The sequence below is a fragment of the Mixophyes fleayi genome, chromosome 5 (genome assembly GCF_038048845.1).
Source record: "Mixophyes fleayi isolate aMixFle1 chromosome 5, aMixFle1.hap1, whole genome shotgun sequence".
In the NCBI taxonomy this organism is placed as follows: Eukaryota; Metazoa; Chordata; class Amphibia; order Anura; family Limnodynastidae; genus Mixophyes; species Mixophyes fleayi.
Window position 1 is genome coordinate 78783950 of NC_134406.1, and position 122114 is coordinate 78906063.

Consider the following 122114-nt stretch of genomic DNA (forward strand, 5'->3'; position numbering starts at 1 on the left):
AAATAAAATATGTTTACATACAAAAGCATAAACCAAGATGGCAGTGACATTAAAAAATAATGGGCATATTCAATTAGAATTCGCAGCTCGCAATTGCGCGCGGCTGCACGGGTTCCGACACCGCAACATCGCGGATTTCTGTGCACACCCCATAGGGCTGCGCACAGAAATCTGTGATGTTGCTTTACCGTAATGGCACTTTATAGGCGCAGCCGCAAATTCTAATTGAATATGCCCCTAAATGTTGCACATGCTCTAACCTCAACGGCAGTCTTTCGCTGGATAGATCCATCCACTTTGGATGATAGATTTACAATAATCTCATGTACAAAGTGCTATATAGAATACTGTTCACCAGCAATCTAAAGTCTTGGAGCAAATTGTTATGGTTCCTACCTGAGCATAGGAAAAGAGGATGTCAGTGGAAGTTAGAGGGAAACACACTCTGGGGCATATTCAATTAGCTTTTGGATTCGCGGTAACGCGCCGAAACAGCCGCGAAACGTAATACACGGTACCGCAATAACGTGGATTAATGCGGTACCGTAATACCCGCAAGAACGCGCACTTTTCGAGGTAACGCGCGTTACCGCGAATCCAAAAGCTAATTGAATATGCCCCTCTGAATGTAAGGCATGGCATATCAGGATGTACATTTACTCCCTAGTTCTGTAAAAGCAGTTAATGTTTGTAGGCCTATGGCTACCTCTTTTTGAATTTTTCTTTTTCTTTTAAATATGTATGCAACCCATTAATGGTACTGTCTTAGGAAAATAGTGGATTCCTTATGCATATTATAGTTTGCAAAATATGCAAATAAGCTCTCTGTTTTTTTCATTTGCTTAATTTCAGGTTTAAATTAACTTGATATTCGCTATTTAGGCAACTTGATTTTTTTCTTATTTGTAATGATCTGCATCTCCCTCTACCACCTTTAGTTAAATAACAATGGATTGAGCAGTTGTTTACATTCATTTTGTAGCATTAATAATAGTATGCCAATGTTGAGATGTAAACAAATGCAAATGTTGCACAGTAGTTTGCAGAATATCTCTCCTTTGTTAAATGGCAGGTATTGAAAACTTTGGGGCCTAGAACACATATTTCCTAGCCTTTAACCTACCTACTCCCATACTGGGTGATTTCACCATTCACATTTAAAACGCTGTCGATTTACTTATTTTGAACTTCATATCCCACCTTCTTTGGTGGACAATCACATGAGCTTGTGTTTTCCCATTTCTGCTCCATCTCTGTATTTTTAACGTGGCTTCCCACTCTCCAGCCACAATTTCCCAATCACACAAATCCACATGCACTCATTTAAATGCTCTCAAACCAATCCACTTCTTATCTTCAGAAAAGCTACTACTTTCTTCTACAACTAGCCTTTTCTGCCTTAATCAGACTGTCTCTTTTTTTTTTTACAACATACTCATTTCAGGCCTAGACAAAACAGCTCCAGCCACCAACCGGAGGGAAATCGTTCTGCAACTTCATTCACTATAAACTTCATTCTTTTCTTCCTATACAACTGCATTTGACTTGGCAAGTAAACCTATTTCACTTCACTAATATTGACCCAGTCTAACCCTTTCCATCTTCAGAGCCCCCATGGCTTTTTCACCTACTACAAAGACAAAATCCACATAATTCAACAGAATATCTCCTCATGCCAGATCCCACACACTCAGGGCCTGATTAAGGGTTCTGGCTGCCCTAGGCTAATACGGCCGCAGCGCCCCCCCCCCCCCCCCCCCCCTCCGAATATATAGGTGTATAGGAACACTCCTGAATATGAATGTTCAGGTGTATTCTCCAGCATTCAAATTTAGACAGATTGTGCCATTGTCTCTTACCTGTTCTTGCTCTTCTCTCTTGCAACTTTGTTATCCTCTCGCTGGCTTCTGGAAAGTTGGCGTCCTTTTTTTAAAATACAAAAATGTATTATAATGCAAACCCTGAATGATTAGGCCCTTTAGTTAAAACAAAACACTCCATTATGGCCAGCTAAAAGTACCCCATTGGACAGGCATATATAAGCAATATCTGAATATTTGTTGTCAATCAAATACAAACCTCTACCAGCCCCATCTCACTAATATTTAGTATTCTAGTGATTGCTGAGACCACCCATGTGACCACCACACAATCATGAGATTCTGCCCCCCAAAGCTGCTCTATTTTTTAAATACCCCCTGCAGCCATTTTCCTTAACCACAACCCCCCCCACAGCCATTTTCCTTAACCCCTGCTGCAGCCATTTTCTTTACCTCCCACCCTGCATCCATCCCCCTTGCAGCTATTTTCCTTACCTCCACTCTGCTAGCTAGCTATCCCCCCCGTCACATCAAAACTCCCCCAGTCACATATATCAGCCCCCCTCCTCTGCCCTCCTTCATACATATCAACCTCTCTACCTCCCTATAGATTTTCATGGCAGCCCCCCCTCCCACCCTATAGATTTGTATGACAGTCCCCCTCTCCCTCCCTATACATATGCATGACAGTCCCCCCTCTCCCTCCCTATAGATATGCAGGGTAGTCCCCCCCCCCTCCCTATAGATATGCAGGGCAGTTCCCCCCCTCCCTATAGATATGCAGGGCAGTTCCCCCCCCCTCCCTATAGATATGCAGGGCAGTTCCCCCCCCCTCCCTATAGATATGCAGGGCAGTTCCCCCCCTCCCTATAGATATGCAGGGCAGTTCCCCCCTTCACTTACCTGTAGTTGTGCCAGCGTCGCTCCTCTCCTCAGATCAGCAGATAGGAAGTGAAGACGTCCTGCTTCCTGTCTGCTGCACAGCAACAGGCAGCCTGGAGATTGGCTGTGTGTTGCTAACCACTGACCACCAATGCTTTTGATCGTCGAGCCCTCCACCCCCCCGCAGCGACCCCCCCTCCCCCGCGGCGACTCCCCGCCTCCCCCACCCCGAAAAAAAAAATGAATGAAGAAAAAAAAAAAAAATAAATTGTTTTTTTTTAAAAAAAAATACCCACAGTGCAGCGCCCCCCGGGACTCAGCGCCCCAGGCTGCAGCCTGGTCAGCCTAGTGGTTGATCAGGCCCTGCACACACTCAACCCAATTTCTCCTATACTGCCCAATCCACCCAGAGTTCATCCTCCCCTACAACCAACATGAAGTCTCTGCACTTATCTCTTCTCAACCTATAACCTAGTTCCTCGACCCTATTTCTTCTCAGCTTCTCTTCTCCCTTCCACAAACTTAATGCCCACCTCTAGCTTTGTCAGGCAGAGAAGCCGCTGAATGCACTGAGAACATCAGCTGGTATTTGCGCCATTGAACTAGGAGGTGCGGAGTCTAACATACCCCTGGACTTCACCAGGGACCCCTGCAAGGAGGTTTGGGCTTAGCTGCAAGGGGTACGCAGGTTGCGGTCCACCTAGACAGATACCAGCGTGGCGAAGAAAGGTCAAGACGGTCCCGGTTAAACCAGCGGAGGCAGGCGGTACAATGATGAGATCCAGAAGCGCAGTCAAGCAGGCCGAGGTCAGGGGTCATGAGAATCCAGAGAATGGTCAGCAAGCCGGGGTCAATAACCAGAACGCAGGAACCAGGAGAATAGGCAGGGAAGCCGAGTCAAAACCAAAAGGATAGGTAACAAGGAATGCTGGAGGAAACAGGGAGACCAAAATGGATACCCGATACTCTGGCACCCTAATGGTGCCAAAGTGAGGCTTAAATAGAGACTGGTTGCAGCTGATGGAATGACATGCAAGAAGCAGGAAGAACATAGCGTCCCGTTGAGGTGCCCATGCGCCCAACAGGAGGAAGTCGGCCGGGGACGCTGCGTGCCTGTTGCCTAGCAACATGACACCCCCGGCCGTAAACGTCAGGTGACCGTCCCCGCTTCGAGGAAGAACAGCGAGGATGGCACCTGACAAGCTCCTCTTCAGCCTCTCCCTTTTACTGGCATATTCCCATCTGTGGCATGATGAGAAACTGCCACACCTTAAAAAGGGATTACCCTTATGGGAGTCAGGAGAAAGTCCCAACCCATTCCTTATAGGGGAGGAGTTTGGGCCTATTTAAAGGCTCAAATGTAGTCTAGTATTTGCTGGTGCTTGGGGATGGTGGAAGTATTCCACCCCTCCACTGAAGAAGTCAATGTACCCTGTACTTTGTGCATAGCTCTTGTTTGCTATTCACATGTGTTGCTGTGATGTGCTGTAGATTCTCACAATACTGCTCCTGTTTGACGCTGAACACAATACATTCTCTGTTAATATTACAGAACATTTTATTTTAATTCTGTATATCCTTTATATTATAGCCATGGAGGAGGTTTCGGCAGCTCTCTACTGGCAGTTTGGTCTACTATTCTAGTGCAATTTGCTCTAGTTCTCCCAAATTTGAATGGTGCATTCTCCAAACTGTTGCTTTAAAATATCTCCACAGGTGTTCTATGCGATTTAGAACTAGACTCAATGCTGACCACTTAAGAACAGTCCAGCATCCCGTCTTGAACACTTTCTGGGTGCTTTTGAAGTGTGTTTGTGGGTTATTGTCTTACTGGAAGACTCATGACCTTCGATGGAGACCCAGTGCAATCAATATTGCCCTCCAAAATGGCCTAGTAATCTACAGATTTCTTGATGCAGCACTGCAATGTCAAAACATCATTGAATATCCTCCATGTTTGACTGTAGGGAAAGTGCTATTTCCTGTGAAAGCTTCAGTTTGCTTTCTGTAAATATATTGATCATATGCTTTACCAAAAAGCTATAATTTGGACTCTTCTGTACACAGTACACTCTCCCAGAATATGTTTAGGCTTGTTTTGGCAAACTCCAGCCTGGTTTTCTTAGGTCACTTTCTCTCGCTCTCTCTCTTTTTCCCAGCAGTTGGGCCCCCCTTTCAATGAGTTGGCGACAGACGGTGTAAGTTGAAACATAACCTGTGCCTGAAGGTCACCTCCAGTCTGTTTGGCAGCTGATAGAGTTGTTTTAAAGTTAGAGTTAAAGTTTAGAGTTAAAATGCAAAATGTGATCTTATTTTCATTTTCTATATTTTGGCTATATAAAGAGACAATTTGGACAAATTACGGTAGGTTAGATATAGAAAAAATATGTTTTCATTTAAACATTAAACCAGACCATAGACTGGTGGGTTTACTTTGATCAAAAAAATTAGTGTGGACAGATTTGCAGACAAGGTCACATGGATGCAAACCAGTCACAAAATGAAATTCGAGAGCTACTTTGAACTATAACTGCAAACAAAATATCCTGGTCTCAGCTGGAAGGGAATAGCAGGGATCTCAGGAACTCCAACGCTCCTTACAAGGGATAAGTGGTACCACCAACAAACAGAAACTCACTTAGAACTCTAGAGGACTAACGCTGGGTACACACTACAGATTTTTCGTACGATAATCAGCTCAACCAGCCGACATATGACCGCTCGTTTGAAAGTTGGGTCAGTGTGTGCAGTGACACAATGGTCTAAAGTCTGCCCAAATGAAAGATTGTCGCCTCATTTGGTTGATCGTACCGTTCAATATTTTAGTTCCAAACTCCCTTTTGTTGTGTTGTGTGCATAAATTTCCGACCGATACACTACAATCCTCTGATACTTCCTCGACCTGGGGCTCTGTTGGAGGCATGTGTATGTAAATTTGTGATGCCTGTACCTGTCTCACGTGGTGCGGTATCCACACATCACTGACTTGTGTTTTGTAAACATGTGTATTGCATTTATCTGGTTGCAGACCATTACACTTGTGTAAAGCATCTATATTGGGAATCCAAATCATATTTACCCTTTATAAACTTATACCTTTATAAACTATTTAACTTATAAAGTTATATTAAACTTTATTAACTAATATTTGTAAAATACCCGGAATAAACCACACTGTGTTGATGCAACAGCTTTATTGCAGGGAAAAGTACAAACATTTTTATTGTAGAATATAACAAGTGAAAAAAATAGTATTACACTTTAAAGGTGCTAGTGGTTTGTGGCAGAACAGTTCAAAACAGCATACACATTTCAACATTATTCTCAAGGTTTTTTATTTTTTTCCTGATGGCGCTTATGTTTCCTTTGATTTCTTTAAAATAATCCTGGAGCTTTAGAACGTTTTTTTCTCCCTCAGAACTTTCATCGGATATGACGATGGTATCTATGAAACAAGGAAATTAAAAATGTTTAGCGTTAAATTTCTATATCTGTAATGAAGTTAACAAAAGTCTTAATCCAACACCACAAATATTCTCATTTGCTCATCTTGCACACTGCTCGAGATCAGTTTGTGTTGTGGTCCCTCTGGCATAAACGCAACAATAGCAGGCTTAACCTCCATAGATTCTAGAAAACAGCTGCCATTTTGGTTATTATAATGGTACAGGTATGTGCCCAAAGCATTTAGTTGTCTACACATGTTCATTGAGATACCTTTGTGTATAACTTCTTTTATATCTTTGTATTCAACAAAACTTTTTCTTGCTTGATAACAGGTGTTACATTAGTGGTATCAGTGGTATCTAAACAGGCCTTCCCACCGTTAATTCTTCTTTCTGACAAAAAAAATCTATGTTACAAATCAGTCGTTTGCATTGCTTCGTGTGAAACTAGAATGAAATACATAAAGTCCTTCAAATGGGTACACTACACGTGCTACTCACTTTTTTTTAATGTTTCTACAAATTCGCACTAGTCTCCTTTCCTCTTTATTTTAAAGGTTCGACCACCTCATCTGAACTTGGAATTTATTTATTTTCTTTCCAAGTTTTTCCTTCAGTAATCACAGTAGTTTTTGCATTATCAGTTTCTTTATATTATTAACTTTTCTGTACTTTCGCTTTTGACAGTCGTACTGGTCCAGTACTTTTACCATCTTCTCCACTTCTCTTGGACTCATTGGCTTTGCTCTTTTAACTGCAGTAAACACTATTTCTTCCTCTTCTAGAGCATCTCCATCCACCACCATCACTTTTTCATAATTTTTGGGGCCTTCCAGCACCATCCCTGACTCTGTCTCCGTCTCCATAGCTCCAACCCCCACTGACACCTTCTCCTCACCTGCCACCTTCTCACGTTTCTCAGCGCCCGACAGGCTTCTCTGTAATTTTATATACTCAGACATGGGCGTTCATTTCTGCTGTGGACCAATCAGCGATGATGCCAGCAGACAATGGAGCATTGTGAGGATACCTATTCGTGTATAATAACCTTTTTTTGTATGGAGATTTTTACCTAGAAGAGAGACAGTTTTGTGTTCTCAGTATAAAGCTGGGTACACACTACAGAACTTTCGACCAACTTTTTTACATGCGATCGATGGCCCGATCGCTCGGTCCATGGACTGCATACACACTAACCTTGTTTAGGACGATAAAGGGAAGAGCGGACGTCCCTTTAGCGACTTTTTACAGCCATGTTGTCGTAAGCAATGACTGTAATTTCGTACTCACTGTTGTGGATCGGTCGCAAGTTTATACACATTACACAGCGGAAACGAGATTGGAACGAAAATATTAAACGATACGACCAACCAAATGAGGAGATAAACGTCTATTTGGGCAGACTTTCGACCATCATGTCACTGCACACACTGACCCGACTTTTGAACGAGCGGTCGTATGTCGGCTGTTTGAGCCGATTATTGGACGAAAACAGTGTAGTGTGTACCCAGCTTTAGTCTTCTCTTTTTAGGGTTTTTTTGGGTGTTAACTCTATGATAACAACTAAACAAACATAAGGAGAAAACAGATTGGGACTATTTGAGGACCTAAGTTCTCAGTCTCAATATTTAAGCTGATAGCATAGTGATTATACTAGATAAGATATATATTGCCATAGAGTTATTAATTAAAATTTTCTATTTGATTCGCCCAGTCATTTATTAAAGTATAGAGTAGTACATTTACAACAAATAAATCAGTTTTAGAATCATTGATATGGTAACTTCTTAATGCAGTTTTTATAGTAAATAAGTGATGTTGTAGAGAAGTATACATAATTATTTGGTGTGATTAGTGTTAAAATTATAAATCCCATTTGCTTCACTTGTTCCAGATAATAAATATCAACTATTTCAAATTGTCCAGATTATGTGGGGATCTCGTGTTGATAATGGTCTTAGACACAGTGGACTGTGGACCAACCTCCAACAAAACTATCTGGGTTCTACACAATGAATTAGGATTATGTGCATTTCTCCTTCTTAATCTCACAATTTGTTGCAAGCAAAAGAAAATATGTCACCCAAGACAGGAAAATTGAGATGGTCAGTCTGTTATACAGACACTCGTTATTTCAAGTTGTCATTATCACTTTTGATAGGCCTGATTTAAAGTGATAACTTTGATCAAAATAAAACCTTTCAAGTGTTTTAATATACATATAAAACCTATTCAATGATCAATTTTAAGTGCAGAAATAAATAAATAAAAATTGAAAAAGTGCTTTGATTAACGCAAACCTCTAGTTGCCTGTGCAGTTACTTTTAGAACAAATCTCCAGTAGGTAATAGATCATTTACGAAGCGTATGTTGTATAGTTTTTGCTTTATTGTTTTGTATTTAACACAGAAAAGTGTCTACAAAGATATATATGATGTAAGCAATGTATGATCCCTTCTGGGTCAACAAACCTCTGAGGATATGCAATCCAGTACATGCACGTACTCTTAAGATAATACATAATTACTGGACCTTAAACATATTTCTCTCAGCAAAAGTAACATAAAAAAAAGAAATAATAACGTTGTAGCATTTCAGCAGTTATCTAATATTAGATATTTTTCTACTTATTGGATGTTTATACGTGAGTGTCTGTGGCCGTTCTTCATTATCTGCATTGTGCAAAAAGATTTATTTATATGACATACTGTATATATGAAATGTCTTATGAAAGTGATTTTACGCATGGTTTTGTAGCCCTATCATGGAGTGGAGAGGGGAATGAATTGACCCAATACCAAAAACTCAGACTAGGGCACAGAAACTTTCAATTTTAAAGAAACTTGGCCTGGGACTCTGAGGAATACAATATTAATTATATTATTTTGATAATCTGAATAATACTTATAGTGTAAAGAGAACATTTAATCATTCACATTTGCCCTGTTGGAGGTTGAATTCTAAGCTCCCTATCACACACAAATACACTAGGTTCCATTGTTAGTCATCAGCCAATTACAAGTATGTATTTGGTCTGTAGGAGGAAACCAGAGCACCAAATGCAAAACAAAGGAAAGAAACGTAAACAAGGAAAGGACACACAAACTCCATACATATAGGGCCCTGGTTGGAACAAATTCTTATCCATGGGTGGTGAGGCAGCATTGCTAACCACTATGCTGCCCTTTGAATCAGTAGGTTTACAGTATATAAAAATATATATATATATATATATATATATATATATATATATATATATATATATATATATATATATATATATAACACATGTTTCTGTCTCTTCATTTGCTGGACAGAGGCACACACATCTATTTTGGAGACTCCATGGATAACCATGTATTTATGGAATGTATATAGAAGCTGCAGTGTAAGGCAACATGGATGAATGGTTTGGGTGGTATCTGGGTAAGATAAATAGGTGTCTTTCACTGCAGATAGATTGGAGTTTAAGTTTAATTGAAAAGGCTTGGAAAAGTTAGATTGAGTAAGACAATGATGACTGTGTGTAGATTGATTGTGTTACATAAGTAGATAATACTGTAATTATTGATGTTTAATATGTATACTGTTTATCTGCAGTGTTTGAATGGAATTGTTGTGGTTATACTGTTTGTGAATGCAGTTACATTATAGTGAATACATAGGGCCTGAGTCATTAAGGCAAAAAAGGAGTACATGTTCTCTGGGACAAACCATGTTTCAATGCAAGGGGTGCAAATTCATTTATTATTTTGCAAATAAGTTAAATACTGGCTGTTTTTTCATCTAACACACAAAAACCTAATACCTTTATTATTACACTGAAATGTAATGTTGATCTAGAACATGCCCTATCCCAACTATTTAATCTGTCCTCACATTTTAAATTTACATCCCCCTCCAATGCAACATGGTTTTGCCCAGGTGAAAATGATATTTCTTTCGTATGCTTTGCTCTCCTTAATGACTCAGGCCCATAGTGTGTAAAGATTTGAAATTACATTTACTGTGAGCTGTTTGAGTTCATGGAAAAGGCTAATGGAGATTGCAAGTACTGTGTAATGGAAGTGTATGGTTACAGGGTAAAGCCTGCTATACTGTTTACAAAAGAATATAACTGAGATCAGGACTCTAAGTATACTGTTTGTAGTGTAAATGTATAGCAAATGATTACATTGTTTTGGGAAGATTTTGGAGGAAGTGGTCAGATTGTTCAGTGTAAAGTTTTGTTAGATTTTTGGTTTAAATGATAGTAATGTGCATGGGAAAGTGAAGAATGTGTACAGATTGCAAATATTTAGTGCATATAATGTTCGTTAGCAGGACTCAGTCTGTTGGTTAGATTAGAATGGTTGTTTTGGAAAAATTTTGCAGAAAGCGATTACATAGGAAAATATTGTGTGGTTTTGGCAAGGATGAAATGACTCCTATGTGAGCCATGTGAGTTGTGCTTTGTTCTGAGCCGTGTGGCCTAGTCTATCCTCCATCTTGCATATCCTCCATCCTGCACACCCCCAATGGCAAATAACACATACACACACACGGAAATCTTATGTACATACATATATACACATAGATAAAGCAGCTGAAGTAGGCAATGCATTGTATTGCAAGTAAAATGTATTATGCTTTCTCCACTATTATATGTGTAAATACTTAAGAATACATATTATCTTTAATGACACCTTTTGGAAATCCTTTCTTGAATAACATATGCACTCTTTCCTGTATTATACTGTGGTAATCAGAGTAAATAGAGTAGTCATTGAAATAGAACTGGGTTTAAACTAGAACCTACCTTTGTGAATGATAATAAATGGTAGTTATTAAATGATCATTACGATATTAACATAGTATATTTGCTTCATCATTAGGCCCTCCTGATAGCAAAGAGCAATAGCAGATATAGACACATATATCTCTCTATACTGTACAACCTGTGGTGAAAGTGAAAATTTATAAGTGCTGGTATGGAACTTTCACTTTGAAATGGAGAGCCAGGAGCTTGGGGGCACCTAGGCCCCCCTGAAGATTTAGGGGTTTTGATAGAGTGAAATAAATGTTACATGCATTTTAACACTATATAGTATAATATAAAAAATAATAAATTATGCAAGTCTATCTACCCTGTGTCCCCCACATATCCTGAATTACCATTCCTCTGTTTACCTCCCCCTCTCCCTCATATTACCATAATGAGGGCCGCTGAGAGGGGGGGGGGGTACATTTTACCCTGGCCCGGCCATGCCATGCCATTTTTTTTACAAATTTTTCTTGCAATCTTTCTTATTTTTTTTTTCCGCAGGGGGGAGTCCATCTCATTCGTTGGTGGGGGGAGCTGGAAGGAAAAAAATATATATACTCATGTGATCGCGGCACCGGCGTCCCTCCTCTCCTCTTTCTCTGCTCCATTCACACTGACTGTCGGGCTTGACATCATCAAGTCACGCGCGACAGTCAGTGAGGAGCGCCGCAGACTGGACCAAACAAGAAGAAAGAAAAGAAGACAGAAGAGAAGACAGAAGAAAAGACAAGACAGAAGAGAAGACAGAAGAAAAGACAAGACAGAAGAGAAGACAGAAGAAAAGACAAGACAGAAGAGAAGACAGAAGAAAAGACAAGACAGAAGAGAAGACAGAAGAAAAGACAAGACAGAAGAGAAGAGAAGAGAAGACAGAAGAGAAGAGAAGACAGAAGAGAAGAGAAGACAGAAGAGAAGAGAAGACAGAAGAGAAGAGAAGACAGAAGAGAAGAGAAGAAAAGAAGCTACAAAAGGTAAGTAAAGAAACGGAGAGGCAAGGGGAGGAAAACAGAAAGGGACAATGCTATAAAGAAGGGGGGAGAGAGGCACAGAGTATAAAAGAAGGGGGAGAGAGGCACAGAGTGAAAAAGAAGGGAGGAAAGCAGCATGGAGGGCGCAGTGTGAGCATAAGGGTGCACAGTATAGTTGTGATGAAGGTGCACAGTAATGTGTGTGTAATGGCAAAGGGGCTTGTTGCAATGTAGTGAGGTAGGTGGTTGCTAATTAATGGGTGCTATTTTGTTTGTAGGGTGATGGTGAGGCAATTTAATAGTGGGGACTATTAATTTTAAGATGGGGTGGTTTGGGAGCTATTGAATGTGGGGGTGAGTTTGGGGAGAATGAGGTCTATTTATTAAATGTGATTATGAATTATTTAATGGCAGTGAAGGTTGCGGGAGATAGGTATTGCTGGGGCTGTTTGCAGGAGGGGAAATAGGTTTATTTATTATATGTGAGTACTATTATTTTAATGTTGGGGCTGGAGGAAGGCCTAATTATTAATTGTGGGTGCTATTGATTTATCACTGGGGCTGGTTGTAATTTTCTAAATGTAGCCATTTTTTTCCCCAAACAGGTCCTCCAACATTCCAGGATCCAGACAAGCCACAACTAAAGAAACCAGCAGCCACAGGTGGTGAAAGTGAGAAGAACAGGTTGGAGAGAGCAGCAGAGTGTGTGGAATGTCGTGATTCTAGTTGGAACAATGCCAATTTTGGGTGAGTGTTGTGCCCAATGTAAGGTGGAGGCCAAGACTGAACTCTTTCTGTACACACTGCATTCTTTCTATACTACACTGTGGTTTTAGATGTCCTGAAAGTCAGGAGTGCTTGGACATATGTCACGCTCCGGTGAATTCAGGACCTAGTGATTTTGATGTGCTAGCCATGCCCCCAATTGTATGACCACATCCCTGAAAAATTTAGCGTCAGCGCAATTTTTTTAAGCTTACGCGACTATGAGGGGGGTCCCATGAATTTGTTATACCGGGGCCCTGAGATTTTCTTGGCAGCCCTGACCATAATATAATAAAACTTTCCAAAATATCTTCCCTTTATCTTACATGTAACCCTTATTTGTTTCCATTCTCTGTTCCGATAAACCCCTGCTTTCATTGCAAGCATCCCCCCCTCTCCCAGCTCTCCCCTGAGCCTCACATCCTGTTTCTCTTGCTCCTCCCTATCTATCCCCGTTCCTGCACCTATTCTCACTAGTGAATTCAGACTTTTGCTCCTCCATCATCACACTGCACACTCCTCACCAGACTGCAGCCTCCTCCATCACACTGTCCACCTCCGTTCTTTACTTACCTTCTTTTCTTCTGTCTTTTCTTCAGTGTTCTGGCTCCTCTCTGCGCCGCTTCTCACGAACAGTGTCGGCACCTAGTAATATTTTTACTGGACTGGTGGACAAGTGGTGAAGGCAGGTGGAGCAGAGCGTCTCTCAGGCATGGCTCTCCCCCCTGCCTTGCTTACCCCACTCACCACATTCCGCCAGCCTTGGCTGCTTGTAAGAAAGTAGAGTGAAGAAGTACTGGTCTGTTATACTGGTGTATACCGCCCCACTTCGTGCTCTGGGTACAACATTTTGTTACCATAATATATACTTTAACATGCCAACCGTTATAATAAAAATAAGGTCATACAGTAAGTAGCAAATATCACCTTACATTAAAATAGTCTCTTATTTTAGAAAGCATTTTAGATTAAGTTCATCATTCAAACCTTTTGGATACAATTTAATTACTTTGTCTATCCAAAATGCTTTTCTTTTGAGTTTTTAAAATAATTCACCCTTGAAGTGGGAATCTGACCTCTTCCAAGAATGGTTAACATAACTGAGAAATATTACATTTACTATTGAGAAAAGGATACCTGAAAACCAAAATTACTATGCATTTTTGGAGCTAATATAAATATTTGCAACAGGATTGATAACCTAAAATGGGTGAAACAAATGTGTAGTAATTTAGAGAAAATAGAGCAATGGACTAAAGTGTGGCATGTTAACTTTAATACATCAAAATATTAAATAACATACACGCACATCAAACTCAAAATCTAAAAGCAAAATAGAGAATGAATGGTATAAAGTCAACAGCAACAAAGAAAATGGACCATGCAGTTATAGTTTCAGATGACATTAAGGTAAGGAAGCAGTATAGTCATGCAGAGGCGAAAAACAGTAGAATACTCGGTTGTATAGAAAGAGCTATTTGTAGCAGGAAGAGGAAGATATCGGTACTTTATAGGTTAATTGTAAGACCAACCCTCGAGTACAGCGTACTCCAAAAATACATTCATAAAATAGAAAAAAAATATCAGAGGTCTACCAAAATGGTGCAGTGGCTGCATAACAGAACTAGCAAGAAGATACTTTAAGAGCTGAACATGTACAGATTAGAAGAAAGAATGGACAGATATGAAATATAATAATAGTATACAGGAAGGCTGTATTTTTACAAAGAAGAGGGGAGTCTCTTTGTAATTGGAGGAAGAATGACAGGTAAGATGGAGAGTCTCCAGCGGTGGCTACTTATAGAGCAAAAGAATTAAAAAATGTACGGTACAAATGCATTGCTATTGTTTAGATGCAAACACAATATAAAAAAAACAACCCACCCCAAAAAAAAAAAAAGTAAAAAGTAAATGTTATACGTGATTCTTATTACTCCTCTGCTAGTAAACCCCAACAACCACCTAGTGGGTGACATTAGATCACAGATATGCAAAGAGGCTACTTGGTCATCCCTGCACATCTCTATAAACCACTATAGTCTAGATATCCTTGGTTCTAAGTAGGCAGCACCTTGTGGATCTTAAGTACTGCATAAGATGGTTACAAAAGCTGCTCTAAATGCTATAGAAACGTTTGTACTGCCAAAGATGTAAAGAAACAAATGTTACCAAAACGTTCATTACCTTGATTCAAAAGGCATTAGAATGTAGTCAGGCTCTCTAACAAAATTATTAGAATTATTACTTTAAACATAATTAAAAAAATTATAGTATAAAAAAAAAAAAATGAGTATAATGGATCTTGAATGTTTCATTTTTCAGCCACAAATTAAACACAAGTATGGTGGAGTATAGGAGTGGTTTTATAAAATGTTTTTTGTTTTTTTAACTATTAAATGTCCAACCAGGTCAAGAGGAGACATTTCAATGCATTTTTTTTGCTTATTTCAATATTGTTACTCATGACCATATGAAAACAAAGTTATTCAATTTTTTTACTGCAAATATTAAATTCCAAAATAAACAATGTTAAATGTGTGAGGAAAGCATTAGCTATTTGTCTGAAAAAACATAAGATATGCATATAAAATTAATGACACTGGAAAAAGTAACAGTCACTGAATAGCATTGTGAGATGGCAATAGCTGAAATCATGGAGATCAGATGCTTGGTCTTCCTCAGCTCCTTCCTGCTTTGAGTCCTAAATCCTTTTTTCTGCTTTATGCACCGTCAGCCCCAGATCTTATTGTCTGCTTTATGCTCCACAGAGCTTCACCCAGGGCTGTAGCTGTTAATAAGTAAGAGTGAAGCTCAACTGGGCACAGAACAGAGAATAAGTCGAAACTCTATCTTATTCATTGCACAGTGCAGCTGACTTCAGCTCCGCACAACAGTAAGAGATCACATGGTGAAAAAAGCAAATCCAAGAACAAAGGCGGGACGTGCAATCGGCACCACATGGTCTCCCTTCTTCCGCCACAGGAAAGGCTGCTTGATTCCTAATCTGAACCGTGGTTTGGAATGCACGTGGGATCTATTGTAAGGACACGTGTTGTCTCCTTCTTGGATTAAATATACTTTTTTGATTTATTGACGATATTTAGATTAATGCAAGGCACTTTCTGAAATTAAGGGGGCCGCATATGTGACCCTTGAACTGTATAAAACATTGATTGCTATGTGTTACAGCACATTTTTGCTACTAGTTAAGTATTACGGTTAATGTTATTATTAAGTGTATTCGTTAAACATGTGTATTTATTAGACTTACTAGCATTAGAAAACAGGTAAAATACTATTTTTATTCAATGCATGTTTTGGCATGTATACCCCTCCTGACATAGAGTGAACAATTAGGCAAATATTGTAACAGGTTGGTTTTGGCAAAAATCTTAATTTTGTTTCCAGTTAAAACATCCTCTAAAGATGTCTATCATAATCTTATAAAACACTGCAGGAAAAGTTGAAATCAAATGATAGATGCACAGAATGTGAACACTGTAGGTTAAAGGATCTCACTTTTATTATGCATCTCTTCTTGCTTTTATATTGCTACCAAATACAGTGGATATTATTATTATTATCGTTTATTTATGAGGCGCCACAAAAGGTCCACAGCGCCGTACATAGAGCAAGGGACAACAGTACAGGGTAACAGTACACTATTATCATCATCTTTTATTTATGAGGCACTACAAAGGGTCCGCAGCATCATACATAGATGTTGGGATAACAGTACAGGGTGACAATACATAGCATACAATACATGACATACATGGTAGTACAAATCAAAGTGCAGTAAGAGCAAAGTGCAAAATATAGACAAAGTGCAATATCTATAAACAAGTACCAATTTAGCAGAGAGGAGTGCACAGGGCAAAGAGGTTAATGAGAAATCCAATATACAGATAGGAAAAGCATATTCCAATGTACAGATAGCAAGGGAAGGAGAGAGGTGGGCCTGTGCCCAGTAGAGTGGGCAACACTTACAGGATCAGGGCAGAGATGGAGAATAGGAGGCACGGGAAAGGAGAAAAGGTGGGTACAGGAAAGAAGATGCGGATGGCTAAGGAACAAGAGGAGGAGGACACAAGGAAAGAGGGCCCTGCTCAAGGGAGTTTACAATCGAAAGGTGAGGGGTAGACTGACAGGAGACACAGGGTGGGAAGATGGGGTGAGGGACGAGAACACCGACGGAGAGTATCAATGAGTAAGAAAGAGGGACGAGGTATAGAAATTTTAGCTAGAGAGAGAGATGAGGATTGGAATAGGGCAGCGTTAGGTGAAGGAAGGGTAGGCTAGCCTGAACAGGTGGCTTTTAGGGAGCATTTGAAGTCTGACATGCTAGGTGAAAACCTGATACAATGGGGAGAACATTCCAGAGAAGGGGGCAGCACAGGCATTACAAAGTGCAAATAAGGTGCAAACACAGGGGAGTGGCAGTCTCTGTAATCAAACATAATGATAAAGTAAGGGAAGCAATTAAAAATTTGAATTAAGGACGCATAATAATCTTTATCAAAGGTTACAGAACCTGCAGTTTTTTCTTTAATACCCAAGAAAAAAGTAATCCAACTCATATTTACTGGTTATTTAGCTGTCATCTGAAAATACACAGTAACAAGGAGCACTATAGATGGGAAAAACAAATTTAACACGTTTCCATATAAACAACATATCTGGTGGTGCCCTACTGACGATTAACCTTTTTAAATGTAAACATGGTTTGTATGGCGCTCCTAAACAACCCCACCCCCCATCTTATGACCTAGAGCTGTAAATGTCAATTTAGTTTCATTTCTAGAGCACTGTGCACATTGCAGGACAAGTTTGAACAGTGTGTGTGATTTTGCATTATCTAGAGCTTTTACATGTTCTGTTTTTATCACAATAATTCTCCTTTTTCCACCTCACAGTACTTATTTTCCCAAAACTGAGACTCCTAAACCACCCAAATTAACAGGATATGTAGGAACATGTTATAACAACAGATTTACCTAAATATAAGTACGGGGTGAATTTAACAACCTGAGCAAACTTTAGGTAACTTGGGCACCTGTTTTTTTTTTTCAAAATTATGTAAGAATTTCACAGAAAACGCCCTTAATGCCACCATGAGACATCACTAGGAATTTATTCCCATCCTGGTATCTTGCATGGGAAAGTTGAATCAGCTATATCATACAAAATGAAGGCATGGACCTAATAGATCCAGTTCACATTGGTCCTATTAATAATAAAAATAGGGAGGCCTACTTGAGTCCTGATGGTCTCTCCTGGAAAATAAAATACTGTAAAAACTCTCATACCCTCCCCCAGCCGTATATAGACTGATGTCCATCTCGGATGCCATGCAGGTGTGGGGTAGAGTTCCTTAGATCGCATGAGTATTTTACACTCCCATCTCGTAATCTCTCTCTTCAAGCGGTCTCCAAACTTATCCCGGGTTTGAATCTCGCCAATTGGAAAACCTTTCCTGCGTGGGGTCTCCCTTTGTTTTGACTTTCCTTCTTGCTTACCCCTTTTTTTTTTTCCTGTACCCCATTCATGTTTGAAAAGTTCCAATACAAATTATTGATGTAAAAAAACAAAACAAACAAAAAAACAAAACAAAACTCTTATACCTGTTTCAGTACATATCGCTTCATTGATCTGAGATAAATATTTAACATTTTTTGGATTGCTCTACGTAAAAATCTGGAAACATCATTTTTGTCAGTTTTCTTTTGGCTATTGGACATAACTGACAAAGCTAAATATTTCAGTATGTTACCAAAATAAAACCCTCTAAACAATATAAAATTTACCTGTGCAGATTATGACATATAGGGGCATAATCAAATGTTGGCGTTACAGCCAAAAGTAACGCACCCTTCGCACTATTACCTACATTACGGTAATAGTGCGTGTAAATACTGTTAGTACGGTACATTTCTCGCTGGATTTCAGCTCGCGGCTCAGGGAGCTGCGAGCAGAAATCTGGCTTACTATTTATTACCGTAATACCGGTAATAGTTTTTCCGCGGCGGAAACCGCAGACAATTGAATATGTACCATAAAAGTGATTCGCCACACGTTGAACTTGGACCTGATTGTAGTGGTGTAAACTCCCTCTAGTCTTAAAGGCTTTTTCTAAACTCATTTACAAGTTGTAAATTAACTAAAAAATAAATAAATCAGAAAACAAACAACAGTTCCATTTACAGGTTTACAGCAAAGAATAGCGGGTACTTATTTGAAGCTGGATCTCGCCAATGTATGTTTGTAGGACAAAACAACAAAAAGGTTCTCTCTCACATGCATAGTAGGAAACTTTAGTAAATAGGTCTCATTTAGATGCCTGCTCAGGGCTGTATTTCTCATGAAGAGGGAAGTGTAAATCTAGGGCAGCACTGCTTAAATGACATGAGAGAAATGGATTTAGATTTATTTATTTTTTTCTTATCCTTTCCTGATAGTTGGTCTATATATGATCCACCCATTTATCCAGTTTAAATGATGGAGGAGATGGTGTTGGGAGATCAGAACATGAACAATTACTGATTTAGTATTCATTTATTCGCAATGGCCTAAAGCAGAACAAACTGTAATATATACCCTTGTTTGTAGCCTCAGGACAACTATATGAAATGAAATAAAATTGCTGCTTGGAAGTGACTGATAAGTTATTGATGCTCAGAATGCCAAGGGTTTGCTGGAATCATCTGACATTTCTCCACATTATCTGGTTACCGATCAATCAGTCACTACCTGGTAAACAGCAATGTCCTTGCATCAAGTTTGAAGAACCAAGGGGTTGTATAGAGTAGAGCTGTGTCCTATTTAGGATGTCACATCTGTCAAGCTGACTCTAGCATTGTGGTTATTGTACTTTAGATTACATCCCTGTAATGTGGATGTTTTAAATGCCTGGTAACCAGATATCCTGCTAACATGATGGAGGTGCATGGTTTTGTTAGAACCACTGGTCTTTAGCTGGGAAAGTCACTCTAAATACCCAGAGTGTCGATATCCCTGGAACTTGCATTATTGTAACAGGTTATATTAACGTGAGAACAGAACTTAGAAAACCAGCACTATATCTTAATCTATTATATCTTCTTTTTACTACCAACCACTGCATTGTTTCTCAAGGGGGTATTGCCAACCCCTAATCAAAACAAGTACATAGAAAACAAAACCAGCAGCTGTGGTATGGACAGTATATCTAATTAAATGAATACAAAAATAATTTTAAAATACTACGCATGGTTTAGATACCTTTTGATTCAATAATGGCATAAAATACAATTCTAAGGAATTGACATGTTTAATATAATAAAACCACCATACACTTATTCAAATTGTAGTATTCGAAAAACTATACAGTCCTATTAGGAACTCTCCCCGGTTAGTTTTGTTAGAACAGTTGTCCCCAAATGCTGCTAATATGTCATATGGACAGCATTTGTTAGGACTTGGGACTCTATCATCTACAGAATATCAGCAGTTTTACCCTTGTAATGAGCGCAGGCTTAATCCTTTAAGATATTTTTACTTACTCAGTCCATTGATTCCTTCGACTCATCAAGCAGGAAGGATCTGTTATTACTATGATAAATGTGTCATTGCTAAATGCTGCAATTATTCCAGCTACAGGAGATCACCGTTTAGGTTGGCCCATTTCACCAGCTACTTTTTCATCCACATGCCACACCCTTAACTAGTAAAAATAGGACAAAAAGCCTGAGCTAAAATATTAAAGCGATTCAGGGTAATAACTTTTAGTGGAATTCAAAACATGTCTTTTCAAAAAGCTAGATCATATTAAAAGAGGAAAAGAACAGAGATAAAGAAGCCACTAGCCAAGGACATCAGACGTGCCTCTGGTACTTCTGCTACAGAGCTCTCTCACCATACGTGCATCTCAGTTGGACTCTAACCCCATCACCATTTAAATTTTTGTCATTGCATAAAGTGTAGTAAAACATTTTCAATGGTCGGCAACACAGAACAGGTTCTCCAGGGCAGAATCAAGAGGGGCCAACATTCAAAGTAATTAAAATAAAATCCCTGTCATTGAATAAACATCTCACATAATTACCATATTTCCCCATGTATAAGGCGCTCCTATGTATAAGATGCACCTTAATTTTGGCCCTGAAATTTGAAAAAAAAAATAAAAATATTATGGTAGCTGTCAAAAAAGGCAGGGAGAGTGTAATGGTCGGCTGCTCCGATTGTGATCAGAGCAGCCGGGGAGCACACTCTCCCTGCAATCGCCGTCCCCCCGCTGCCACTGTGACTCTGTCCTCCTCCTCTTGGATCCCCGCTGCCACTCTGCCTGTCCCCTCCTCCTGGATCCCCCCCCCCTCCACTGCCCCTGTAACACTGCCCTCCCCTCTGCATCACCGCTACCCCTGTATAAGACGCACGCAGGTTTTAGACCCAAAATTTTTGGGGAAAAGGTGCGTCTTATACATGGGGGAATACGGTAAACATTAACACTAAACTGAACTAACATTACAACCTGGTCAAATTCAGGGTGAGGGACCCCCTACAGATTAGGGTCTAAAACCAACCCAACCATTAGCAATATGGATTGTTACTTTCCCTACTTGTACACATGTGTTAAGAGTAGATTGAGTAGTGAAGCTACATAGTTAGGAGTCATTCATTTGTTTTTGTGGCTGTAAACATGCTGTCTGTTAGGGAGAATAAAGTTTGGTTCATTAATTTTTAGAAACACAAGGCGAGGAGAAAATAAATAAAACAAATCCCTCTACTTCAATCTGGGTCAAGGTAATTAAATACACACATGAATTACTAAAGAACATTTCTGCATCCCTGTGGAAAAAGTAGGGTGCCCGGCGTACTGAAAATAAAGTTAAAGTAATTTCGGTATTCACTCTCCCCAGTTTAAGTTATAACAGTAAAACATACACAAATATTAGCAGTGTCAAGAATCATTGCAACGGTTCTTAAATGTTATCTGGTAAGTTTTACTAGGTACTGCTGTAAAACTATACCATGCCAACTAACAGAGCTATTGTCACTTGAGTTCCTAAACTACTCGCTCCCCAGAGACCAACTGCATATTTCATGGGAAATACCAGTCAGCTGGAAGCATGATTTTACCCAAAAAGACTGGAAATTGGGGGCCTGATGACATGTGGCCAGTACCAATCAAGAGAAAACTAGGCCAGTACCAATCGAGAGATTTTGTTATCCAAATAGCATCCTTGTGGGAAGCCCAATATAGCGGGAATCAGAGAGTTGTGGTAAAAGGTGACAGGAGTCCTTCTACTTGGACAGTACGGACCAGGAGTTACAGCTGTTTGCGGACCATCGTAGCGATTGCATTTCTTAAATCTCCATGGATTTAATCAATTTGTCATCTGGCCAAAAGTGGAAAGACTTCAAGCTTGGTTCCTTCCTTGCTAGTAGAGGAGGGAATATCATGGCTCAACAGCCAGGACAGCACTCCGGGAGAATGACGACTATAAGCTCATTCATAATAGGGTTATACATTAGGCATTTGGTGCAGTGAGCCCCTGGGAATTGCATTGGGAATAGCTGTAATCAATGTAGTTTCACAGTAAAAGTACATTTTGCTTTACCCAACTGTTTGCTTGATCTTTTAAGACGCTAAGTTTACTGGGAATTCCAGGGTTGCCTCCGGGTAAGCCAACCAGCTGGTGCAGTAAGAGAGCTTAACATTAACACAGTATCATAAAAATCCCACACCAGCCGTCATACACAAAATAATGACATATGGTAGCAGGGTTCTGGTTCCACATATCACTTGTGTGGCTCATGCACTGCAACTACAAAGCAGTAATCTTTGGCTTCTTGGATAATATACGCTATGCTAACATGGGGTAATTGTACACTATATATTGCTGTTTTAAAGAGACTAAACATGTAATTTGTGAGAAATATTGGTGACAAGTAGAAATGCAATTACAGAAGTATTGTATTCCTGTTTCCAACTTGCAATGGGTCTTTTGGACAGCTACTTAATTGCTACAATTTATTTTAAGTCTCTTTATATGGAATGTTGGCAACTCATGTGGGATAAAATTAAAATTTTGCTCTTGCAAGTTACTGGGATTAGCATATGACTGGATGGGTGCCATAGCTAGCTAGTCATGACAGACTGTTCACCCTCACACACTTTTCTTTCAGAAATGGTACCCAATCAAATTCAGTACTCAGTAGCTTCAGTACTCGGTAAGCTTACCATGGGAGTGGATTTTTTTTGTCAATTTAGATTAGAATAACCTTGCATGAAAAAAAAAAGTAAATTTCCATACGTGAATTGAAATGGTCCAACCCAGTAGAGATCACAGTGTCTATGCCTAATGCAAAGTAACACCATTTCTTTACAATGAGAATCTACCGGGTCAAACTACCTCATATTTACTGTGCTATTAGCATCAATAAAGAGAGAAACTGGTTATTTTAATTTATATAACAAATATTAAACAAAACATACAAGGATAATGTTCCATAAAAACTTACTGAGGGCTATTTACTAATATTGCTCAAAATTGAAAATCAGCACTAAACCATATCGACCAATCAGCAGCAAGGTTGGATCTGTTTAGTGCAAGAAAGAGATGGAAAGGTCGGACTGTTTTATACCGGTTTAGTGCAAATTAGTAACTAACACTCAACATCTGTTGGATAGTAGAACTGCATCTAACTGATCAAATGGTGAAGAAAGCAAAACAATATCAAATAGTCTTTATTCCATAAGAACTTTGAAAAATCATTAACAAAGCTAACATACTTTGTTGACAAAGGCTTTAAAGGGATCCACAAGATCCATACAAACATTCTGCAGACCCCATCTAAATGGCACCTTATAATGAAACTTGTTAATATCCTTCAAAATAATACAGCAGCATAAAAGGAAACCCTCTGACAACATGATATATTTTATAGTACTATATGCACAGTTATCGGATGACAACACCCTTATGAATGTAGATGTCAGAAAAACTAAGTGTATTTGACAGAGGGTTCATTGAACTGGAATAGATCGTCATCGTAAAGGTCTTCTGGCAACTCTTCATCTCCATCAGCGAAAAATGTAGGGAATGGAAGCTTTTCAAAGCCTTTTTGTTTAACAGCAAGTTTTGTGTCTGTGACCTAGAAAACAGAGTGAAAAGGACAGATATTATTTGTTTACTGGATAATTCCTATTGGAGAGATCTCTTCCTCATACTTGTGTAGCTTAAACACACTACATACCTATTAGTTTGCTAAAGCCTTATAAGATAGATCACAAATAAAAGTAAAAGGCTGATTCATTAAGAAACTTAGGCAAGAAATTTCTTACTTAAGTCTCCTGGACAAAACCATGAAAGGCTTGAAAATCAGTTTTCTATTTTGCACATAAGTTAAATACTGGCTGTTTTTTTTATTTAGTACACAAATACTTGATAGCTTATTTGTATACTAATATTAAACACTTTTTTATACCTCCCTTCTCAAAAATACTCCTTTAGTATTACTCCTTCAGCTTTACTCAGCTCCCTCCACACCGACAGACCACAACACAGCGAATAATAAGGCCTTCCAGAATATTTTTTATTGCCATTCTATGCCCTGTTATATGAGTTGCGTTTTATCCCCAGGCAAATAAAACACAAACTGACCTGATGCTGGAAATACATTGATAAAAAACAAAGGGTCTAAATTGGTCGCTATGGTTTAGTAAAAATTTTGTACCTTAAATGTAATGTAAATAGGCCCCATCATATTTCCATACAGATCAATAGCCTAGGAAAAGCGCTATTCATGCTGCAGTGACCAGAGCTTAATGGCTACGCAAAGCTGCCAGATGAGACGCACAAATGTATCCGTTCGCTTTCAAAAAATGATTTGTTCACAAAGTACTGCTTAGCAATACCAACCAAATATTCTGTAATTCTTCATAGTGACCTGGCCACTAGGTAGCACTTGTCTGGAGAACTGTATGGTATATATGATGTAGTATTTGAGTTAACATGAATGTGCATGTGTGGTGCAGTATTTAATACATTGCTGGTGTGGGTACTGTGCACATTTCCACTTATGCTTTTAGAGATTTGCTTCCATTACAATACTTTGTACAACAGAGTTCAAAACTAATCGTTAATTCATTGCTTTGGGTTATATGTTTTCACATCTAGTAATAAATAAACCCCTATTATCTTCTACTGAACAAAAATATGCTACTTATGAATAAAGAATAAAGATTGGCAAATACATTTGTAAAGGTTCTTATAATGGGTTAAGGACATCTGAAATAATATACTTCAAGCTTCCCGAGAAATATGAGATTTTTCTACATGTATTATTGATTCAGTCTTTATGTTTCTTTTAATATGAATTCTGCACATTACAGGCCAAATGTGTTACAGGGTGAGGGGCATGACTCCTGCTCTGTGATCACACCCACCCCCTGTATGGTGGCATAATGCACATACTTCTGTCACTATGGGGACTCGTAACATTGTTGAGAGGTATAAGATAACTGCAAATAGATTACATGTTCTCTCTTGTAAATTCTATGTATTTTACATGCCTGAGCGAGATAACTTTTATTGCAGCCTTATTCAAATGAGTACTATCGCAGAATGCAGCCCTCGGAACATGAACGGTTGCTTCCGATAAACATTTTCTTTGAACAAAAACAAGAAGGAATATAAGTGCTGAGCATGCAATTTTTTAAAATGATTTGCTTTGCAAAGTTCAAATAAAAAAATAATATACTTAACATGGTTTTAATGATTATGCTCAACACACACATCCAATGTTGTAAAAACAAATAAACATGGGAGTCCCTTTAAAATATAAAAAATTTGAGACATTTTGAAACGAAAGGGTAATATACCGGTATGTCAAATAAAGTTATGGTCAGCGAGTGTGTGTGTCCCCTTTGGTGGAACAGTGGTACTACAGGCAGGATGCATCCATACACTGGGACTTTACAGACTTCACCCCTTGATGGTACATAGTGGAACTCTCTATATTGGACTTTTGTGCGGAGGCCCTGGGGAGCTACCATATGGACCCATTGGAGATAAAGTACTGACGATAGCAAACCCAGCCCATATGGATCACAGATAAGCGTAGTAACATTTTATAAAGTGTGCATAAAGGGTACGCGCAAACGTGTTTATACATCGGGTGGTCAGTGGTGTCACCATTTACAACTATACACCTTCTCTGGTTCTTCTGTATCACTTGTTTGTTGTCTGGAGCCCTATAATTCGGAAGCTACAAGCGACATAGTCGAGAATCCTTTTGTACTCAGCACGCTTATAATATCATACATTGCTATTTGTGATATTTATCAAATACTACACCAGAAGGTGTCATTCTTATTTTCCTTCTTTATATAATATATATATATATTATATATTGAGAATATATCTCAATATATAAAAACTATGTCATACTGCCCGCTAAACAATTGAAACTCGATTTGTATCCAAGGCCACAAATCTTTGACTATAGGAGTATAGGAGACCAAGGGCTTTCTGAACAATACTGAAAGCTGGATTACTTTTATACCTAGATCCTCTTCTGGGCATTTCTTCAGCCTCACAATTCCTTTGTTGTATTTCCCAGTGCTCCAGTTCTGGATTCATGCCCTGGGGATCATTTCAGAGGCATTTTATCGCTTTTAGTAAGATTTGCTAACATATTTCACCTACGGTGGTTGTACTAACAGTACAGAAATCCTACCATAAAGCTGAACATGATGCATCATATAATTTTGTAGACAAGCATTGTGGTAAAATAAATGATAAAGGAGTTCAAAAATGTTTTACAGATATGTACTGGACTTAAATCCATAATATACATAATAAAAGAAACAATACAGCACAATACATATACAGTAAAAAACACATATAGCAATTTCCTCCCTTATGACACATATGGCTGTTGAAAAACTAATTTTAAAAAAATCAGATATCTAAACAGAACATAAGACTGAAACAGGTAAGCTTTAAGAAACATCCAGGCATTGTACCTCTCTCACACTGATCTCAGGTGAAAAATGTGGTTTGTAAACAATTGACATCTGCTGTCTAGGTGAAAAACTTCCATCAAGCACCAAACTAAAATCAAAGACTGGACTAGGTGGCGGACTGTATGTCCACACAAGAACCATCAAACACAAATACCCGAGTTCTATTACATCTAATTGATAGTTATCTTTTCTTATGGATCAGTTAGGCAGGCATAACTGAGGCTGCATCCCAATTGCCTGGCTTAATGTAAAAATCTTAGCAGAGATTTGACTCTGGTATAAGATATCCTACTGTTCATAACTTGATACTTTAGCTCAGTGATGAGCAACTTGATATAATTCAAGGGCTGCATGTGCGGAACTTTAACCTTCAAAAGGGCTTTCTGGAGTCTGTCTATCCTAGCACAGCAGTTTGAATAACGTTCCTCTCCAATAGTTCGACTACTGCTCCACTCTGCCAGTCCCCACACTTGTTGCCTGTACTTTAAAGAATCAAATATAAAATATTTCTACTATCATACCAACCCAATAACAAAACTGCAACAACATATATTGTTTCACTTGTCTGAAAATATCTCCCCACTCGATCAGTGGGCTCTGCTCATTATCTGTGCCTCTCATCCTCGCTCACTACTTGCTCCCATTCCGTTACAGGACTTTTATATTGGGCTACAGCCACTGTGGAATCCTTCTCCTTTGCATGAAACTGTTCCCTAAAAACACACCTCTTCACACAAACTTATCAAATTCATGAACCATCTTCTCTATTCTACCCAATTACCACCCCTATACAAAGGTGGCACAAAACTTCAATTTATTATTTTTCTATATTTAAACAACCTACTTATTGATTCCCAAACCAATATTACTGTATGACCAGATCATAAACCCATACTAACCACTTTTCCCATTGCAATGCTAATAATATGCATTCTTTGCCATTTAACCTCATGTATCAAATTATTTTTGTATACGTTGTATGCTTGGGAGCAGGGCCCTCTAACCTTTATGCCTGACTTTATTTATTACTTTGTTTATATAGTGCAGTGCTTTAGAATTGCGAAATAAAACGAACGTTAACAACAAATACTTATGCATTATCAGGAAAATGACCGCATTAAACAATTTATCTTTATGCACAAATATTGAATATAAGAATACACTATAGCTTTGTAAATACAAGTCATGGAAGGTAAAACTGTATTGCACAGATTTCTACACAGGAAAAACTTACAGCAATCTATAGAAACAAGAGTCACTTTTTGAGTACTCTCTACAGGCTCCTCTCCTCACGTATTTGTTTTTAATTATTATTTTACAAACCTGTGTAACATATATCCTGCATGCAAACTAGTTTTTTTTCAACCTACCTCAGATTACAGTATAATTCTATTTATAAACAAGGCAAAGGTTTCTGACTTTTTTGTGGCTTTACTCCAAGTAATTCATTCTAATAAGAAACATTGCCCTGAGTCAGCCTTATAGAATGCCTTCAACCATGAGGTCTTCTAATGGTGAACAAGGAAGGCAACAGTACATTGTAAATGGGACACTATGTGAATCAATCCCTAGTCATGCCGAAAGAGTTCATCATCTTATAATTGGAAGTTATTGCTGCATTATGGCAGAAGAAATATATACAATATTTAAAAGAACGCCTTTTTGGCATAAATGCAATACAAAAAACAAAACAAAAAGACAACGTCATTATAAATGAATATGTGTGTTAAAATGATATACCTACAATTACCTATTTATCTTACAATTATTTCTAAGTTTACAGAACAGATAGGCATTATCCATACATATTAATTTAAAATAGTTTTATATTAATAATGCCAGTCAGACAGTAAATTTCTTACAATTTCCCTGATTCTTTAAGGACAGAGCCATGAAAAACATGTGTGTCATGGAGAGTCTATAAAAAAATTAGATAACAAAAAAGTGCCTGGTTCCCCAGACAAGAGACCTTTAACTTAGCACTTGCTGATACCCTGGGATGGGGGTCTGGGTTAAAAATAAAGGACAGCCATTATCCCATTAGTTAATCAGAATACACACCCCTTCTTGAAGATGTTTATATATAAAAAAAAAATCCACGCAAACAATTTTTTTCATAGTACAGAACATGTCGATGCAAGAAAATAGAATCTATTAGACTTCATACTGGACATATGCATGTGCGTAATCTGCACTCTGCTCTGTCTGTCTCCATACAGTTAGGTAGAGTGTACTTATACCCAGATCCAAATGGAAACTTATCTTGATATTCACTTGTATTTGAATACGGTCGGAACTACGCTCAAGTTCCGTGCTCGTTTTTAAACGCAAGTTGCGTCTGTAGATGAATCTTGCCCCTGTCAGTAACAGATACTTATACTATAGCAATCAACAGTTCCAGAGCACTAAATGGCTGATAAGTAGAAGTCAATACTGTTGGAACAATATAACGCAAGAGACAAGAGAGCACTCTTCTGCATGAAAGAGAGGATAAAGACAGTTCATTTTGTTGGTTTTAAAGGATGTTTAAGATTACATTTAGCTTGCTCTCTTCTAAACCCAAACTGTCAAGCAGCAATTTAGCTCCATTAATTAATTCATTTCTGTATCATCCTGTACTATCAGATTCTCATACCACTCCAACGCTGAGCATTCCCATAGCAATTATTTGCATTCAACAGCTGTATTTATTAGTGGAGGATTAAAGTGGATAGCCTGTACAAAAGCACTGCTTTCTTTTGTACTATTAACATCCTGAGCAACCACCTGCTCCATATCTCATAGCAGTCATCATGAAGAAACTGCTCAGATTGTGACAGCAAAGGGCAGCCACTTTTCACAGCTGCCTGGAGACAGGCTGTACAATTTAAAATCTATTCACTTCTGTCAGGACAGGAACCTTTGTGAGTTTGTGAATACTACATAATGCTTTTTTATTTGTGAACTTCAGATAAACTCCCCTGTACATCTAACATTTAAAAAAAATGACATGACATACTTGCTACTTAACCCCTTCAGTGCTAAGGTTAAGTGGGACTCGTCCTCCACAAATATTCCTAAAGTGTCAAAGAGGAATCTCACTAGTCCTTAGCACTGATGGGGTTAACAGCAGTTAAAATCATATTTATCCATCCCACACTGGTATTTCCTGACGTTGTGGGCCGGGAGCAGAGGCAGGATTGATGATAACATTGACCAGTGTACGATGATGTCACTGAGCATGCCGGCGCTCATCCGCTGAACTGCAGGAAAATTTGCCCTAATATCAAATTTATTATCTTGTGCTGTACTGCCACCTCTTTCTGCATTTAGCCCCATCCTTGCTCAATCACGTAAATGATTTAGGTGGAGCAAACTTTATTTTCCTCTGGAAAAGAATGGAGTGGATCAAAAGCAGAAGATACGTTTCCTAGGCTCAACTAGCTTCTTGTTAGCTTTAGAAACTGTAGATGAAGCTTTGCTCAACAGATAGCTGTCATGAATTAAAGCAAGTATGCTACATCATTTAGGCAGATTAAATTAAGTGAAAAAATATCTGTATTTATAGACCTACAATTATGCATCTTAAAGCGGTTTATCACTTTATATAAGAACCATACTAAATTCCCACCCTTCCCAATAATAATACTTTAGTGGGACTTGGGACTCCCACCTGTTGCTCTATTTAGCAGGGTCAAAGCACACCTCTGTCGATCGGTTATGTTCCAGTAATGGGACCCGTCTTGAGTGACTGGTACGGGACTCAAAATCCTCAAATTAACACCCTATAAAACATCATAACCAAACAGTTCTAACTCTTAGGGCTAGATTTACTAAGCTGCGGGTTTGAAAAAGTGGGGATGTTGCCTATAGCAACCAATCAGATTCTAGCTATCATTTTGTAGAAGGTACTAAATAAATGAAAGCTAGAATCTGATTGGTTGCTATAGGCAACATGCCCACTTTTTCAAACCCGCAGCTTAGTAAATCTAGCCCTTAGTCCCTTTAGCCCCTTTATGTCTAGAGGATTTTCCCCCATTCATGACAAACCCAATTTTGAAGATTTGATGATGTGCCAGTTTCACTGGGAACAGTAAAGGTTATATATATTGTTTTAGAACAGATGGGGCTTTTTTTTGTCAGCATATTGGAAGTTATACTGTTATATTTTAGGAGCCTTATTAATATAAATAATGAGAAAAACGACAAAAATACTTTTACATCAATCGTCTACAGTTACTTTCCCTTCATAATTAGATTTAGTATTATCTTGGTCACACCACAGGGAATTCCTAGTGACATCATGATTATGTAACCAGGTTGCCCAGCATTGCCCCAGCCATTAAAAGTGCAACATTCGCATTTAGCATACTGTGTTCACTTTGAAAGAAGCGATTTATTTCCTGCCCCTTCATAGAATCCTTAGGCTGTTAGTGACAGCTGGGTCCACAATGAAATAAGAGTTGTAGAGCCCCTGGTCCACAGTAAACGTACTGAGGCCACTCAGCAAGCGGTGAAACGTGACTGGATTTTAGCCGGCAAGTGTTACCAGAAAAATATTATAATTACAAACACAGAACAAAAAGAACAGAGGTTCTAAACGTCTTGTACTGGAAACCAAGATTAAGTTTTGAAATCAACTTTTGGATCTATGGTTTATAATTAATAAATCAAATTAAGACTGTTAAAATCTGAATTATTCATACTAAACTAAAACAGAATCACTAACTAGTTTATTGGTTAGTAGTGCAAAACAGTTTTACAAAGAAAATATTATGAAAATATAAAGGAAACGGGGACCCATTGTTAGGTGGGGAATTCAATTCCCCCCGAAGTACCGCCGTGTTATAGATATTACTGTTAATACGGTAATATCAACCCAGCTTTCTGCTCGCAGCTCCCTGAGCTGCGAGCAAAAAGCCGGCATTGGAACTACCGTAGTAACGGTAATTACGCACACTAGTACCGTAATAACGGTAATAGTTTTAGCGCGGCGGTACTTCGGGGGGAATTGAATTCCCCCCTTACGGTTACATGCCATAAATCAATAACCCCTTATGTAAAACATAAGAAAAAATGAATTGTAATTATAACAGTATCTGCCGTGAGAATGTAAAGGAGTTGGCACATCTCACTAACAATACATGTTAGCAGGTCGGTTCTGCTCTCAAGAGACAGTAGAGTAAAATCAATTGATTATCACAAATGTCAAAGCTCCACAGACCACAGAATAAGGGGATGAGATGTACAGTCTCTGTTTAAATAAAGAAAACCAGAGGAATTTTCTATAAAGCATGCAGCTTATGATGCCAGGCAGATAGTGTCAAAAAGAAGAGGAATTGTGTACTCTCATTCACTGACAGAAGAGCTGTCAGGAGATTGGCAGCTTTGTATTCTTGTGGTGCATCTGAATGAAACAGTATAATCCTGAACAAACAACAATTTATAGAAGTCAAAATTCAAAACTTACAAACTTCTGCAAATGGAAAAGTATGAAAACACTAAAGGCCCAGTATACATAAGTTTCGAAAAATAAATTTTTAAAGCAAAGACAAAATCTTGTACTTGATCCTCACTTTTAACAGAGAGTTTGAAGCATGTTCTCAAAGCTTTCCTGCAGCACAGTGTATATACAGAGTGCTAATGCTCATGAACACCGCAGGCAACTTCAACATTGATGCAAAGCAAAGTTACTTGCCCTGAAGTGCTTGTTTATAGGTCCATTCACATATATTAATTTAAGGACAAGAAGCATTAATAAATAATACTCAGCTGTAATTTAATTGAAATGCCCTATGTCAGTGATTACTGATGGGTTATCACCTTTTCAACTGAGGAGAGAAAGGAGAAATGTTGACCCCCCCTGGAAGATATAAAGCGGGATTCCTCCTTCCATAGCTCGTCGTCCAGTCACCCCCACAGCTCCCTCTGAATAAGAACACACACGTATAATAAATATATATACACACACACACACATCCTCTTTTGATACAAAGTACTGCAATACGTCATCCATCCAATTAGTTCTTTAAATTGAGAAATACAATAAGGCCTCATTATAAATTTAAATTAATCACAGCCTCCACATATACTGTTATGAGACTTACAGGTCTTCTACCCCTCTACAGGCTCTACAAGAAAATGGGGGAATGTATAAGAATTTTAACGGATCTGCTATACAATATAAATAAAACACCTCTAGCTCAGTGCTTCCACTCTACAGATTGTGGAAATGTGGTCTAAGATACCACCCTTGTCACAGTGGGCCTGCCATTCCATCGTGCAACTCTGGGACCTTCTGGGTTGACCGAAAAAAACATAGGTAAAGAGAGAATAAACGCATAAGAGAGAAAATAAAAAAAATATGAGACATGAAAAAACTACGGAAGGAGGAATTCCATTATAGATCTTCCGGTGTGTCAACCTTTTTTCCGGTCTCTACTCAGCTGAATAAGGAATAACCCATCAGTAAGGGAGAAGACATGGAGAAGGAAGAAAAGGCATTTAGCAGGCTTAATGCAGGTCTCCTGTAAGGTGTTCATTAAATACAATCAATTGATCACAGAGTATCTTGCGAGGTACCCATCGCATATTAAAAACTGGAGGTTCATGTTGTTCAAGATGCAAATAGTTCTTGCTTCAGGCTTCTTTATACTATTCTGAAGTGTGAGGCACACATGCAGTACATATATGCACAAGAAAATGATTGCAGAGACTATATTATGATCATGTCAGTATTTTGAAATGTAAGAGAATGTTTATAATATGGTTATTTTTCTCTTAAATTAATTTTCTGCTTGTCGTCAATTTTCTACAACATATATGTATGCAGTTTGCAGAAAACAAACAGTAAGCATTTATGAGGTCCTTGAAAAGGCACTGCTGTTCCCTCTCAGCAAAACCACAAATAAGGAAACTAATTTGTTGAGCAGAACCTTTGATTGTTAGCACAACAATTGGACACACACATAAAGAACCAGGTCACAGGCACTTAAATGCATACAAAACAAGCTTAGCATGCAGCCTTGATACTGCTGGAATGCTGGTTAATATTTACAGATATTTCCGTTTACATGAATCCTTCATGACCATCATCGCAAGCTAAGCAAAGGAAGCAAGACAGATTAAATCCCCATCACCACCTCAGTGAACAAATAACTTACTCAGGGATATAACGGAGCTTTCATGAAGGATTTATGGAAATGTGAATTATCACTAAGAAGAATTCACATATTCCCTATCCCCTTCCTGGCAGCACTTCCAGGAGACGTCACAACAAAAAAAAAAAAAAAAAACTTATTAGAGATAGACAACTGCTTGGTTGCTAAAAATATCCAATTTATAGTGCTTAATAAATGTGTGGCTAGTGTCTTGAGTGGCAGACCTTCAGATCTGCTCAAGGGAGACTCAGGCTCTCTCTGCTCAGAAGACCACTGCTCCATTTTTTGAAAGGACACCTGTCCTTACAAAAAATGCCTTCGGTATTTAAGATATACATTTTGTAATTGTTATTAGTTTTCCACTCTTTAGTAAAGCCTTGATGGCTTTTTTTTTAGGCTGCTGATCAGTGAAGCATATATTATGACACCATTCTGGCCTGGCTCTCAACAAGCCTAAGTAAGGTTAGGTAGAGACTAGAGAATTTTCTGACCGATGTTTAAAAGGGAAAGGAAACACTTCATCGCCATTCATTCTGCAACAAATCTTTGTGTACAGTGTATGTTAATTTGCAACTGTACAGCAACGATTTATTTTAATATTATGAATACTGTTGAAGTAGAGCAAGCTACTGGTCATTTGCTATTCTCTGCAGCCAGAAGACTGCAAGCACAAACCCGGAGGGAAAGAAGGCGAAAGAATCGGTCTTGTTGGACCAAAGAGTGGTTCCAGAGGATACACTCATTCTACCATATGTCCCTCCTGTTGGAGTTGGAGGATGAGGAGCAATTACAGAAGCAAAGTGAGAGAACTGATGAAGTAGTGGAGGGGGGTGGAGAAGAGGAAATGCAATTAACAGATATTAAAAGAGCAAAGCCAATGAGCCCTAAAGCGATAGAGATGATGGCAAAAATGCTGGACCAGCACGACTATGACTGTCAAAAGTAAAAATACAGAAGAGATAATCACAGAAAAGAAGTGATTATGCAAAAACTGCTACACCAAATCAGGGAGAAATTGGGGGAGAAAAGGACAAAATTACAAGTCCAAAAGTGGTCTAACTGAAAAAATAAAGAACAAAGAAGGCTTGTGAGAATCTGCAAAAACATAAAAAGAGTATTAAAAGTGCTAAGTTAAAATGTTGCACAACTGTTAAAAGGACTTATTACAGATTTCTTGAAAAAATAACGATTATTAAGACTAAAAAAAGTTTTACAACTATGTACAAAAAGAAGGGTGCATGAACAAATGTGCTGCATATCCACTGAAAAAGTTAAAGTGGAAAAAAGTGTAGTTATTATAAAACAAGAAAAAAATGAGATAGCAATCGGAGAAATTAAACCTTCAATAATATATTGATATTAGATGCTGCATCTAATATCAATCTGATAATGAAGACTATACCTGTTTCATACTAATACCATCGTATTAAAAAAGTGTCTACATGGCAGCATGTCTAACTTTTCATTACCGCTGTATTAAGAGCATCTCTCCCACTCCCAAACAAAGTCTTCTGTGTAGGCACCAATTTGGGTAGGAGAGTGAGTATTTCTCAGGCAAATGGTTGACACAGAAGTAGGTTTATGTATGTGAAAACAATAACACTAGTGTTTGAGTAAGAGTCCACAAGATTAAAATTCTAAAGACAGCAGCTATCCTAATAGAGACTCTCTCAAAAAGACCACTAATACCTGAATATAAGAGGACATAATTATCAGGTGTGATATCAGTGTGACTTTGACCTGTATATAGAGATCAGTGTTTATCAGGTGTGTTATATCACTGTAGGAATGGGCAATATCTGTTACTGTTGTGTGTTTTCAGATATCACATTTATATATTGTGATCATAATAAATTTGTTAATATTACCAACCCTAGATACACTAGCTAAAAAGCCATTACTACAACTTATGCAATGAATACATTCATTATTAAAATTAAGACTAATCAAAAGTTGCTCACAGCACACTGTTTTATTTCTACTGAAGTCTATTTCAGATCCCAACTCAAATATTTTAAGCAATAAAAACATTACCCATTTACTGCTTTACATATCAAAAATAAAAGACAACCAACAAGTGAGTACACAGCACCATACATAATAATCTTTGAGAAAGATTGTGGGAGCAAGCGAAGCAAATCTTACCTTAAGCAAACAATTTGTATGACCAGGGACAGAGCCATGCACATAAAGAATGTTGTGTTTTGTATTCACCCTCCAAACCTGGATAATAAGAAAAATGATTAAAGTTACTATGGGGAAGGCTGAGAATATCATATAATAACCCATTCAGTGTCGAGTCTAATTGTAATGCAACAGAGAGAAAATCATTGTTGAAACCAACAAAGCAAGGTAGGCAAGTGCCTAGTATCTAGTGATCAACAACAAACCTTGAGGGCATGAGATGTTCTATAGAAGTTCCCCAATGGCCCGGGCAGCTTCGTTCCTGGGAACACTCGAGCTGGATCCTATGTTAAAACAACATCAACATTTTGATTAACAGATCACAATTAAGTATTAAACAAATTACAATTCCCTCCAACATATCAACATATTTGAGAAAATGTCACTATGTCATCCAGGTATAGAGCGGTTGCATAAAATGGGATTGTCCAGTTCAAAGCAAAATCTTACTTGCTCCAACGTTATTATGACTCTCCTCACCCATTGTGTTTAGGGAGTTTTGTGGTCCCCTTCCCATTGACGAAACCAGTTTTGTGGCAGGAGGTGGGAGGGGGGGGGTCAGGGGTAAAATTGAAAATATGGAAACAGATTATAAATTGGGTGGGGGTGCATCCTAGCTCAACTCTAAATTGCAGTATAAAAGTAAAGCTACATGAAAAAGCATGCAATGTTTTCCCTGCATGCAAAACTAAAAAAATTGCACCCTTGCATCACAACGTGTTTTCTCTAGGTGCAAATGTGAACCCTTTAGCTGAATTTACTCCCTAACTTAATCTGGAATGAGAAGAAAAAAAACCAAAAACTAAAGATAAACTGCTTTGCCAGCTGGGTGGCATTAGGAAGTAGCTATAGTGCACAATAATAATAATAATAATAATAATAATAATGAAAAACATGTTGGAGGTTATTGAGAAGACATATTACTTATAAAGACTCTGGAGGTAATTGTTCACTTGCTGTCTGGAATGGAAACACATATTTATTTGTTTTTATAATTATTTCATGCCTGGCAGCTGAACCTCTCTGACATCCTGGACTTGTCAGACCGGTGGTCAGTGGTCTAACACACTCTACTGGCTGCAGCGCTCACACAGTGCTTATTATAATAGGACAAACAATGGTTTGTCTTAATATAATAAGACGCATTCGGACTCCAAGAGCCGGGTGGCAAGTATAAACAGCCGGATGGAGCACCCGTTAAATAGGGAGAACACTGGGTACAGTACATTTAAGAGTGAACGGCCCCACTATACTCAACATGCACATCCCTGATCCATCTCTCAAGGTGTAAGGTCTCAGAAGTTTAAGATAGTAAAGTCTCCAGATGAAGCCACATTTCACTGTGAATGTGAGGTGTGGCAAAGCACATTTTTACACGCAGCAATTGGATTTACATCAAACTCTAAATAAGGTCAATACTGTCTTTCACTGCATTTCCTAAATACAAAGCATAGGCTATTTTTGTAAGTCTATTACTATTTCTGTGTATTTGCATTCTTTTTATTTAAATGGCACAATACAAATTAAAATAACAGGCAAAGTGCATAACTTAACTACTTATATAAGGTACCAAAGTACTGTGTACTACAGAAGTCATAAAAAGGTTACACTTACACCACCAGCAATAGCACCTGGCCTACGGTGTGTTTTCGTCTGTCCGTGTGATGCTGGCTGGCCTTTGAATCCCCATCTTTTCATCACTCCTTGAAATCCTTTGCCAATTCTGGAACAAAAGGAGATATATTCTATTAGGATTGTTTCTTACTTTATGACAATTTTCTCTAATGGCTAGTGTTCTTCTATGAAGGATGACAAAGCTATTCTTGAGCATATTACTGTTAATACCTGGTACTAATGATTTTAGGAAAGATAGATGGCAGCTATTTGTTGGCCCTAGTTAAGTCTGTCAGCAAAAAGGACTGGTTGGGGAGGGCATATGGATCATAAAGACCTCCACATTGCTTTCCATCCTACTGCATCAAAGAGTTGGGGGAGCAGTGAGGAAGTTTATAAAAAAGGAAAAGGCATAGCAGCCCTCTTCCTTTTGTCACACCTACATCTAATGAGGTTTGGAAGGTGAGTAGTACAGTATTTGTTATGCCTGCATACCTCACACTAGAAATCAGACTGTGTGTTGAAGATGTATGCCACCACTTAGAAGAAACTGATGCAGCACGTATTTTTACGTCACAATGGGTATCATTTACAAATGTGTAAAAATGCAGGAGGTGCAGCACAAAATTCAATATATGCCTATGCTTGTGCCATTCCGGATGTTTCATTAATTAGTGCAGCAATGTGGCACCGATTGTTAAAGGAGTTTTTCTTTCTTATACTGTGTACAGAGGGGTAGGCATGGGTACATTTGTAGCACTACATACAGAGAAAGGCTCATTAAAAGGCAGCACAAATGCACTGATTTTTGCTCAAATGCACCCATTTTTATAGGCAAGGGCCTGGAAATTGTGAGCCAATATGGCAGCGTTTGTGGGGGTGAAATGTTTTGCACTTTCTGATAAGCGGAGCTTGGCAAATCAAGGGCATGACTGCTTCCATGCACCACATACAAAGATTTTGATTGGTAGCATGAGAATATTTAAATTATAAAAGGGTAGAGGAGCATTACTTTTTCAAGGACAGTGCACAGCATTTTTCTCCCCACACTTGGAATTTCCCCCCTTGTCCTCTGATGTAGCATAAATCATGCCTCATCCTATGCTTTGAATGTGATGCCCTTATTACCTTTTTACACAAGAACACATTTCCAGGTGTACTTCAACCAATGGAATAACAATATCTGAATGTACAATAGTGACATCTAATAAATACACTATTCTCATGGTTAATTTAAGACAAAAGGAAGCTAAACCAAGCAGTATTTTAAGAGACAAAAATGTAAGAATTGGAGTTAATGAAGGGGTGGTTCCAAAGTGGTATTAGGTTAAACTTGTGTTTTAACATTTTCTACTGTTTCCATTATCAGGTGTTCCTGCATAACCCATAAAAGTAGGCCTGCATCCCTCTTTGCAAAGGACTGAGAAGTGGGTGTCTACCTTGACGTGTTCTTTTTGGACAAATAGGCAAATTTGCAGAAATAAAATGCAGCTCATTAATACGTAATATCTGTATACAGTACCTGATTAAGCAAACTATATAACATATAGAATTGTAGAAGTAGTTGGGTTAAATTTAGGAAAATTAAATTTATTGTGATTATGTCCCCAAGTCTGCGGACCACAATATACTGTATACCGCTATTTTTGCAAAGATGAAGATTTTGTTTTCTAATAAACAGAAACAATTAACTACTAGTCCAACACCTAACCTAACAACTAAAATAAAATTCATGTAAATAAATACTACCTAATAGGTAAACACCACAACCTTTAGGTAACAAACGTTTACTGTGATCACTGATTCGTTAGAAGTGTGATAAGGTGGTCGGTAACTATAATTGCTTGCCTACTGCATTGTAGGGACACAGATCCTGATCTCTGCAACCACCTATTTAGAACATGCAAAGCTTAAAGCCCAGTATTTCTCGCCTTATATGTACGGTGGCCGGCTGCAACAGGGGGAAAAATAACCATGAGTGGACATCACACTTAACGTATATTGCAAACAATATGATAAATCTGTGACGAAAAAAAGCTCACTTTATGAAATAATGTCGTATTCAACCTCTAAATCTTGAATTGGAAAAAAATCACATAACAAATCTTAGACTTTTGGGCAGAGTTAAATGAGGTAAATAATCCCACCCCCAGAAACTATGCGCATACCAGATTCTCTGGCTAAATGGGTCCCATATTGTCTCTATCGGTACGAGCAAGATATCCGCTGTCATGCTCAGGGTGGGCCTATCTCAATCAGCTGCAGCGTTGTGATTACCCCACTTAATCTCTGATGACATCATTACCAGTTTTCCCTGCCCTTACATTAATAAGTATCATTGATCATGTTGGAAGTACACCAGAGCATGCCAGCATAGGTGTGAGTGTAACCTCTAATATTTTGAGTGAGAAAAACTTAAAAGGGTTGTATAATGCAGATTTTAAAAAATGGCGCAACCGTGCGAGAGCTTGCAGTATAGGAAACATTTTGTTTTACAATATTTGATACATTTCATACTTGAGGTATTTTCATTAATTCCTAGACAATATTGCAATTGTACATTCGATAGTAATTATACATTTGGCTGTTTGTCACCTTATTATTTCTCTACTCCGATTGCATCGAAAAACAATTGAACAAGGTTGCCCATTTTCTTTTCCAGCTGCACTGTACGTATGCTGGATAAAAGTTTCATATTCTGGAATATACTGTGTATAATGTGTAAAGATGCATCCCTATAGACGTAGGTGTGTGTGTGTGTGTGTGTGTGTGTGTGTGTGTGAGTGTGAGATATAGATATATACACACACACACACACGCATATACATACACACATACACACATACATACATACATACATACATACACATACATATACATACACACACAATATAAACATCTAGGGGTAAATGTATTAGGCTCCGGGTTCTTCAGCACCCGCAGCGCCGCTTTAAATTTAAACGCTGAAGACGCCGAACTCGCGGGTGTTGAAGAAACCGGAGCTTAATACATTTACCCCCTAATCTCACATCAGGTGTCAGAAATTAGGTCAATGTTGAAATGTGTGTCATTTAGCTGCTCAGTGCCACATCACAAATGTGTTTAACAAGTGAGCTTTGTTTTCAGGTCTGCATTGAAAAGGAACAGTCCTGCGCAGCACAAAAATATCAATTATGGGACTCAGTGGCTAGGTTATATTGCAGCTGCTTTCCTAAAAACTTATAGATGTATTTCAGCAGGCATGATGCCCAGTGGGACATCTCACCTGATGCTAAGCTAAGCAGAGAAAGCGCTCATTATATAATAGCACACGCATCAACTGGAACGTGGGTTAATAAGCGTACTATAATTCCTAACTTAATTTGAGCTCTCAATGACTTTGTCTATAGATCTTATCCTGAAAAAATGCACTTAAATGTGCTTTTGTTCATGGCTTGCTTAATACTCATATAAAGATTATTTTGCTTGTAGAGCTATTGGAATTCCAAAAATAGTGCCTGAAGCACATACAAGGCAAAGCACAAACACAACCAAGCTCGGGAAAGCAACACAGTAAAAGAAAAAATAAATAAAACCCACAAGATGCAATTTAAAAGTTTTGCCAGGGTACAGACATTTACATATGCTTGTTAAGATTGCAAGACTTTATCACACTACACTTTTATTAACATACTTAAATCAAGCAAGACTTGTATATCTCTTAAAAGGACACAAAATGTACTATCCACTCAGCTAACTAACGTCAATTAATGTAAGTAAATTCTGCAAAATCCATACAATGATATGTACATTTTACAGAGAGTTGGTAAAAATCGTGAAATAATAATAGGTAGTCACACAATAATTGGGGGTGCACAGGAAAAAGTTTGTGTTGTCCATAATCAGATTTTTATTTTATTTTCTCTACACTGCATTTGTTGTTATGAATAATACTGCTTTGCCAAGAAATCTAATAGGGAATGTAAGCCTTGGTTTGATAGTGGAAAGAGATACACATGAGTTTAACGGTTAGGCAGACCTAGAAGAAATATTAGACCTAGAAGACTTGGTCAGATATATGCAATAGAGTAGTGAAACTTCCATATGCGTTAGCATAAAAGTAACTGCTAACAAGTTAATATTCCGATGGTACTTCATTCCTTTTAGAATCTCCAAGATCTTCCCAGGAACTTGTGGGGCCATGGGGATCTTATCCTGATATCAATTGACCTATTAGAGAGCTTCCAAAGTCTGATAACATGAGATCATGCCTCCCTCAGCTCCCCACCAATTTTCAACAGTCATATGTTCCCCTAGTAACTGGTGTGGCAGACTTCTCTGGTGCTCATCAATTTACACAGACTATCTGTAGTCACAAACTAATGTCAACACATGTAAGTAAATTTACTTGCATGCCTATTATTAGCCCTCAATCTGCAAGTGCTTGTTACCACTGCATGTCCAATTGAGATCACATTTGTTTTCCTAATGTTAATTGGTAACCAACACAGAATATTACAATTTTTACTTTTATTTTTATACACCAGAGGTACTTACTGTATCTCTTACCACTAGACCATAAGCTACACTGTCACTGGATGGCAGAGCATGCTGGGAGTGCAATGTAAAAAGTAATGGAACCCTGTAAACATCAAAACGCTCAACTGCACCCTTATAGCTACCACCTAGCAAAGGGTTTTACAATGGCGTCTCTCCCCTTTGCCAGCATGTGGCTATTGAGAGGGGCACCTTAATAAACTCATTTATAGAGGTTGTAGTGAATTTTTTATTGCAAAACTCCAAAAACACATCCTTGAATAAGAAAGACACATGGGTTTATTAGAATAAAAAGCAATAGCCCTCCTTTTATACAATTGCCAGAGACACAGTTGTGTCACTACAAAATAAACTTTGACAGCACAATGCAGCAGCGTAACATTATTATACATAGAATAAATTTTGATAGTTTGCCCAGGGTGCTATACAAATGAAACTAATTCTTTGAATAGGTTATCTGGGCAACTGCAGTTATGATTCCACTTAGATTCAATGCAATATCACTGAATGATTATTAAAAATACAAGTAAATATGTGTGTTTTGTTACAATTAAATTAGAACACACGTAATCTTTTAGAAAAGTCCAAGGATCAAACTGATGCTTGCTAGTACAATGACACATAATATGCGCAGACAAGCTCACCTTGTAGATGATTAAAACCACTTTGCAATCATTTGGAGACTTTAGTATGTTCTGAAATACAGATCAGGGCATCATGCCTGGCACAAAAAGAACAGTCTGTGACATTGAGCATTCTGCTGGCCCATTCTCATATTAACACAATATGTTCTGAAAGAACCATTTCATTTCATGTAGTAAATTAAAAACTAGCGGTGCTGGAAATGACAGGGTTATTGTAATTAATGTTGCAGTCACTTCATTCAAACTCGAGTACTACTTGTGTCTAAGCTCCGGGAAACAGAAAAAGGCTGCTCATTTGCCATAGGATTATCTTTCAATGGGATCTGGGAGAACTCTCTCTATGAAGTTTAATAGCAGAAAATGGCAACCATTAGACAGTAGATTGCATACACATCTGCTTCAGGCTTACTTCGTGTTTTAGAAGTCAAAATCTTTGAAAGCTTATAGCAAATTGTCTGCTCCTTTAGCAGGACATGAAACCAAGGGCATTGGAAAATGTTATACAATCAGCATTCTAATTGTATCTACTGTTAACATTTAACAGTGAAATGGAATGCTTATTAGTTCAAGGTAAATGTATCATTTAAGGTAAATTTTAAAACTGCATTGCAACAGTTTAAATAAGAACTGATGGCCACTGTGTAAATATTGGGGGGGAGGGTCCTGTTGCTTGGCGCTCAGGCTGTACTGTACAGTCATGGCCAAAAGTTAAGAAAGACACAAGTATTGGTTTTCACAAAGTTTGCCACTTCAGTGTTTTTAGACCATTTTGTCAGATGTTGCTGTGGTATACTGAAGTAAAATTACAAGCATTTCATAAGTGTCAAAGGCTTTTATTGACAATTACATTAAGTTTATGCAAAGAGTCAATATTTGCAGTATTGACCCTTCTTTTTGAAGACCTCTGCAATTCGCCCTAGCATGCTGCCAATCAACTTCTGGGCCACATACTGACTGATGGCTGTCCATTCTTGCCTAATCAATGCTTGGAGTTTGTCAAAATTTGTGGGTTTTTGTTTGTCCACCCACCTCTTGAGGATTGACCATAAATTCTCAATGGGATTAAGGTCTGGGGATTTTCCTGGCCATTGAGCCAAAATTTCGATGTTTTGATCCCCGAGCCACTTAGTTATCACGTTTGCCTTATGGTAAAGTGTTCCATCATGCTGGAAAAGGCATTGTTCATCACCAAACTGTTATTGGATGGTTGGGAGAAATTGCTCTTGGAGGATGTTTTAGTACCATTCTTTATTCATGGCTGTGTTCTTAGGTAACATTGTGAGTGAGCCTACTCGCTTGGCTGAGAAGCAACCCCACACATGAATGGTCTCAGGGTGCGTTACTGTTGGCATCACACAGGACTGACGATAGTGTTCACTTTTCCTTCTCCGGACAAGTGTTTTTCCAGATGCCCCAAACAATCCGAGGGATTCAGAGAAAATTACTTTACCCCAGTCTTTAGCAGTCCAATCCCTGTACCTTTTACAGAATATCAGTCTGTCCCTGATGTTTTTCCTGGAGACAAGGGGATTTTTTGCTGGCCTTCTTGATACCAGGCCATCCTCTAGAAGTCTTTGCCTCACTGTGCGTGCAGATGCACTCACATCTGCCTGCTGTCATTCCCGATCCCGCAGCTGAATCACCTATTGAACCTCTCTTCTTGAAGTTCTTGATGATCCGATAAATGGTTGATTTAGGTGCATCTTACTAGCAGCAATATCGTTGCCTGTGAAGCCCTTTTTGTGCAAAGCAATGATGACTGCACGTGTTTCCTTGCAGATAACCATGGTTTACAGAGAAAGAATAATGATTTCAAGCACCACCCTCCTTTTACACCTTCCAATCTGTTATTCTAACTCAATCAGCATAAAGAGTAATCTCCAGCCTTGTCCTCGTCAACACTCTCAACCTGATGTCAGGTCCTTTTGTGGCAGGGCTGAAATGTAGTGGAAATGTTTTTAGGATAAAGTTCATTGTCATGACAAAGAGGGACTTTGAAATTAATTGCAATTCATCTGATCACTCTTCATGACATTCTGGAGTATATGTAAATTGCAATCATAAAAACTGAGGCAGCAGAATTTCTGAAGAAATTGTATTTTTATACTTATGTAAAATCCGTTTCTCTTAGTCCATTGGGGGATACTGGGGACATTGGGGTATAGAGTAGGGACAGGGCAAACAGGCAATTTAACTTCTGTTTACGAAATCCTAGCTCCTCCACCTCTACACCCCACTTCCTGTTGGCCTCAGTTTATGTTTAACCAAGCCCACAGAAAGCGGAGATAGAGAGAAAACAAGAAAAGAGAATAAACTTAACAAAACAACATTCTCTTAACAACAAGACAACATGTCAAACAGTAGGAGAAACCAGAACTGGAACACACTCTCTCTCTACCTTTAACACCCTTGGAAAAAGGTACACTAAGCGGTACATCCAAGGGACAGATATGGCGTCTACCGCGACAGCCATAGGATCTCTTGCGCGGGAGCAGAAGAGGGGGACCTTGTGGCTCAGCCGGGATACCATCATGTTGACATCCGGCTGACCCCACCGTTCCACCAACTGACGAAACACCTCCGAGGGACCATTCGCCCGGATGCAGAGTATACATGTTTAGGAGATCTGCTTGCCAATTTTCTAATCCTGGAATAAAGATTGCCATAACCTCGACCCACTGAAAATATCTTGTGCGTCTCCCGCATGGCCAACAGACTTTTGGTGCCGCCCTGATAATTGAGGTATGCCACTGCTGTGGCAATGTCTGACAATCGTCGCTGGCCTTCCCTGCAGCAAGTGTTGCGCGCTCATAAGAGCATGAAACACTGCTCGCAGTACCAAGACATTGATTGGAAGCTTGGATTACATCCGAGTCCAAAGACCCTGAAACCGAGCGTGAAGACAGCCGGCCCCCCCAACCTCGAAGGCTGGCATCCGCTCTGATCAAAGTCCAATTCCAAATTGAGAAATTGCATCCCCTGGTGAAATTCTGTTTGTGTAACCGCCAACTGACGCGTCTGTTGAGACAGGCGGAATACCTGGCCCGCCAAATTCAGATGGGATTTGTTCCATAGCAACAGAAGTTCCAACTGGAACTGCCGTGCATGAAACTGAGCAAACTGGATTGCCTCAAAAGTTGATACCATCTTGCCCAGAACTCTCATGGTGAAATGTATCGAAGGCCTCCTTGCCACCAACAGAGATTTCACCATCTTCTGCAAGGCTAGGATCTTGTCCTGGGGTAAGAACACCCGTCGTTGTCGGGTGTTGAATAAAAGACCCAAAAAGATCATCTAATTGGATATGCGACTGAACCAGCTCTGGAGAATCTGCCTTTAAAAGAAGATCGTCCAGATAAGGGATGATTGTAATCCCCTTGGACCTTAGCAGAGCAGCCACGACCGCCATGATCTTGGTAAAGATAAGAGGGGCTGTGGCCAGACCAAAGGGAAGAGCCTGAAATTGGAAGTGCTCTGATCGAACCGCAAACCTCAAAAAGGACTGATGACCCTTCCAGATAGGCACATGGAGATAGGCATCAAGGCACTATAAATTCTCCTTGTTCCATGCCATGAACGACCGAGTGCAAAGACTCTATCTTGAACCTGGGCACTCTGACCTGGGTGTTCAAAGATTCAGATTTGGACTGAACGAGCCATCTGGCTTTGGCACAAGAAAAAGTTGGAATAAAAACCCAAACCTCTTTGACACCGGAATAATCACTTCCGGAAAAAATTAGGAATTTAATTGCTTCTGGTAAAGCCAGTTGTTTTCGTGGACAAGTGGGAAGACCTATGGCAAGTCTGGGAGGAAGACCGAGCAGATCGATCTTGTATCCCTGGTCCACCACCCCCCGAGCCCAGACATCGGTGGTAGACAAACCACTGATCCCTGAACAAGAGAAGACAGGCTCCCACAACTGGCAACAGCAGAGGAGCAAAATGCCCGTCATGCGGACTGCTTGTCTGCAGGTTTCGCTGCTGGACTTCGAGCAGACCAGGCCTGGCACCCACGCTGCAAACCAACCCTGGGGGCGGATGACTGGCGTCTAAAAGATTGGCCTGAGGAATATTGACCCCGAAACCTTCCTGAGGACTGGAATCTGGACATTCTTTGTTTGGGAGCATTAACAGGGAGAAAAGCGCCCTTTCCTCCTGCTGCTTGACTGATAATGGAGTCAAGCTGCGGTCCAAACAAAACACCCCCAGAAAAAGGTATGGTTTCAAGAGCCTTTTTAGACTCCACATCAGCCTCACAGGACTTAAGCCAGAGTGAGACGAGCTGAAACTGCAGAGGCAGAAATACGTGCCCCCAATCAGTCCCGCGTCCATAGCTGCCTCTCCTAAGTAATCTGTCGCCCTCTGAATTTGCTCCACTAATGGAAGCAGTTCAGAGGATGGTCTGCCTGCTAACAAATCTTCAGACAGCTGTTCTGACCAGCGTTCTACAGCTTTGTTAACCCACGCAGATGCCAAATCAGACCTCAAAGAGGCACCTGCTGCCCCGAAAATGGATTTAAGGACGGCCTCAACCTTACGGTCTGTACCATCCTTAAGACTGGCTGCGTTAGGAAGAGGAATAGTAGCTACCTTTGCTAACCTTGCAACAGCAGCATCCACTCATGAAGGTGTCTCCCATTTAGCAAGAACTTCAGGAGGAAAAGGATAACACAACTGCAGTCGCCGAGATACTTGAAACTTCCTATCTGGGGAAGCCCAAGGCTCTGACAACAAATCTTCCAATTGGGAAGAAGTCGGGAAAGAGAAAGATTTCTTTTTCCGGCGCGCAAAAAGAGAAGCCTCTGCAGCGTCAGGAACCTTTTCCTCAGGAATATCAAGTACCAAACGCACAGCCTTAAGTAATTCCTCCACACTCTGACGATCAGAATGAACCTCCACTACCAACAAAGGAGCCTCCATATCAGAATCCACCGCTAATTCAACCTCTTCCTGGGAACAAGTCAGAATCTGACTCATTTCCCTGAGGGAGTGGCGCCATCCTCATATGCTTACGTGAGGAAGACGGTGCAGCAGAATGCAACATCCTCGCTAAATAGGAAGAAACCAAAACCAAACCCTGTACAGAGGATGCAAGTCCCTGTACCCAAGCTGGTTCTGCAGACTCTGCCGGGGTAGAAACAATCAAACTCTGACTTAACGAACTAGAACCCATGTCATTCGCTACAGCGGAAACAGAATCAGAAGATGGTGCGGGCCACAGCCTGTGACCGCACCAACTGAGCAAGTTCAGCCACCGTATTGGAGAGAGAACAAGCCCAGGCAGGTTCTGCCGTATCTGAACAAGCAGCGGCAGAGTACGGTATACTCTCTGAGGGCTTACAGGCTGCGCACAGAGCCTGCGCCTGACTGTCACTTAAGTAACCATCTGGTCAGACAGCACATGTGAAACTCAACATAGATGCAACACCAGCCCTACCACGCATGGATTTTCCCCTGACATGTTAACAGATGGGACACAGAACAGTGTAATAAACAGTGTAACAAAACACAATATAGATGACATGCAGCACACAAAACTGAACAGAAAGTGAGCCTGCAATACAACCAATAAAGTCCCAGAGTAAAAGACAAACTTTTGAAAATAACAACCCCCATCCCTTTACCTTACAAAACTCAGGACAGAAAAGGGGAGTAGCTATAAATGGCTGTCTATTCTGATGTCTGCACAGAAAGGAGTGAGAGACCACCACGGAGGAAGTGCAATAGAGGAAACACCACTCCCCCAGGGCCCAGCACTGGATTGGCAAGCGTCCAACAGGACAACCCCCTCAACCAATCCAGTGCCTAGCAGGGCTCACTATCTTAGTGACCCTAGACAAACTGCGATTTTCTACCCCCCTCTCCTTTCACTTACCTGCTTGCATCCCTCCACACGCAGTGTCTGCAGTCTGCTAGCTGTCAGAACAGAAAGACAGACACAGCCTGCGGCGACTGTGCCCGGCTCCTAGGAGGGAATGAGAAGGTTGGGAGAGGGGTGGGGCTGGCAAAGGGGGCACCTCCACGGCACGTCCCATCCTCCCTCCAGACAGCGCACAGCCGTCCATATATGGTGCGCTGTACTTTCACTTTGCCGAACTTACAGCGTGCCGACAAGCTGGGATAGTGTCTTTTTAAAACAACTGCCAGACAGGAAGGAAGAGGTAGGGTACTGTACACTGGACCCTCCATAACCTTGAAGCCAGCAGCCGGGGGCTAGCGATGACTGACAGCCGCCTACGCGACTCAATGAGCCGCGGGCTGTCAGGAACAGGAGACACAAGTCTTTGATTTACTTATTAAACAAACACAAAATAAAAAAAAATAGATTTGAAGCTTGTATGTTCTCCCTGTGTATGCGTGGGTTTCCTCCCACACTCCAAAAACATACTAGTAGGTTGATTGGCTGCTATCAAAATTGACCTTAGTCTGTCTGTCTGTGTGTGTATGTTAGGGAATTTAGACTGTAAGCTCCAATGGGGCAGGGACTAATGTGAATGAGTTCTCTGTACAGTGCTACGGAATCAGTAGCGCTATATAAATAAAGGACGATGATGATGATTTGGGCTGCTAATCAGCCCAGACGCAGCCCGTTCGCCGGGCACTTAAACTAAACTGAGGCTAGCAGGAAGTGGGGTATAGACGGGGAGGAGCTAGGGCTTAGTAAACACTACTCAATACCTCAATGTCCCCGGTGTCCACCAAAGGAAGACAGAGAAATAATATTTGTGTCATTATGAAATTACTGGGATATTAGTGGATTTTGGGGCTGTTCATTAGAAGGTTAGTCACCATAGAGATGTACATGAGCTGAAGTAGATAAGACTAATAATTTTTATTCACTTATATAGTGCCGTCATATTCCACAGCTCTTTACAGAGAATTTTAATAATTCACATCAGTTGCTGAACAATTGGAGCTCACATGCTCAATTCTCTGCTACATTAATACACACACACACACAAATGTTAGTTTCTGTCAGAAGCCAATTACTCTACAAGTATGTTTTTGGACTGTTGGAAGTCACCGCAGCACCAAAACCCACCCAAAACTATCACTTTGTAGTGAATGCCCATTTGCTGTCCTCTTTAGGTGTCTTTTAAGCCCAGAAATGACCTCATCAGCAATTCCAGTACCAGCCTGATTGGCCCTTTTTAGGTGTTTACCTTTTTACAAGTAAACATACAGACAAGGAGATAGCAGATGAATCACTTTAATTAAGAATAGGTATTGTTATGTGGCTATACAGGAAAGATCACACTCCAGACACACTTACAGTTAAATACACAATGCCTTCCTCTGTAATTAAACATAGAGCTCTGTCTGTGGCCCTGTTTCCTATGCTAGCACACACAGATCAAAGCTAAAGGAAGACAGAAAGACCTCCTGGTGTGAAGTACATTCATACAGGACTGGTGGACAATAAACCTGTTTGCCTAGACTGAAAAAATGGACTTGTCTGCATGCTAACGATACAAGCTGGCAGTTATTTTAACTACTTTCAAAACAGAATATACACAAGCTTAAGTATGACTGACAAATGTGGGGGAACCAGAGGGCTAGAAAAAGTATATGTTTTATAGTCCGCAGTCACCTCCTTTCCCCACAGTAATCTAAGGGTGAGGATTAACATTAGGGTTAAGGCTAGGGTTACGCTCCTGGCACTGCCACTTTAAAACACCAATCTCACTGTCTCCATTGTAAGTGTAGTAAATTCCAACTGCCGGTATTTGTTGCTCTCGGAATGTATAGGAGCCATGGAGCAGGCGTGTCTCACATGTTGTCTGTCTTATTTATAGTAAGTCTGCATTTCCTCTATCTTGGGATTATTGTAATCGTTATTATTTTCTCGCTATACCGATTATCAGCATCGGTATAACGTAGCCCACCCCTGTAAAGTTATCCATCGAGAAGAATGCACATGTGGGGCTTACCGACTATACAAACATATATTTAGTCAACCTTATGTTTACTCCTAAACAAGATCAGTAGGTGGCACAGTGCTTTCCAATGCACAAAGAATTGTATTACAACGAAAAAGTAAAGTATTTAAAAATGTAAAATTAATCATAATATAATGTATTTAACTTCCTCTAAAGAAAAAAAATTCAATCAACTGCAGAATATATATTTATAAACGTTCTTTGTAACACACAGCTAGACACATGCTTATTTGATGTTTTAAAGAAATAAGGGTAGTTATACATGGGGTTGACAGGTTCATCTAAAGCACAGAATGTCAAATTTGCAAAAATCCATATACTTAATGTAAACTCTGACATTAATTGATTGGGCTTCTCTGTTGTTCTCTAACTATTTCTGCAATCCTCCAAGTCACCGGCTAAATAGGCTCCCCAAGGCACTGAATACATTTAGAATTCAATTTATATTAATCAGATCGTTTGACATATAGCACTAATACTGATTATATGCAGTACAGTTCAGGTAAATTAGAAAATATCAAAAGAAACATACTAAGAGAAGCAAAATATACTTTATGGATTATGAACAATGCTAGAGGTAAAAGAGCAAATAAGTCAAAGCATCTGTACAGGATCAAGTTCTAAAGTGACATTCAATCCAATATTAAAGTGTAAATTCCACTGATATCAAACCACTGCTCTCAAAACTGAAAATACCTCAGGACTTGAATCAATTACTAAAACCACTCATCCACTTAGGGTACAACTGGTTCCTAGTGTGTAGACTGCATGATCAATGCATATTGGTTCAGCCTACCAAATAGATGTCTCAGCTGTGTGCATGTGACAGGTGAACTTTAAGGCTAAGGTTGGTGATTCCAAATATTGAAAGAGAAGTAAAATAATGAAGTATTGTTTAAAACAGATTTAGATAAGATATATAAATAATTCAACCAACTAAAATGGAACTTTACCAGTATATCCCCTGAATCAATCTTTAAGTAGGAAACCTCATTCAAAGACAGAAAATAATGTTGCCATAAATTGAATTTCCCAATTACTTCCACTTGTAGACAATGGTTTGTACAAATCAACTCCTTGCCACTCAAGAATTGTCGTTATGTTGTCCTGAGACATACTTAAATCTCTGGCACAAATGGCTAGATTGCCCCAACACAGGTACTCCCGTCATGTGATACTGTTCTTATTTGTCGTTAGCAGCCCATGATATCTGCTTGAATGTATACCTGTACTGATTTAATTACTGTGCCTGACAAATGAGCTTCTTATGCAACCTGGAGAATCCATCAAAAAACTTAAAGCATCAAGACGCCTCAATCTGGAGATTCTTTATATATCTTTCCGACCGAGTCACATTTTGTTCGGAGTCGGTTAAACTGGGACTAATTATTTAACGACTTTGGATTCTGAACTTTACATTGTTTATTTAGGACAGAAAAACAGATTTATTTTGGTGGTATGTGAAAAGAGAATTTCAATGTTTTTTTTTTTAAACAATATTTTTATTTATAAGATATAAATATGATAACATGTTCAGCAAGTATTGTTATAAATGGAAGACAAAATAAAGCACAGTTTAATGAGTAATTTTTCCATAGATCTAATGTACCAAGTATAGTTTTTATAATATGTGCAGGAGGGTAATGTGGGCGACTTAAAATTTTGCGATTAGGATTCTTGGCTGAATGTAGGACTTGAAATATCAAGTTTTGCTAGTTTATATTTTTACAGTTTTTGCTTAGTCAAGAAATCTGCAGCTCTAGTAAAACAGTGCAGGGGCTCAATGGGACAGTGGTTTGTAAAATGTCCTCAAGCAATTCATGTATTTCTTACCAAAAGGCAGTAGCAGATTTTCATTTTAAGCACATTATACGGAGGGGGGGTATTATAGGGGTGAGGGAGAGGGGGGGGGGGGGGTAGGTGAATGCAAGAAATAGCAACGGCCAAAAATCTTTTTTTGGAGAATTTTTCTTTTCTTTCCTTCCATAGATACTTTTAGACAATTAATGCAGGTTTATTTTTACTTTGTTTTCAAACAAGAAAGAAATCTCACTCAGATGTAAGAGTGACCTGAAAACAGTATATCCAGCTACTCATAAAATATCCTCTCTCATTGTGAGGTGACAGTTTTTTCGTTTAACACGTTTTTCTTTCTTTTTTTTGCTGTCAGAGATTGCTGTAGAACATAGCTTTGGAAAACAAAATCCCATTTCTGCATTACTTATCTATCGCTTTCTTGTTTTTTTTTCATCATATTACCAATGGATTTGCAAATGTGATGAGCGGTTTATGCACTGCGACCTGACCAGGATATCCCAACTGTGGAGTTTTGCAGTCAGTTGATCGGAAGTTGCTCACCTGTTGATAGAATTGCACTTTGAATAAAAACATGAATGTTATGATCCTGTGTGCTTCCTCCTCCCATTGTTGCCATTCGCTGAGTTTTTTCCATTGGAGTTCCATGCTGACATCGCCATAGACACCAACGATCACGAAGCATTACCATGTTGACCTTTGTCACTAAAACTCTTGTGAAAGGCACCCCAATAATCACCCCTCTTTCAAAGTCAAATGAGGTCTCCGCTTGCAACCATATTATAGGAAACCAGAGCAGCCCAACATTTTGATACATGATCCTGAGCATGCTGGTATTTTGTTATTTGCTTAATTAATACAAGATCTGTGTGCAAGCCCTTGCTTAAAATATGTTATGGTTCTCACCTACACAAGTGCTACTAATTGTTTTATCCCTTAAGTTCTGATAAATGCATTTTATCGTGTATTAACAAGGAAGGGGTTAAAGCAGCAAAGTGCTTTGCACACCCTGCATCTTTGAGTGCTCTACAAGCAATTTGTGTTGAGATGGAAAAGGGTGAATTATTAAAAACTCTTACAAGGCAGTTCTCATCAAGTGATTCCTCTCCTGCTTAAGTGGCAAGTCATTGTTCTGATATACTGTTTACCCATTTGCCATGGTCATACATCCTTCATATACTTAATATCCAACAAGTAGAAATTCAAATGTCATTTTATGAGGGGCTAATTGACTTTTAGACAGGACTAGTACTGGAGTGGGTTAAGATAATGCACAATATATTTTGAATTAGGTTAACTGAGCCCCATAAAACAAGCATTACAGCAGCAGACACAAATTAAATACGCTAAGAGGCGGCAGCAGCAGACAGATACATTAATACATGAATAAAGTAAATAAACTTTCAGCATAATGTTATGTAACTGCTTGCATCAGTTTCTAACCGCTCTTCTTGCTGTAAGTGGTCTTACTTTACGTATGTATAATCTCACTATTATGATATAGTGCATTTCTTAATGTACTATAAACAACGAGTCTACCAGATGATATAATGTGCCCACTTAAACAAGTATATGCAATATACCTGAAATAAGTCTGTTCTATCCATCAGAGAAGGCAGCACACATTTTCAAACAGCTTAGAAGCAGGGTTTTGCTGTCTTGCCTCACTCCAAGGGAATTCAGAAGCCAGAGCTTTTACATTTAACTTCACAGTAACCTAGGCTATGGTATATAAAGGCAGCAGGTAAGTTCATTCCTAATGGCACAACTAGTGAAAACAAACATAACTGATAAACACTGCTTTGTCTTTCAAGTTTTTTGTCCTTTTAAAAACCACTTATAAATAACCATCCCTACTTTTATACATACTTACCAACTTTATAATGTTGGTATCCGGGAGCCTGCGGGGGAGGTGGGCGGCATGGGGGGGCGGGCCTCCAAAATGCTCGTCATTTTGGACCTGTCCCCGTGACGTTTGCGCCATTTGACAGCGGGGGGCGGGGCTAAACGCTGCGATTCACCGGGAATCGCGGCGTTTGGTACCTAATTCTGCCCACTTCCTAGTGAGGTGGGCAGATTCGGGAGAATGCCACACTCTCCTGGGAGTCCACGAGACTCTCGAAAAATGCGGGAGTCTCCCGGACATTCCGGGAGAGTTGGCAAGTACGCTTTTATATATGTTATGGGTGGGTAGGCAATAATTACACAAATGGTTTACCAAAGCTGCAGTGGAAAGTTAGGATAAGACTGAAAATGCCATTTTCATGCATCTTTAAGTTACAAAAAACTATTCAAAATCAATACTGATTTTTAGATATAAATAATACTGGTTTTGTCCGCTTTTGATTATCAAAAAGTGTCACCCAAAAAGCTAGAAATGCTGCTTTAGTAAAGCACCTCGGTAGCACCTGCTTAGATGTATGGGCTGGAATCTATGGAACATTGAGTACATTTAGTTGCACCTGATCCATTATGTGTACCCAGTGGGGAGGAATAGTTATCTGCTGGAGAAGTCTCAGAGAAACAAGTTGTGAGAGGAAATGAACAGCAGGAGAATAAACTAAAATAACATTTTACTGCTGGTTTACTGAGCAAAAATGATTCAATTTGCTACAGCTTTTGTGTTATGTGTGTTCATATTAGCAAAAAGAACATGTATTGCACACATTTCATAGTTTTCCCTCTTCTTACTTTAATCTTTCTATTTATTATATTTTTTCATTTATTATTTCTACTTTTTTTTGTCCTGACACTCTACACTACTTGGCTTTAAATGCCAAAGTCTACATGGTAAATGATTTGCCAGGTCTGCAAAATGGTTACCATGCAGCTAACTTTCCAGAGCACAGTGATGTGCTATATTACATATTGATCTATTGAGAAGTCAATCAATCAGCAAAAGAAATATTATGGGAGGAGGGTCATAAAACAGTCATGGAGAGGGAAAACTGGAAACTTTGAAATTAAGTTGTCAGTCCCATTAAGACCTAGTTGCAGGAGGGGTTACGAAGGGTCTAGATATGGTTGGCACTTATAGTTGACAACTGGCGCTACAACAGTCATTAGAAATTCACTACTGAACCTAGCACAATGAAACCTTTGTAAATTATTCTTGTACTACTTTAAAAAAAAAAAAAAAAAAAAGCGTTTAGAAGCTAATAGTTTAAAATCACCAACAGCAGAGAGCACAAAAAATGTCCCTGCTCAAGATACAGTAAGACATACAACTAGCGGTCGAAGTGGTGGAATGAAAAATATAATGGGAATGTAAGTGAATAGAATTTAGCGAAGGCAGTAGGAGAAGTGGCGGTATGACATACCACCGTAGACACCCCCACTTCGAGTTTTTTTATTTCCGTTTTCAACGTTATTAGCTTTAATATTGTGTTACTTTTAAAAGTGGAAGTATCACTCATGCAGGCCAGTGGAAGGCGATCCAGCTTGAAAACCCTTAAAATACGGATTATCAAAACAGACAACGGATCCAATAGTCACATCAAGCAGTCCCACAGCGAATATTCTTTTACACTATAAAGGAGTGCTACAGCCGGATGTTGATTTGCAGTTCATGTAGAGCCACCTTACTCCAGAGATATAGTTAATGCTTTGTCCCCTAAACCTAAGTTAGTAGTTTTAATGTTATGTAAAAAAAGAAAAGGTTGGGGCAGCACGGTGGCGTAGTGGTTAGCACTTCTGCCTCACAGAACTAGGGTCATGAGTTCAATTCCTAACCATGGCCTTAACTGTGAGGAGTTTGTATGTTCTCCCCGTGTTTGCGCGGGTTTCCTCCCATACTCCAAAAACATATTGGTAGGCTGCTAACAAATTGACCCTAGTCTTTGTGTGTGTGTGTTTTTGTTAGAGAATTTAGACTGCCCCAATGGGGCAGGGACTGATGTGAGTGAGTTCTCTGTGCAGCGCTGTGAAATTAGTGGCGCTATATAAATAAATGGTGATGATGATATTCGATCAATAAATGCAATGCAACCAAAATAACTCCCAAAACCATAAAACTATGTTATCTAAGTTTATATATTTGCCAGAAAGTAGCGGCATCTTTATCAAAACTTCTTCCTAAACCTTTCGGTCCTGAGATAACATTTAATGAAAAAATAACCTATATATGTGTTTACCCTCCAGATACTTGGACAGAGTTGTTTACAAGATTCATCCAAGTAAACAATTTCAGCAGTGGCACGCAGGGATAGTGATCTTCTGTGCTACTGTACATCAAAGACATTACCTGCTAAATGTCACCTCGGTGCTATCACAATATTTCCAAAGCCCTGCATGATTCTGGCACAATCACAGTCACCCAGAAAGACAAAACCACCATGGGGATGTGACCTTTCTGTTTTATGACTGCATTGTAAATAAACATCTGCTACATTCCAAGGCACATTATTATTTTTTTTAATCATAGGAAAATAGTCCCCCTCCCTCTTTATATTAAACTAAAAAATCCAGTATTAATTGCGAGGAAAGTCCTCCAGAAGACAATTCAAGGGCAAATTAAAAGAAAAAAAAAAGAAAAAGATTTCCATTATTACCTTTTAAATATTAATACCTCCAACTAAACAAAGACCATAATAGTAACTTAAATACTGACATACGTCATCACAAACACTGCAGCTTCAAGTAATGTGCACCCATGCAGCTACTCACTTGGAAGACTATGGCTGCCCCCCAAAAAATAAAATAAAATTAGGTAGACTACTCTTTAATTAACATATACATAAGAAAAAAATACTAAAATAAATCATATTATACAGATGCAAAGACACCTGGAAAAAATGGTTTCAAAAGGAAAAAAAGTGAACGAACAATAGATATTATTGATAGATAGGAACAGATTTGATTGAGAGATTGATAGATACAGATTTTAGGTCAGCTTATAGTCCACTTTATTCCCTTACTTTTTAAGAAGGCTACAAATACATACCCCTCAACTGGAGCTTAAGGCCTGAGACACAAGGAGTAAAACAAAAGCAATGTATCTCTCTGTGCAGTTAGGACCTGAAACACAGTATGTTCTGTATCAGGTTCAGCAGGCTCTACAGAGATTACACGTTTACTACAGATCAATTCTAGCTGATCCACCTTATGCTATTTACTCAGTGTGTAAATAGCATAAGGTGGATATAAAAGAATGCAGCTGTAATATAAAAGAAATTGGCCACACATGATTCTTTGCGCTGGTTGCACAATTCACTTGCTAAACAATCAGATCAGCGACCACTTTTTAGCACACACAAGCACAAACAAATATATAGCAGAAAACAATATTCCACTAAAAACCAAACCCCAACATTTCAAGTCGACAGAACATTTTCAAAGGAAAAAACTGTGTAATTCAGATTTGATTGTTTACAATGGTTTTTCACACAAAATATTTACATTGAACACCTTTATATTGGGTGACTAAATCAGTGCAGGTGTGGTCAATATAAGCGACACCGTAACTGATGTCAATAATTATAAGAATAACTAAACATAAAAATAAAAGAAAGGTTTTTGCCTTTTGAAGCTTGAGTTCGTAAGTAAACACTCTATTTCACTTTTTAAATGTTCATTGGGAAACTTAAATAGAAAATGTAATCAGGCAAAATCTGTATGAGTGGTCTATTAAACTGCAAACAAGGATTTGACAAGTAATCCATCCATAGTCTTATGACAGATTGGTGCAATAAACTTTTTCCAACGTTGTTTTCTATGTACTTTAGCTAGGTGAAGATTTTAAATTCAGTAGAATCAAGACTACCACAATGGCTAGAAGGGAGAGACGGCATCTCTATATTGTCCGGTAGAGAGATGGATAGGAAACGGACTATATAGTTTTGCTCTCTCAGAGGTTCATCTTGTACCTCAATCACAGCTTAGCAATCACAGTGAAATATTGACTAGTAATCACTGTCTGTAAAATCTGGTGCGACATCCCTAAAATATTTGTATAAAATTATTGAATAAAAATCAAACTGCTTTGAGGCCACTGCATGCTGTACCATCTTTACAGTATGATTTGTCTGCCTGGTAAAAATCAACTTTCAATTTTCGCTCTTTAAAGGATGAAAACCTTCCTAAAATAAAAATGACCTACCAGACTCAATCAATCACTGGAACCCGCTTACTGCTGTCTCATCCTGTGTGACTCAGGGATAATAATCAAGGAAACAGCACGAAGCCAGGAATATTCCATGAAAGGCTGATAAAACATTCACATTAGAAATGAAGGTGGATTTTTGGCTATGAACAATCTATTTTTTTAGGATTACAGAGAATATCTGCAGCTGTAATATAAAAGAAAATTGGAAGATTAAAAGGATACCTATATTGGCTGACTGAGCAGAGTTACAGATGCAAAATAATATTAAATCTACTACCTGTGTGGTTTCAGTATAACGTTGAACACTAAGATAGTGGTATCCATTCATTTTTCAAAATAACTAAATAAAGTATAATAAAGGTTTGCACATTAAGTGCAACAATTTTCTATTTTAATTTTGAATCATGACTTAAATACTGGCTGCCAGGCCACCATGGAAATAAAAAAACGTAGCCATCAACCTTCTGCAGACAGTTGAGATCATTTACAAATTTCAGAAACTGCAGATCCGTAATAGCATTTATGTGCATACAGACACCTAGTTGTCCAACGTGTGCTTTTCAAGCTGTACACACATCTCACAGTCCTTCATACCTTTCAACAGTCCCAATTGTGGTGGGACTGCACTAATTCGGGGATCCAGTTTTGCCTATTTTGGGAGGGTGGGGCAGAGATTCTGGAAACAGAAATGTTGTTTTGTGGAAACAGTAAAAATGTCACATCAAAGCCAAACCTACTTCCACCTGAGGAACACCTTCATTAATTTAAGCCTTTACAATTTTTTTCTAGAACACATCTTGGTTTTGCTCCATTTATGTCTGATAGTAACCATGAGAGTTAGGGAACATCGGTATGGTTGTTAATTCATGTATCATTTCCGTGTGTTTTAAGGCCATTGGTTGACCTGCAATCAGAAATACACTTTTTTCTACAAAAGTACAACAGAAAGGTAAAAAATTATCTCATTAAAAGTATAGAGGAGACACCTAAAATATGCTGAAATAATAAGAACTTTTTTAGGGAGAAAAGGGATGTGTGTCCACTTGTAGAGCAAGGAATGCCCCTGTAAATATGCCCTTTCTACTCCCTTTACCCAATTTAAATAATCTTGGCCTGCGAAACAGTGTCATTTTTGCATGTTGGTGTGATAGTAGGGTCACTCATGTGCCTAACCCACACTCAGGTAGAGTGCTACTAATTCACCCAAGTATTCCCAAATAGATGCTACCATCTTAGATGGCAAGTTATGTAATAGCGAAGTGCAAGCAACTCTGTGAATTGCTAATTGCTATAGGCCACTAAAGCAGTTAATTAGGAATAAGGCAGATAATCCTATCATGACCTGAGCACCGTGCGACAGGATGAGTTTCCTGTCTGGCCAGGCCACCCGGCCGCTCAAAGCTCAGGCCAAGCAGCCCGATTACATGCCATAAGAGGACTTACACACATTGCCTGAATATCACTACATGTGTGGTCAGCATTCAAGAGCGGGTCGTTTTGATTTAAACAGCAATTTATTTCATATGAACATTTTTTTTTCAATAAAGTAGTAAGTTAGGGTTTGGGGAGTCTTTAATTCAATTAAAGTATATTTTAAAATTGGTTAGGTGTGGCAAAGTTGCCACTTCAGGGGTCCCACATCCTAAGGGGATCTGGAGCAGGCCCAATGTTTTCCAATAGAGGGCTTAGAGGCACCAGCCCTATGCTGACCAGTCTGGGGCTGGTTTTCAGTATGGCAGGGAGACTCTAGTGTTTCCCTGAATGATGGAATGCAATCAAGGCTGGTGGTGATGGAAGATATTTTTTATTTATTTATTTTGATAGCAATTTGCAGGACTTTTACCATTCATTTTGACGGGAATTCTATATGTAGTGCACTGGCATGAAAACACCATTGAATGCATGGGAAAAGCTGAGATTTTTTTAACATGAAGCGATAAAAATCTAAGCGTTGGGACAACAAAGTCCATTTTTGGGGGATGGGTTAAAGAGGTTTGTGATTTGTAGCAATTTTTATCAATTTAGGAGGTGGGGAAATGCAGCCATCCAGCTACACATGACCATGAAATGTGCACAAAAGAATACAAGTACTGGTCTATATTCCATATATAAATGCCTGCATAATGCTTAGTATAGAGCCATATCGACACAAAGTGAAACACAAAGCTGCCTCTTCCAGATATTTTTGCAGCTCTCGTTAATCTAAATTAAACAACTCATCTAATTAGATTACCCATACCAAAGAAGGATGAATGAATGAAATATACAAATTATCTTTCAAGAAATGTTAAGATGGTCAATTATCACCATTTTGAGAAATGACAGGAACATAGAGAAATGTAATAGCCAGTAACATTTTAAAAGGTGAGGAAAATAAAATAACCTTTATATTCAAGGTGCAAGATGGACATTTTTCTCCCATACAGAATCAATATGCTACTCAACATTATTGATTTTAATAAACCAATAACCTTCATAAATGGTAAAATTTCAGTAAAATGACTTGTTTAATGGGATAAGAAGATCTATAAAGCAGTAGCTGTAGCTGCACCTAGAACATAGCAGTTCAGTTCACATGCAACCTCTTACAGGGAGAGATTGAAGCATCTATGGGGCATATGGAGCCCAAGTACCCACTGGCACTTCTATCACCTGTGCCATTTACCAGTGTGGTTCCAATATCAACTACAGGGCCATGAAATTTCATTAGTATATTAAACTACAATAATCATTAAAATAATAAGTTTACCCGTTTTAGAAAAGATTGGCAGAACTACAATCAAGCACCAATCAATGCGCATTAATGATTGAATGAAAAACGCATTAGACAGAGTAAAGAAAACAGAACGTCTTACGTTTTGCCAGTGACATCCACAAACTGTCCAGGTCGAAAATGTGCAGCATAAAGAGGGGTACCTGAAGACCACAAACACACATCAAGGAAAAATATATTCAAGGGTGATTAAAATCTATGAGCAAATCAAGAACTATAACATAGATGACTTGAGAGTACTCTCATTTCAAGAGCAGGAAAAGTCACTTTCTGACATTAACATATATGAAAGGCTGTGTATTAGTGAGATAAAAAGTATAACTATTATGTTTATGTTTCGCTGTATCGGTCCAGCACATGCCGCCTGTTTTATCCTTCAGAAGAACCAGCCATTACGGGGGAGGGTGGTACTTCTCTACCTTGCAGTAGTAAAGTGTGCAATAAATGCTCCATACTGTACTCTGCCAATTGTTGGATTCATACAGTGGCAAGGTCAGTGAGCTCACAGGAAGCAAAACAAACACAAGCCCTGCATTATATAACACGTTTATCCTGCATCAGATCCCAATATGGCAGTGTCCTAAAGATATGGGATGTGGTTTCAGCTGTCTGTAATGGTGAGAAAAGCAATTGCTTTTGCATTTGAATTTGCAATCACAGAGCGGTATTTTTTTTCCCATGCTTATCATACTTCCAAACTTTCAGTCTATTAAGATGTAGACAGAGGTCTCTCAGTCTGAAGTGCCTGATGGCTGAAAGTAATAATTCCACTCCGATCTAAATGCAATGTCAAACATCTAAAAAAACCTCTGTATGAGTATGGGAGCATGCATACTTTATATACATTTAATGACAGGCAACTTCTATTTAGTGTTCATTTCCCTTTAACATGGTGCTATGTAAAAGGTACAAACATTTTAACAAATCTTATTAGAAGTCAAACATAGCAGTTGTTCTGTTAAACTACTAAATCCTAAAACAGATATACATTTTTATTCCACTGTATCTTTGTTAAAAACAAGTATTACGTCCCTGCTCCGCTACGGACAACCTAATCCACAACAGCATCATTAAGACAGTGTCCTGATGGCATCTGATTCTGCAGATGTTGGAGTGGCTGTGAAATCGCTACCCCTACCTCTATGTATATATCAACTAATCAAAGTGTTAATTTCTGCAAAACAAGTCTACCAAGCGGTTATTCACAGTCTGCCTGCATGACAATACCTGGCTTGAGGATGGCATTATCAGTCACTTTGAACGTGCTGAGTTTCTGCTTAGGTGGAACTCCAGCTTCATTGTAGTGCTCCATTGAAGATTCTGCTCTCTGCAAAGGTAAAACATAGTAGGTAGATCAGCCTGTACAGGGTTTTAAATTATTAGGAAACAAAAAAACTTGCTTGGTTGATTTACCCAAATGATATCAAAGATTTTAACCAGGACAAAGCAGTGGCATGGAAGGGGAACACCACCATCTGCACAACCTCCACTGTGCCCTCCTGCTTCTCTTTACTTCTGTGCTGAGGATGCTCAGCTGTCTCTTTCCTAACCAAAGCCACCATCCCAATTTAGATCTGTGCTGACAGTGCTCACTCTGTCAGCAGATATAACTTTATTTCTTAGGATGTTCACTTAGTACCTTCTAATTTGTTTTGTAGCAGTGTTACAGTGGGGAGTGAACACCTATTGTATTCGTTTTCAAGTCTGAGATCTATGGGTAACTGTATGTGCAAGGATCAATACATAAACTATTGCTTTACAGAGCAGAATACATTTGATGCCATTAACATGCCTCTAAATGAAAAGAAATATATGTATGCAACTTGTTTTTGGGGAGTAGTTTAGGATTTAGATTAGAAAACATTAAAAAAGATGTCTTCTAATTTTCACACACACAAAAAATTATGTAGAAATAAACCCTTAAATGTATTCAGCTATTTCAGCTGATCATAGGGATACCAAAGATGTGCCCAGAAAGTTTGGGAGTGCAAGGGAATATGCCCATCACCCCATGTGGATTAAAACAAATGTATCTCCAAAATTGATTAGCAGAAAACAAAATTATTTTATGAAAGCAACGGGTATTGTAGGGCAAGGATGGACAAACACAAAAGCCACAATGCCTAAAAATATATGGCTTGTTTATTGACGTTTGGGGCTAATTTTGATATGCCTTACCTGGTTTCTTAATATTATAATGGATTCTTTTGACATCATTTAAAGTACAATTACTATCTATGAGCCCAAAGTGCTAAATAAAATAAACCAGAGTTTTTCATATCGTTTTTTTAATTAACTTGAATTTTGCAGGTATTGGCACATTTCTCTTGACCAATTTTTCACAAATTACAACTGTTCCGACAAAACTGCAGAATAGAGGCATTAAGGAACAAAATTAGAGGTCAATGGATGTCTGCAGATCATTTCTTCACTGTTTTAAACACAAAAGAAAATTGCTGAAAGATATTGTGTTCTTTAAAAACAGACACTTCATGTATTTTATGTATATGTGCGGTATACGCCATATGACTGCCTTTGAAGCTGCACACATGCTCTACAAGCAGATACTTTGTTTGCAGAGAATGGGTGCATAGATTACTAAGATTGCAGACACTGCTGCCTCAGCACAGGTAAGGGATCATGGGTCAGAGCCATAGGAATCATAGGGAGACTCAACACCATCTAGAGCACAAGTTGATTTTCCATCAGTGAGGGTGGAGCAGAGATCCATCAGCGCCACAGTGTGACTGGATCCATCAACTGTCCTACTGCACCTTTCTCTTGAGGACAGTGCTTCTTACTGTATAGTCTGTGTATAAAGAGTGTTAAGTGTGAAGGACAGGTAATGAATTAATGAGTATATAGAGGAGGACACTTGGCATCTTATAGAAGACCTGTCTCCAGATCGTTAAGCAGCAATCATAGCAGAATGTAAATTAATGTTTTCCTACCTGCCCAGAATTTCCTGACCTCCACAATAGCTGTAATCTTGAAGCCTTACTACTGTATTATATTACAGAGGGGGCAGCTGAAGCAGAGCAGCAGTTCCCATACCTCACCATTCAACAAATAGCAATGTGCAGCATGATGGTGCTCCAGCTGAGAGCAGAGCTACCACCTGGCATTATGATAGATGGCAGGGGGGGTTTATGAATAAATCATTTTCTATAATGAAAGAAATAAAAATGCATAGACTGATATTAGCTAATTTACAGGACTTTATAGATTACCTTAACTAAAACCTGACAAATCCATTTTAACTATAGGGAGATAAGACCACTGCTTACATAAGAGTTAGATATCTAAATAGGAGTTAAGCTGGGTACGCACTGCAGGTTTTCCAACCAATTATCGTGCCAATCACAAGATAAACGACTGTTAGGTCCGATACTGCATTAGTGTGTACGCTCCCACAATCATGTTTTATCGCATCAAAGCATATCGTATTGTTTCATTTGGTTTTATAACCAGACAAAAAATCTCTGTAAACCATTAAACAACATTGGGAAAATTCTGAAGTGTGCACGCACCTACGACCAGCAGTGTAGATAACAGATGAAGAGCACAGATCTGAAGGTAAATCGGGTAAGTGTGTATGCATTATTCAGCATCCTAATCTGGAATATCAGTCATTTGTAAAATCATTAAAAGACATCAGAAGAAATTTTCTGTAGAGTGTACCCAGCTTTAGACTGCACTGATTACTTGATTGCCCTGAAAACCAGAGGCCTTTATAGATTGCAAATGCTGCACATAGAACCCTTGTAAATATCACAAGGTAATTGCTGCTATTTCACAACTCCAATCTGAGTTACTCCTGTAGTTAGTTATCTGTAATGAGGTTTCCTGCTCACCTCCAATGAGACACAAAATGTTGAAGCATAATTAAAGAGACTATATTAATAAAATTTATGGTTAAAACATAACAAATCTCTTATCCAGACCAGCCCTAAAGGTTAACATTGAAATACTATTCACAGGGAGAGTAATGATATACATAGATTAGCAGTTGATGCAAAACGTTGGTGTCTGTATCACTTTCACGTTGCAACCTTCAAACCTCATGTATCAATGATGTTAATGTGGACAGAATATGTGGTTATGCATAGAGATCAATAGATATTTATGCTGTATCACTCTCACGATAGTTTTTCTACTTTCCCATTTGGAATGCAGCATAAGGAAACTCATCTTGACAAATACTTAAGTGTACAGATGATAGCTGTTTTGTATCCTTCATTCCCCATAAACTGACACTTTTTGCTATAAAGCGAACAGTAGGCAGTTAGTATTATCATTATTTAACCATAGAACCTAAAAGGTCTGAGCTGAGCTATATACCTGAATGAATGGAGCAAGAGAGGCCGTAAAGTGAGAACATGCTTCTCTTGTAGAAACACAGTGGATATGAACTTACAGGAACTCTTTCACGAGGCGCATTGAATGTGCAGCACTAAACACCTTGATTTTGCATTGGCCCCTGATTATACACTTCAAATTTCCATACCAACACTTCTAAATTCCCACTTTAACAACTGTGTATAGTGGCATGCAAACCATCCATCCAATTACTTTTAGAATATGTCAATTTTGAATCGTGTGTTGATATTATTACGATGCAAATATATAATACATACAAATATTTTATTTAAAACTATATTTCGTAAACTCAAAAGATGAAGCCCTGGCTAGTATCTAAGTACTGTTTAATGTTCTGCAGCTGTATATTAAGTCAATGCAACTAGAATTGGAGAAAGAATCCTAATCTTTCAGGAAGCAATTTAGTGCACTGTCTGTTGTGTCACACTTGGGTGATCATATTTATTAGGATAGGTTACATATGTGGGGAAAAAAAATAAATCTGGTACAATCTATAAAAAAAATCTATGCAATTTCTCCAAGCCATTCTAACACAATGTATGAGCAGAAAACACACACACACACACACACACACACACACACACACACACAATGTAATGAAGAAATCAGGAGCCAGTTGGTCAAATATATAAGCCAGCAAGATCTCTTAAGGAGCCAGTGGCAATGCATACTCCTTGACATTAATAGAAATATTAAGATAAATGCCAGTTGAAATTACTTTATGGCCATTGGCCTTGTGTGTTTATCCAGCCCAGATTTTTTGCACAGATGAATTGTTTAAAAATAAAATAAAAAAAAATGCTCCCATGGCAATACATTTCTGCACTAGTGGTCAAGTTAAAAACAAAACAAAAAACAAAATGCACTAATGGGGGAAGGTGGTTTAACCAGCGTAGCTCAAACACAAATACAATAGAAAAACATGAGCAAAGACGTTTATGCAAAAATGTAATAGTTGCTATTTTTGATGCATCACACACAATTTTATGGGACAGCTTCCACTGGATTTAAACCAGACTGTTAAATCAATGTCTGTATAATTTATGTGCACGTGACAAGACAGTAATGTGATCTGCACTGTAACGGTGTTCCAGAATACGGATTACTGTATTTTTTTTGCTGTTATATTGGGAGAGTTTTAAAACATTGAATCCTCCTAAAGTGCAATTTTACAGTTTCCTTATTATCAGTTTGCATCAAAGAATTTTGTGAACTTCATTCTACTGCATGATGTCAAATACATTATAGAACGCCAATTTAAAATGATGCAAATAGTAAGATATATGTTCTATGCCATAAGAGACAACAGTATTTATTAGCCTAATTTCCATAAAAATGGTTCAAATTAATTCTGTACTGGTTGCAATGGGCTACAACACAGTTGTGCTATTCGCAATTTCTAAAAATAGGTTTTAGTTGTAGCGAGCATGCAGCGCTTTACGTATTACCAGCCGAGGTTATGCCATTACTGCCGATTTGTCGATGTAAGAAGAACTGCTTTACCGTTACATTAAGGAAGTGTCATCTACAGTGTGTATCATTTCATATCACTCTCCCCACATCATCAGGCTCAGTGATGACATTAGTGCATATAAGGGGAATAAAGAATATATTCTAACCAGTAAATTGATAATACTTACATGGAAAGGAGAAACATTTTTTCCTCCCACAGTGAGAGTTGCACTTCTCCCATCAGCCTCCTCTTTTGGTGTGTGCTTAATGACATGACAATCTCGTACCTTAAAAAAAGATTAAACAATGTATATTCTTTTAGTATTCTTTTTGGACTTCATCAAATGCAAGCGAACAAAGATAAACTGATATTCCATATATTATTTTACACCACTCTTCAATCCCCACGGCTTTATACTGCTTACTCCGCTATCACATTAGAACGTTACAGTTACACAGGAAGCCAGAGGGGAACCTTGGAGAATGACTATGAGCGCTGCTTGGCTCCTGGCTCACAGCTTTATTCAGACCATTTGACAGGTTATGAAGTCCCAAAGGCAAAATCACTTAATGTAAGTAGAATGACACCATATCTATATACAGCACATGGAAATAATATATATCAGTTTCAAATTCCTACAATAATGATACAGATACTGTAAATATTCGCTCCACTCACAAATGGCGAGATTTACACATAACGGAGCCCAGGGTACAAGCCGATGTGGGGTACTCCTATTCTGGGAATGGTGGGCTGACAGTGTTGTGTATTATATGATAGCTGTTCTAACAATGAAGGGGAAGCTTACAATATGTGTGATAACAGTTCACAGGTAGAGCTCTGTGTTTACCTCAAAGACTGCATATGCAGGTGTTGGGAGAAAGATGAGAGCACCTTCCCACTTGCATACTGCTTATATTGAGACGTCTGCTGTATCTGTAGACACCTCATTCATGAGCGCCCTGATTTTAGTGCATACAGTGACTTTTGTTTTGCTCACAGCAGTCAAATGGGTCAGCTATTTTAGAATCAAAATATTCAACTAGACCAAGGATTAGGAATGCTTATATTGTGAATGCAGGCTTATGGGGTGGAGAAGCGATCAGGCCAGGTAATATTAGCACAGTGATATCTGCGGGGAGGCAGGTGTTCTGCTCATGGTCTCTGTGGTGGACACAAAGGCAGTGCACTTTAACAATAGATAATAATGAAAGCACCAAGCCAGATGCCTACTACTATGTGCAGTATTTAGACAGCAGTAAAGCAGAAGAACCTAAATCAGACCCTCCATATCAGCCCCTTCTATCACTGGCAACATATCCTTATCACCTTCCACCACAACAATCAAACTAAAAATAAAAAATTCAATAATTTTTGTTCACTCAGCAGTTGAACTGAGGAATCCAAAGTGTTGATTCCACATGAATAGAAAACATACTAGAATATAATAGTTAGGAAAATGGTGTAATAATTCCTACAAATATCATGCAGCCATCCTCCAATCACTAGTGTATTTTAGCACGTAGTGTGCTACGTTTAAAATTACAGCATATATATATATATATATATATATATATATATATATATATATACACACACATATATACACACACACACACACTCCTGCACTAACAGCCTTGCCTTCTCTCCCAGGAAAATCATTTTCTTATATCATGGAATGAAAAAGTATTTTTTGGTATGTTTTTACCACTGAGCAACACAAAACACCCTGTAATGTCAAAATAAAAAGGTCCCATAGTTGGTTAGTGCATTTGCAAACATGAGCTTCATAATGAACATCAGAGAACAAGCTAAGAATTTCAAAAAGTTTATTGAAAAGAACCAATTAGGGGAAAGATATAGGAAGATTTCAAAGGTTTTTCAAACATGCCAAATCTGTGCTTTATGGGAGGGTGGCAAAAAGAAAGCAATTGTTGAAGAAAATTCATACGAAATCTCACCTACAGTTTGCCCAGAAAGCAAGTGGGAGACCAACATGCCAAGTAGAGGAAGAGTATATCATCTGATGAAACCAAGGCTGAACATTTTGGTCTCAATGTTAGGCACTACTTTTAGCACAAGTCTATCATTCCGCATCATCCAAAGATGGTACATAGGAGCATAATACTATGGAGAAGCAACTCTGCTTCAGGGAGCAGAAAACTGTCGAAGTGGAAGGCAAAATGGTGCAAGTTATAAACAAATCAAAGACATCTAGAACATGGGTATGATTGCTATATATATATATATATATATATATATATATATATATATATATATATATATATATATATATATATATATATATATATATATATATATATATATATATATATAAAATGTTCATTAACTTTGTCTTATCTTTTTGCCTTTGATGATTTTCTCTTGCTGTACCCAATGGAAATTCCAACCATCTGTGGAAGTCTTTCCACAGATGGTAGGAATGTTAGATGTTTTATCTAACACAAGGCTGAAGAGTGACTCTGTTCCGGTTGCCGATATGTCCCCCTTCAAATACACAAAGTATTCCACAGCATGGTTAACTTGAGAGCCACTTATACTTTATTTCTGAAAAAAATGTTTATATTTATTTAACTTACTGGAGGCAATCCTGTACTGAACTGCCCAAAAGCTTGCTGCACAGCATAAGATTTCACCATGAAGAAATTCTGGTGTACATGTATAATGTAAAGATTGAGTAAGTTAGGAGGAAAGTTCCTTAAAAGAAAATATAGTATATAATTGGTCAGAGAAGCTGCTGCAGAGATATTTGTAATTAGGCTATGGTGACCAGGTAACCTTGCGTTATAACATACATACTTTGTAACTGCATTAATACTTGCTGCCTATATAATCTGCTATAATACAAATAAAATACTTTCTTGGCTAAAGATACAGAAGTATCTTGATTTGTAGGTAAAACAGAAACCTTGAAACTTGCAATTTCATTACTGTAGGGCACATAGGCCAAGACTTGACCCATACAACGAAGGTGCTGTGAATTCACTACAACCAGCTTCAATCTTAATGTGCCATTTTCATAGACCAACGGTCAGCAGCAATAGCCACAACAAAATACTCATTATCGTCACTGATTTTTTTTTTTTATATATTTTCTCCTTCTGACATAATCCCACACAGACTGCTTTTCACTGACCCTATCCCAAAGAAAAACAAAAAAATTACCGATGGTCCTGTTAATGTGGATCTACAAGTTGCACAATAAACTGTGCAATATGCTTAGGCTTATAGTTTCAAAGAAGATGTACAGTTGTGGGTTGCCCAATTATGATGTATATAGTACTGCTTAGGCTTTTATACAGCCTATTGTTTATCACGGACACCTGTTCAAGCAGTATATAATCTAATGTAAACACCAGGGTGGGTTTATTCTAATTGTTTTCCAGCAGCCCTGAATTGAAAGCTAGCTTCAGGGAAACATTGACATTGTGGCAGAGAAATAATCTATATCCAGCTATCAAATGTAAAGATAATTTATCAAACGTAAATATATATCAATAAACACAACTAATTATTAAAACAGGCTTGCAGATTCAGAAAAACTATAGCTCAAAATGTTTTTTTCTATTTGGATGATAGTGCCCCTTTAATAAAGGCAGTCTATTTCCACAAAACTTGTTACTAGGCAGACAACATTTTTACAGATCTAGATATGTCCAAAGGACAATTAAAGAAAAGAAAATTGAGGCTAGATTGCCTTTAACTCACATTATTGCTTGTATCACAAAGTTAAAACAGATTTTATTGTATTACTGGTATTTTACTCATAAGGCAACAAGGCTGAAGAAATGACAGAATTCCAAAAGATGCTGAAAGGCAAATATAGGAAAGCTTGAAAGAAGAAATTGAAAATATTTTACAAAACATTTTAAGGGCATTATTGTGTTCTTTAGCCTTGGGGTTTATTAACCAATGATTTATACAAAGATGAACACACAGGTAGGTGGCGCTGCTGTTTCAAAAGATATTCTTAAGCATAAATTTCCATTTTGTATTTAACCAAATGTGACAAAGAACGATTACAGATACAGTATCTTCGAATTAAAACCGGAATAAAACATGAAGCTGGGTAACAAAAGAAGATTTCACACTTCCATTTCCCAGACCCGTGTGCAGTAGCATTCACTGAGAACATGCTGAAGATCAGACTGCAAATCATTTTCAGCAGGTGACATCTTAAAACCTTTGTATGAAAAACAGATATTCACACTTCTTGTTAATAAAAGTTTTTAAAATTAAAATTAGGGCAGACTTTTTAAAAAACTTATTTTAGTTGTTTTTTTTGTGCTACAAACGATCATGTCGCCCTTTGTTTGCGACTGTATCCACAGCAGTGACTGCTTGTATAATCAGTGAAAAATTGGCAGAACATTTTTAACTTGAACTCCAATCATGTTTATATACAAAAGGGTATGTTGGGCCTTACATTTTATTAACTTATTTTTAACTTCATTATTTGTGAAGAACAAGTGTGAATTATAGGGGCAATTTGCCTTGGCACCAATGTGTATGGGGTTTTATTATCAGGCAGCAACCACTTGTTGGTTGTAGTTTTTGAAGATTATCACTGCCACCACCAGAGACTACTACAAGGGCACCTAGAACTGCTTATGTTTCTGGGTAGTGTGTATAGGTGCTAGAGGACTAAACATTTTCAAAGGTACACTGTTTAAAAGTGTAAACATCACAGTCCAACCTCCTAACACTTTAAGACTATCTTATTCATTTCCTACAAAAATATGGCTTGCTTGGTTCACTGCAATCTGCACCAGTATACATTGTGTTTAAGCATGTGAAAATGGCAAGACATCCTCTCAATACTTTTATCTCACTGTTTCTCAAATAAGCAAACTAGGTACAGTTAATTTCCTTTTCTCAAAGGACTCCATGGCAGCTTTCACGAAAGGGCTAACTCCTTGCTCAACTGAACAGCGACAGGAAATGGAAACACGTCATCAGTTATGTAATATGACTCCTGCCTGCCTCATGTGTCTTTGAGCAACTACCAAAGCTGTCCCTGAAACAAATAACATGCAATATGGGTGGGTATATTTTGGAGTTTGCCATGGAGTCTTTCAAGAATATGAAATGAACGGTACCTCATTTGGTTATTTCCTCCTCGCACCCACTCAAACAGGATTTACCAAAGCAATGACAGAGGGTGACAAATAAAAGACCTATATTGATCGAATGTTAGAAGAATCTCCTCTAACAAAGGTCATTTCTGAAGAAATATCACATCAAGGACAGAATGTTTCGAGAAACTATGCAGTGATAGCCATCATGCTGCTTTACAGATGTCAATTGTTGAGGCATGGACTTTTCAAGCCTAAAAGGCAGATACTACTCTTGTTGAATGAGCCCCAAGGATTTCCAGCACCTTGTGGTCTTTTCCCTTATATGCCTATATGACAACTTCCTGGATCCAACTTGTGCTGGTATCCTTTTAGAGCTCCTGTTGTAAGGATGAACAATTAGTCTTCCTAAGTTTCTTAGTCCTAGATAGATTGCTCTCACAAGGTCAAGAGTATGTAGGAGTTCTTCTTATTGACTACATGGGTGTGGACAAAAGGATGGCAAAAAAAAATATCTCCTTTTCAATGTGGAAGGTTCACACTATTTTGGCCAGGAGTTTGAGATTTATCTGAAGCTCTACTTTGTCATGCTAGATATTCAAATACCATAATGCATGGAGCTCTACAATTCTTCTAGCAGAAGTGGTTGCCACTAAAATAAGCAACTTTAGTGGAACCTATTGCAAGGGCTCAAAAAGACTTTATATCAAGATTAAGGTTCCATGGAGCCATAAGAGGCTTAAAGTGAGGGGAAATTCTCTTTGCTGCTTGAAAGCATCTCAAGACAAGATAATTTGCTGCAAGTCTTGAATCTAGAAAAATGTTCAGCACAATACCTTTCTCCAGTCCTTCCAGAAGAAAATCAAGTACTTTAGGTAGATCTGTAGTACTGGGACTAGCTAGATTCTGTTTACTCCAATAAATATTTTTTATCCAGATTGTGTAATAAATTATGGTTGAATGTTTCTTCCTCGCTCAATCTCCATCCCATCAAAGCAAGAATGTTTGGATTTGGGTTATAAAATGGGTCTTGGCATAGAAGGTCTGGTTGAAGAGGTTTCTTGAGAATCATGGCTGGCAGTAAGCAAGAGAACCGCTATTAGTTCTACTTCCTCTCTCCTGATTGTCCTAAGTACTTGGTAAATGAGAGGAAAAGGAGGGAACACATACCCCAGACTGAAGACACAAGGCCTCATTAGGGTGTCTATACCTTCTGCTTAACAAGAATTGAATCACATCACATCACATCACATTAGCTTCTCATTTTATATTTCACCATTAGGTCTATCTGTGGGTAGCCAAACTTTTCTGTTCGCATTTGAAACACATCTTTGTGAATTTTCATTCTCCAGGATGTGTCCGACAGCAACTTAGGTAATTTGCTATCATATTGTTGCAATAATATAGAGCAAATCTTAATGATGCTGATCTGCTCTAGGAATATGTAGGTAGACATCCTGCAGATCTTTTGACTTCAAGTAATCCCTCTCTCTATAGCCTTGAAAAGTTTACCAACTCCATATGAAAATGCTTTATTTGTACATGTCAGTTGAATCTTTTTAGATCAAGGATTGTCCCGAAACCTCCCAATTGTTTTTCTACCAGTCATAGCAGTGTACTGCCCAGCACCTTTTTTCCAGGTGCTCAACCCAGCTGTGTTCACTTGCCAATCGGCTCTTGGAGCCCAGCAGAGTCCTATTATAATAAAGTAAACCACTCCTATTATAACAGGCACTATGTGAGCACTACAGTCAACATTGCGTGTGTTAGACCACTGATCGCCAGTCTTGGCAGGTGTGGGCAATAACCTCCAACATTTTTCATTATTATTGCAAAGTATTACAACTGCCCCCACCCGACTGCTTCTTAATGCCACCTGGTCGGCAAAATTTTCTGGGATAAACACTGAATAGTTTAGAATAAAATCTGGTGCCTTGTTGGTCGACAGGAACAGGTGAAATAACTATTTTTCCCCTCCTGTAATTTCAGGAAGTTGAACTGAGTCATTGTGTATTCTTAGACCTAAGACTTCTTGCTTTGGCCCTTAAGAGTCAAAAACGTTTGCCTGGACATGATGTCCCCAAAATGTCTTCTATATTGTTTGCCAAGACAATACATTCTTGTTTCTCTAAAGCGCTGACAGGAGGAGGAAGAGGAAATATATCTTCTGATATCTTGTAGTAAAAAGTGAGAATTACCTCCTGTTATCTTCTGAATAATAAGGTCAAGTTTGTCTATGAAGCGCAATGAAATTTCATATGGAAGTGTAGTTAGCCTGTTCTTAGACTGCAGATCTGCAGTCCAAGGCCTTAAATCAGAGGGCTATTCTGGCTATTATCATTGTTGCTACACTTCTTTCTGAAATCGTCATGGTATCTAAAGAGGCACCCCATAAAAATCAATCCCCTTTTTCATGACATTCATATTTTTAAATTAGATATTCTCTTCTAAAATTCTCCCTAAGTATCTTTGCATATAATAGCCACCCACATTTTGAGTGCTCTGGAAACTGAGGCCATTACCGTTCCTGCTTTAATTCCTGTAGAAATATGAAATTCTTGAAACATTTCTCAATCTTCCAATCCATCAGAGCCCTTAATGGTACTCCATGCTGATAGACTAGTCTCAGGAGCGTCTACTTTAGGTCTTGCATCCCACTTAGAGGCTTGATCATCTTGAAAAGGATGCATGTGATCTAACCTTCTGGGATTAGACCAATGTCTGTCCACTTGTTCCGATTTTTTTACGGATCAGACCTTGAATGATTGAATGTTGTGGGTGGTACTTCTTGTAGCTTTGTAAATATATTCAAGCAGGCTTTCTACTGTCTATATTACTAAGCCTAAATTTTTTTATTATTTCCCCTTTATCACTTTCAGATGATACATTATATTCAGATAATTATACTTCCACATAATTAGAGGGTCATTTTAGATTATCAGGCTCCAAACATGTTTGTGAACATATATAATTTTTATAAATATTTAATGTATGGGCACTGTGCAGTGCCAGAAAAGGGAAAGTCCCTGCGTACATATTGTTAAAGTTTAAACTGCGTTAGCTCCAAGGTTAGAGGATATATTACATCCTACTGGTAATTATTGAATGCGATATATCAGGTGTTACAGTGTCAGCTGGGACAGGGGCTGGGTTACCCCCTGCCAACATTAATCGTCTAAGAAAAGCACTGTTTGATCATGTAACATATAATTTTATCTGTAACTTTTGCAATGATCACTAATGCCACAAACTGGCATGTCACTGTCCTTATTAGGAATGCTTGAGCTAATAAAACATCACTGCTTTAAGATCCTGCTTTGGAGACCTACTTATCGGCTGTAATTCCTGTTACCTACAGATTAGAGCAATCTAATCCATTAACCGGCTGTTCGGAGGTTGGGACTCCTGCATCCAGTACCAACGCTCTGCCCGCTACCCTGCAGCTCTGGCCAGTGTGATGGACCAGGGGGAACCATCCACATTAACCCTCATCTAAAGGAAGAGGTCAGGTATACCAGCCCAGATGCCCAGCAAGGGGGTACACTAGCAGCGAGTTACCCAGAAGGAAGCCGTTCTAGATGCCATCGAAGGAGCCTAGTGTTGGCAGCAGGCCCCTCCTAGTGCACTCAGATGGGCGCAATTGGGTGAAAGGGGACGGTGGCAAGGCAAGCCCAGCCAAACCCCAGCAGCACGGACAGGGTGGCATAGGAGGTCCATGCTGCCACAATGGCATTTCTTATTTGAACAAAAAACAAGGAACACTATTTGCTTTTCCAAAGAAATAGATGCAAAATAAAAACAATCAGCACAAATGAATGAAAAAGATGTTTGTAAACAGAGAAATGTACCAAAGAGTACAAAAACATAAATCGGAAGAAAGAAATATAGAAGGCAGCTATAGAAGCCTAACATAAATGATACTTCACATGAACTTACTTGCAACATTGTAACAGCATGTTTTTCCCCAGATTTAGTCCATATTGGCATCATTCCCAACTTAACAGCTATTACACCAACCCTGTTGGAGCCTGTAATACAAGGCACAAAAACAAGAACATTGCTGTATGAGAAATGACCTCCGTTATTACACTTTATACAACGTCATTAAATTCTGTTGTGGTATACACATGAGAGCAACATAGCAATGAACACAAATACTGCAAGAACTGGCTTTATAAACAACCTGCAATTAATTGAAAACACTGATCAAAATATATAAAACGGTTATATAATTAAAGATTTCATGTATTTATTTATTTTTTTACTTATCACCCAAAACTATTTTAGTTTTACCACATTTAAAACACGGATGGTAAAACAGACTTGACCCTATATTTCGCATTTGTCCATAATATTTATATTTCACAGTTATTAATGGCAATATTATGTTCTTGTTCTAATGACTTAATTTCTATTTTGTGTTAGAGATCAACATTTAATCCCTTTATCTTGTCTCCAAATTGCCATCATTTTGAAGTTTTGAAACAACCATTATTCTGCATGACATTAATGCAAAATGCACAAGTGTCACATAATGCATGACAGATCTAGGTATGATGGGGCAGGGGAATTTGGGAAGAAAAGTTGTGGTAGAACCAAATAAAAATATACTATGTGTGAATACTTCTGTTATATACAGATGCTGGCATTTTACATTTTATGTTTAAAATATTATTAGAGCATGATGCAAGCTATGGTGCCAGAAAGACTAAAGGAACAATTTCAGAGTCTGAGTCCATCCCATCTGATCAATTAAGAGTTGACACTATGGATCTTTAATGCCATACACATCCACCGGACAATCAAAATTCTACATGGCATCCAGAGGAGTTACGAATGTAATGGATTGTCTGTCGTAGATTCACCTTATGAAGAAACCCTTTCAAGGGGCAGGCCAATGTCTGAAAAAATGCATGATACACAAGAAATATACATCTTCTAAACTACAACACAGACAAGTTCTTCAACCCCTACTACAGGCAGCACACCTAATCCCTCCAGAAGACTTGCTGTTTCCTTTGTGAGTCCCTGGATACAGCAGCAGTGGATTTGACAGTGTACTCACTGTACCTGTTTCTTAAAACGTAGGTCTACATGCATAGCAAGAAAGTATGTTAACTGTTCGCATTGAAATCTATTATTGAGAATGTTTATTAGAAGTTGAGCCGCACTACACTAAACGGGTCTGTCCCTCCCCTCCCCATCTCCCCTTACACAAGTGAATTGCAAGCTCTTAGGATACAGTCATCACTGCGTTGCTTAGACAGAACACTGGACTTCATCCAACTTAAACTTTAACAAATGTTTTACATTGGAAATGGAAAAACACAAATATTTAGATGCCATTCCCTTCACTAACCCGCAGTTCTACCTGGGGAGAAATGGTCTTCTATATGGAGGACTGAACTCATAACATATATCTCAACTGATGTTAGCGGTTTATTTATCTTTGTTAGGTTTGGTTGTAATGCACTAAAATGTACAAATTTGCTCATCTGCCTCCAGCTACCCTACCACAACACCCAGTCTGGCAGTGGGCCTGTTTACCCAACTTGTACACTTAAAAGTTACAGAAAGATCACCATGTGTCCTGTGGACTTGCATTTATTCTATCTATATATTTACTCATCGCTACAACCCACCCTTGGCTGCATATACATTTCCCCCCCCCCTCCTTAAATCTAATCTGTATATACCCTGGCATTCTGTCCTTACGATAGGTAGCTAAAACTAAACACCCAATCAATATCAGTTGGTATTTATGGATATAGAACACAGTATCCCCTCATATCCATACCCCTTACATCCATCACTGTTCTTAACCCCTCCTCTATCTTCTCCCCATACTATCTCACAACTCCTCTTTTTCCTCTTTCCTACCACAGCTTTATCATGATCCATAGCAGACACCTACAAAAGGTGCAAAATATTAAATGTGAATCAATCAACATGACTCAACAAAATACAGATGAAGAAATATATGTGGTTCTAGGCCAGGGAAGGAGGTACAAATGGCTTTTGGACAAGGTATGCATTTTAAGAACGACTATATATTAAGGTTTTCCAGCACTAAATTACCAATTTTGGTACTTTTGTATTTCAGGACCATACCCTTTTCATAAAAGATAAACTTGAGGGATAAAGAAAGACAGTTTCTATTTGGAAGAGCCTGATACCTGGTATGGCCTTTGATTTTGTGAATGTTTATTTTCCAAATAAAAGCCAAGTAGCCTGCCTGGAAAAGGCCCAGAGCAAAAATTCATAGAATCTGAAGAAAGTATAACGATTTTGAGGAGGTGACAGTGACTGTTCTCTCAGACGTCTCCTTAACAACTACTCTTTGTTATGCCTGTGGATAACAATGTAGTTCAAAGTCTACATGTGAACAGATAGCAGACTCCTGAAGTGTACAACATCCCATCAATAAAGACTTTACTTTCTGCTGAAAACCCTCCCATCCACAAATTTACTTTCTCCAGCTGCCGCCTACAGTTGTCTTCCACGACGAATGGCCCCAACACCTTTCTGGAGGATAAGCCATAACAAAAGAATGAACACACCCTTATCCTTAAAATAGAATACTGGAACCCTTTGAAAATGATACACAAAACATTAATCCCAACTATGCTGTGGAAAAGGCACAAATATATATGTATAATTCTGAGCGGAATTAATATGGCTCTCGCCTTAAAAGGAAAATACCAGAGCAAGTAACTTCTCATGCTTTACAAGTCTGCATTTCAAAGCTGCTCACAACTTTCTTCTTTTTTTAGCCCAAATACATCTAACCGATTAGGAGCCCTACAGGATAAGATAGCATCACCTACTCCATATAGTGAAAAAGCTTTTGCTTCCAACAACTAACTTCATGTACTATAAACATGTAAATAAATGTTGAGTGTTTGCTTGTGAGCACCCAGAGTGAAAAATAGTCAAAAACCTTCAACAGCTCTTTCTCTGACTCTCTACTAGTCCAACATACACTGGGAGCCAAAGCTAAATTTTGTGTTTGCTATTTCTCTTTGTATAGCCAATAATACAACAGCCAAACCCCTCAAACAATCTCCATATTCTCTCCATGCTCTTTGTGCTCTCAGTCAAAACCATGTCCTTCCTAGAGCTCTGACAATTTCCCAGAAAATGCTGGGTGGATAGTTTTCTTCTATAATATTAGAAGACTTTCTACAATCATGTAGCCCCAGCTTTTACTGAAGGCTTTTAATTCTCTAAGCATATACTACACAACAATAGATCAAATAGACAATACAGTAAATCTAATTTTGACACCATGCAACCAACAATTCCTCTTCATGACAGACCCCACCACCATCTCCTACCATCCACAGTAAGTGCATTCCTCCCCTGTAACCGAGAGAGAAGGAATCTCATCATCTCACCCTACAACTTATCTTTCCCCTCCAACCTTCTCTGCTCCCTCTCCCCCACTGCATGCCTGCTTCTAGCTCACCTCTTCAAACTCTCGCTCCGTCCACTGACACATTCACATACTCCTTTAAACACACGTTCATCGCACCAATAGTAAGGAAATCATCTCATGTCCCAACCTCTCTCTTGAACTACCAATCTCACATGGGAATATTAAGGTAATTCTTCTTACCCCCTCTTTATCTTTCTTCACCAATTACCTTTCTTTTCCATTTCTTTTGTCCTTCTGTCCACCTCCCACTTTTTTCTCCCTATATCCCCAACTACTTTCCCTCACAACAAGTTCTTCCCTTCCCTCCTTTATGGTATTATAACTAACCACCCATTGTCTGTTCAATAACATTTCAAAATAAACATATTGATTTGTAAAATAATCCACTATTACACAGCCTATGGGAAATGTATAAAATACCTCACTCCAGCACCCCCCCCCCCCCCCCCAACACACACACAAGACCACGTCTCCCAGTGCTATAGACCCTGAACAAATAACTGCAATATTTAAGTGCAGGAAAGAGGTAGCACAAGAGAGACACAGCGACGGATAAGAGACTGGCAAGTGAGATCACTGTTGTGTAATGCTGTTCCTCTCCAGTAAAGCCTCTCTCCTGTATACACCACTCACAGCATTCTTTACCAGTCCAGAACATTGGAGGATGTAATGTGTAAGAAGAGAATTGGTGCAGGACAGGCAAAGCCTTTCCCAGCTTTGCAGTTAGCATTCTAGATGCATTTATTTGGTGAGCCTCTCTTGGGAAAACATTAAGGTGGAAGAAAAAGTTGAGCAATACTCCTTTATACCTCTACCCCTATATTTCCTGTTTTCGTTTCCCTGTAGGTTTTTTTTGCTTTTTCTTTAAATTTATCAAAATTAATAAGAAAGAGTTGACCAATCCCTATCTTTAAAATATATAAATAAAAGTCCCCTACTAGGCTGACATTTCCTTTTTAAATATCTTAAGGAACTGTGTCTTTGCACAAAGAAAACTGCAATCACATAATGATGAAGTGAAACTTCGCTGACAGTGCAACCTTTTAAGCATTCCCTTAATTTAAACCATTTCAACATGTAATGCTGCTGTAACGTTAGTTTTTCCTATAGCTGTTTTAAAGGTTATCTACAACACCTCTCCACATTAATGTTAGAATAGCATTGTAAGGGCTTGTACACTCAAGTGCATCCTCTGCACATGTATCATTCTTCTCCAATAGACAACGCCATCTACCTAGTGTTAATATCCACATGCACAAAAAAGCCTAACTGAAAGGTAGCCACTTTCCAGTGGGAGGCTAAAAAATACAAAGAAACAGACTACAAGAAAAGCCAAAATTAAATAAACCATATAGCCTCACAGTGAATTGTTTATGAGAAACAGCAACCTAAAAACACTTTATCTTGCCAGACATCTTGAAATTAGCCTTAGAAATTTGAGAAATGGCAAGACAAATAAAAGTATTTTTTTTTTTTTAAATCAATTAATCTTTATTGAATTTTAAACAAATAAATATAGGAAATTCAACGAACAAATAAAACATGTTAAAATCTTAAATCATTACGTACGGGCTATATAACAATTTCAAGAGTAGTTAGAATAAAAATAAATTGGTAGAGAGACTTATTCAAAATATTTTCGAGAGAGGAAGCAAAAATACATAATTTAGGATTTAGAGAGAGGGCATTCACCATATTACTAATACAGGCCCATACATTTGTCCAGAAGGTATGTACCTTTTGACAATCCCATAGCAGGTGCCTAAAGTTACAGCCTATCGAACCACATTTTGGGCAATTAGAAATCTGCCTATTACCAATTTTGGCCAAGGAAATTGGTGAATAATAGACACATAGGGGCATATTCAATTGACGGCGGGATCGCCAAAAATCCCGCGCTCCAAAAATATTACTGTTAATACGGTAATTCTGCTCGTAAAAAAAACGTTAATATGGTAATTTACTCGCTGGATTTCAGCTCGCAGCTCAGGGAGCTGCGAGCTGAAAGCCAGCGAGATATTACCGTATTAACGATAATATTTTTGGAGCGCAGGATTTTCGGCGATCACGTCGTCAATTAAATAAGTATGTATAGATGAATTTGTTGGAAACAAATACATGATGTGGGATCTTTAACACTATTAAGGATATGTCTCCATTCCTCATCAGACAGTGAACATATTTTAATTTCCCATTTAGATTTATGGTGCATTAGACTATCAGGTGCAAAATTTAAATTAAGTTCTGAGTAGTGTAGACATAATTTGACGCACACTCATAGACATTAATCATTTCTTAATGGAGGAATCGGATATTATTAGAGGAGAACTACCAAATTGATGAAGATATAGCAAGACTTAACTGTAAGTATTGATAAAATGTGGGGAAGGCTAAAATCCTTCCAAAGTTGACCAATGGATTTAAACACCCCATTCTTGTAAAGTTGACACAATTTAAATATACCAAATTGGTGTCAAATATCTACTGTTAATTTATATAATTTGTAGAGTTTACAATTGTGCCAGAGTGGAAATTCTGCATACAAATAAAAGTCATTTCACATGACAGCTATTTTACCAGAGGTTAGGCTAGGTACACACTGGAGTGTTTTCGGCCAATAATCGGGTAAATCAGCCGACATACGACCGTTCGGTCAGAAGTCGGGTTAGTGTGCATAGTAACACGATGGTCGAAAGTCGTTCTAACTAGCAGGTGTCTATTGCATTAATGCGTATAGCATATCTCTGCCAGTTTAATTATAAACCTTTGTCAGTGTAGTGTTATAAAAAAAAAAAACAATTTTTCATTTATATGTGTACTGCTTTAATTATAGCCATGTGTCACTTTATTGTACACTCAATAAACAGTAATAAAAAGTCAAAATATGTGTATTACATTTGTCTGCCTGCATAATTATATACAACATATTTTTGTGTTTACTATAGATGTGTATTTTACATTTCTTGGGGACATCATTACATTAACCTCATAAGTCATTTCAATTTGGACAAAATTCTAATCCTTGCTCACGATAATATGGCTGTGAAAAGTCGATGTCCGGACAGTCGGTCTTTCGTTAATCGTCTAAAAGGTGACTAATGTGTAGGCATTACTCGTCCGAGCGATCGGACCTTAGGTCTAAGATAATGTCGCATGTCGGAAAATTCTTCAGTGTGTACCTGGTCTTACATATGTATAGAAACAATTTCAAGAGCTTATCAGAATGTAAAATATTTGAGATAAGGTTGTGATCATTTGTGGCAACTACGGTATTTCCCCATGTATAAGACGCTCCACTGTATAAGACGCACCGGTATAAACCATGTGAAAAAATGGAGGATAATGTTCACAGTCTTTTGCAGAGTAATTGGTGACTGCAAAAAACATTATCCTCAATTTTTACACAGAGTAATTGTGCAGCGGGTACAGAGAGGAGAGACGGAGTTCTAACCCTATTGCTAATTCTGCATTACCCTGTCAGATGCTTCCTCTGTCCGGTAAAGTCTTCTTTCTTCTGTCCTTTCTGATCCTGATGCTGGAAGGTCGCTGACCGTCATCTTTGCAATGACCGGATGTCCAATCAGGATTTTGACAAAGTCCTGATTGGACAAAACACCAAATGCAGAAACCGGAAGTGTGCGTTCCAACTGGGGTTCACGCACCACATCCGGTCATCGCAAAGAGCACGGTAAGCGACTTTCCAGCATCAGGATCAGAACTAACAGAAGAAAGAAGACATTACCAGACAGAGGAAGCATCTGACAGGGTAAGCGTTTCTACCACTGTATAAGACGCACCCAGTTTATAGACCCAACATTTTGGGGGAAAAGGTGCGTCTTATACATGGGGAAATACGGTATTTGCTACACACAGCAAACTTGTTATGAATGAAACCATTGAACAAGACTGCAGCCAGTAATTTTTAACCACTGTTTGAATAAAACTGTTGATAGCAGAACAAAAGTTGTACATATTATATTGTAAGTTTAGTGGTCCTTTAATAGTGGGTGCCATACAATTGTTTGCATGCCACCATAGGGAACTGCCACCAGTCTCTTATCTCCTCTGTCAGCTCCTTATGGGACCGGCCACCCCGCACAGTAGTCCTATTACATCCCTGCTCGACTATAGAAGACAGCATAACTGTCAGCAATTCTAGTGTACATAGTCAAATAGGAGGCCAGAAATTAAAATAAGTATCTACTAATGCCCTGCAGTCACAGGCAATTCATTTTTCAATTCAATATTTCAACTATGTCATAAACCCTACCTGGTTCCCAAGGTTTAATAGGCCATGGCTCATCCTTCAGAGGGCAAAGCTTGCTTGCAGTCATAGCTTTGTATTCCTCTGAAGTCAACTGTTTAAGGTATTGTTTATTTCCTTCTGAGAGATGTTCATCCCACCACGTGCTGGTATGTTTGCCTCTGACTAGCAGCACACTTGGAATATGACTATAGGAAAACAGGTTAAAAAAAAGGGGTGTTACTTTCATTCATACTTCCGAAGGTAAACAACAAATATAACAACAACATAGAGCACACATACATATGGAGCAGATCTAAAATAAAACTGTAAAATCTAATTGTCACAATGTTGAGACCAGAAATATGCTTACTATGCACCCCAAACTCAATCACAAGAGGATCAAAACTTTCAGTGTTTTCTTTCTTTGTTTCATCTTCCCACAGCTAGGTTCTAAGGCTACCAACTGTGATTTACAATGTACTACAATGTAATGAAAGTAAAATACTGCTTAGAAGCAGAGACTGCAATGGTGAAGTATAACATAATTGGAAATCCTGACTTTATGTTGGGCAGAACAACTTAAAAAAAAAAAACACACAGTTGTTGTCAGCACATATCTGTATGTATCTAGCAAAATTAAAGTGAGGTATTATTTCATATTTTGTTCAAAGCTATTAAGCTGGCAACCCAACTTAAGGGTCCTCATATTTGCAAGAGCTACATTAGGGTACCTGCTGCATGGCAATACAAATTGCTCTATATGTATACAATCAAAAAAATATAATTGTTGTGAAAACACTTTTTTTTGTTTGTATACATATAAGCCATTTACATTGCTGTGCTGCTGCTACTGTGCACAGTATGGGAGTAACTGAGTACAAGCTTGATTATTTGAGAAACAACAGACATTAATACTTAACCACACAATTAGATTACTTTACCTGTGCATTACTTGAGGGAAATTACATTCTATTTATAAATATGATGTATTTCCACTTCCAAGCATCATTAGGTAGCATTGTTAATTTTTGCTTCCCTGTGATACAACAAAGTTGCATTCTGGGTACAATTTTATCCAAAGCATGGTTGTAGATTTCATTATTCTAGGACAGATAACTACTTGCCAACCACATAGCAACTTAAAACAGATTGATAACTCCATCAGCCCTACTAATTTAAAATAACAAATATTATATTTTGTTATACTTGGAAGACGTAACTGGTTATATTAGCGGTAAATATTATGACAAAATATGTCTACTTCATACTTTTCCTAAAAATAAAAAAAAAATAAAAAAAAAGTTCATGGATTGCATCACATGCCTAATGCATGTTATAGTTTCTCAAAACAATGTTTATAATACCTGGATTCTACACATTGTTCGGAACATATTTTTTATGTGATATATGTAAACAGGTACATTTTATTTATTATTATTTATTTCTCTGTGGGAGAACAAGTTGAATAATTAACATTCCAGTCAATTTCAATAATATGTGCAGCACCAGTATTTGAATAACAATTTGCACTGCAATATAATTGTATAACAACAATAGTATATATGAAGCACTGCACAGAGAAAGCCATGCTGCATGGCACTTACCTGTCAGATAAAGAACAGCCTCTGCCCAGCAACCTGCACCGAGAGGAAAACAGCCTCCAGCCCAGCCCCGTAGCCATTACCACCAGAAAGTGTAATTGTAGCAATGATCGCAAGTGATCTCTCTAATGACAGCAATCTCGCCCTCTGCACAGGCATGAGAATGTCACCTGCCTCTTCCTGTACGCCTGTTCTTGCTTCCGTCAGGAAACAAACCATGGTAAGAAAGGTTCCTGCTGCGATCAAGTTCACAAATCTGCTCAGTCGTTATTTACAGTGTAATTATACTCAGTTTCTATTTGTGTTGACATTTAAACTATCACGACTCACTACTGCTATCACGATAAATCAGCAGTGCTACCGGATTTTTTTTTATATAGGACCCCACATTTCCCTTTCGCTAACTTTCTAAGTACATAAATCCTACATAATCGAGTTATATTATGTAGAGTCAATATTACACATATGTCCCGTAGTTGCCAACTGTTCCTTATTTCCATAGAAAGCCAAAGATTTAGATATATGTCCGTCGAAACTTTCCTATTTAATATTGAACAGCAGCACAGTAAAAATGCCTATTTTTCTGCATCTTAGGGGGGAATTCAATTAGCTGCAAAGTTTCTCCAGAATGTCTAAGCAGGGCCGCCATCAGGGCGGTATGGCCAGTATAGCTGTGGGAGGGGGGGACCTAACCAGGCTACCTGTCTACTGTGTGTCATCGCGGCGGCTCCCAGATACTGATAGTTTGGAAGCGCGCAGCGCAGTGACGTGATCACTATGCGCGCTCCCAGCCACACAGTGATGAAGTTGGGGCATGTACTGCGATGGGGAGGCATGTATTGTGATAAAGGAGCAGGGTATTGTTGAAGTCGTATAATTGGATGAACGAAAGTATATTGGTTTAATATTGTTTAGCCATGCAAATGCGATCCGTATGCTACGTAACACGTGGCGTGGTGCGTTCGCACGGTAAAATACGCACGCACACCCTCGCATTACAACATTTAGTTATTTATATAATTCATATTGGTTCCGTTACACTGTAATTTAGGAGCAGATAGTATTTGGTTTATTATTAGTCTATATATATATATATATATATATATATATATATATATATATATATAGTGATTATATGTACACTTCAGTGATATTCAAGATTCAGGTTATAGGAAAGGTACCACGCCTGGTGTCATATTAAAGCCCTATTCATCAGCAGCTGTCCGGTGCAGTCGGCGAAGAGATCGCGCATTGCATACTTTAGTTATTGATATTAGAGAATAAACCTTTGTATGATGCTGGCTATGAAAGGAGCAGACCCCCTGGAGAGACGACCCCCTCCGTTGGATTCCTTAGATTGAATCAGCCTATTGCCTGTTTGCCCTGGAGATACCCTTTGTCTGGACCTATAGAAGCAAGCTACGTCATTTGCATTGTTCTCTGTAACACTGAATGAATATATATATGATCACAGCTGCAGCTGCCAGCCAGTCTACTCTGACCACAGTTATCTAAAAGATATACTGTTCCATTGGGACCCATGGAAGCGCAGCGATTGCAGCGGTATGTATGTATTTATCTTTTGGTATTGGCTGTACCTTACTGTATCATAATATAAAAATGTATTGAATTGTTGACTATTTACATCTGCTAAAATAAATCACTTTGTGCGTTAGAAACACAATACAATCGCTTGGGCAATGCTTATTTGAAAACGATAGAATTACTTTAATAATTGGGGGCTCGTGAGTTTAGGAGTTACGTTATCGGCGGGTATGCAATGCTTACGTTATTCGGTTCCTCAACAAAGGGTGGATTGACGGACGCGTCGCATAGCAGGGAAGAACGCAATGTGTTTAAGACCTGTGGTTCACTTTGTGTTGAGAGACCGAATGTCCGTTGTTGCATAGACTGAAGGAACGCTAATTAGAATCTAGGGACAAGAAAGAAAAATGTTTCTTTTTATTGTCGTTTTACGTTTTAAAGTGTATTGCATTGCATAGCGTATGTGTACTTCCTGCCTTGCATATGTGTACTTCCGGTAATATTGCCACGTGTGTAAACAGTCATGATCATAGTTTGTTATCTATGCATAGTGTAATCACTTGGTAAAATCTCTGAAAAGATAGTGCCATTGTTTGGGAAATTTATTTTCTGTACAGAAAACAAAGGTTATGTGTGTGTATGTGAATGTTATTTATACATAAAGGCAAAAGTATACTGGTAACTATAGGCAACTATAGGTTTTTGCACGTGCACCCAATACTAATCACGACATTCACTGATAAAGGGTATTGTTTGCTGGAAGGGACAGAGCATTGCGGTGTTATCTGTGGTCCGCATTGAATCATTGAGCTGTGCAAATCGACCGCATGGCAAGGCCGTGATTGAGTATTGGGAGGGCAGTGTGGAACTATTTAAAATTGATAGCGCATTGGTTCAGGTGTGTCTGACGGGGCATGGTAAAAAAGGTGACCTGACAACAAAGGTTCTGTTCTAGGGCTAAGCAGGATATAAAGAAACCTTTGTGTGAGTGGTGTTCTGTTCGAATAAGAGCAGGTGATAAAGAGACACCACAGAGTATGCATGGCATACTCGAAGCGAAAATAACAGGTTTTTGCGGCATTCCCAAATATTAATCGCAAAGCTTACTGATAGTTAGTATCCGTAAGCGGTGCGATCGGACCGCATGGTTGATTTAGTGCAGCCGTGATTGCAACTTGGGAGATGTGGAAGGAAATACACTGCAACCACTGATATTCTTGATTGATATCGGGTGCTAACAGTGGTAAAGTACTCAAACTAGGAAGGGCATTGATATCTTTAAGGGGACGTGCCTGTTGAAAACGTCCACGAATAAAAATCTCTAGTAAGTTCTGTTTGAAAGGAGAACAGGTAAAAAGTCTTTTTGTGTAGCGTTGAGAAATAGGTTGTTTTCACAATGGATACGAAGCAAACGCTAGAGATGGTTCATGTTGTGCTGCCTAATGAATGGCCGGTTGGTTCGGCAAAGCATATTATGTATAATAAATATGGTGCGTATGCAACGGCATACTGCAAAAAAATGGGTCAAGATGACCCGGGAGTGTGTGAAACCTTTCCCAAACATAGGTACTCTTGACTCAGAGGTGTTAAATAATGTTAGAGATAAAGTGCGATTGATTAAATCAACAAAAATGAGAACTGAAAATGATGACTGTTTAAAATTGTGGCAACAAGAAGGGTACACGTGGCAAGGAAGCGCGCGCTCAGCGGAAATAAGCGTACCGGAAACAAGCATTCCGGAAGCGTACGTTGCAAAGCATGGCGAACTGAGCGCAAACACGCCCCCGACAAATTCGGTCGGGGCGGATAGTACAGCCAATACCAAAAATGTAAAAACTGTAACTAGTAAGTTGTCTTAAGTAATGTTTTAAGGAAGAAGATGTACCCACAGTCATTTCAGCTATTGCCCATGCTAGTAACATATACAGACAAGGAAAGGGAATGGTTCCACCAGCAGGGGCAGTAGCTGAAACTGGTAAGAATAATGAAAAGATTATCAAAGGGGGAGACATTCATTGTACTGCAACAGCGATTCCAGCAACTAGTTCAGAACATAGTGATTTGGTAGGCTTATACCCTATCCGCACAACAGCAGTTCCCAATGGGAAAGCGGACAGAGATGGTGTAGTTCCCATGAAACAGGTAGCAATGTATTCTCCATGGACTAAGACGGAACTATTTACAATTATGTCTGATTTCCCTGATCCTAGAAAAGATTTGGCCAAGTGTCAGAAATTTATTAGACATTTAGGTAATGCACATGAGCCTACTAATAAAGATTGGTGAGGGTTGTTTAGAGCTTGTCTTCCTCTCGATACTGATATACAAAAGTTCATTAAGGGTTGTAGTTTGGAGAAGGATAAACCTTTAACTGAGGATGACAATCAGGATAATATTGGACGTATAATCAAAGAGTTGGCCGTATATTTTCCAGTGACTATGGAATGGGGCAAAATATACAACATCAAACAAAAAGGTAATGAGAATAAAACTGATTATTTTTCAAGGGCTCTAGCGGCCATTATTAAGTACACAGGAATATTGGATATAAGGGTAAATCCACATTACAGGGAGGTAGCTGTTGCAGTACTAATGGACGGCCTCCGGGAGGATCTAAGGACCTGGATACAAACCTCATTTCCTAATTGGAGAGGTCTCACGGTAAATAATATCAGAGAGCATGCTATAGAACATGATAAAAATATATGTAAAAAGGAAAAAGCTCAGGGTGATAGGTTAATGATGTTGAGTATCCAGGCATTAGAAAAACTACATCCACAACCTCAGAATTATAAAAACCACTATAAGGGACGAAAGAAACAGAAATCTTTGAAGTGTTTTAACTGTCTTAAGAAGGGACATTTGAGGAAAGATTGCAAAGAAAATATTAGAGCTAAGGCTAAGAAAATGGGACACGAAGCAAAGAGACTTGGCCCATCTAAGGGGGAATTACACAGACACCCACAGAGGCAGCGCACACAAGTCTCAGAGATTTCTCAACAGTTTCCTGTGCACCTCATAGCAGCCAATGCCTTAGGGGAGAACCATAGCCAACCCTAGAGGTTAGGTCAGACCTGTAGTCCTACAACCAGGTGGGGTTTAAACTGTGGTAAGTATTAGTGTGCAGGGAACGGATTTAAAAGGTAATCTGTGTTGATTTTGTTTGTTTGTTTTATGTTGTCAAATGTTTGCTTTCCTAAATTGCTGGCCGATGGAAAAGAATGGAAATGTTTGTTTTGTTTGCTGTTTTAAGATAACTATCTTGTTTTTCTTCTCACAGATAAGGGTACACAGAAGATATATAAACTTAGGGCTAGATTTACTAAGCTGCGGGTTTGAAAAAGTGGGGATGTTGCCTATAGCAACCAATCAGATTCTAGCTGTCATTTTGTAAAAGGTACTAAATAAATGAAAGCTAGAATCTGATTGGTTGCTATAGGCAACATCCCCACTTTTTCAAACCCGCAGCTTAGTAAATCTAGCCCTTAGTGTTTAAAAGGGGTGAGATAGAGAAATAGAAGAATTACTCTTGAAAGACTAATTAACAATAGACAAATGGAACACTCTTTGTTTTAGGCTGCAGTGTCTCATGATAATTTGTTTGGCTGAGAATCATTATCCAACAATGAAGTATAAACATACTTTGCTCCAAAATATCGTTTATGTATCTCAGATGAGTCATCAACAGTTAATTTTTACAATTCTCTATTATAAGTTAGGAAAGTCTGTTGAAAAGGTATGTAGTCAATGAGATACCGAGTTCTTAATGAATAAATGACGGACGACACTGGATTGCACGGTTAAGACTCCCTAGTCATTCTTGGGAGGGATCATAGTTAAATGAATACAGCCATTTCCCCATAGAGTCAGAGTCCAATCCAGCTGTCATTTTGTTGTAAAAATCTCCCTTTCTGCATGTATGTTTGTATTCAAATCTTTGTATTCCCATCATTCATTGCTTTCCTATTTCTCATTCTTTACACAAACGCTAGTACCTCTCTCTCTCCCTCTCTCTCTCTCTCTCTCTCTCTCTCCCTCTCTCCGTCTCTCCCTCTCTCTCTCTGCTCTGGTAGAGATAAAATCAGACACAGTCTCAACAATGGGGCTAAGACATATTTTTTTTTTTTTTACCTAAGACAAATTCAGAGATACACACACTAGATTGACATGAGTTACAGAAACAGTCAGGGGTTTTGTTTTCATGGGTATAGAAACTGCTGATTTTAAGCAGAAAGGTTCTGTTATGGAAATACGATTCATGTTTTATAGATTGCATATCTGTGTTGTTTTTTTTGTTTTATGATTCGTGCCTCCTGTTCAAAAATGTGCCTTTATATGGATGCACAAAGGGTGGATAGGAGATTGCTGGAAGTTAGGCATACAGATATGCATCTCTGTATAGAACATTGGAGTAGGATTTTTACCACAAGATACGACATAATGTGAAACCCTAGAAAATGTAGAATTTTCATGTTTTATATTTTTTACTGTTAGACAGACATGTACTGGATACTGTTATATTTGAAGAAAATGTTATAGAAATAGACCCCTTTGCCTTTCCCACTTAGTCAAGTAGCTGAATGTGAGGTACTGAGAATGACATGTGAGTTGGCAGAGGGAAAATCGATTGATATACATTGGTCTTCAGCATTTTTCTAGTCTAGGGGGCGATGTTGAGGTGACTGAGAAATCGTTTTTTAGCAATACCAGCACATGATTAGGACTCTACATAGAGGACTTTATACAGTGACACAGTTACCAACTGAAGTAGCTGCTAGTAAGGTCCACACTTACACACACGACCATACATGGCTGTCACACCAGGGCGAACATAGCTGTCAAATAGACAGCAGGGTTTTATGTGACAGTTAACAAATCAATGTTTTGTTTTGTTTTTTGTTGTATTGTTTTAGTTCTAAAAGGTGAACACACACACACACACAAACATGCACACATACACATATTGGTTAATATATGAAGATTTGTGTTACCTGAGGAATAAACTGTCTGGAAGGTGAAGAGATATGGTGAGGAGTCTGGTGGACTCTGGAAAGATGGACAGGGTAGACCAATAGAGCCATCCCATATCCCTCCTGCTGATGAGTTTTCCTCCAGGTAAAACAAATACACGTCATCCAATTACCACCATGCAGGATCCTCAAGTATACACTGGTGTACCAATGAAATATGTCTGGGTAAAGGTATATTGAAATGTGTCTAATGTATTACTGTGTCATACTCAAAGCTTTTGTTATTAAATGTGATAGTCCTAGAGTTATAATAGATGATAGGGGTATTCATGTTATTAATAACAGATGTATAATGTATGAGTAGTGGTAACAAATCACATACTTTCAATTAGCCATAAACCAGTATGAACATAAAGTAACGATACTCGGTAGAACGAATTGAATAGATTAAGAGTTGGAACTTGATTGAAGTGACTGATAGCTTCGGCCACTAGTCCTCTCCCTCTACCAAAAGATCACTCCTGGGCAGACTCCTAACCTGTCAGTTTTTGAAATGTTCTTGACCCCTCGTGAGATGAGATTGTAACTGGGAGACTAGGTTAGACCTTGAGAGAAGGTAAATAGTGAGACAGCAACCAAGAACGTCCAAAACACTGTTTCCTGAAAGGTCACACTAACTGTCAGGATGTTGGATCGGGAGAGTAAGTTGTGGAGCAGAAATTTCTTAGGCTCAGGTTATTTGACAGACAGGTACCAGGTGTAGGCTACCAGCATCACGGCTTCAAGGGTAGCAGAGACACACTGGTGCCCATTCCACCCACTGCAGAGGGGCCAACACTCAGAGAAGGGTCCAAGGGCACTCATGAATCTGTACTGGAAGGCCTCGAATGCAGTTAGTAGCTCCTGAGCCGAAGGCTAAGACTGTTGTTCAGCATGAAGTTTTAGTTTTTCCTGTTTTGTGTTCTCTCATTCTCTTCTCAGGGCGGTTAATTCTTTTGATTATTAGCAGGTGACAGAGACTGGTTCAGGTAATGATAAGGAGGTATTGGGGAGGAAGGAGAAGTTAGTAGCATAATCGGTCCAGCCAATTACTCTATTCAATTCAGGGGTAAAGGAAAATTTGGAAACCTCGGAGCTTGGAGAAAGTGCGAGGGGCTATTGTCTGAGTAGCATTACGTCCGTAAGTACGGCGACCCCATGGTTAGAAAAAAGGTACACCCAGCGATGCCAGTCCAGTAATATTCGGACTTGAGCAGGCATCCTTGAGAATGATTATCATTCTTGGGAGGGTAAGGTTTTAGACCAAACAAAGTGCTGGGCGTGCTCACACGTGCCTCAGTGATTATATCAAGTAGGATTAGTTCTCTTTCCACTAAATATTCTTGAGGTACCCGAACTATAGGCGGGAGGTCACAACGGTAAAAATACGACACCTAGGTCCCTTAGTCTGAAGTCTCCCAATGCTTTGCAAACCGATCACTGTTAAATCTGAGTATTGGGAGACTGGGAAGAACGAACAGACAATAGCCCGCCCACAAGTGTTGATGAAAAGAACTGATGACATTATTAGTAGTGTGTATATTAACGCAAGCTGAAGGAGATTGTATATGACATTATTGATAGACATAGGATGATGCTATTGATGAACATGAAGTGTTTAAATGTATTCTGAGCTTAAAGACATGCGTTGGACAGAAGAACCTGTTAAACTTGAAGAACTGTAGTAGAGAATTCTGTATAGCTGATACATGTTCTATTGTACCTTGTACGTTTCCAAATAATGTATTAAGTGTTTTATTGCACCCTTGAAGGGCATACAAAAGGTTATCTCCAAGCTCCAGAAATGTACGGTCTATAGTAAAAGAAGAAATCGTTTAGAGGATTAAGACTCTCTCTTATGATAACTTGTTTAGATCTACAAACAGCGTGGTCATACACCAAGGGGGATTTGTATTACATAACAATGAAACGTGGTACTGAGATCCTGCATATAACATCTTTAAGGTGATAGTTTATTATACTTCCAAAGGGTGGACTGTTGAAGTCGTATAATTGGATGAACGAAAGTATATTGGTTTAATTTTGTTTAGCCATGCAAATGCGATCTGTACGCCACGTAGCACGTGGCGTCGTGCGTTCGCACGGTAAAATACGCACGCACACCCTCGCATTACAACATTTAGTTATTTATATAATTCATATTCATATTGGTTCCGTTACACTGTAATTTAGGAGCAGATAGTATTTGGTTTATTATTAGTCTATATATATATATATATATATATATATATAGTGATTATATGTACACTTCAGTGATATTCAAGGTTCAGGTTATAGGAAAGGTACCACGTCTGGTGTCATATTAAAGCAGCTGTCTGGTGCAGTCGGCAAAGAGATCGCACATTGCATACTTTAGTTATTGATATTAGAAAATAAACCTTTGTATGATGCTGGCTATGAAAGGAGCAGACCCCCTGGAGAGACGACCCCCTCCTTTGGATTCCTTAGATTGAATCAGCCTATGGCCTGTTTGCCCTGGAGATACCCTTTGTCTGGACCTATAGAAGCAAGCTACGTCATTTGCATTGTTCTCTGTAACACTGAATGAATATATATATGATCACAGCTGCAGCTGCCAGCCAGTCTACTCTGACCACAGTTATCTAAAATATATACTGTTCCATTGGGACCCATGGAAGCGCAGCGATTGCAGCGGTATGTATATTTATCTTTTGGTATTGGCTGTACTGTACTGTATCATAATATAATAATGTATTGAATTGTTGACTATTTACATCTGCTAAAATAAATCACTTTGTGCGTTAGAAACACAATACAATCGCTTGGGCAATGCTTATTTGAAAACAATAGAATTACTTTAATAGTATGTACTGTGAATAGGGGTGGGGGGCATGTATGGCGAAGAGGGAGGGGGCATGTACGACGAGGAGGAAGGGTATGCATGATGAGGAGAGGGGTGCCTTGCCAGATTAATTAGTACTGGGCTCCATAGTTTCTGATAGCAGCCCTCCGTCCAAGAGACATTTCGCGGCGAAGATTTGACAGAAACATCCACTCATTTTTCCTCTCACCTCTATGGAAAACGAGCGGAGATTTCTACCATAATTGCCGACAATGTGCGCCACATTGCCGGCAGTTGAATCTCCCCTGGAATTCTTGTGATCTGTTCTTATTTTTTATGTTTTATAAGTTATTATTTATTGACAATTAGTATTTACAATGCAAAAAATTGCGATCAAATGAAGTAAACATGATATATTGGGAATTTTAGTGCTTCAATATCGTCCTGGACAATATTGCTTGTGACATGCCTAGATGCTTTGGTTCAGGAGCAAAGTTCCTTTGGAAACCAGTGCTGGCGCTACCACTAGGCAAACCTAGACTGTGGCCTAGAGCGCCAAGGTATAGGGGGCATCTACCGCTACCATGAATGAGTGTCATTATATCAATGTCTTTATTGTCAACGAAGCGATTCCTTTATATGCATTTCCATGTTGATAATAGACTGTAAGTGCACACTGACAGCCTGACACCATACACGCTAGGGAGGGGGTTAGCAGCGGCATCCTGTGGGAAAGGGGAATGTCCAATGAGATGTGGGTGGGTCGCCACCCAGGGGGTACTCGCTGGCCCTGCTGGAAAATGAAAATTTCAGCAATCGCTATATCCTTTTGCGGAATTATTTTTTTTATTTGCCTGTGATCAAGCTAATTTGCAAAACATATGTCTAACACACGTCATTAATGGGCATCTGAATGGAGGTAGTGGCACAACTGAGTAAAGATAGATGAGTTAGCAATGCCACTGAGTAATTACATAGACGCAGAGCCATGTGGAAACAAAAGTGGCAACTGGTTACTATGTAAAATGATAATGTGTCAATAAGCTAAACAAGCGGAGAGTCAAACATAGAGCTGTATTTTGTATTGAAGAGTCTGCACAGATGCCAGGCGATATGTTCTAGTCTGTAAGAGGCAGATAGAATTCATATTATTTAAACAGTTTATTTTGAGAGAGCATCAATATCTAATCAGAGGTAAGATTAAATGATTTTAAATAAATGACCGGATACGTAATTGATGCAGTATTGAGGAATCAGATAAGCTATAGAGAATTAGTGCTATACTTTATATTGTACTACAGTGGACAGAGTATCTATGAACATAACATATGGTTGCAACTAACCATAATATCAAGGGAGTAGAAACACAAGTGTAGTTTGAATACATTGTATCTAACACACAGGGGCAGATACAAATGGCCGCGAGGTACCACCGCACATGGGGCTGTAGTCATTGCCAGTCAATACGGTAAGGAATCACTGCGCCTTTTTCCTCACATCTCTGTGGGACGCGAGGGAAAATTAGCTGAAATATGAGTCAAAACTTTGAAGCAATGTGTCTCCTTGGACTGTTCCAGAGCCAGAGAAATATCGCTGCACCTTGCGCCAAATTAAGTCTGCCCCACAGGGTGGCACAGCTTCAATGAGAAAGTTTGGCTGCGATAGTGTTCTCAGGCAAGCTTCAAGCGGTACATAATTTAAATATTGCCAGCTGACTAAAAATGAACAAGCTTGTGAACATCATCCGACTAGAAATTGTTCTGTTTTTCTCACGAATAAATCATGAACTAAATACTATACTGAGATAATTAGAAGATAGCATAGTATATACCTTCACATAACAGATATGTATTGAATATTGGAACTAGAAGAGGATCCATGTGATTCTATTACAGTGTAATATAGGAATTTATGATGCAAATCAGTAGTAAATAAAACTAATTCATAACAGGACATTGCTAACTAATGTATTATAAACAATATATAGTAATGAGAGAGCTCCTATTGATTTCTGTTGAATATGAATTCACATTGATATAAATACTTTACATAGAGATATAAATTCAGAAGCCTTGGCTAACATTTTTAATATTTCACTTTTAATCACACAATATTTTAAATATTTATTAAAGATTGAGTTCAATTTAGTTCCTGTTCAATTACATATTTTATAATGAAATTAAATTTGTTGCACGCCTCATGATTAACTGCAATGTCCTTCGTGAGTACTCCTTAGAATAGAATAGTCTGTTGTTGTTGTTTCTTGTTGTGAGTTTTACTATGCAGAGAGCACCTTTTGTCTGATCATCTAATGAGATCTGAATTCGAACAAATTTTCATGACGATAATTGAAATATTATATATAAAAGAATAATATGTTATATCCACTGTCGTGGGATGTCTTATTTGTACTATGGCATGGAATATTAAAGTCTACAGATGATCACACAATCCTGCCAACAGGAGCCAGTGGAAGAGTTTGTCAGGTATTAACTACAAGTTAACCCGTGCATGATACTCATGCATTCTAGTCAAATCAAGCTACTTAAGGTGTTAAAAAGGTTCTTGTCATGCATTTGGGCCTAGCCCAGGCCTCCTCAGGGGAAGAGCGTTACTTCCCGACGCAAGCGCCCTTTTTTAACGTGGTTTTGTCCACATGTCACCACCTCATCATTTTTCTCCATCACCTCATCCTTCATCTTCATCGCCACATCCTTCATCAAGCTACTTAAGGTGTTAAAAACTCCCCACTGTCACCCCCGGCAACCACCAACCACTCCCAACTGTCACTTCTCCTTCAAGAAATATATAGGTCAGTGTATAACTCTGCCCAGCAGGTGGCGCTGCAGCTTTTTTTTTTTTTTTTTCACACACGCCACTAGGCATTTATATAGTAGATAGTTAAAAAGCGTCCTACATTTTTAGGGAGACAATTGTAGGTTTTTAATATTTGTCCCTGAAAAACGTTCATTTTCCAGCACTGAGCAACTGTAAAGAACACAACCTCCTATTGTGTATAGTGGTAGCAGTTTCACCATCTATTCTATCTATTCTCATACATGAAGAGGAGCACTTACATAGAACCTTATTTTTGTTTTTTATGCAAATTTTTTATTTTTAATTTTCAATCTTGAGTTTCCAAAACACAAATGGACCAGAAAAATATCAATCATTGGTCAAGAAAATTACATAAGTTTCTTAAATTTGAAGAGCAGAGCCCAGCTGGGTATATGGGGAGGATGGAAAGAGAAAAACAAATGGGACAATAGTAAAAATATACTTTGGAACTCCTTTACCCCGCAATAACATGGATTAAAAAGGCTCTGCACAAAGAGAGCATCTACTCATTGTTCATCATAATTCAATTTCAATGAACACTTCCAGTTTCCCAAACCAATAGGAAGTGAGGAGAAATGGTGTTTACATTTTGCGGAATGAGAACCAAAGTCACAGCAAATGCATCAGAAGGGAACACTGGGGAAATTATGCAAAAGAAAATACAAAGTTTTTTGGGGGGTGAAATCAGTTAACAGTGTATTCATGTAGCAGTGTCCGAAAGCTAAATAGAAGCAGACAGTGCCACCGAATATGGGACATTACCAGTATAGGTTAGAATAGTGAGGGAAGTGGCATGGAGAACTGAAAAGTAGTGTGAAGATACCGGGTTTTCTGTACCAATTCTACCCACTTCACTCTGGCTGGCCAACCACGGATGCCTTCCTAAGCCAGGGGAGCCTACCCAGTACCTTCTTCACACAAATGCAGTTAGAAAAGTGCAACAGTGTATTTCTTGTAATAAAAACAACACTAGAATATTATGTACACACAGTAAATAAATGCCAGTCAGGTTTGCCACATGTGTCCCTTATCCCACTAACTTAAAGAGCTACAGTCACCTGGATGTCCTGACTTAAAGACTCATGGAGTTCTTCTCTTAGCTGCAGCTGTAGTCCATTGGTAGAGAACGGAAACTCAAATCCAGCTACACTGCACCTTCCATGAATCAATTCTAAGAATGAATATAACCTTCCCCCCTGGAGTTTTTCCTTATATCTAGGGTCTAATTTCCACAGAAACTCCCTTGCCAGATTGTAGACCAAACGTCTGGAGCAGTCTTGTGAGAAACCTGGATACTAATTAAACTTTCTCCTCACCAGTATCTTGCAACCTGATCCTTACCCATAACCCACATGGCTTCACTTTAAGGACAATGAATAATAACCTCACTGCCACGTCATCAATATACAATACACATATTTACAATGAGCTACAATGTCCCCTTATCCACATGTAATTAGACACTGCAGTTGTACTCTGTTGAGCTAGGGAACAAAAGCAGGGGCTATAAAAAGTACATGCTATAATCCACATTTTGTGAGAAACAAGGGACAGGCTGGTTAGGGTGATATTAATACCTTGTTTCATCACATTCCTCCCCCATTTTTTTAGCCCTTGTTCCCCAGTGGCTCCCTTGCCCCAAGTAAACCTTTCTCCCTCCAAGTCCAAAGTCTCTGGCCTACTGTGGTTTTACCTGGGTCTGATGGTAAGGTAGACAGCAGTACACAATTCCTTGATCCCCCCCAGGGTACCATGGGTGCGGGCATATCATCCCACCCAGCTTGAGTGGGGCTTTATCCTGTCCTGTGTCATAAGATGAAACAACAATAAAACTGGGCCACTCCTGTGCACAGATCCATGGTAGGAGAGTTTTAGAACAATATCCCTTGGTTGCTTGATCTCTTGCGGTTACCATTGCATACAGTTTGCTAATAATTTGACTGCAATGTACTGCATTTGTGAAAGAATGCAATGCTTTGAAACATTTGTCTGACCTAGGTACCGGATTTTCTGGCCAAATTCTACCCACTTCACGCTGGCTGGCCGCCCATGGGTGCCTTATTATGCCAGGGAAGTCTAACCAGTATCTTCTAGGATTCGTATAGTCACTCAGGAAAATGCAGTTAGAAAAGTACAACAGTATATTTATTGTAACAAAACAATCATTAGAATATTATGTACAGTAAATAAATGCCAGATAGGTTCACCACATCATCTGTCCCTTACCCCACTAGCTTAAGGAGTTACAGTCACCTGGATGTCATGACTCAAAGACCCATGATGTTCTTCTCTTAGCTGCAGCTGTAGTCCATTGGTAGAGAACGAAAATTCAAACAGACTTTTTTCAGTAGCTGTCTTTCAAAACCTTCCTAACTACTGACTTATGAACCTCCCAAATATTGGGAAATTTCTTCTGCAACTTGATTGTGCATAATTACTTCATTTAGCAGGGACTCGCTTAATTTCCACATCCTGAAAATAGCAACTGAAATGTAATGTGTACTAGTGTGTGTTCAATCTAGGTAATTTGTCCTATTATTGTACAACTAGGCAGAAATGGTGATGCAACATCATAAAATAATCCAGATGTGCTTAAGAACTATGCATATGAGAGAAATATGTGTAATCCCTAAAACTAGAATAAAGAGTCCTCCAACAGTCCATAAAGTGCTAAGTCTGTGTAGTATATCTGAACATGGCAATAATCAATTGAGCTGTTGGCGAGATACGACTGGGAGTAAAGTCAAGCCCTAATATTGAAACTTTTACTATAAAGGACTCTAAAGTCTGCAAAGCCTTTTTCAGAATGTATATGGCATGCTATCTATAGACCATGGACAACAGTGTATCTACCATCTAGATTACTTAATTCATGTGTAAAAACAAAGGACATATCTAAATAGTGGCCCCCTGAACTTGCTCACCACAAAATTATTACAGAAAATATGAGGTTATTGAAAAGTGATGGGACCGTGCTGTCATTTGAAATGTGTCTCCTAAACAAATGCAATGTCAACATGCTCTGAGAAAATATAAGCCTGCTCCTGGTATATCCTATTTTATATATGGTACCAGATACGTGGCATTATAAATACCCATATATGTATACAACAAAAAACAGTTTTGGCAGCTGGTACCATATATAATATGGGATTTACCAAGCGCAGACTTATTTTTTCTCGGGTTTTGTCTCAAAATATTGCCTTATGCTTTTCATAGCAGCTGTCCATCAAGCCTATTTAAGGCTCATTTGGGTGTGGCTTACAAACCAGCCCTTGCGAGATGTAAGCCCCTATACCAGGGAGGTGAGTAAATCTGATTTTAACTGCATTTTAATGGTGTTTTTAAAGCATATAGGTCAGTGTAATGTCAACATGCTGGTTATGGACATTCCTGAATAAATGGGAATGCTATGAATATTTAATGTCCTGACATTCAAGGATAAGTATGTTAGAGTGGAATGTTAAGGGTCTGTCATGTCCAAAACCAAAGGATGTTGAGTTTAAGATAGCTTTAATGAGCAAGAGACTGGTGTGGGGCAGTAAGGCCTAGCATCACATTTTAAACATGATCATTTTCATACCATATTCAAATGATAAGGAATGAAAGATTGTGAATATTTCTGAAAAATCTTCGGAACAGCAGTCACGAAAACCTACTGTTCCTGTGAACTGCCAACTGTACCTTTCTCTCTGTGTCTTTACTCCCGATGATATTTGTGATGCAGATTAGCGTTGAAAGTAGATGTGTGCATGTTCCATCTGTAAACCTCTGGCATGCGCACAGACATCCCTGTAGACAAACAGGAGGAGATGCAGTACGTGATAGGGGGAGGGATCCTTTTGAAGCCTCTACACCAGCGGTGGGCAAACCACGACTCTCGAGCCACATGTGGCTCTATGCACTTTTATATGTGGCTCCCAGCCATGAGGAGATGTTAGCATGGTGCTCCTGGCGCCGGAAGGGATGGATTAGACCCCACTCGGCTGCTCACATTTTGATTTGAGTGATGATGGGTAGGAGCTGGGAGACTGTGTCACATGACCTCCACTGCACTACCCAGAGAGATCACTTTGCAATAATGCATTCAATCAGGGGAGGAGGAGGGAGGAGAGAGTGTAGTGTGCTCTCCCTGTTCCCTCCTTCCTCTGTGCGGGCTCCTGCTGTAAAGATAAGTTTGTTAGTTGTGAGATGCCTGTAGGTGGTATGTGGTAAAATGTGATGGCATGTGGGGAGGCTGATTAGCATGTGGGGAGACTGATTGAAAATGTAAGGTGCATGTGGGGAGACTGGTATGTAAAGAGCATGGGAGAGCTTTGATGGCATGTGGGGAGGCTGATTGGAAATTAAGGTGCGTGTGGCGAGACTGCTATGAAAGGGTCATATGGGGGGATTTGATGGCATGTGGCAAAGTCTGATGGACATGTCAGGAAGCTAATAGGCTCATAAGGGGCATGTGGCGAGGTCTGATGGGCATATGGTGAGGTTTGATTGGCATGTGACAAAATCTGATGGGAATGTGGGGAGGTCTGATAGGCATGTAAGTGGCATGTTGTGAGATCTGATAGCATTTTGGAAGGTCTGATGGGCATATAAGGTGCATGTGGGGAGATCTGATTGCATGTGGGGATTCTGATAGGCATTTAAGAGACTTTGTTGAGGTTTGATGGGTGTGTGGAGAGGTCTGAAGGATATGTAGGGAGATGTGATGGCATGTGGGGAAGTCTGATGAGCATGTAGACAGGTTTGATGGCATGTAGGGCCATCTCATGGGCACGTTAGGGTCATGTGAAGAGGTCTGAGGGGCATGTTGGCTATTTGTGACCTTTTTTATCTCCACGTCAACAGTTCTTTCCACAGCAATTGTGGATGCAGTATCTGCGTAAGCTACTGTGAAGAGACAGACTATTATTATTCTTTTGAACCCTCCTCCGCAGCAAGGTGAGAGAAGGGATTTGATGGTTATTGTGAATATTCTGGCAATGTCCAATTTTTCCTTTTCCACTTAGTAAGGTATTGTAAACATATATATATATATATATATATATATATATACATATATATATATATATATATATATATATATATATATATATATATCCTGTTCCGAGGAGCCAGCCTCTGTCTCTTGTTCCGAGGTGCCAGCCTCTGTCCCCTGTTCCAAGGTGCCAGCCTCTGTGTCCGGTCCTGAGTCTCCTGCCGCTGTGTCCGGTCCTGAGTCTACTGCCACTGTGTCCGGTCCTGAGTCTCCTTCCGCTGTGTCCGGTCCTGAGTCCGCTGTGTCCGGTCCTAAGTCCGTTGTGTCCGGTCCTGAGTCTGCTGCCTTTACTCCCGAGTCTTCAGCCGCTGCCTCTACTCCCGAGTCTTCAGCCGCTGCCTCTACTCCCGAGTCTTCAGCCGCTGCCTCTACTCCCGAGTCTTCAGCCGCTGCCTCTACTCCCGAGTCTTCTACCGCTGCCTATACTCCCGAGTCTTCAGCTCCAGAGGGGGCGCTGCCCTTAAAGCCTGCTCCAGAGGGGGCGCTGCCCTTAAAGTCTGCTCCAGAGAGGGCCCTGTCCCTCCAGTCCACTCCAGAGTTGCAAGCCCATGCGGTCCAGCCCGAGTTGCCAGTCCATGTGGTCCAGCCCGAGTAGCCAGTCCATGCGGTCCAGCCCGAGTTGCCAGTTCATGCGGTCCAGCCCGAGTTGCCAGTCCATGCAGTCCAGCCCGAGTTGCCAGTCCATGCGGTCCAGCCCGAGGTGCCAGTTCATGCGGTCCAGCCCGAGTTGCTTGTCCATGCGGTTTAGCCAGAGTTGCCTGTCAATGCAGTTCTGCCCGAGTTGCCTGTCCATGCGGTTCTGCCCGAGTTGCCTGTCCATGCGGTTCAGCCCGAGTTGCCTGTCCATGCGGTTCAGCCCGAGTTTCCACTTGGCGCTGTCTGCTCTGAGGCATCTCGCAGTGCTGTCTGCTCTGGGGCATCTCGCAATGGTGTCTGCTCTGGGGTATCTCACAGTGCTTTCTGCTCTGGGGCATCTCACAGTGCTGTCTGCTGTGAGGCATCTCACAGTGCTATCCAGTCGAGTGCTGTGCCCAGTCCGGGCTTCCCATCTAGTGTGCTCAAATTGCCCTCTCAGCCGGGGGCTCCTGTTCTGTCGTCCCAGCCGTGGACTCTCCAGAGGCTGCTTTTGAGCCTGAACGCCCAAAAGCATCTTCCGAGTCATCAGATCCTCCTCCAGTCTTCTTTGATGGAGACATCAAACAGTGTGTTACAGTACTCCAACTTTCCATTAAACAGTTTCAAGAATGTCCGGATTATTTTGTTGACCAATTTAACCAAGTGGGTTCAATTATTATGTGTTTTAGAGGGGAGCCACAAACTTGGGCCTTCTCATTACTAAATTCCGATGACCCCATTATTCATAATACCACGGACTTTGTTAATGCCGTTTGTCAGAAGTACACTCCATCCACAGCCAAGTCACCTGATCCGGTTTTCTCTTTGCCACCTCAGTCACAACAAACCTCAACCTTGGTAGCTGGCTTTTTGGGTATATCACCATCCTGCAATAAAAAGAAGAGGAGGAAGACCTGAAGGGAGCTTGTATGGAGCGTCTGGAATCCGCTCCTTAAAGGGGGGGGCTATGTTACAACTCTGCTTGTGTTTTGTATGTGGCAGCAGTGCCTTCTGGTCCATCAGAGGTGCTGCTGTTCTACTCCTGAGCTTGCACCATGCCTGAAGGGGTTAACCTCCTTGCCAATTAGAACTGCACCTGGCTCTCAGCTTCTTATACCTGCCTCAACCTGTGCTCAGTGCAGTTCATCCGTTTGTTCCTGGCGTGCTTCTGCCCTGTTCCTGTGTTTGCTCCATTGCTTGAACTTCTGTTGTGACCCTCGGTTTGATTCCTGGACCTTGCTCGTTTGCCTGTTGCCCTGACCTTTGGCTGGACTTCTGGACCTCATTTATTCGCTTGTGACCTTGATCTCTGCCTGGCTATTTGGATTTTGTTTATCTGATCTCTGCTTGATCCCTGGACTCTGTCTGCTTCCCTGGACAGCCTTGTGCCCTCTGGACTGGGGTAAACTTATATACCGGTTACTGCCATTTTACTATACAATCTATTTTGGAACATGTTCTTATCCGTGGATTTGAGTTATAGTTTATGTATTTACCTGAATAAAGACACTTTGCTTAATACTTCTGTTGCTCTTCGTGAATGCACTATATTTAGGGTAATTTTCGGGATTCTGCAACAGCATGCAGGAAAATGCAGCAGCTGCAAGAAGAATAGAATTTAGGGGGAATGTACTTTACTCCAGCACAGTGGAGAATACTTTTCGTGTTGTGCAATGTGCTGAAACCATTCTAAGTAGTCACCTGTGAAGAGAGTGCAGACACTGTTAGCTTGAGTCAAGTGATTCCCCTAATTAGACTTTTTGAAAAGCAGCAAGAGAAATTGAAGGAGGAAATAAAACGAAGCAATTACGCTAATTATGTTGGACTTGTAGATTAAGTACTTTATTCGCCTCGCCAGAATCCAAGAGTTATCAACATTTTGAAATTGCACAAAACTGCCAACCCTATTATTTCTATTTTAGAAATGACAATTAGCAATGGAGCAATGGAGCTGTCCTGTTGATGTGTGAGCTATATAACACTGTACAATGTGACTGCAAATTTAGACCAAGACTGCCAGCCCTATTATTTCTATTTCAGCAATGACAATTAGCAATGGAGCTGTCCTGTTTGTGTATTAGCTATATAACACAGTACAATGTGACTGCAGATTTAGAACAAGACTGCCAGCCCTATTATTTCTATTTCAGTAATGACAATTAGCAATGGAGCTATCTTGTTTGTGTGTTAATTAGATAACACAGTTCAATGTGACTGCAGATTTAGACCAAGACTGCCAGCCCTTTTATTTCTATTTCAGCAATGACAATTAGCAATGGAGCAATGGAGCTCTCCTGAATGTCACTGGAGACTTTGAAGGACACTGCTACCCCTGCTCTTTCTTTTCTAGCTATGATGCTGCCCATCTGAACTAGAGGCTGCCAAGAACCGTGCTACCCCTTCTGTGTCCCTCTGTGAAATGGAGCTGGATCGCCGTGGAGGGCGGTACTTATAGAATCCAAAACTCACGAGATCTGACAACGTAACAATGACATTTTGCCTCGTTTTCAATTCCGAGGGCACACGAATGTACTGAGCCAAGCCGAGTCGGTACATAGCTTAATTTGTACTGCAATATGTGGAACTATTAAAATCTGCCTAAAAAGCAATTACTCTTTGGAAAAAGTACTTTCAAAAAAGTATTACCCACCCCTATACTTGAAGAGTGGGTGGATCAACCCTGGGGCTTCCTTTCCTCTATACTAGGGATAACCTTAGAGCAATAATAACCAGCCTGCCATCAATAATTTCTGAAATTCCTAGTCCTATTTGTGCCCTGAATTCTAAATGAGTAGAATAGGGTCATGGGTTCTTTTGTGCCTATTAGGTGATCCCCTCCACAGAGAAAGGGGCTCAATATAGGTACCAGCTGGAGGGGAATTCATTTTTAAAGCTTTTTTCAGGGTAAGACACACTAACATCAAAAATTGTATTTGCGTAATTTTGCCTAGTACTGAGGGATGTATATAGGAGATATTCATGAGTTGTTTCTTTATTTCTCTAGGTGCATTATATAAGGCATACCCACTTCCCAGTCCTTTGAGCTGCCTTCAAAAAACGAGTCTGCCATTAGACAATCTAAGCCTTTCATCTGCGATTTTTAAAATATCTTGCTGAGTTATAGGGGAAGCTATGCGGGACCAGGGGCCCTGTAATGGGCAGCCCAGGACTATTGATGAGCTGAATTCTTTCCAGGCCTGCCCCTACCCTCTTGTCTCCCATCCGTGTCCTCTTCTCCACATACTCCTCCTTTCTCCACCTACTTCCCCTGTTCTGTCTTGTTTTCTCCACCCCTCCCCTCTGTACCTGTACTTCTGTAGCCCTCAGTTGCCATCAACAACAAATATTCACATGCAAGTGATTGAAAAGGGCATCTGCCCTATGGCTATTTTACCACTAGAAATATACATTATAGCATTTGGGGAAGAGTATTCACATGATTTAATTGGAAAAATTAATACAGCAGGTGGTCTGATGGAAATATTCATTCAACAGCCCAGGATGTTTATGGCACACCCACAGTAATGATTGTAAAATGCCATGTATGTCAGCTTTACATTTAGGGAACTAAGTTTAAGAGTACATCTTGGGGGTTGTGTTAAAGGTAATGTGCCTTTGCAGAAAGAAAGAGTCTTTTTTGCCCCAAAAGCAGGGAACTTCCTCCTAGATGTGCTATCTACACAGCTTTATCTTATTGCAGTAATTTTGCCTCAGAAAAAACATCCTTATTGTGGGTGCAAAACTAGGTGCAGTCATTAACCTAAATTTAACTCAGCAAGGAGCGCCCAAACATCCACTCATCATCTTGACTCTCAAATCCAGGTAATAAACTGTAAAACTGGTAGAGCAGAGCATCCTAGTCTAATATATAAAAGAGAAAATTTGTCCTTCTGTCCTTCTGTCTGTCTTTCTATACAAATCCACATTTTTCAAGCGAAGATCATGAAATTTTGCATACGAGTGTATTAAAACATGACGGAGGTAACTAAAAAAATGTAAAATTAAAATTCATTACGGGGTGGGGGTGGCGAGGGGGGTAACACCTAAAAATAATCGAAAACGACCATAACTCTGGAATGACTGGAACAATTTACACCAAACCTGGTACACATATGACTTACAGTCTGACAACAAATATTGTGGGGGCAAGACACCCCTAGCACTCCTAAGGGTGGTGGTGGCAAGGGGGGTAACAACTAAAAATCATCTAAAACGACCATAACTCTGGAATGTCTGGAACAATGTCTTGGAAGAAGTTCCAAAAAAAAGGGGAAATATATTTTTTCTGGATGCACCCGGATGAACAGGTAAGACGTTTCTCATCAAGTTGTTACTTGCTAAAATTCGAGTACATTCCAAGATAGCTATTGCTGTGGCCTCTTCTGGAATTGCTGCAACTTTGCTTCCTGGTGGAAGAACAGCACATTCAGCTTTCAAGTTACCGCTTAATCTGGCCCGAAGTGAAACTCCCGTCTGCAATATCACTAAACGAACAGAAAAAACTCAGATTCTGCAGCAATGTCAGGTCATTGTATGGGATGAATGCACCATGTCACACAAAAATGCTTTACAGGCCCTCAATCAAACACTTCAATTTTAAGAGGCAATGATTTACTAATGGGTGGAGTCACTGTTGTATTGGCTGGAGATTTTCAACAAACATTGCCGGTCATTCCAAAAGGAACAATGGCGGATGAAATTAATGCATGCCTTAAATCATCACATCTTTGCAGGCATGTTCGCACTTTGCGACTAACCACAAATATGAGAGTTTCTCTGCATGGCAACACAATGGACGGTCAGTTTGCTGATCATTTCTTAAATATTGGGAATGGTTTAATGCCGCTTCATCCAGTAACTGGTCTCTTCAAACTCAGAGAAACACTTTGTAACACAGTTGTGTCTTAAAATTCTTTAAATCCCGGGCAACGCCGGGTATTCTGCTAGTGATTAATATACAACAAAAGAGCCTTATATTGCCTGATATACAATACAGAGAGCACTCTATTGACAGATTAATATTACAGAGAGCACAGTGGCGGACAACCATGATCTATGCCAGCTGCTCTAACAACCATTAGAGCAGCTGGCATATGCAGTGTAAAGATCCAAACTGAGTGGATGGGCTAGTATTGCCAGGTCTCCCAAAAGTTTGCTATAGGGCCAGTTATTGTTATGCCCCTATGAGAGCATTTAGTGACCAATATGCAATACAGAGAGTATTCTAGTGACCTCTAGTTAAAAACACACTAGAGATTACTATACAATGGCAAACCTATTCTAGAGGCAACTATACAATGCAAATCCTCAAATCTCTACTGATTTTACAGTGCAGGCCTCCAAATATCGGATGGTGTTGCAATACAGACCCCTAAAACACTGGTAGTTTTATTATGAATATCTCAGAACTCTTATGGCTTTTCTGTAATCCTGATTTTTACTTTTGTGCCTCAGACTTAAAGCCTGGAAATAAACTGATGCCCACAGACCCATGCCTGATCCTAGTTGGCCCCAGGCCTAAAGCCTGAACTAAAGTTGCGCCCATAGAAAATACACTATTTCCTAGCAAAAACTCAATTGCATAGGGCCTTGTGTCCACTAATGCTACCCGGGCCTAATGCCTGAATTGCGCTACAGGCCATGTCCCAGACCTATCCAGCAGGAATTATACTTTCCTGCTCCGCTTTCTTCCTTGGTCTCTTCTAGAAATTCAAGCTGCGGGGGCCTCTTTGCCTGTTTGGCACAGGGTATCTTCTGTCTTATTGGGCAGGGGCACTCTTAGCCCTGACAAGGGCTTCCTGCTGCTGACGTCTGCTCTACTCAACCTCCCCGGACTGCTCACAACGTCCTCTTACCTTGCTGTCTGCCAACGAACTGAAGATGGCGCTGAGTGCGGTGGTTTACATAGCCGTCACTACAGTGCCAAAAATTTGAAAGGTCAGACATGAGCCCTGATTGTCTCACCTTTTCAGCTGGTGGGACCTGTCAAGAGAGAAGAAAAGCAATTACCGTCGCCGGATACTGGGACCGGGAGTTTTCTTTCCTTCTTTCTCCTTTTCTTTGCCCTCTTCACAGTCTCATAATACACGGGACATCCTCTCACACAACCAGAGAGAGAACCATGTGTGAACTGGACAGTGAGACAGGAGACAAGAAACAGAGAGAGAGAGAGAGAGAGAGACAAGATTTGCCAGAGCAGAGAACCAGAGCTGGTGACTGAAGGACCAGGAAGAGAGAGAAGGAGAATGGAAGAATAGGTGAAGAGAGGGAGACAGAGATTGTTTGGAGAAGATTGGATACAGCTGCTGGACTCCATACCTACGAGAAGCCATGCTGCCAGAGGAAGCTGGAGATCAGTGAGATAAGTAGCAACAATTTCTATATGATACTGTAAAGGAGTGAGACTTGTGTTGTTGTTAGTTAGATAGGAAACTGGTCGGAAGATCTGAAGATTTTTGTGCAGGACTATGCTTTAGTATCAAGGATATTGTGCAAAGCTAGATAGATGGAAACTTTGGGACTGAGACGTTAATGAGAAAGCGTGATAAAATCACTAAAAGTAAATCTATTCCAGTGGAAACCTTACAAGTGTGAATTGTGACACAGGTTAAAGTGGAGAAGACAGTGAGTTGCAGCATCACAGTAAACAGGAGGTAACAGTCTGCATTTATTACATGTGCTTCTGCATCCATATTGGATTGTTCTTATGTGACAGAGAAGGAGTGTTGTTCATAGAATCTTCAGAAGAAATGTATTGTTCTATCAAGGAAAAGATAACGAAAAAGTGCTATTACCAAAAATCCTGTGTGCTTTATCAAATTAAGGTTCATCCTGATGTATTCGTGTGCGTCAGAACTGGGAGCAAGTATGGAGGATCCACATCTATGCCATTCTCTGCCTTCAAAGACATGAACTGTTATGTTTGCTTTTTTAAATTATATTATGTTATATAAGTTATTCTATTTAAAGCAAAGTTAAGTGTGATAATAATGCATTATCAAGTGTTTATGTGATTAGAGTTTTGTGTATGCTCTCAGCTAACTTGGAGATACTACTGAATCCTGACTAAGGTGGAGGCACTGTGCAGAAGATAAGGTGAAGACTAATGTTTGGTAAACGTAAAGTATAAATGCTGCTCCCACAAACACGCTAAGGAAAATGGTGTTACAAATAAGTACAGTTATATAAACAGTCGGCCTGGATGAACTTATATCCTCATGATGGGCCTGATTCATTAAGGTTCTTAAATGAAGAGGATTCTCATTTCAGTCTCCTGGACAAAACCATGTTACAATGGAAGGGGTGCAAATAAGTGTTCTGTTTTACACATAAGTTAACTACTGACTGTTTTTTCATGTAACACACAAATATCAACTTTAAATTTCAGTGTACAAATAAGCTATCAAATATTTGTGTGTTACATGAAAAAACAGTCAGTAGTTAACTTATGTGTAAAACAGAACACTTATTTGCACCCCTTCCATTGTAACATGGTTTTGTCCAGGAGACTGAAATGAGTATCCTCCTAATTTGAGATCCTTAATGAATCAGGCCCGATATCTCTAACTTTGAGGTCCCTTTGTAAACACACTGATGAAGCCCAGATAGCACTCAATATATTCACATGGGATCCATGATTCTGTCAGTTTAATAGACCATGGATTATCTCCCTGAACTGTAGGTAGCTTAGCTGACTCTCAAGCTTATGTTTCATGTTCACTCTCAAAAAGACATTTGTGTCCTTAAAATAGTACTGGTTATTTGTAACAAAAGACCCTGATCCCAGGAGACTTGCCAGGCACAGAAACACAAAATTAACTAGAGAATAGAGCTGCTACTCTCTACTACTGTTCCTACTGTAGTGCAGTACTGTAGATCATACATAAATTGAATTCATCGCCTACACAAAGTTCCTCATGTAGCAGTGATTTTCACTAATTCTTTGTAAATTTATTGGCTGACTATTGACTCAAAAATGTCATTACGTGAACTTAATCTAGCTGCAGCATTACTGTACTTCTGCTGCACTACTTTTCTCCTCTCACAGGGCCTGATGTTGACTGAGTATGAATTGATTTGTGTCCGATTAACAGATATAAAATGTGTTCACTAAAAACTGGAATTGAGGCATTTGCAAAGTTGGACTAATTGCAAAATGTGTACAGCTCTGCACCAGTAGCACCAGGTTTATGTCAGGCACACACTTAGGGGTATATTTACTAAACTGGGGGTTTGAAAAAGTGGAGATGTTGCCTATAGCAACCAGATTATAGCTGTCATTTTGTAGAATGTGCTAAAAAATAACTAGAATCTGATTGGTTGCTATAAGCAATATCTACACCTTTTCAAAGCCGTGGCTTAGTAAATATACCCCTTACACTGTATTTGTATTTGTAAAAGGAAACCCCATGGAGGGTAAGTTTTTTGTGATTTTGCAATTTTTCCTTATCTAATGTCTATAACTCAAAATATGCCCCCACATAAAAGCCCTATCTCTTTTGGAAAAAAAATGTAAAACTAGCTTAGTTAAACGAAATAAAAAAAAATCCTGAGAAAGTCAATGCAGAAAAATGCACAAATTGTTCTGGTCATGCCTGGCTCCTCCTCCTTTATCGTTTGAGTAGCACCGAAGCTGATAGGAAATGTCTGAAATCATCCAGCATGCTTTGCATTTGTCCCCACCACCAACTTATCTTCCAGACTGTCATTGTCAAGACTGACAGTGGGGATGCCAAAGATTAAAACTCTCCATAGGGGTACCTTGATTCCTTGGACTTGTGTTTTTTATTTTGTTTATTAACAGAAGACTATTATTTGTGGATATATTATGTGTCTTTGACTAATAGCATGGTGAAAGCTGCTTGGTAGATCAACTCAACCTCTAAAACAGTGTAGATGATTTACTTCAATAAAATAAACCAGTTTAAACTATAAGATATTTGTGAGTCTCTTCATTTTTGTTCAAGATAATAATCTTCTCACAAAGTAGGTCAATGAGGCATATGTGATGGTTTACAGGCAAGCTCCAGGCAGAATACGCAAACTAGCTGGTACAGATAAAAATATGATTTCACTGTGTCTTCACGTTCTCCTTCTGTTACAATTCTGCTCATATGTTATGGAATTAATTGTAATATGCTGCTGTTTCAAGAAGTATTTTTTATTTAGAAATCTAACACCTCCTGTCTAACTTGTGTTTCCCCACCAATTGCTTTGATTCCATCACATTTGTGCGTATTCTTGTATTCCTCCTTTATGTTTGCCTTTGTAGATTTTACAATGTTTTGTCTGTATACAGTATATTGTGTTTTACAGATCCTTGCCCTACGTATTTTTTATTCCAGGGAATTTCTATATTGTCACATATACACACACAATTTCTTATGTAGTAAAATATAAAGTATCTTAGTATTTATTATATATTTTTGTTATGGTATTGAAAAAAGAAACAACTCCCATCCTTTTTGGTTCTTATTAAAGTTTTATTTATCAAGAATTGAACATTGTCTTTATTGCTGTGTACACACTCTGCTAAATGTATAACCAGCACTGTTTTATGGACGCTTAACCCAATTATTAAACTCCACTCCTATCCCTTTCTTTCCTTTCCTTACTGTACTGCTATTGGCTGCCATGATTTTAACAGAGCGAAGCTAGTTGACAATGATATAGTTAGTAATGTTAAAAAGACCTGTTCCCATCAAGTTAATCCTTGCATATATTTTCATTGTCGTGACCCAGAGGAAAGCAAAATAAAACCTCACACTGCCAAGTCAGGCAGGAGCAAACATGACCCCAAAAATGACATAATTAACATAATTATTTTGATCAATTTTCCCTGTAATATTTTCTACTAATTATGAAGTATCTTAAAGAAAAGACATGTAATCCATTTTTAAATTCGCTGTTTGAATTTACCATCACCACCTCAATTCTATATCTTAACCTCTACCACAATAAATAATCCTTCCAGTGCTGAGGGTGAAACCTTTTTGCTTCCACTCACAACTGATGACTTCTTGTCTCCTGTCTAGTATTTAGACGTTAACTAGACAAATCCTGTATTGAACTTGAATATGTTTATACATAAAAAATTGCTAACTACCCTTTCTACAAGATTAAGCAAACCTAATTTTTCTATATTCTCTTTTCAATTTCACCCTTTCATTCTCTTTATTAATGAATTGTAATGTTCGTTTTGTCACTACCAATAAACATTGTCCAATGCAATTATTGTGGTTGCAACACACAAAGAGATTTAATAGCAAAAGATAGCAGGATTTACAGCAAGCCATGATAAAGCATAAAAGCTCTAACAATAAAGAATAAAGTATAAACCGAATACATTACATTACACCACTGCTGCCTGGGCCCAGGTTCATATTCAGCTTTGTAGTCTACAGTCAGGAAGAGAGATCTAACACTGGCCCAGGGCTTGTTTATATGCAGTTTGAATTAACATAAACAGTGATGATGTAACGAATATACACAAATAAAACTAAGAAAAAATCTTCATTGGTCCAGGGTCAATGATGTTCCAGTAGACTGCTGGTCATAGGTCAGTTCATTTGATCTTTTTACACAGGAGGGGGCAACTCACTCCAACTGTTGCCTACGTGTCTTCCTGATGAATAACTAGTTCAAACAGACCCATAAACAAAGTACTTTTGAGCATTAACTCATATTGCTCCTAACTTGCGACCGCTTGATGCTATCACTACTCTGTCGAAATCAGGTTAATGCTGGTGAAATAAGCTTTTATATTAGACCAAACTCTTTACCTTTAGAGGACCTGAACCATAAATACCTTTACTAAAATATTATTTATGTATAAATAATCTCTAATTCATTTTGCTAATAAATAAATGTGGATTGAAACCATAATAAATGTGTACTATTTACAAGTGTAAGTGCGAATGTAAATGTGTATGTTATTAATCCGTGCGATTGCATCATTACACGTGGCGTACTAATCGCAATCACACAGCAAAACAATATTAATCAATTTAGCTTACTTCATCCAATTATTTGACTTCCACAAAGTATATACACCTCCGAACACTCTCAAGGAATTCTGCATCCTTCTTACAAAGAAGTGGCCAGATTCAAGCTGTGGTCTAATTTGTGGCTTATACAATGGATCATGTGATTATCTGCCTTTTTATGCATCCCACTGTGTGCTGCTACTCAGCATTCTGTACCTTAGTATTGCTAAGTCCTTTCTCCTCTCAGTGATTGAGACCAATAAGAGATATAGTTGTGGGGTGGCACAGAGAAAGGGCTCATTCAAAGTTAGAAACATTTGCTCTTTTAATGTACTTAATAATAGATATGATAGGCACCGTCTCTGCACTGACACTAGGTGTAAGAGACGGTCGCCTGTTCTCCCCCGATCAGTGCATCCTGTTGCCTATCAACGGGACGCTCCCTCTGGCAGGCTGCGCACATACACAGTAAGCTTCACCAGGACGATTTTTCAGATTGTCTGACCGCCAATTACCACCCATCTATCAGGGTTCGTCCCTATGGTTAAATAGCAGTCTCTGGCACCACTAGGATGCCAGAGTATTGGTTCTCACACCTGCTCCAGCACCTTGTCTGTTATCCTAAACCTGCTCCCTTTGTAACCCGGCTATCTCCTTGTCTTCCCTTTGGTTTACGTTTTGGCACCATTATCCATTTCTGCATGACTGTCCCGCTCAGTCAGGACTTTGTTCTCACTGCAAGGATAGTTGGGATGTAAGACCTGATTCACAGCACACTGCATATTAAGGGTGCTTACATCTAACTGTAGTGCATGCAGCTTGCCCTTAATGAGCTGTACAGTGTGACCCAAGACATATACCCCAGCTATCTTTGTAGTCGGGACAAAATCCTGACTGAAAGGGATAGTCTCACAAATTGGGACTGCCATACCAGAATCAGAACAGTTGGCAGACTGTCCTGCTCTCTCCTACCAGTTCTTGCAGCTTTAATACCTGCAATTGCTGGTGTCTTAACCTCAGTAACTGCTTGTCTGGATCCTGGAATGTTGGGGCCCTGTTTGGAAAAAAGGGACAGGTGCATAAGATATGGAAAGTCTAGCACTAAGTGAACCATTTAGGCCTTCCTTCCCCAACCAGCCCCAAAATAAATAGCACTAAGTTTAATAATTAGATCTCCCTACCTGAAACCAGCCCTGACATTAAATTAATGGCATTCACATTTAATAAATAAGCTTATTTTCTCCTTACCAGCCCCGACATTAAACTTATAGAAATCAGAATTAGTAGACAGACATGCTTCCCTCCTAACACTTCCTGAAATTAAATTAATAGTATTCACATTTAATAAATATACCTATTTCCTTCCAAACAATCCCAATAATAAATAAATAGTATTATCATTTTAAAATTAAACCTAATCCCCCCTAAATTGCCCAAATATTAAATAAACTGGAATTTAAAATGAATAAATACACTTTCTTCTCCCTGAACTCAGCCCCATATAAATTAATAATCCTCAAACTGCCCTAGCATTGATTAAATAATGCCATCACATCACCACAAATAGTCATTACTATGTCCCCAAAATTAAATTAAATATTACCCACCATCAAATAAATTGCCCCCATCAATACATTATCACTCACACTCATCCAGCCTCTACCATTATTACAATAAGAACCCTTCTCCCACACCAATTTTCGACTAGATTTCAGAGGCAGGCTCTTCTGCCTGCTCATTTCTTTCTTCCACTATGACATGCTGCCTGCCCTAGTAAAGAGGATGACGCAATACATAGCGTAGATGTATAGCGTAGATGTACGGATCTGTAACGATCCAGAGACTGAATAGGAATCCACTGGCAAGAAGGAAGACAGGCCACAAGAGGATTATGTAACAAAGAATGGTCAACAGTAGCTGGGTATGGTACACAGTAAGGCAATAATGAAAGGGTTCAGGAAGAGACTGGATGCAGAATGCAGGAAAGGGAACAGGATTAATGGCAGGAGCACAATAATCTGGTAAATCAGACAGGAACTGACCAGGCTTTTATAAGAAATCAAGGGGAGGCGCTAGAACATGCTGGAACATCAGGAGATCAGTGAAACTGAGATAGAACACAGAGTAAAGGCAGAGAGCTGTCCAGCAGCCAGAATAGCTCAGTCAGCAGAGCAGCAGTCCTCAGAAGCAAATGGTCTGGGTTCAAATCCTGACAGAATCTGTAGATCCACAGCAATAAAGTGACTGGCAAATGAGTCTTGGACAACAGCACATCTGAAATGCATATGTCCAAAAAACAGATGCACATCCAACTCTAAATGAGTGCCAAAGAGTACAGAAAGGATTAGCACAGAAAGAGATATGTTTTTCATTTTAGTGTAGCACCAGCAACCCAAGCGGGCCAAAGATGCACTTTAAATTCCTCCCCTGCTCACAGAAAATTACATCTCCCAACATGCAGTGGGGAGGCGGAGCATGTGAAGGAGCAGCTACAAATGGAGGTTGGAGATTGAGAGGCACTCACGGAGACAGACATCTTGAGGGAGTCTTCTGCAGCCTGTTAGAGAGAGTGACGGTTTCACATGGAAAAAACAAAGCAAATGAGTTTGTGGAAAGCATATAGCAACTTTTTATTAAAACTAACACATAAACTGTTTGACTCAGATGATTAAATATTGCTACTTTATCTGACACGTTTTTTTGCATGAATGCGATTTCCTCAGAGGGACAATTAGTAGTGTAAGCACTATCTGACAGTCGATGCCTTTTTAAAATCCTCGCTCTGCTGTTTAATTAACTGTCAGGTGTGCAAATAGGCAAAAACTTTCCTATTGCAACTCGCTGATTAATCATACATTTACTGATTACAAGCTAAAATAGAAATAGACATAATTAGAACCTCCACACATCTTTCCACAAACTCGTAAATGAATACCAAATGCGTGGGAGGAAGTTTTACATTAAAAACTAAGTTTTTTTATTAATTGTGTTTTTATAGGTGTATGTGTTAGTTTTAATGAAAAGTTGTTATATGTTGTCCACAAACTCATTTGCTATGTAGGTGGTTTCTCAACACTCAGTGCTGTTTATTCTCTGGGAAATTTTTCTTTGTTGCAGTAATTGAGAATGCAACTTCAGGGGTTGATCCGCCAGCTACCTGGGGATCACTTTCTAAAATCTAGTTTCTTCAGGGATCCAATTTGTGAGAGCCTAACAGGTGTCTGAGAGGTCTGAGAGATAGATTGATTAAGCAGAGACAGACACCCTGAGAGAGTGGAGAGCTTTCCTGATACCTGAGCGGAGAGGAACCACCTTGGGCACAGATGCTGGAGACCAGTGGTGATAAGTAACCCATGTTTACCTTGTTATTGATCGATTTGGATAGAGTATTTTTGTTTCTAGCCAGGTAGGAAACAAGTGGGGAGACCTGAAGAATATTTTATAATACCCTTTTACGGGACTGTGATTTAGAAGCAAGGGTGAAGTGTAGGGAAAGATAGTTAGGGGATAGAGACTAAAGGGTATATTTACTAAACTGCGGGTTTGTAAAAGTGGAGATGTTGCCTATAACAACCAATCAGATTCTAGCTGTCATTTATTTAGTGCATTCTACAAAATAACAGCTAGAATCTGATTGGTTGCTATAGGTAACATCTCCACTTTTTCAAACCCGCAGTTTATTAAATCTAGCCCTAAGTCTAACACTGAGGAAAATTGCACCAAACTCTTTGGCATTATCTGCTATCTGTGGGAAAGCCCTATGACTGTGTGTTGAGAAGCCAGCTTCTACTAAAGTGACTGTATGCTCACTCCTAAGAGGAAGAGTGGGAGCAGCAGGGGGGTAAACTGTATTCTATATTTGTGACGAATTGTTACATGCCGTGGCAGTTGTCCATAGCCGCCGCGGCTCGCTCTCCTCTGGGCCCAGCGTTGCAGCCGTCTCCTTGACGACCGGGACGTCACTTATGGTTTCCGGTCCAACGCCGTGATGTCAAACGCTGCGTGCCAGCGGGGAGATTAGCCGGGTGCATGCGTGTTAGTAAATAAATCATTATCAGCCTCCTGTGGCTGATTACGTTGGGCTGCGCTGCTTAGTTCCTATTGGCTGCTCTAGGTATTTAAGGCAGGGAGAACTGGACCTCCCTGCCGGTTATAGCATTTACAGTCCTGTGCTGTTGCTGAACTGCTATTGGATTCCTGTCTGACTGATCTTCCGTTGTGACCTTTGCTTGTACCCTGGACTTTGCCTGTGGCCCTGACCTTTTGGCTTGTATTCTGGACTTCCCTGTTTCGCTACAGACCTCTGACCTTGGCCTGCTACTGATCACCTGCTCCAGTCTGGGCTAGCGCCTCTGGTTCCATTTGCACTACGGCCACCATTGATGAGCTTTTACTACTCTGAACTTAAGACCTGGGGGCATCTGAGTATCTGTGAGCATATAAAGCTCTACGGGAAAGGTGGCTGCTAAAGGCGAAGACCTCTACTCTATCTGTTCTAAAAGCTCATCTTGGTGGTCCTGAGCCCTAACAGAATTGGAGAAAAGACAGACAGAGGAACGTGTTTTATCAAATCGCCTGGAAAAAGTAACTGTTTATTGGAGGAGATTAAAATTGCAAAGTGCCATTGTATGAGATTATCAGTGTTAAACCAATATTGAGGACTACATGGAACTGTGAAATTGCTCTGTGCTGTTTGCAACCGTAATGCCTGTTTGACCTGTGATGGAGAAGAAGTGATTTGTATTTGTACTGCCTTTTAACAAGGACTGCATGATTATATACATTTGTCTAATATTCAAATGCATTTGTATGATATATTCTAGCCAAGCTAAAGCAACTGTGATAGAGCTTAATATATCTTGCTAGTGACAGTTATCAAAGTTAGAGAAATATTGCAGGGCAGTCATTAGAATGGATAGAGGTACCTCTTAGCAGTATAGAACTAGTGAAGCTTTATAAATAGCACGTTAGATATTAGTTATCCTAATAAATATATTTTGTGGGGGAATACATATATATATTACTTGTTTTATCACTAGTAATATATTATTAACAGGTGATATTAATTGATGGTGAGATTCCGCTGCCTAGTCCTGGGTGGTCTGGTCACCAGGATTTCACTATTGGGCCACGATGACGCAATTCACTGTGAACCATGTTGATAAGCCCCGTCCCACCCACCCACTTCGCTAGTAGGACGAAAGCGGGAGCCTGGAAGAACTCCCTTAAATTTGGGAGTCTCTCGGACATTCCAGGAGAGTAGGCAACTATGGTATACATATCCTGCATTGTAGTTGAGCTGAGCAGAGCTACTCCCGAATTCATCAGCGCACCTATATTCAGAGGCGCTACTTGTTGAATTCGGGTGTGTATATATCCGAATTCCATGCAGTTTAAAACAAAAGCAGTTGCACTCAGTATGCGTGTCTTAATGAATCAGGCCTACAGTGTTTACTGCATGCAAAGTTCCCTGTAACCACTGTTTGAACCAAAGATACATATTTTTGATGTATAAAATTTACAAAACAACATTGGAAGCCCCCACCCCACCAATAAACGTGCCGGTGTGGCTTCAAAAGACCAGCCTGGTGTATTGCTATCTAATTTGAGAAAGGGTTGTTACATTCAGTATATTATTTTAAAAAGTTATTGTAGAGCAAATACTTTTGTAAAATATAGTTGTTGCAAAAAAACCCTTACATATAATCCCTTAAGTCTTGTAAATTCACCTTTTGTGGAATTTGCAGTCTATGAATAGAGCTAGAATGGCAATTCATTTTGCTGTGTGGTGTGTTTGGGTTAGAACTGCAAATATTTCACTGAACATTTTTGAAAATGTTGCATATCTCTAATGTTAAGTACAGGTTAAACATGCATTCTTCAGCAATACTTTGTACTGATATTACACATTTGTCGGAAAAGTATGCCAATAACAGTAGGCTGTGGGCATTTGAAGATGGGCACAATTTGGATTGAAAAAAAATAAAATAATTGAATAACAAATAAACAAAACAAAAAAAGCAGCTTTATACTCTAACTAAGCTTCCAGACATAAACGTTGTTAGCTAACAGGTATTTAAGCAAATTTGTTCCTGAAATGGTAAACTAAATATATTTAACATACTTACCCCTTTTCTTCAGCTCTCTTCCGGGAGCCTGCCAGTGGAGGTGGGCGTGAGGGTGGCGGGGCGGTCAAAATTCTCCAGGAATCGCGGCGTTTGGGATCTAATTCTGCCCACTTCACTAGGAAGTGGGGCAAAATGCGGGAGTCTCCAGGACATTCCGGTAGAGTTGGCAAGTATGATATTTAATAATACAGATAATGCACTTGTCACACGCCGCTCTCCCGCTGTCCGGCGCGGGAGCCGGCGTGTGTAACCTTGTCTCCACTGCTCCCCCGCCTGATTCCTATTCCCTGCTTCACTTACCTGGTTCCACGCTGCAGCTCTCCTCCAGCGCTGTCTCTCTGCTTCCTGGATCGGCAATCACTGTTCTGCGCATGCGCAGAACGTCCTAACCCTTTTCTCTGCTTCTACTGCCCTCTATTGGCTGCCTGATTGGAACTACACTATTTAATGCCTTCCTGACCTGAAATCTGTGCTGGTTCTTTCAGTCAGTCTCTGACACCCGTACTGAATACAGCTCTTGTGTCGTCTCAAGTTTCCGGGAATTCCTACTCAGCCTTTCCGAGTTCCTGCACCTCCGGGCTTCTACGCCACAGTATATTCCGCTATTCCCTCCTAGAGCTGGTTTCACCTCATTATCGCTACCATCTCCAGTGGCAACGCGGCAGGCTATCCGGTAGATTCGCTCCTAGCAACAGCCCTTGGCTCATCTTCTCGTCAGTTGCCAGTAGCAACGCATACTACCTACATCAGTCTACGCTCTCTCTCTCTCGTGGTGCGCTGGGAACTTCCTAGGGGGCCGCGACCTGCAAGTGGAAGCCGCGAAGTCCATATTCCCTTGCGGGGATCACTGGTGAACACCATTCCGCTTGTTAGACTCCGCGCCCCTAGCTGAAGTCACGTCAATTCCAGTGAACCACCAGGATCCAGTTGTCCCTCGTTGGAACCCTGACAGCACTTTTGCACACAATTACCTACTTAAAAGTCATTTTTTTTGATGAAGTACATTTAGATCTGACTTCAAAACATATTATTGAATGCTGCCATTTGTTTCTGAACATAGTTAATCAATACTGAAAATTAATTTTATCAGGTTAAAGTACTGCTCGTAAATGTTTGTGTAATTTATGTTTTGTTGCATGAGTATCTTTGGGATTGTGCATATCCCAGGCTCTCTCAGTTGTTCAGTAACATGTATACTTTGCTGTATTATTTAAGCAGATCATAAGAAAAAAAAGCAAATGGTTGTCTGCTGCTCAACAGCATTCTGGGTACTATCTGTTTGTAAGTAACAGCATATCCCATATCCTGGTGTTTCCAGAAGGACTCCTCTTATGAGCTATGCCCTGTGACCCTGCAGCCTAGAATGGTGACTGCTTGACTCCATGAAACATTAATTACATGAAATGTATTTTAAAAACTTAAAGCTTTTGTTACATGTGTGTCCTTGTAACTTTCTGCCTACTAAGTGGCAATA

The 122114-nt window shown here is 39.2% G+C and overlaps 1 protein-coding gene across 2 annotated transcripts; it reads right to left on the minus strand.

Annotated features, from left to right (window-relative positions):
• Window positions 1-23398: 23398 nt before the first annotated feature.
• MRPL3 (mitochondrial ribosomal protein L3) lies at window positions 23399-85857 on the minus strand. Of its 2 annotated transcripts, XM_075212440.1 has the most exons (11): window positions 85662-85857; window positions 84082-84263; window positions 76310-76401; window positions 67465-67563; window positions 62672-62771; window positions 61527-61587; window positions 37634-37742; window positions 36226-36303; window positions 35981-36058; window positions 25242-25337; window positions 23740-23821 (listed from the first exon to the last, which is right to left on the minus strand). In XM_075212440.1, exons 1-10 carry the CDS (start codon window positions 85736-85738, stop codon window positions 25284-25286), a joined length of 930 nt encoding a protein of 309 aa, XP_075068541.1. In that variant the 5' UTR covers window positions 85739-85857; the 3' UTR covers window positions 23740-23821; window positions 25242-25283. The 2 variants fall into 2 exon arrangements, with proteins under 2 accessions (XP_075068540.1, XP_075068541.1); XM_075212439.1 differs by lacking the exon at window positions 25242-25337 and having other exon boundaries at window positions 23399-23821.
• Between the last annotated feature and the right edge of the window lie 36257 nt (window positions 85858-122114).

Bases quoted from the DNA above. Each gene is read 5' to 3' on its own strand.
- MRPL3 (XM_075212439.1), bottom strand. From the start codon at position 85,738: ATGGCTACGGGGCTGGGCTGGAGGCTGTTTTCCTCTCGGTGCAGGTTG. The intron at 67,564-76,309 runs GTAAGTTCATGT...TCTTTTTTTAAG, and splicing joins ATGCTGTTACAATGTTGCAA to GTACGAGATTGTCATGTCAT. The intron at 61,588-62,671 runs GTATTGTCATGC...TGTGGTCTTCAG, and splicing joins TAATGCCATCCTCAAGCCAG to GTACCCCTCTTTATGCTGCA.